The sequence below is a fragment of the Pteronotus mesoamericanus genome, unplaced genomic scaffold (genome assembly GCF_021234165.1).
Source record: "Pteronotus mesoamericanus isolate MK-2021 breed Mesoamerican mustached bat unplaced genomic scaffold, CSHL_Meso_final contig_1242, whole genome shotgun sequence".
In the NCBI taxonomy this organism is placed as follows: Eukaryota; Metazoa; Chordata; class Mammalia; order Chiroptera; family Mormoopidae; genus Pteronotus; species Pteronotus mesoamericanus.
Window position 1 is genome coordinate 700594 of NW_026555053.1, and position 135841 is coordinate 836434.

Below are 135841 nucleotides of genomic sequence, written 5' to 3' on the forward strand. Positions count from 1 at the left end.
CCCCACCCCCATCCTTGAAAAAGCACACGGGAGTGATTAAGACCAAATTTGTTTCCATGGTGCGGGGGAGGGGGCTCCAGGGAGGGTTTCCAGACTCCTCCCAGGACAGGACGCGCTAAGGCTGGGGGCTCCTGAGGTCCCCCGGCGGAGCGGGGGCTGACCCCCGGGCTCCTTTGTGCGTCTGGGGCCTCCAAGTGGGGGCCCTGCTCCCGGCTTCCTGTGAGGGGCCGCGGAAGCCATTGCTCAGCGCGGGTCCCCAGCACCCCCAGGGCCAGCCGGGCGTCTGCAGGCGCAGACAGGAAGCAAGCCTGTCACCCCGCCGCCCTCGATGATGTGGTGATTCTTGGACTCAAGTCCCTGGCGACTGGCTTTGCTGAGTGACCCGGGACAGACGGCCCTCTGCTGGGGCCGCCGTGGGGCCTGCTCGGGGTCAGCGCCTGCCCGGCCCGGGCGCCCAGAGCTCAGCGGCAGGTGGGGCTCCCGGCTCGGGTGTGCCCTGGGCCCGTCACCCGCCTCAGAGCCTTGGGCTTCTGGCCGGAAATGGGGTGATGGGTGCTCAGAGGGCATGGGGCCCAGCAGCACCCCGTTACTGCGGGGAGCGGCCACGACTCGCCTCTCACAGAAGGGCCAGTCCCGATGCTTTGGCCTCTGGTCTCAATCCCCAAGGAGTGGCTTTCAATGGCCCTTTTGTCCCCAACACACAGCAGCCAGGAGTGGCCCCAGGGCCCAGGACACTTCAAAGCTTCCAGGCCCCCGGTTCCCCGCCTGTGCCCCAGTCTGGCGCAGGGCCGTGCCCGTGGGGCCCTCAGACCCCCCATCACCTCGGGTGGGGGGCAGCCCCTGCTGAGGACAGCGTGGGCCCTGGGAAAACGGGAGGGGGGCTGGGCGGCCGGAGAAGGGGGCACGGAGACGCCCCCCCAGGGCGCAGCCTCCTTTCGAGGCCTCCTGCCCACGCGGCCGGTCGCGTTCTCTGCCTTGTCATCGGCCCCTGTGGGGAGGCGGGGGCAGCTTCAGCCCTCAAACCCCCCCACCCAAGAGGACGCCAGGCCACCCGCTGACACGGTAGATGCTTGTTTATATAATAATAATAATAATAACAATAATAATAATAATGTGTTACACAAACTGTTAGAGTAAAAAAATACCTTTTCTGAGGGGGTTCCCCAGCCTGCTGCGGACAGGCGCGGGGTAGCACCATGAGGGCGCGCGGGGCGGGGGTGGGGGGGGCACTGAGGTCTGTGCGGCTGTCAGTGGTCCGTCCTGTCAGTCCACCCGGCCAGGGTGCAGGTCAGCGGCGGGCGGCCCGCTGGCGGCGGCCGCGGCCGGGCGCGCGGCAGGAGAGGCAGCACTGGGCGCGGATGGAGGGCAGCTGGCAGCGGCCCAGGAGGCGCAGCGTCTCGCAGAAGGCGAAGGAGAGGCGGTCCCGCTCGCAGCCTGCGGAGGGGCGGGGCCAGGGTCGGTTTGGGGCTGGGCCGGAGCCGGAGCTATTTTGGGAAGTGGCTGGCTTCCAACCCCCCCACCCCGACCTTGCCCCGGTGCGGCTGAGTGCGTGCAGCTGCCGCGCGGCCCTGCTGGCTCCAGCAGATGTTCCCTGGGCCTGGACATCCCCGGGCCTCAGGCGGGCTCTGCCACCCCGGCTTCCGGAGGCAGCTCCAAGCCGCACGTCTACCCTGTTCCTTCTTAACCTCCGGGGCGCGGTTCCCTCCTCAGTCCATACCCCCCTCCGTGCCATCAGCTGCCTCGCTTGGGTGACCTCACACCCTGGAGTTTCCAGGATTCCAGATGTCCCCCCCACGAACCATCAAAATATCCTGGGGACTCCGGGATCTCAGCGTCCAAGTCACCTCCTGGCTGGCTCCAGCACTGACGTCCTCTGTTGGGACAGCTCATGGCTCAGCCACCTGACCGGGCCTGACCGGGCCTCCGTTCCCGCCCTGCCCCCACCTGACCCTGGCCGGCCGCCCAGAGGCCCAGCGACCAGCCCGGGGGGCCCAGAGGAGCAGCGACCCAGCCATGCCCCTGAGGCAACCGCCAGGCCACCCGCAGCCGCCCCGGGCCGCGTGCCAGGGGCTGAGGTGGCTGAGTGCTGAGCGCGGGGCTGGGCGGGTGGCCTTTCTGCAGGGATTCCAGGCGCACGGCGGGGCGGGGGGGGGCGGGGTGCAGATCCCAAGGCCCCGAGGGCCCCCTGCTGAGCTAGGGGCCAGGGACCAACAGCTGACGGCGCAGCCGCCGCTGGGTTCCCTCCACCGACAGGCGGCCCTGCACCCGCTTCCCGACGCCGCAACAGCGTCACAGTGGCTACGCGGGAAGACGCCCACACTGCCCGAGTGTCCCCCAGCCCACGGAGGGGGGCCGCCGGCCCAGGAGGGCGAGGACGTGCAGCCCCAGGCTGCCAGCTGTGGGGCCCAGGTGGCCTCCAGGGCCAGTGTCCTGTGCTGGGCAGCGCCAGGGTCGGGCAGCAGGAAGTGTGTGCGTGGGAGTGTGTGTCCAGAACCACTTGTGCCTCAAGCCCTTCCTCCAGGAGGACCCAGCTGGCCCAGCGGCCGCCAGGAGCTGGGGGCCAGCGCGCCCTGGGTGGGAGGCGTGGCCCACGGGGACCGGTAATTGTCCTCTGACCAGAGTAGGGGGAAGCGGCGCCCAGGGACATGCCGACCTACCTCGGAGACCCACCGGGAGACCCCGAGTCCTCCCGCGCTCGAGGAAGCTGGCCCCCGCCCCCACCCAGTCCGCCACAGGCCCCTGCCGTCGCGGCGATGGCCTGACGGCTCCCCGTCCGCCCAGTTCCCCCAGGTGGGGCGGGGACACTCACGCAGCGGCTCGGCGACCTCGCAGTCCGCGGTGCCGCACGGCTGGGAGCTCTCGGGCCAGGGCTCGTGGGCACACTGGTCATTGTCCTCCTCGGGCAGCCCCGTCTGCGTGTTGACACACTTGACCAGGCGCCTGCGGACGCCACCCCTGCAGGGCACCGAGCACTGCGGGGAGGAGGGGGTGAGCCGTGAGCGCCCCCTGGCCGGTGGCCTCAGGCACCACGGGGGAGGGGGCTGACGGCCCCTCCCTGCTCCCAGCCCGACCCCTCGCGCCTCCCAGTGGGGTCGGGCCACACCCACACCCAGTTCCGGCCCATCTTGGGCGTTCACTGCGGCCCGCACTCCGGCCGGACTCGACCAGGCTGCCTCGGGCAGGGAGGCAGGAGGCTGCCGTCCCGAGTCGGGCTCTGTTCTTCCCAGCGCGGGGCCGACCTGTGCCAGGCCCTGAGCTAGGGCCTCGCTGTTTCCTGGTGGGATCCTCACAACCCCCTTTTACAAACGGAGAGGCAGAGCCACCCAGCAGCCAGGGGGACAAGGACCGAGGACCCCGCCCCTCGGCAGCGCTGGCCACCACGGCGCCGGCGGCGGCCCCGCCCGCCTCACCTGGCTCCAGGGCCCCACCGCCCACTGCGTGCAGGGGTGGGTGTTGCACGGCTGCGTGCTGTTGGGTCTCAGTGCCTCCTCGCACAGGCCGGGCTCCGGGCAGGTGACCAGCCGCTGCTGCTCCCCGCCGCCGCAGGCCTCGGAGCACTGGGGGCAGGACGGGCGGGAGGGGGCGTCAGGGCGCGGCTGGGGCCCCAGACCCGCACCATCCCAGGCCCCCGGGCCTCACCTCTCTCCAGGAAGAGGTGTACCAGGTGAGGCAGGGCTGGACCCCACAGGGCTGGCGGGCCGCCGGCTGGGCAGGCCCCGCCTGGCAGTGGAAGGGGCGCAGCGGCCGGAGGTCCTGAGTGTCCACACACTGCACGTCGCGCACGGAGACCCCTCCGCCGCAGCTGCGGGAGCACTGGGGGCCGAGGACAGGCGTGTCGGGCGTGAGGACACACTGCGCGTGCACGCACTGCCACGGCCGGTGATGCGCAGCGCAGGGCAGGCCTCAGGCCGCCCCGCAACCGGGCCCGCCCTTCGCGTCCCAGGGAAAGGCCGGGGCTGGACATCCCCACCCGCGATGGGCCGGAAGGAGGGTCGGGGACCGGGAGGTCGCGGGGGTGGGAAATACAGAGAAAAGGGTGCAGCCAGCAAGAGACCACGCCCGGAGCTGCGCGGGGCCCCCGCCGCCCTCACAGACCTTACTCCAGGTGCCCACGTGCCAGGTGGCGCAGGGCCGCAGGTGGCAGCGGCGCGCGGGCTGGGGCCGGCCCGCAGGGGCGCAGTCGTCCTCCCGGCCCGAGCTGCAGCGCACGGCCCTCCAGACGGCGCCCAGGCCGCAGGTGGTGGAGCACTGGGGGCGGGGCCAGGGGCCGTCAGGGGCGGGGCCACAGCCCCGCCCCGCCCCCGCCGGAACCACCGGGGGAAGCGAGCGCGCAGGGGTCTGCGCAGCCAGGGCTTTGGTTTCCCCGTCTGCAAAATGGGCCCCTCCACCCACCTCCCGCGGGGACACCCCCAGGTGAGGACGAGGAGTCCAGGCCCGTCAGCACCTCCGTCCCTGCTCACGGGAACGCAGGTGAGGGGCCCGGCTGCCCAGACAGGACGCCTGGGGGGAGTTGGGCTCCTCGCTGGGCCTCACGTGTCCCTCCTGCCCCCACGTCGGGGACCTGGAAAGGGCTCACTTCTGCTGCGGTGACAATCTGGGACGCTGCGTGGGTGTGGGTGGGTGGGGGCAGCGTGGTTCCCTGCAGCTCGGACCCCTGCAGGCCCAGAGAGAGCTGGGCACAGCCCGGAGGTAGAGCCAGGTGGGCCGCGGGCGCTGGGCTGGGCCCGGCGGGGCGGGAGGGGCCTGGGCCGGGGAGGGAGAGGAACGCCCTCGCTGCCCCTCGTGGGCGCTGCCCTGCCTTCCTGGGGCCCCGAGCTGGTCAGGGAAGGGCCTCTGGGGACTCCGGGGACACAGCAAGATGGCCCCACCCCCACTGCTCAGAAGGGAAACTGAGGCAGCAACACTTGCCTCGCTCCAGTTCCCCACTTCCCAGCTGGCGTTCCTGGTCAGAGGCAGGTCCAAGGGCGGCTCCTCGTCATTGGCAGGGCCGTCCCCAGCCGGAGTGGACAGCAGCACCGAGCCTGGGGGCGCCTCAGGGCTGGGGGGCTCGGGCTGGCCCGGGGGTCCTGGGCTCCCGGTGGTCCCGCGAGGCCTGTGCCCCGGGCCCGTGGGGGCGGTCAGAAGGAAGGTCCCGGGCAGTGCTGGGGTCTGCAGGTCCCGTAGAGCCAGGCCTGGGGCTGGGGACGAGGGTGCCCCATGCCCCAGGGAGCTGTCCCAGCCCCGGGCCCCTGGCTGCGAGGCCGTGGGGGTCTGGGGCAGGGGTGGCGCCGGGTGGCCCCCGGCATCGTCCTCACCCTCCAAAACCTCGTTGGTCACCTCCCACCGCGGAGGCGGCGGCTGGCTCGGGCCGTGCTCCCCGACCAGGAACTCATCTTCGCTCGCAGGGGCGACGGGCATCTCACCGATGGAAGTGGGGGGCCAGGGTAAGCTGGGGGGCCCCAGGTCAGAGGCCACCTTGGGGGTGTCTTCCTCAGGCAACAAGTTGCCCAAAGGGCTCCAGGGCGTGGGCTCCGAGGGCAGGGGCGGGGAGAGGCCGGCCTGGCTGGGCCAAGGGGTCGGGTCTGCTGCCACCTCCTGGTCCTCGGCCCCGGGGAGCTCCGTGGGAGGCTCGGGGGCCCCGGCGGGGGGTTCAGAAGGACTGCTCAGGGGCGGGGGCGTCCAGTCCTCTGTGCCAGGCAGGTCTGGGCCGGGCTCTTCGAAGGGCTCGTAGGACAGGTCCTCGTGGAACCTGATGAAGTTGTAGTCGTAGTAGAAGTCGTCCACGAAGACGGGTCTCGGCGGGCCCAGCTGGGCGCCCTCTGCCGCCTTTTCCTTCTCCCCCGCTTCCTCGATGATGTTGCTGAGGGGGGATGGGGATGGCGGGTGAGGGGCCAGGTGGCGGGGCTTGAAGCTGACGTCGGGGTACAGGATTTGGCCGAAGGAGCCGCTGCCGGAGCCTTCGGGGTCCAGGGCCTGCGGGCAGGGCGGCAGAGGGCAGGCGGCCTCGCTGGCTGGTCGCTGGGCCTCGTCGCAGGGGACGGTGCTGTCGTGGGTGCAGAGGACCGTTCGCTGCTGCGTGCCTCGCCCGCAAGTCGCCGAGCACTGCGGGGAGGCCGGGGCGGGGTCAGGCCACAGCGGTGGGGGCCGGGCCGGGGCTGGCCAGCCTCCCTCCCACCTTGGCCAGGGCCCCCCAAGGCTGTCCTGTCTCCGTGCAGCCCAAGACCGAAGGCGGCACAGGGGCAGGCCCTCCAGTCCCCACGCTCACCTGAGACCAGTTCCCCACGGCCCACGTGGCCGGACAGGGCACATGGAAGTTGCAGGGGCTTTCGGCCGGGGGCTGCGGCAGGTGTTGGCAGTCGGGGGGCTCCAGGGCCCTCTGCTCGTCCAGCCCCACACTCTGGATGCAGACCACCGCCCGGCGGGACAGGCCCCCGGGGCCGCAGGAGCTGGAGCACGGCTGCCACTCGCCGGTCCACCACCTGCAGGGCACCGGGCACCGCGAGGCTGGTCCCCTGTGCTCCCGCCACCCTCAACCCGGGGACCTGCCCCCCGCGGGTACCCAAACACAGGGGGCCGTGGACATCCAGCCCTGGGAAGAGAGCCTGAGAGGCCATTCCCGCGGTGCCCCGATGCGGAGCCTGCTCCCGGGGGGGCGGGACGCCCAGGGCTGGAGTCGGGGCTCACCGGGCGGGGCAGGGCTCCTCGCGGCACTTCCTCTGGCGGTCGTCGGGCCGGCCCACGGGGTCGCAGTACCTGTCGTCCACGGGCCCCGCCTGCCACTCGGCACAGTGCGCACTCTGCCTCTGCGTGCCTGGGGGCAACGGACTCGGTGGCTCCCAGAGACAGGGCCACGGCCCTCCCTCCGCGCAGAGCCGCCCAGAGCCGGCACCCACGCTGGGAGGGCAGAGCGTGGCGGCTCCCCGGCGCAGGGCGTCCTATCTGGGGGGCCGCAGGCAGCGGCCTCTCTGCACCCCAGAGTCTTTGTAAACGGGGGCGGCAATAACGGCCGCCTGGAAGCCCAGGCGTGAGCACGACAGGCGGTCGCACGTGTGCCTGATGCGTGGCCACAGCCCCACAGGCGCCGGCGGCTGCCAGATGCGAGTCCAAGGGACCCCAGAAGCGGGCTCTGGAGAGCCCATCTTACAGACGGGGAAGCCGAGGCTCAGAGAAGCAGGCTCCCAGGCGCACGGCGGCCCCACTAGTAAGCCGTGAGCGGGAGGCTGATGCCGGTGTTCCCGTCCCAGAGACTAAGGCACCTGCTCACCTGAGCCGCAGGTGACTGTGCACTTGGTCCAGGGCCCATAGGTCCAAGAGAACGTGGGCGGCAGGCCCAGGCCATGGGCGTCGGCCACCCGGTGGATGGTGTACTCGTAGCGCACCCCGGGGTTGCTCTCCTGGACCAGCAGCTGGGGGGCGGGCGGGGCCCGTGAGCACCACACCACCCCCCGGAAGGAGCCCCCCAGCTCCCCCAGGACCCGTGCCGCTTTCGACACGGGGACACTGAGGCAGCGGCTGTGGCGCAGGGCCAGGCGGAGCCAGGCTCCGGGACTGTCCTCGGCCTTCTCTTGCCCTGGGCCCCCCCGCCGCCGCTCCCTGGGGCTCCGCCCCCGTGCCCCCCACCCCCGGCCTTGGGAGGCAGGCACCTGGATCCAGACGGGCTCCTCTGTGGGCCCAGGGGACGAGAGTTTCTCCAGCTCGCCTGTGCGCGCGTACGTGAAGATGGTACCCGCCACGTCGTAGTCCCCGTTCCACTGGATGGTCCAGTGGCCGTTGAGGAAGTACTTCTCGGGGTCCTCACTCCGCAGGGCCAGGAAGCTGCTGCTCTCCTCCAGCTCCTCAATGTGGATGTCCCGGGCACCGGCCGGGATCAGCGCCACGTCCACATACCCTGGCGGCCGGGGGGTGCGGGCGTGAACAGGCTGGCGGCCCCCACCTGCACCGCCTGCCTCTCTTCCTGCTGGCCCTGCTGGCTGACGCCGAGGGTTCCCCCAGTAGCTTCAGATTCTGAGCTGCCCCAGACGCAGGCGGCTCCATCTGTCCTAAGCCGCCAACGCCTCCAGAGGGGTCCTCGGATCCTGCCCCCAAGACCCACGTCCCATCAGCCTGCCCCAGAGACCTTAGCTGGCTGGTCTTTGTCACACAGCGGCCCATGCCCTGCTCTCAGGGAGTCAGCGTGACAATCGCAAACAACGATGTGGCCCTGGCTGGTGTGGCTCAATGGATTGAGCGCCAGCCTGTGAACTGAAAGGCCGCCGGTTCGATTCCCAGCCAGGGCACAGGGCACACATGGATGCATCTCCCCCTCTGTTTCTCCCTCCCTTCCCCCCTCTAAAAAAAAGTAAATAAAAATCTTCAACAACTACGTGCACTGGGCCTGTTGTTGCGACACCCGCCTCCCTCCACAGAGGCCGTGGGTCCTCTCGCTTCCCAGTGTCCGTCCCACGCCAGGGACGGCTGCGAGCACTTGACATGCATAGTCGCCCTGTGATGGAAGTGCTGCTCTCACATCCCCACAGAACAGATCGGGGGCCGAGGCACAGCGCCGCGCAGCAGCATGCCCACCGCGGGCTGCGCATCGGGCTGCGGGGTCTGCACCCTGACCGCTGGGCTGGGCGGCTTCTCTGGAATGAGACCTGAGCCTCCTGGCCGAGCACGGAAGGCCCCAGAGGGAGCTGGCGCGTCTCGCCTTCAGGCTTTGTTTGGCACAAGCTCTTTCCACCGCCCTGGGTAACGCCGCTGCCTTTTGAGTCTTTGATGGCTCGGCTCAGCTGCCACCTCCTCCAGGAAGTCTTCCCTGACCTCCCCAGGCCAGAGACTTCTTCCCCAGGGCTCTCACAGACCTCTGGGCCTCCCTGTGCTGCCTCTGTGAGGCTAGAAGTTTCTGTTGTCCTGTCTGACTGTGAGCACTTGACCTCCATGTCCCCCCTCTTGATATATAATTGGCACTTAAACAATGCATGCAAAAGCAGTGGGGCTGAGGACCCTCTGGGCCTGGCCAGGGCTGCCCGGGGCAGGGAGACCCTCCCCGAGGACCGGTTGTGGCGCCTGGGCCAAGTGTCCAACTCCTGCTTGGATCCTGGACCAGCACAGTGGCTCCCCTGCTCCCTCTCTCCAGCTGGGGTGGGGACAGTGCGGACCACGGGGAGATGAGGAAGGGCCTGCCCCGGTGGTCCCGCCCCTACCCTTGTGGTCGTCAGCCTCCCGGAAGGTCTCTCTGACGGTGTGACAGGTGGACCCGTCGCCGTGACACACGCCGCAGCGGTCCTCCAGGGCGCCCGAGTCGATCTCGAAGTCACAGCCCACGTTCTGCAACACGAAGGAGAGGCCCGGGGACTGGGGCGCGGAGTTGGGGGGGGAGGGGACTCGGGGACGCCCCCCTGCCCCTCCAAGCCCCAGCTTCCTCAGCTGTGGAGTGGGAGACAGACCCAGGCGGCCCAGGCATGTTGTGAGATTGCATGAGAGGGGAGAGGGGACAGGAGCCACGGTCCCAGGCCCTTCTGCTGCTCGGCCTCAGAGCCCAGGCCTCTAGGCCTCAGCAGCTTCCCAGGAGCAGCTGACACGTGGCAGGGAGTGAGGGGGCAGCTCCCGCTGGAAGTGAGACTAGGAACCGCCAGCACACGGTGACGCTCTCTGCCAGGCGCTGAGCCCTGCCTGCCCCGTGGTAACGACCTCTTAATGACCTCGTGCGACCTGGCGACGTGGATAGGGCTCCCTTTCTATCACACAGCAAACCTTGCCTGGGGTCACCCAACCAGGCGCAGGTCCAGCCTGGACCGCCTGGGCTCTGGCTTCCTGGCCGGGATGTGCCGCAAAGAGCTGAGGTGCGTGCGCGGGGAGCCAGGGCAGCCAGCGGGGCCGAGGGGGATGGGGAGGCCGAGGTGCAAAGGCAGAGGTGGGGTGTGCGGCCCGCCCGAGAGGGTGCCAGGAGTGGGGGAGGCTTTGCTGAGAAGTGACGGGGAACCATCAAAGGTGTCGCTGGCACAGCTGGAAAGCCCAGTGGTGCGGCCCGGAGAGGGTGCCCATGGGGCCGGGAGCAACGCTGTGAGGCTGCCATGGGCGGGGGCAGGCAGACAAGCCCCTCCCAGGGGCAGGGTTTGCAGAGTAGCCCCTCCCCGGGGGGCGGGGCTGATGGAGAAGGGGCGGGGCTGGCAGAGAAAACCCCTCCCCCGCGGCAGGCCTGAGCGCTCAGAGGCGGGGCTTGCGGAGGAGCCCCTCCCAGGGGCGGGGCAGGCAGAGAAGCCTCCCGCGGCGCACCTTGCAGATGCCGTTGATGCAGAGGTCGCGGCTGGCCCTGGCCCGGCCCTGGTAGCAGGGCGTGCCGTCCACCACAGCGTCCCGCAGCTTCTCAGCAAAGGACTCGTTCGCGGGCCGGCAGTGCAGCTCGCAGGGGTTCTCTGGGGGCCCAAGTGCAGGACAACGGGGAAGGAGTCACAGGGCGGCCGGGAAGCCCACCGCCACGGCAGGCAGCCAGCGGGGAGCAGCTCAGACACGCCGCGGGCGCCGCGAGGGGGCGCCCCAGTGGACAGGGTGCAGCAGCGCAGTCCCGAGTCCCGTCGGGACTCACCGTCGTTGACCACGGGCACCCACGTGTGCAGCTGGCCCTTGTAGAAGGTGGCGTCGAAGTGGCTGCACTGGACCTGGCGGAAGGAGGGGTGGCCGGAGGGGCACTTCTTCAGGTTGCAAAGACGCAAGCGCTTCCGTTCGCCCACGCAGTATTTGCCCTTGTACTTGGGCCTGTGGGCAGAGCCGGGTGGGGCTGAGTGCACACGCAGAAACCTGCAGCCCACCTCCCAGGATGCAGCCCCCGCCCACGCCCCCGCCCCCGCCCTGCTGTGTGATGCTGGGCAGGTGGTTCACCCTGCCCGGTGGCTTCCTTTTCTATAATGTGGGGCTGGGGCTGTTGGGAAGCCGGCAAGTGTGACCAACCAGCACAGGCTGCTGCGAATCTCCCGCGGATGGGACCCAGCATCCTGAGGAGCCCTTGTGCTGGCAAGCACACCCGCCCAGCTCAGGCTGGGGGCCAAGACGAGGCAAGGGTCCAGGCCACAGTCGGTGACACACACAGGGCCCTGGGTGGGGCTGGCGCTGAACCCCACACCCGGGAGGCTGGCTCATGGAGAGGCGTCTGAACATTCACGTCGCTCTCTTAGACGGGGTGCCCAAGGCCCAGGTCACAGAGCTGCCGACCCCTCCTGCCTGCTCTGGTCTCAGGCCCGCGTTGACGCCACGGAGCGGCTCCTGCTTTCTGAGCAGGGACTGCAACCACAGCTCCACCAGGGGCACTGCTGGGACCCTGCTCCATCGAGGGCCAGGGTCTAAACTCACGGCCGCTGTCCCCTCCTGCCTCCCTCCCGCCAGCTGAGGCTTTGTCTTGTGTCCTCCCGAGTCCCTCCAGTCTCTGCGCCAGACCCAGGGAGGCGGGACACTCCCGCTTGGCCTCTACGGGGACACTTCTGACAGCCGGAGGCAGGGACAGAGCCCGGCTCCCTCCGTGAACCGATTCTGCTCAGCACCCTCGGCGCCGCCGGCCCAAGCGCCGGCCCCCACTCACACAGGCTGCGTGCACTGCCGCTCGGTGCTCTGCACGCCCACACCGCAGCTGCGCGAGCAGGCGGACCAGGCGCTCCAGCCCGACCAGCCGCCGTCCACCGCCTTGGGCTGGAAGCTCACAGGAACACACTCCCCGCTCAGACACCACTGCGGACAGAGATGGAGGTGGGGCGGACACCCCGACCCTGTCAGTCAACAGGTGGGCGGGAGGCCTGGGAAGGTGGAGGGGGGAGGACGGAAAGGGTGGGGGATGGCCCGTCCAGGTACACAGGACCCAGGCGTGGCTCTGAGCCGAAGACGCCGCGGAGGGCCCTGGAACGAAGCCCCCACGCCTCCATTCTGTAGATGGGGACTGGGGCTGGGGAGGGCCAGGGGTCCGCTAAGAGCGCGGGCTGGCGCGACCCCCATACCTTTCTGTCTCCACAGGCGGTGCCGTCCACGGCTGCGTCCAGCTTGGAGTGACAGGTGAGCCCCACCGAGCACCACAGTGTGTGGCAGACGTTCTGCAGGAGGAGGACACGGGCCACACTGTCACCCCTCCCAGGGCACGCTTGCCGCCCCGCGAGTCCCGGGGGCCCCTGTTGTCTTCTCTGCCCCGGGCGGTGCTGCGGGGCCCTGAGGCTCAGCTTCGCTGGGAGGAGCAGCGTCCAGCCCGCATCAGAAGCCACGGGGCCTGGGTACGAAGCCCACGGCCACCCGTTCAGGCGACCTTCTCCAGGACCCAGGAGGGAGGTTTTGTGCAACCTCTTGGAGTCGGCTCTGGGAGCGGGGCTTGCCCGCAGGCCCCCGCGGCTGGCAGTCCCCCCAGAATGCAGCCCGGGGCCTGTCCTGGGGGCGGCAGCATGGGCGGACCTGACCCAGGCCCAGGGGTCTGCAGACTGGTGGCCCCCGCCCCGGCACCCCACACTCACGTCCATGTCCTTGCAGAACACAGAGGTGGCCCCGTACTGGAGGCGGCACTGGTGGTCCATGTCGTAGAGGACGCCGGGCAGCACCGAGGGGAGGTCGATGACGTCCTTGGTGGGAGGGTCGTCCAGGCACAGGCCCCAGCCCCGGCTGCAGAGATGGGACGGGGGACGGCCTGAGAGACCCACCCGGGAGGTCCATGGCCTCCGGCCCAGAGGTGGAAGCAGCAGCATCTCCTTGGGGAGGGGAGAGTCCCACAGGCGGCCGGCGGCCGGCACTTCCTTCCTCTGTGGGCTCGCCGCCAGCCAGGCTGGCTCCCCGCGGGGGGCCGACACACCCGGAACCCCAGGCCCGCAGGCCTTCCCCTCGGCCCCTGTTGTTCTATTTATAGCGGGCTGGCAGCCCCACGTGGGGACAGAGCGGGCAGGGCTTGGCTGTGATCAGGAGCCCGGGGCCGCCCCCACCTGCGCAGGGCCCTCCCCCAGCCCCGGCCGGTCCTGGTCAGGGAGTCGACACAGGATGCAGTGAAGGGCAGGACGGGACACGCAGTCTGGCCCACCCCCTCCTGCAGGGGCCCTGGCTCCGGGGCCGGAGTGCACGGGCCTCCCCTCCCGGCTCCCTGAGTGCGCCCTGCACTTTGCCTGCAGCACCCTCTCCCTCGAGGGCCCTGGGAGCGTGGGGGCGGCTGCGGGCTCCTTCCCAGGGATGACGCCTCAGGCCCCAGGTGGGGTCGGTGCCCCTCCCCAGATCCCACACACCCACGGGGCCTTCTGCCCCATGTCTGCCCCTGGGGGAGCGGGCCTCATCGGCATCCTTTAATGCTGTCCCCGGGCACAGGGGGGCCTTTGAGATCATGTGGGTGTTGCTCACACCAGGATCTACATGGCTGGTGACCGTCTCTGTGCAGGGTCCGCCGAGAGCCCAGTGGGGATGGCCGGCGGGGGAGGTCCCAGGGCCTCGGAGCATCCCCCTGGACCAGGGCACACTGCCTGACCCCACGTGGCGCCTTCTGGGAATCGGGCTCATTCTGTCCCTGACCCGTTTGGGTGGGGCAGGTCCTCTGCCTCCCATCCCACCCCCAGCAGAAAGACAGAGGGCACGGGGGCCAGGAAGGCTGGTCTCACGATCCCTGCCAAGGGCCCCTCTCCTTCCACCTGTCCCAGGCCGCGTGACAGCTCCCGCCTGCCTGGCTCTCCGGATGGTGGGGGGGGTGAGGCTGCCCCTCCCAAGCCGCACGTGGCTGTCCCCTCGGCCGCGGCCCTGGACGCCGGGCGGCTCAGCTGTCACCCTCTCCTCCCACCCTTGCCCAGGCCCCAAGCCAAGCCCCTCACGCATTCCTGCTGCTGAACGGAGACAGAGACTCGTCTGTCCGTCTGTCCAGGATCCAGGGCGCTGGGCGGCGCCCGGGGTGGGAGCAGCTGGAACCAGCCCGGGGGCGCCGTGGGAGCAGCCCTGCTCCTCTCGGCCGCTCCCGCTCTGGCCCCATGGGGGCGGCCACACTCCCCGGGGGGGTTCAGCCCCGCTCGCTCCACGCCCAGGCCTGTTCCCTGGTTCTGTTCCTATCATCGCTGGCCTTTAGCAGCGATACGGCAGGCGGCCGGGGCTGTGCTACGCACGTCAGACGTTGGCTCAGCGCAGCCTGACATTAACCCGAGAGCCAGGGACGGCACTATCCCGTGCTCGCGGCTCAGGGGCGCAGGTAACGCGTCTGCCCGCAGGGCGTGCAGCCGGGCAGGTTCTGAACCGTGCGGCTCCGGCCTCCGCTGCTTCCAGCCCCGCTCTCGCCGCGGCCGCGGCCCCTCCCCCCGGCTCTCGGAGGCCACCGTCCTTGCTCCCACGTCCCCGCGCAAACCCCACAGGGAGTGGACGGCCTAGGAAAACGTGGTCCTCTGAGATGCATCTCCACCGCCTTCCAGAACCCCACATGCAGACGGCGAAGGCAAGACTCCACGAGCACCCAGGGCGAGGCAGAGACGACGGCGCGGACAAACGAGAGACCTCGCTGGCGGCCGGGGCGAGGCGCCGGGCGAGTGACGCCTCAGAGAGAGGAGAGAAGATGCTGTTCCCGTGGAGGTCACGGCGCAGTGGGACGCCTGCTGCCCCCGCGTGTCCCCCTGCCGGGCACTGCCGTGCCACGGTCCCCGGTCAGGCCCTGGCCGCGGGGTCCCGGGCAAGGGGGGCTTACTCGAGAAACCTGGTGATGTACTCGCGGCTGCAGTGGGACCAGGTGAGGGGCACAGTGTCGTACAGGAGCTGTGGAGACATGATGAAAGGCCGTTTCCCAACAGCCTCACAGTCATTTCCGCTTCCGTCGTGCTGAACACCAAAGCTGCGCAAGAGCACAGGCCCCGCGGGCGAGTGAGCGGGGGCAGGCGGCGCCGGTCCCGGCCCCAGGGCCACCCCGCAGCTGCGTGGCCCTGGGAAGGGCCCGTTCCCTCCCTGAGCCTCCGCGTCCTGAGCGGAGAAGGTGGGCGCGAAGGCGGCGAGGGGCCCGGGGACCATCGGACGGACCCCCACCCCCAGGGCCGCGTCCCAAGGCTGCGCCCCCGAGTTAAGGGTGTGTGAGCTCCTGCCTCACTGAGAAGGGGTCTCCTCAAGAGACCACCCTCTTGGGGAGGACGTGAGAAAAGCTGCATTTCCTGAGCACCTGCTACGTGCCGGGCAGGATGCTGGGCGCTTTCAGAGATGCTGCTCATTCAGCCCCCAGAGCGCCCAGGGCGGCTGAGGCGGCACGGACAGGAGAGGGCAGGTCTGGGACCCAGAGTCCTCCCTGCCGCCAGGGGCAGCTTCTCAAGGCCCTGCCTATGCCGGTGACCCCCACACCGTGACCCCTGGAACCAACTAGGCCCGAGTAGCCTGAGGAGCTGCCACGCTCACCAGCTGAGCAGCGCAGTACCACACACGCTTAGACATGAGCCTCAGGCAGGCGTGTTGGGTGGAGGGGCCCTGGATGCCACTGCGTCCCACCGCTCACCCCTCGGGGCAACAGAGGCCCAGAAGGGGCAGGGTAGTTGCCTAGGGCCACAGAGCACAGGGGGCCGGCGGAGGGGAGGGGAGGGGCGGCCAATGGTCTGTCCCAACAGGTCAGACGAGACCCGTCCGGCCAGCCTGAGGGCCTCTCTCCTGCTCGCCAGCGAGGCAGCCAGGGTGTGGACGGGGACGCGCAGGGACGGTGTGCGGCCAGGGTGCCCTGCCTTGGGATTCTGAGGCCCCTGGGCCCGGCTGCCCGGCGCCCCCAGCTCGGGACGTGGCGGTGGGGGCTGCAAGTACCTGTGGCCGAGCTCGTGGGCCACGGTGAAGGCCAGGGGCAGGCCCGTGTCCTCGCTGATACTGCAGCTGCGATAGGGCTGGCACATGCCCCCGACGTGGGACAGTCCCAGGGTCTCGCAGGGCTGGTTCATGGACGCACACAGGTCTTTCCTGCCGAGGCAGAGAGAAGGGGCCTCAGGCTGGGCTGGCCCAGCGCCAGGCGCCCCCGAGCCCGGGCCCCGGGGAGGGAGCGAGAGGCGTGCCCGCCCGTCTCTGTGCGACGCTCAGCCCGACAGGCCCCGCTGGACACTGGGGGCACGGATCTGGCCGAGGGAAAAGAACCCCACGCGGAATTCACAAACGCTGCCTCTGAAAAGAGCGGCGGCTGAGCACACGGGGTAGGACGGCGCAGAACTAAACACGCACGCGGGCGCCCGCCATGCGGGCGCAATCCGAGTGAGACCTGTGCCCCGATCCGCGCGCATTCCTGGCTGGGGGATCGCACCGCAGTGATGCCACACGTCACCGCGTGTCTCTGTATCATTTCTGAACACGGCCCGAGAGTCCACAATGGTTTCCAAAAAGGAAGCCCCGCCCGCGTGCTGAGGGCAGGGCCGCGCCCCCGACCCCCACCCCCTCCCCCCACCCCATGGCGGCACCTGGTGAGCAGGAGGGCGGTGTCGTGGTGCAGCGGGTGGCTGTCTCCCTTCATGTTGATGCTTCTCTGCCACTTGCAGAAGCTCCTCAGGGTGTTGTCCGCATGGTGTGTGACCTTCAGGTCCTCCTGCGGGCAGAGAGCGTGACCCCTTGTGCCGCCGGCCCCTGAGCTCCAGCCCCAGCCTGCTCCTCCCAGAGGCAGGCTCAGTCGCCCACAGGGCACGGCGGGAGGACAGCACCCCTTCCTCCCGCAGGGACCGGCGACAGGCGACACCACCCAGTGCGGGCGCGCGGCCTCTCACCTCCTCGTCTTCCAGCAGGACCAGGCGCACGACGGTGATGTGGATGGGGTTCCCGATGCTGGGGTCATGGAAGATGCCGGCCACCTGCCCGGGAGGTCAGGCTGTCACCCTCGACCTAGGCCACGGCAGCCGCTCCCCACCCCCGGCCGCACCCCCGCCTCTCCAGCCTACACTGGGGGGCTCCCGTGCAGCCCAGCAGGGGAGGCCACCCCCAAAGACAGAGGGGTGCGAGGCGCAGGGACGGGGTGGGGAAGAGCTGTCTGCTCTTCTAAAGCTCCTCAGAACAAGAACGGCCGCGCGCCGCCGGGGACAGGCCGCGGGTTTCCGGCGGGCGGAGATGCAGGGCAGGCCAGCTGGGCGCTGCCTTCTGGGGGTCCCGTCCAGAAAAGCAAGATCAAATAGGAATGAAGCAAACACACTCTGGCACAAAAGCCCCTGACAATGGGGATGCATTAGTTCCAGAACCCAGGTCGGGGACCTCGGGACCGTGATGCCGTGGCCTCTGACTACCCGCACGTGCAGCCGGCACCCAGCACCCCTGACCTTCCTCCTCCACGTCCCGCCCGGTCGGCCTCCTGGTTTGTCTGACTCTGTCTTTTCTCTGTGTCCCCACATGCCCCACGGCCCTCCGGCCCGAGAGCTGCCTAGCAGCTCGGTCTCCTGCTGTTCAAATGCAAACCCACTCACACCGTGTCTTTGCTGCAGGTGAGACACAGGGGCGGCCAAAAGCCCCGCCGGCCTGCCCTCCGCGTCCCACGCCCCTCCCGGCTCCCTGGGCCCTGCGGACGCCCTCTGCCTGGAATGCCTGCCCTCTCGTCTTGCCCGCCCCAGCTCTCAGCCCTCCATCCTGTGTCTGGAGGGAGCGGCTATATTCTACCTGACACCCTCAAAGCACCATGACTCTCAGGCCTTCACACTCATCAAGGTGACGGTTTCATTAAGGTCTACCTAACGGGTACTCGGGGACTACGTGTTGACTATATGAACGGGTCCTGGGTACTTGCTAAGTATTTCCAACACATGATCTCACTTTAAAGAAACAACGGGAGCCCTGGCCGGGTGGCTCGATGAGTTGGAGCATCGTCCCATGAACCGAAAGCTCACGAGTTCGATTCCCAGTCAGGGCAGGTGCCCAGGGGACAGGTTTGATCCCTGCTCGGGGTGCATACGGAAGGCAACCGATTGATGTATCGCACGTCAATGTTTCTCTTTCTCTCTCCCATCCTCTCTCTCTCTAAAAACAATGAGAAAAAACGTCCTCGGGTGAGAATAACAAAAAACAAAAGAAAGAAAGAAAACAGTGGGAAATGAGAAAAGTACCGCGGGGAATGCCAGGTGCTTTCCTGGAGGACGGTCAGGAGAGCAGGCCGCAGCCCCGGCGGACGCGCTCCGCAGGACAGAGGCCCCCGGGGCCTGCTGCGACCTGCCCGCGGACGGCCCCGCGCCCCCTCCGTCCGCAGGCGACCGCCCCACCGTCTCCCAGGAGGACCAGGGGCAAAGCAGGCGTTGGGCGACACGGGCTCAGGCACAGTCACGCCGGGGTGCCAAACTCCACCTGGCTCACGGTCCGTGTGGGGCTGGCAGGGGGTCAAGGACACCCCCAGCTCGGGCCCCGCAGCAGGCGGACGCTGCCCCCCAAACGCCAGCAGCCCCCGAGGCCCCGCCCACTCGGCGCCCCCCCGCGGCCGCGCCGCACGGCTTACTATGTTCATGATGGTCAGCACGTAGCTCTCGACCTGCGGCTGCCCGTGGTACTCCACCATTTTGGCATCGGCCACCACCAGGGTCTCCACCCACCTCTCCTTGCTGACGGAAGGCTGGCGCAGGTACCGCGGCCGCCGGCGCCGCTGGTCCGAGCGCTCCCGCGACTGCCGCCAGGACTCCTGCTCCAGGGCCCCTGAGCCGCGGAGGACAACGGGGCAGGGGAAGCCGTCAGACACCGAGCAGGAGGCTCCAGGGCCCCTGCTGAGCGAGCTCGCGGGAACGGTGGGGGGATCGGAGGCAAGAGGCCCGGTCGCCCAGGGTGGCCCTGGCTTTGTTACTTGGGTCTCGGACCCTGGGGGTCGCCGACGGGGCCTAGAGATACTCTGATCAGCCTCCGAGGGTGAGCCCTGGGGGCCAGTGAAATGGTAGACATGACACGGAAGGGCACATGTCCTTGTGCCGGGAACTCTGGACCCGTCCCCCAGGGGCGGGGGGCTAGTGCATCCCAGCACAAGCAGACCCGGGCCTAACCCTCAGCGGACACCCCCTCCCCCCGCCCTGCCCAAGGCCTGCTCTTCCCCATGAGGCTGAGGATCGGGAAGGAACCCCCTCTATGCAGCCAGGGAAACCGAGGCCAACAGCCTTTATCTGTCCCAGCAGAGTCCCTGAGCGGCCGCAGCTGCCGAGGTCGGCGTGCGGGCAGGCGGCCTCCAAGCCCTCGGGGCCCCTGGCGGCCCGCTCCGTGCCTGCCCCGGCCCTTGCGCTGGGTCCCCAGTACGAGAGGTCAGTTACTCTCGGGTGGGACCCAGATGGGGAGGGGAGGGAGCAGGCACCGGCTGGCTGGCTGCCCTGCCGGGGGCATGTGGCCCGGCCTGGCCTGGAGGCTCCAGGAGTGATGGCTCTGAGCTGGAGGTGCCACAGGCTGTGAGGGGTCGGGGGCGCGGAGAGACCGCGCCCCTCGGGGGAGGCCAGCGGGGAGGTGGCAGAGGGGTCCGTGTAGGGGATGAGCTGGGGCCGGCCTGACAGGCAGAGGTCTCGGGCCGGGCACACATGGAGGGCACATGTGTCTGTGGGTCTGTGTCCCTTTGGCCCCAGGCATGCAGCCGGGAGGGGGCTTCTGGAAAGGACCCCCCTCCCCCGCCCAGCAGCGGCAGGCAGCGGACCATACCTTGCACCCCGCAGGTGCGTGGAGCCTCGGGGTCGCCCCGCTCTGCCTGCCGCCTGGGGGCCTGCCGCTTGTACACCACGTGCGGCTGGGCGCGGTTGGGCCGGGCCGGGGCGCCCGCCAGGGGCTCGATGAAGTAGTCCTCGTTGGAGAGCCGGAACACACCTTTCTGGGGAGAAGCTGCAGGTTGCATGGGGCGTGCTGGCGCTGGCTGCCCTCCCCCCCACCCCATCCCCACACGCTGGCCGACCCTGGCGCCCCGGGCCTTTGTTCGCACTGTGCCCTCTGCTAGGAATGTCCTTCTTGACCTTTCACGCGGCCACAGGCTTGGGGCTGAAGCTGTTCCGCACACCCACCCGCCCTCCCCCCACTAGGAGGAGGAACGGGTCCGCGCCAACGCTGGCGTCACAGTGTCCTCCGCGGAGTCCCCGACAGCCCGGCGGACGGGGCAGCCCGGGCATCTCCTCTGGAGATGCTGTCGGCCAGCGGGACATGCTGTTCCCAGGCCCTGCCGGAGAAGGGAAAGCCGCACTCCGGAGGAAGAGCGGCTGCTTTCCGAGCTGCTTCGTCTGCGTGAACCGCAAGCCCTGATTCTCACAGTGGGTCTCTGGACCTGCACCGCCAGCATCTCTGGGAGACCGTCGCAACGGCAAGTTTGGGACCCCGCCCCATCCTAGCCTGTGGGACACTGTGTCGAGACGTCCTGCCGGTGATTCTAGCTCAAGCGAAAGTTTGGGAACGTGATCCTCTAGGACAAAGAGGCCTGCGTTCTCACTCCCGTTTTACAGGTGGCTCCTGAGGCTTGGGGAGGGGAAGTGGGTGGGCCACAGCGCCCCCCACCCCCGTTGAGCCGGGGGCGACGCTGGTCACTCACCAGGCCGTCGCAGGCGCTGATGGCGGCCATGCCGCCCTCCATCTCAGGGTCCTGCACCTCGCCCAGCAGGTGGCAGGCGGGCGCGCGCGTGCGGATGTGCGCACGCCCCAGGCCGCCGCTGCGGCGAGTCTCGCTCACGAAGCTGGGTGCCAGCAGGTGCGTGTTGGCCTCCAGGTGGAAGCGCAGCGCGCGGCCGCGGAACTGCAACTCATAGAAGGCGCGCACGGCCCGGTGCGCGGACAAGGCCCGCTTGCGCAGCGCGCGCGGCCACAGCTCGTAGGACAGGAAGACGCCCTCCGCATCCACGCGCACCGGGTGCACAATGTCCAGCGCCTCCGGGCCCTCGGCCGCCGACCCTGCGGGGAGAAAACCGTGAGGTCGCCATGTACCTGAAACTTCTCTGGGCTCTCAGCTCAGTCCGAAGCTCCATCGGGGCCAGACTGCAGAAACCCACATGACCTCCCGTCTGCCTCCTGCCCGACCTCCTGCCGAACGCCCTGGACACACCCGCGGGGCGCCCTCGCCTCCCCAGCCCCAGGCCTGCCCTCTGGTGGCTGCGCCCAGAGAAGGCCCCTGGATGCAGGAGGCGGGATGGCCGCTGTGACTTGCAGAGCGGCTCTGAACCACCGCCCCGATCTCTGAGTTTCAGGACAACAGTGCAAGGATTTTCCAGACTTCTCAGATAAGAGCTCATTAAAAAAAAGTTTCCATGCCCTGTCCCGGAGGCACCGACTGAATCAGCATCTCCAGGAAGCCGGGAAGCTGTGTTTTGACCATGAGCCTCAGGGAAGTTGGGAAATCCCCCACTGGGAGCAGAGCTTCACCTGGAGCGCTCTGTGGCCCCAGAACCTGTATTTTTGGTATTTTCCTGAGCCTTCCGGGGAGCCTGATGCAACCGCGGCGGAGCCGGCACTTGGAAGCCATCGGGCTAGAGAGCTGAAGGCAACGCTCCTCCGACGCCCTGAGGGCACTGGGAGTGGCAAAGCCTCCATCCATCCGCAGCCTGCAGCCTTGTTTTTGTTGTCAGTTCATTGATTTTTTTTTGGGGGGGGGGGGAGAAGGGTGTTTATTTTGGCCGACACAAATACTGGAAAATATTTAATCAGCCACCCACGATTAAAAGCCACACGTTCTTGCCCTGGCCAGGTGGCTCCATTGTGTGGGGCGTCGCCTCTACACCCAACGGTTTTGGGTCCGATTCCGGTCAGACCCGCGGGGGAGGCAGCCAGTCCATGTGTCTCTGTCACATCCATGTGCCTCTCTCTCACTGCCTTCCCCCTTCCTCTCTTTCTAAAATCAATAAAAATACGTCCTCAGGAGAGTTTCCTTCTTTTTAATCGTACGGTTTTGTACACAAAAATCGCAGTCCTCAGCTTTCCTTGAAAATGTGCATCCTCTTCCCGTGCCAGGCCCGCGATGCCACTTGCCAGAAGCAGCCCTGCAGCGACGGCTTGTGGGTCCCCCAGCCCTGCTCCCGCACCCCGGTTCCCTCCCGTCCCTGCCCTGTTCCCACGCTGCCACTAAGCACAGGTTCCCTCTGGCTTCACCTGTGTCTTGTCTTTCACGCAGTAAATGGCTGAACTCTTACAAAAATGGGAAAACTAGGGGTGGACCAAGAGGCCCCATATTCCAAGGAAAATGTCTCCCCACCGGTCTTGATTTAGCCGCCTTGTTACCCGCCCCGCCACGGCATGTGGGGTGGTGAAGGAGCGTGAGGTGCCCCAAAGGGTCTGGGCCAGGAAAATGCACCAGGCACCGCCTTTGCCCTCAGAATGGAGGGTTCAGGGCCCGGCAGAGTGAGCAGGGGAGGGGAGGGGAGAAAAGCTTCGTTAAAGGGGGGCACACGTAGATGTCTCTCGACCTGTTTAACCGTGAAGATGAGGAGGGCATCTTGGCTGCAGACGCCCTGGGAAGGGCAAACACGCTACGGGTAAGGGTACGAGCCACAAGAAGGGAAGCCGGGGCCGCGCACGCGTTCCGCGAGGTGAGAAGCAAGGGGGCGATAGCACGTTGTCAAAGGTGTGGGCTTTGCACGGAAGAAGACCTGGTTAGGTCCCAACTCGGCCGCTTAATAGTGCGTGGCCTGGAGGTGGAGGACAGTCACAGGCCCGGCTGCGACGGCCCAGGGAAGGGGTAGGGGTGCGGAGGTCATCCGGGCCTGCGGCGCTCCGTGTCCCGCGGCAGTGTGTGTCTACGTGACGCACTCCAGGTAACAGCTGTGCCCCCAAGTGCATGCGGGTGGGGCGGGGAGGCCCATTGGCACCTAGGGAGCCTGAATCCCAGGGAAGAAATGGCCTCCAGAGCTCAAAAACAGGTCCCCGGGGATATGCATTCTTGTTGAAAATTCCTGCTCTAGACCTTGGGCCAACAGTTCGAGACAGATTCAAGGTGAGCTAGAAAGAGGCAGCCGGTGCAGAAGTGTGTCAGAGGCCGAGCAGAGATAAGACGCAGGTCAAAGGCGTGAGGACCGCGGTGCTAGAGAGCCCGTCCGCCGGCCGCCACACCCACGCTCAGAGCCTCAGTTCTCCAGCTGCGAAACGGGCGAGACCGTCCCACCTGCTCTCTGAGGCTGCGGAAGTTACACGAGCTGGTGTGCAAGGGACGGGAACCGCAGCTGGCACATAGCAAGCGTGCGCTAACTACGATGGGAAGTTAGCAAGGGAGCTTAGCCATTTTCTAACCACCTGTTTGGCGGTGCATCTAAGGGGTGCGCAGAGGTTATGTGGGATGGAAGCGGGGCCACCCCCGTGGCCCACGGCCACATCTGTGCTGATTGGCTGGTGTTAAATACTTTGCATATCGCTCTCAGGTGACAGAAGTGTCACTTGGGAGCTTCCACCAGGGAAATACCAACCTGGTGTGTACCCTCACTGCCCTATCAAGAACCTGCATTATGATCCAGCCCTTCAAACGACCCACAGCTCGTGCCAAAGAGGAAAACTAACCAGCGTGAGTGTGTGCGCACGCTCGCGCACGTGGGCAGAACACCCAGGGGGCTCACACGGGCGACTCCGCATCTTGGGGGGACAGTGCTGGGCCCCAGTCCCTGCAACCCCCAGTCTTTCTGATTGTCATGGTTTCCTGAAAGTGAGCCGAAGATGTGCTCTTTGGCCCCCCAAAAGGCAGCGTTCCGTGGGCAGAGCCCACTGGACAAGGTCCCCCCAAGGCATTTCCCAAGAAAAGGGCAGAAAGCTCGGAGCCTCGGGGTCCCGGGCCCTGAGCGTGAGCAGAATGGGAGGCCCCCTGCTACGTGTCCCTGGGGATTCCGGACACAGACACTCCGCTGTGGAAGGGGGGGGGGCGCCTGCCCTGCCTCCACCCCAAAAGGCAGCTCCAGAGGACTCCCTCATCTTCCTGGGGCTGCCTGGCAGATTAATAAAAATAGCGGCCACCACGTGGTACTCATTCAGGCTGTCACTCAGTCCTCCCAAGAGCCCTATTGTGCCTGTTTGACAAATGGGCGAACTGCAGCCCCCGCGGGCAGGCAGCAGGGTGGCCAGGCTCGTGCATGGGCCTGGCCTGCAGTGGAAGCCGGGGGCCCTGACTACAGGGGACCCCCGCTCTCCCCACAGCTGCTTGGGTCTACAAGGGCAGCCCCCCCCACAACCATGTTCCTGCTCGCGCCCCCATCGCCTGGTTCACCCTCACCCAGCTCTGGGCAGCCCAGGAGCGAGCTCCCAAGTCCCTCTTCCTGGGCCCGTCCCGTCGTCCATGAAGGCCTTTCCAGCACCTGCCCGGTCGGGCGCCACCGCGTCCGTGCCCACTGAATGTTTGCTTCTTCTCCGCGCCCCACGCCGCCCGCCCACGAAACTCCCTGCCACTCGGCTCTCCTCAGCCACTCCCCCCACTGGCTCCCCGGAGCCCCATCTCCCTACTAAGGGGGCAGGTCTCCCTACCCCCAGCGCGCAGGCCTACACCAGCCCCCACCCGGACACCTTTCCAGCCCCCACCCAAAGGTCACGGCCCTCCGGGCGTCTCCTGCTCGGCTCGCCCCACTGCCCCCTCGGACCAGGAGCTCCCTGAGCGAGCGGGACCAGGGGACCCCACATCCCCGGCTCCTAAATCCCCAGGCCGGCTGCTCGGCGGCTCCGGACGCGCCAGAAGCCCCGCAGCCACAGGCTCGTCGGAGGCCGGCCGGGCGAGGCGGAGGCAGGAAGTGCAGGGCGGCGCGAGACCGGACCCCACCGAGGGCCGCGGGCCGTTCGGAGGTGGGGGAGCGGCCGGGGGGCCGGAGGACCGCAACGCCCTGCAGCCCGCTTTCCTTCCACACAGGCGCACGGAGGAAGGTGAGAGACCGGCTCCTTCGCGCGTAGACCGTGCTCTGTCCAGCCCCTGGGATCCCGGGAGGGACGCGCGCGGTAGCGCCCGAGCTGGGGACGCTGAAGCCCGAGGAGCAGAAGGGCTCCTTCCCGCACAGGCAGGGCCGACGGTGGAGTCGCGTCTGGAAGCCCCCTCCCCCCACCGGTGCCCCTTCACCCCCGGGGGCGGCGAGCACGAGCCAGGGGTCGGTGGCGAGAGAGGGGCCGCGCGGAGGCGGGGATCTGGGCGCCCACCCACCTGGTGCGGGTCCGGGTGCGCCGGGCGCCAGCGCGCACAGCAGCAGGAGGAGGGAGCGCAGGGGCTCGGGGCTGCAGGGGGCGCGGGGGCGCGGGCCGGGCATGCCGACCACCCCTCGGGCTCCTCCGCGCGTTCGCTCCGCTGGTCTGGTCCCGCTCAGGACGCGCACGGCCGTCCGCCCGCCTGCAGCTCCGGGTCCGCCGGAGTCGGCGGACTCCGCCCGCGCGCAACAAAGGCTGCAGGGCCCGCCCTCCGCGGAGAAGAGAAGAAAAGACCAGGGAGCGAGAAGGGGCGAAAGAAAGAAGAAAGGAAAGAAAGAAAGAAAGAAAGAAAAGAAAGGAGGTGGGAGGGAGGCAGGGCGGGAGGGAGGGGCCGCCGTCCCCCGCCCTGCTCGGGGCTCCTGCCCCCGCCCCATCCCTCCCGCCGGCCTCTCCCGCCTCGGCCTCCCCAGGGCCAGCGCGCGGTCCGCACAACAGACTTACACCCGCCCGCCCGCGAGCCGGGGGCGCCCTCTGCTGGTGGAGCGGAGCCGGCTCTCCCAGCCTGGGTGCTCGGAGACCCCCAGAAGAATCTGGAATTTCCGGAATTCCTGCGTTGTACCCAAGCTGTGCGCGAGTAGGCGCCCCTCGGTGTGCGCCCTGGCCCGGCGACCTTGCCCCTCCTAGGACAGGGACACGGAGACCTCCCGAGGGTCTGGGAGGGGGGCAGCAGGGGCCCGCAGTGATTCTGCTCCAAGGCCGACTCAGGAGAGAGGCCTGGCCCTCCCCCAGTGGGCAGCCTTTCCCCCACGAGGCGGGGTCCCCAACTCCTCCCCTGCAAGTGTGTGTCTGTCTGTGGCTAGGCCGGTGCCCGCAGCCTCTCAGCAGGGCCCCCCTGGGAGCCGGGAGGCCGGCCAACCCCAACCTGACATCCCAGCCCTGCCGCTGGCTTCCTGCTCTCTGTCAGCTGTGCTCCTAGAAACCCTGGCCGTCCACCGCCTGTCCCACTGGGGGACCTCCCTGTCTGCTCTTCAGGACCAGGGCCGCTGGGGTCAGCTGGGCCGCCCTGACCGCCGGCCAGCCTCTGTGTAGCTCCTGCCCACGGAGGCCCACAGACTAACCCTCGCTCCTGCAAGCTCCACCGGGAGCCCTCCCGCTCTCCTGGGGGACCCGTGGAGCCGCCCGGTTCCTTGACCTCCTCTAGGGTGGCCTTTCACTCCACCTCTGCCGCCCGCTCTCCGGGCGGCATCCGAGGAGGCTCCAGATGCAGCTGCCCCACCTCTGAAATCTGAAAACCCGAGGCCCCCTCTCACACCGGACCCTGTTGTCTTTCCCTCCCTCCCCCAACCCTCACAGCTGCACCTCGTGTTTTTCTTCCTCTAGTCCCTTGTCCCTTTGGCCTTCTCTTCACCTACTGGCTTCACCTACTTACCCCCCCCCCGCCCCCGCCCACCTCCCCGTAGCTGCTTTCGCGGCCCCATCCCTGGCCCTTCAGCAAAATCAAGCACAGCCTGGCCTCTCAATAGTAGCAATAAGAAGAAGAACAAAAAGAAAGGAGGAGAGGGTGGCGGAGGAGAAGAAGAGGAAGAAGACGACGAAGCAGCAGCAGCAGCAGCAGCAGCAGCAGCAGCAGCAGCAGCGTCTCCGCAGCAGGCAGAGCGGAGGGCTCGCTCTCATCACCTTGATGCATCCTCCCAAGCCCCGGTGATCACGGGTTTCCATTATCTCCCTCCAAGGATGAGCTCCAGCACACACAGCGGGGAAGTGACAGAAAGGGGACTCTAGTCTCTCCCTCCCCTGGAAATCCACCCCACCCTGTACCCTTCAACCCGCCCCTCTTCCTGGCGCTTCCTGGCCTTCGCTCATTCTGTCTCACTTCTGTAAAAGCCTCGTTGTACAGGGATATGTCAGTGTAGGTCCCATTTTGAAGTCCTATTCTTGTTTTACTTTTTTTTACTCTTCCCTCTCTCTTTTTAAAAAAAAACAACCTTTTTTTAAAGAATATATATTGTAGGAAGTTAGAAAATAAAAACAAGCAAAAATTTTCAAAGGATCCAACATGAATACCTTCATATGTGGCCTTCTTTTAAAGTGAAAGATTTATCTGCAATCTGCTTTTTCCAATCATTTCCATATTTTTTAAGTGGATGAAACCATACTGTGTAATTTTTCTTTCCTTTTTTTTAAAAAAGATTTTATTTATTTTTAGAGAGAAGGAACAGGAGAGAAATATCAATGGGTGGTTGCCTCTCATGCGCCCCCTACTGGGGACCTGGCCCACAACCCAAGCCTGCGCCCTGACTGGGAATTGAACCAGTGACCTCTTGGTTCGCAGGCTGACACTCAAGCCACTAAGCCACACCAGCTAGGGCCTGTCTCTGCTTTTTCTTAGTTGTTTGTTTGTTTGTTTGTTCGTTTTTAATTTTAGAGAGAGGAGAACATCAGCTTTGTTGTGCCACTTTATTTATGCACTCATTGTTTGCGCCTTGTATGTGCCCTGCCCAGGGATCGAACCCGCAGCCTTGGTGTATTGGAACAACTCCCTAACCAACTGGGCTACCCAGCCAGGGCCTCACCACCTCTTTGTCATTACAGTAAATTTTCATCTCCTCAAATATTCAAACTATATTCAGATCTCCCAAATCTCTTTTATAACTGGTTTACCTCAGAACAATATCCAATCCAAGATCGCTTATTACATCTGGTTATGATGGCAAAAGCCATTTCTGAAAAAGATAATACTTGTAAAAAAAAAAAACCCCACAAAAATAAAGAGATAATACTTGTGTAAGGGGCTCCAGGCCCGTCGCCCCACAGAATTTCTCCTGATTGTGTGTCCTTGCTTCCGTGTGGTGTCACCCACCCATCCCCGCATGCCTTCCTCCTTCCTGTGACACATGTTTTGGCTGGAATAAATCGTTACCATGGGTCTTGTGTAATTCATAAAACACTACTGAAGACACGCCATCTTGTTGAAGATTAGGAAACCGCTAGCAAAACTCAGATTACTTTTTCAGTGAGGGGGGTGGCAGCCAGGCGCCCCCATGACACGCTTAGGTTGCCTGTCTAGGATGTGGGAACCGCGTGTGTGAGCGGAGGCCGTGTGCCCATCCAGTGCCTCGCCGCTTATTAATGTGACGCTTCCACCAGTTGATAATCTTCACTTCTAAACGTTCTGCTTTTTTCTAATCCTACGTGTGTTTATTTTAATCTTGTTTTCCCGGCAGAGTGCTCCCTCCTCAGCTGGGGCTCTTGGATGGCTGGGTATTAAAGTTCCCATTAGAAATACAGAGTAAATCTCTGATTTTTCACGTTCCTGGGGAGAGCCTTCTAATCCTGCGCCTTCCCACACCGAGGTGCTCACGGTCTGTAGGATACACGTCTTCCCTTTCAGTTTCGGTGTAAGCAAACGCGGCCCGGTATTTTCAATTGTTTCAGAGCCGGCTTGAGCTTTTAAGTCATCCCTAGTGTGAACAATAGGGCGTAGGGCTAAGAGGAACCACCCGCGGGCCCTAGAAAAGCCCCGGGGGCCTCAAAGCCCCACGGGGCAGAGGTCTGCTAGCTCTGCACCCACTCTCTGGTCTCAGGCCCTTGGGGAGCGACGACGGACTTCTCTGCTTGTGTATCGAGCACGGCGCGACCCGGGCTCCCTCGGTCCCCGCGGCGGGTGCGCGTCCCGCCCCGGGATCTCTCCGCGCCCGGCCCCTCCTGCCTCCGCCGGGGTCCTGGGCCACCTGCACCCACCGCTGACCGCTAGAGGGCCGCGCGTGGGTAAGTCCGTGCGAACGGAACCGGTCAGGAGACATACATTTGAAAGACGTGAAAAACTACCCTCTAAAAACTAGGGGAAAAGCAGTTTAACACAGAACGTCGATGACGCAGGAAGTGAAAATAGTCTGTTTCCTTTGAAGGGACCTAAAGGAGAGGGCGGTTTTCAGCTGCCCGGCTAGCTCAGTCGGTAGAGCATGGGACTCTTAATCCCAGGGTCGTGGGTTCGAGCCCCACGTTGGGCGGTTCGGTTGCTTTTTTTTTTTTTTCATTCTCCTCCCGTTTCACTCCGAGTTTCATATTTTCAAACAATTCAGGACATTAAAAACTATTAGCCCTAAACCGGTTAAAATAGGAAACATGAAACTAGAGAGTAACTTTGTGTTGTCACTAAACAGTGAGATCATCTGGTGTGGAAAAATATTTGTTACGGAGTGACCTGTTGAGGGGCAGTGTTAAAGCCAAAGGGAATCAGAAGGCAGGAAAACGTATGAAATTGTGGCGTTCATAAATATTGCTCAGCTGATCTTTGTCAAAACTTTTGAAATGTCTGTTCTTAACTTAATGCAATGCGATATTTTGCATTATTTTGGAGATTATTTTGGAGAGCAGCCCTGCCTCCCAGGTCACGGGGTTTACTGTGCAAACACGTATTTTTAAAGGTTTTTATTTGTTTTTAGAGACAGCGGAGGGAGGGCAGAAGAAAGGGAGAGGAACACGGATCGTTTGCCTCTCGCTCGCCCCCAACCGGGGGCCAGGACCGCAAGCCAGGCGTGTGCCCTGACCTGAATCGAACTGCCGACCTTTTGCTTTGCCGGAAGACGCTCGACCAACGGAGCCAAGCTTATCTGTAAATTCCTTTAAATTCGTGTACTTTCTGCCTGCGGGAAGGGCTGGCTGTGGGCTGTTTAAACTGTGGGAGGCAGTTAGACAGACGTGAGCCGAGCAAGGATAGGCCAGGAAAGGCCAGGGAAGTGCCCGGAGGCCTAGCAACAGGCAAAGCTGGGGAAACAAGGCCCTCCCCCAACCCTGGCGTTTCCGCCCCAGGCACGTTGCTAGTCTTGCAGGTTAGACCCCTTGAGAAGGGGAAGGAACCAGGGGGCCGGACGATATCCCTTAAGCACTGAGCCCCCAGGACAATGAGGTTCCAACCCGAATCAAGTATTCAATGCATCTAGGCTTCGGCTGTGTTTCAGCTCCAGGGCCAGAAAAGTAGCCAAACCAGACAAGCGACACCAAGGCTGACATCAGGACCCGTACACTGACCAATGGCCGCCGCCTTTGTGCTGACCAATCACTGGAGGCCACGACCTGAAAGGCCCCACGGGGAAAGCTGATGAATTTTCTCCTGAGATCCTCCTGTGGGACCACACATCCATGGGACCTACAATCTGCAACCCTAAGAGCCTTTAGGACGGAGGACCCTGCGTTCCAACAAAAGCACTGTAAATCTTGGTGGAGTGATTTTAGTCAGTCAGGCCGATCTTGTGAACAGACCCTTCGGATTGTTTTATCCTTTGTTTTCCCTAAACCAGTGGTTCAAACGGAAAAACTTTTTCAGCCGTTTTAGTCTCAAAACACATCTGAAAGCAAACAATTATGTTTTCCTAAAATAACTTCATTTCTTTGGGCAAAACTTTGCTGTTACGCTAACATCTGCAAGGTCCTTCCCTGTTTTAAATATTCTCCATCATTCCCAACAATTCTCAGACATCCCTCACAGTTACCATATGCTTTTTTCGTTGATGCAACACGCAATTTCACACTTTGGAAGCAACGCCTGGAAATTGCCGGTGTCAGAAATGAAGGTCCCTAAAGGCCCCTTTTATTGAGGGCACGTACTTAATCTCCAGGTGCCGCTTTCAAAAGGCGAACCCCAGCAGAGACAAGCCAAGTGGTAAAGTAATGAGAAGTCAGTGAGGATACCAGGCATCCATTCCAAGGTAAAGGTTGGTGTTCTGGGTTGAATGGCCTCCCTAAAATTCATATGTAAACGTCCTAACCTCTAGCGCCTCAGAATGTGACCTCATTTGGAAATACGGGTGTTGTCCTTGTAATTAGTTAAGAGGCGGCCATCCCGGAGTAGACCGGGCTTTAATCCAGTAGGCCCCGTGTCTCGGTAGAACGGGGAACTTTGGAGACACGTGCACACACACAAACACAGGAGAACGCCCTGTGGAGAGGGAGGCGGGGATCTGGGTGTCACTGGAAGGGCATGGAACCCACGGCCTTGGCAGAGCAGGACGATGCTCCAACCAGCTGAGCTACCCGGCCAGACAGAAGAACTCCGTTTCGGACTGAAAAAAGTCCTCCAGAGAATGGCAGTTTTGCATCTTTATTTTCTACATGAGCGTCAAAGGACACTGTAGAGGGTTACACACACCCATTGATAGATTAGGGAGGCGGAAGCAAGCAAAGAGGGCATCTCTAGGACTGGATAAAAAGTAAAAATGAACAGACACATACTCCTTTTAAATTGGTGGGCATCGGACAGTTAACTATGCACAGAGTAAGAAGAAGGAGGGCATTTGGGGTCTCAGCTCTAGTGCAGCGAGTATGCCCTGAGGGGTCTGGAAAAAGGACACTATCCAGACATCCCAAAGGCATCTTACAGATGAAAAAGGACAACAGGGAGAGATTGACCTTTGTCAGGGCAGATGCCTGCCCAGACAGGACTCCCGGCCGTGACGCCAGGCTCGCTTTTCGCAACAAAGTTTTACTCTCAGACCCTCCTGCGTGGTTACTGTGGGTCCCGGAGATTGCGGGGCCACCCCGGAGCTCGTGGGGGTTCCTAAGTGGCCCCTTTCTTCCGTCCCCGGGCTTTTATTCTCCCTCCCGTCGGGGAGCGCGCATTCGGTGTGAGGCGCTCAGCCCTTCCGGGCGATGCGCACAGCGCAGCGACGTTGCAGCTCCGCGAAGTCGGGACTTTCCAACAGGGGACTGATGCGGGGACAGCCGTTCGCGCTGGGTCCATATTCGGTAACAGTTCGCAGAAACGGGCGACAAAGGCCGCAAGCGCAGGGCGGCGGGCTTCTCCTAAACCGCCTTCGGTGGCAGGTCGCGCGCCTTGGTCTCAGAGGCCAAGCTCGCTCCTGGGACCCGCCGGTCCGCGCTAGCGCCTGGGGGTCGGCAGGCCACGTGGCCTGGCCCTGAGCGGGCAGACGGTCGCTAGGCCGCGGGGCCTAACGCAGCCCCACGCAGACCTGTCCTCGCACGCCGCCGCGCGCCACACCACGCTGGCCCCTGTTGTCCGTGGGACTGCACCCTGTGCCTTTCCCGCCCTTTATCGCCTCCCGCGCGCCCCCAACCCGCCTCGAATCAACCCGGGCTTCACCAACCCCAGGGGGTGGGGGATGGGAAGGGATGAGAGGGGATGAGAGGGGGACCCGTCCCCGCCTGCGAGCAGCTTCGAACTACCGCTCCCGGCGTGCCCCGGGGGGCGCGGCGCAGGGCGCGTGCGCGGCGGGGGAGGGACGGTTGGCGGGCGCGGTTGCGCAGTCGCGGTGCCGTGAGTTGTTTGGGCGCCGGCAAATCGCGCCCGGGATGTAGAGCTGGTGCTGCCCACGGCGTCTGACGCGGAGCTGGGTGGGGTGGCGAGTGGGGGGCGGTAGTCGGGGTGGTGGGAGAAGGAGGAGGCGGCGGCGAATCCCTATAAATGGCGCCGAAGCAGGACCCGAAGCCTAAATTCCAGGAGGGTGAGTCTGGGCCCTGGGCGAGGCAGCTAACGGCGGCGAGGCGGGCGGGCGGGCGGGCGGGCGGCGCTTTGTGCAGAAGCGCATTGCGGCGCGGGTCTGGGCGCGGCCCGGGAGACCGCTTTGTGCGGCGAGGGCGCTGGCCGGCGGGGCCAAGCCGCGGGGGTGCGGGCGCGGCGGGCCTGCCTGGCGTTTGTTGTTCCGAGGCCGAGGTGGGAGGGCCGGGCGCCATGGCGGCGCTGGGGCGGCGGGGAGCAGCGGGGACCCGCCGCGGGCGGACAGCGGCCGGCGCTCGGGGCCGCAGAGAGCCGGGGGCGGCGGCCTGGGGTGGGGGCGTCGGGCTGCGGCGGGGCGGGCGGGGCGGGCGCGGCGCCCGGGCGGGAGGGCCGCGCCGTGAAATGGCCGCCGCAAGATGGCCGCCGGCGGCTCCCCGCGCCCACCGCGGCCTCGCGGGCGGCGGCGGCGGCTTTGTGCTGCCTGCGGGCACCGCTCTGCGCTCCAGGCGCCGAGGGCGCGTTCGCGGCGCGGCTGCTCGTAAAAAGACAAATAAAGCCGAGTGAACGCAGGGTTAAGAGCCCTCCGTTTACAAGCCCCGTGGCCTCGGTGCCACCCTGTAAATGCCGCAGTTGATGGACTAATTGCAGTAACGTTTACGAAGAGAGGGTGGGAAGCGCAGTGAGCTGCGGTTAATAAATGGTTTTTGCTGGGCGAGGCTTTCGGCCGACGGTGGAGCCTGGCCCCCGGGGGAAGACGGCTCCTGACTGTCACAATGAACGCGTCCGTTACCGGGTGTTGAAGGGGAGGGCCCGGCGTCGGCCGAGACGGACGTGGGCCCGGTAGCGCTTTAACATCCCCGTCGCTGCCGGGGATGCTCGGGCTGCTTGCTGTAGGTGCCCCGACGGCTGCAAAACAGTTTGGTGGAAGGGATTTTCCAATCGTATTGTGCGTTAGAAATCGTTGGAGAACCGTATATCCAAAACCCGAGTATTTTGGAACTATGGGAGAGTCAAGGACTTTTCTTGTTTAGGGTATTTTTGATTATAAGCGACTCTTAATAGCTTTCTTCCACCTTGAGAAGCAGGGACTAATAGGGGGGTCATTTTTTTACTAGGTGTTTTAGAGCCAAGGTTCTTGATCTACAGTGAGAGGGTTCGTGAATTTGGGGAAAAATTTTTTTTTATTGTCTCAGTGGTGTGCAGTATTTTAATTAGGAACGTGCCCCGCCCCCCGCCCCCGAAAAAAGCCCCACTGCTACAGCAGTATGTTTTCATGGTCCAGCCGTGCAGTCGTGGAAGGTGCGTGCTGCTCAGGACTTCGGAGCCACGGTAGCTGTTGGGTCAGCAGCTGGATGTTCGTGTTCTATCATAAAACATGCTATTTAAAATGCTTCGCTCATTATTTCAGTAGAGCTGGTTTCCTTTGTTTTATGCATTTATAAACGCATCCTAGGAAAAGGCCCGGACGCCTTCCCAGACTGTCCCGGGGCGGGGGCGGGGGGGTGACCCGAAAAGTTAGTCCCTCCTGCAGGTCCTCGGAGGTTTGGGATCGCTCTGGAGACAGTGCTGGAAAGGTGAGCCAGAAGGCCGGCGGCCCAGGCCGGGGAGGCGACAGTGCGCCCCGCCCCCCCCCCCCAAGGTTTGGAGAGCGCCGCCCCCACACTGCTCCCCGGGAGAGCTTTCCGCTCTTCTGGCAAAGCCGAGCTGCATGACCGTCAATAACAAATTGTAATTGTTGATATGACCTGTTCAGAGAGTACCTTGTAAGGAAGAGTGAATATTTTAACAGAATTGTAATAAAACACTGCAGAAGAATTGAGCTCGTGTACTGGTGGAGATACCAGAAACAGTATTTTTTTCCCCATAATTCTTTTGAACTTGAAAGTTTTTCTCATTGAATAATAGCACAACGTGCGGTGCGTACAAGCAGTTTCAGCACAGTGACTGTGCGGCACTGGCTGGGTCTTCCCGCGGACACCCTGTTGGGGCGCAGCCGGGGGACGGGCCCCGGGCCCCGTCGGGGTAGGAGAGCGGCCGGTGCCGGCCTTCGCGGGTGTTCCCAGGGCGGGCGGGGGGCGCGGGACTGGACTCCTGCTCACCTGGCGTCCGAGAGCCCGGGGCAGACGCACCTTTGTAGCTTCGTGTTCGGAAGACTTCAGAGTGGAGAGAGCTTTTTAAAAAATGGGACCGGTGGCTTGCTCCTCCCCAGTCCCCAGTCTTTCTCTCCATCTCCGCGGAAATGGGGCAGTCGTCGTCCCGGGTCGCACCCCTCAGCCGGCCTCACCCTTTCCCGGACCGCGCGCTAGGGCCGTGGAGCTAGAACGGGGGTCGGCGGGCCTTGCCCCGAGCCTGCAGTTGTCTTGCTGCCGTTTTCAGGGCGCCCTGGGGGTTCCCCGGGGCAGGAAGCAGGAGACGCGGCCGCCCTCGGTGCTGCGGTGTCTCCGCGGCCGCGGCCTCCCGGCCCGCAGGGCTCAGGGGCTCTAGCCCCAGTCTCTCGCCTCCCGGCGCTTTACGTGCGGGATCCCCCGCAGGTGCCAAGATTGAGCTGAACCCCCTCCCTCCATTTCCTCTCGCGGTTAGTGCTCTCGGAAGCCTAGAGGCCGTTCTGAGGGCCGGTCCTGCTGCACAGCCGTCCTTCGCCACCGTGCGGTTCGGGCCTCGTGAGCTTACCCCTGGGTGTTGGGCGGGGCCTTGGACTGGTCGCCCCGGTTTCGGTCTCCAAGCCCAGCAGCCTCGGGCAGGGGTTCCTCAGTGGACGCAGAGGAATGTGGTCGCAGCATAACGTTCCTGGGCGAACTTGAAGAGCTGCTAATGCAGTTCTCTGATGAGGCTTGAAATCTGTAGTTTTAAAAACTGCTCCTAGAGATTCTTGGTCAGATTTGGGGATCCTTCTGTACAGAATAAAGTCTAGATTTTATAACGTGACACGTAAGGCGTTCTGTCATCTGCGTGCTTTGTAGTTCTGCTGTTACATGTTTCTCCTATGCTCTGGGATGGTGCGCTGTTTATATTTAAATAAAAATGTCATCTTAACATGTGTCTCTGCTTTTTAACCTGTGTTTTCCTCCACTGGTACCCTTCCCTGTGACCCTCACAGTACTTCATCGGTCACTTTTACAATATGAAATCCAGGGGATCGTGCAAAACTATTTGTTTACATTTCGGTGCCCTCCATGCATTTGACAGCCTAGAAAGGCAGGCACACGACAGAGACTGGGTACATACGTTGAAAATGAATATACAGATTTGCTGTGTGGTAACAGTTTTTCAGGTTGAAGGTTTATAAGTTGTCAGTTTTGAAAACTTTTAAGTGCAGCAGTAATTTTTTGCAAAAATTCAGCTATTTCTGAGGCACATTGAAATTTCAATGTATAGCTTATTTGACTTCATTAGTAAGAATTGGAAGCAGAACTACAGATAGAGCGTATGCCTCTAAACTTGGGATGCGTCTTTAACATTGTTTTTGCAGATATGCATTGGAAAACAAAATCAACCCGGCCAGTAGGTGGCTGTGGTAGGTCCTAGCTGGTTTGATGGTTTAAGTGGGTCGGCACAGCGGGTTGTTTCTGGTGTTTCCATCAGACACTGAGGCGTGTCTGCTGTGGGGTGCTGGTGGAGTTGATCTGAAGTGTCGTCTGTAGCCCTTTCCGCCTTCCTGAGCTGGGGGGGGGGCTGCCACCTGAGCAGGTGGGGACCTGCCGTGTGAAGGGCATTGCCATTAACCCGTCCCTTTCCTTTTACAGGAGAGAGAGTGCTGTGCTTTCATGGGCCTCTTCTTTATGAAGCAAAGGTATGGAACCGTTTTTCCTTTAAGAAGTTCCCTGAAACGACTGGGTAGCTCTGACTTTATAAGTTACTTTTTTCGTAGGTTTGTGGAGGTCCTCCCCTTCTCTCACTGGGTGTTTACTGCGCGCTTAGTGGGTCAAATGAAGGGCGTTCACCTCGCCCCTGTTGGCCAGTAGTTGGAAGGGGGCTTTGCGGGGGGGATAGAAGGCTGATTATTGGCGGGAGCAGTAGCACTGGGTAACCCGTGACCTGTGGGGGGACCGGCCGAGGTCCATCTTACGTGCAATTGCAATATGCTGAGTAAGTACCACGCTAATTACCTTAAAGGTAAATGCTAACCCTGAAAATGAGTGGGTTTGACTTTTATTTGTTGGTTTGTTTGGCAGAGTTGGAATCCCGAGGGCCCCCTTTCCTTGATCAGTGTGTGCTCAGATTATAAAAAACTAATTTTATATTTGGGCAAAGGTGAATAGGATAATACATTCCAAAGTAAAATTTGTTTCTAGTATTTTCTTTGTGTTAAATTTTTTAGGACAAATATTAGGATGTGACTTTTTAAGTTTAGTTTTTTAACAAAATGAATCAGTGTACAGAACAGTGTGATTTTTTTAAAAAGATGATTTCTCCAGAAGTTCTTGGTGAATAGGTTGTCTATGAAAATAGTCTTAAAATGGTAAAATGTCAGATAGTGTGAATAAATAATAACCATTTTGACTACTTGTTTTCAAAACATAGATGTACATTTATAAAGTTCTAAAATGACTGAGTTTGGATTCATGGAGATGGTCAGGCACTTTACGCATGCGGACATACATGTTTTAGTCACATAATGCTAATAATACAGTTTATAAGTACATTATGGGCCCTGTTGATCATTTATATCCCTGAATGTAATTCTCGTTGTATCTGCTTCTGGCAGACTACTAAAATGGCAGGCTTTTCTCCCAGCAATAAAAACATTCCAGTGAACAAATTTTAAATGGCTATTGGAATAGCTTAAATTTTTGTGGTTCTCCTGGTAAAGACTTTAAATTCTTAAATGATAGTTATCACATGTCATAGCCAATGACCTCCCCTGTCCATTTTAATTTGTTTGGCTGCTTTGAAAAACAGAAAACGTTTTTAATCTTCATTTTGCTAGTTACTGATACTCTGCAACAAAACAGTATATTGCCTTTCATAACTAACAAAACTTCCAAATATGTTGTAAATATTTTTCTTTAGCCGAATTTGTTTTTGAAAGCACAGCGTCTGACTAGTTAGACTTTGAGGAAGCACAGCCTTCGTTAGCTTCTCCCGGGGAGCTTATCTGGCCTGTCGCTTTTAGGGTTAGGGTGACCTGTTAGGCTTATGGTTCTTTGCTTTGTTGGACTGACTCCAACAAATTGTGACAGTTCGGCATTTTATAACTTAATACTTATAAACGTTTAAATACTTATAAAACTTATAAAACGTTCTCTTAGAAAGTCACCTTTTTGGGGGTCCTTTTTGGTCACCGAGAGGTTTAAGTGTTTGAAAGATTAGATACTTCGAAATCACGTAGGTAGCCTCTCTTTCTTCTTTAATATTTCTAAGTGAAAAATCTCTCTTTTTTATTTCAGTGTGTAAAGGTTGCCATAAAGGACAAACAAGTGAAATACTTTATACATTACAGTGGTTGGAATAAAAAGTGAGTATTAGATCTTTAAAAGCAATCTTTTGGTTTGTTTTTTGTAATTTACAGAGTAAGCTGTGTCATAGACTGGCACAGACATACGCTTCCTAAACCTCGTAGAGTTTTAACGCTGTGCGTTCGCAGCAGCGGCGCGCCATCGGGGTGTGGCGGGCCCGCCGCGGGGACAGGGGCGCTGCGGCAGTGTGCCTGGTGCTCCGCGGTGTCCGATGATCGGCCGGCCAGCCCCGTCTTCTTCCCTTTTTGCCTTAGCGCAAGCTCATTAATTATGTACAGAGGTCAAGCAGTTACACTCAAAGCTAGTTGTATTTGTCTTTTTTTAAATTTATTTTTTATACATGCCTTTTTTTTTTTTAAATCCTTCCCTGAGGCCATGCCCACTGACTTCAGAGAGGGAGGGCAGCGTCAGTGGGTTCGGGTGCCTCTGTGGTGCACCCTGACCGGGGGCTGAACCCGCTACCCAGGCATGTGCTCTGACCGGGAACCGAACCCAGCACTTTTCGGTTTAAGGGACGACACTCCAACCGACTGAGCCGCACTGGCCAGGGCACTCGTTGGATATTTCCCGCTAGAAGAGGGAAGAGGATAAAGATTGTCTGATTTGGAAGTAATGACCAACTTCTGCTCTGAACTTTGGGAACATGATTAAATGTTGACAAAGTGTTTTCTTGTGATTCATTGTTTACCATATGGCTTAATACAGATAACAGGAATTTAATTAGAAAGCGTAGTGTTCCATCCTGAAGACCTAGACTCCTTTTCGAAGCAGTGGTGTATGGACCAGTCGCGGGGAGTGGACGATGCCCAGGTCGGGCGCGTCCAGCCCGTCCGGCTCGTGGAGCTCTTTTCTCAGTGACGAGAGCATCGTGGTGCCCACAACCACCACATCCAATGACTGACGCACTTTTTGGTGCTTGTATTCAACAGCCCAGTTTTTACCATGAGAGGATTTTTGAAATTACTTTTATTAATGGTGTTTTTACCCTTCAAAGATAGCACTGCCAGAAAGTGTAGTTCTTCAGGAGTTGCTTCTTAGCACGTGGTTCCGCGCTGCGCTGCCTGAGCTGAGCCTGCTGCAGCCGAGGCCGGCGGCCGGCTTGTCGGGAAGCGTCTCGAGGGCGCGCGCCGGCGCGGGGCTTGCTTCTTGCAGTTCCCCGTCCACCGGCCGCTCAGGGAGTTCTGCCTGTGAGAAGGAAGCTTCCACAAGCGAATGCTCTCAGCCGAAAAGAAATACGAGATCCTTAATATTTCTTTCATTAGTATAATTGTACAAAGATAGAAATCTAAATGTGTAAAAGCATGTTCTGACAACTTACAAATCTTTTCCCCCAGTTAATGACAATTGAAATATTTCTAATAATCATAGGTAGGTAATACTAGTGACTCAATACTAGGAGCTGTGAACATAGCTTTGGGTTTAACTCTTTCATGTGTAATAGGTATTTTGCATAAAATTACATGTAAATGTGTATAGCTTAAAGACTGGGTTTTAAGTGACATGTGTAGTTTATAAGCAATTGTGAAAATATCAAATTCTTTTAGTTTCTTATTTCACTGCTTCAAAATAATAACATTTTCCCTTGTTATAGTACAGTTGTACAGATAAATGAAAGGCAGCACAGGTTTTGTTTCAGCTAATTTTATATATTGCTCCTTGGGAAAAATGCCATTAAATATTAGAGATCTTTACTAATATCTTTGTAGCTATATTGAGGAACATTAATATAGCAAGATGTATGTTTTATCATTGATTTGATGTGTAGATAAGTAGATGTAACTTTGAAAATGTTCATCCTTAGCATTTAAGGAAGCCTTTAAATAACCCCACTTTGAAAGAGGGAGGAGTTATTCAAATACCCAGCGTGTGTGCTGTTTTTATTTAATGCTGTATAAGTAGTGCCATGGATTTGTGGCTTTGGGAATTTGTTACAAGCTACTTTTAGAAAATTCTGTAATCCTTTTATGGTTAATCTATATGTAAAAATATCTGAATGTCCAGCCCTTAGTTACTACCCTAGTAGTGATGTTTCTCTGAACAAAAGATGCCATTTCACTGCCCTGTTGTGCAGCAAGGGTTTTCAGCTCCTGACATGCGAAGAAACTAGAATTGCTGTGGGTTTAGATCAAGGTGCCTATTGAGATGCATTGTATATCAGGGGGAGGGATTGGCAAGGTCCTAACATGGAGCTTTGCCGGAAGTAGAAATTGACTAGCCCCCTTGAATTGAGAGAATGGGACTAGATATAAGTAGACGAATAAAAACAAAATCCTCATTTTGATAATGGTTTGAAGGATACCTTACTTTTAGGAAATCAGACAACAAAAGACCAGTCTCCAAACGGAAATTTTTCTTGAACTTCAGTAAATATTATATATGGTTTTTAAAAGCGCAATAGGTAAGCTATTTCTAAATTTTCAAAAAACCTTATGGAATTTGTTGACACAGACATTTAAATAATCCATTTGTAAATAAATCTTGAAACTTAAGCTAAATTCTGCACCTAGTTACTGAGATTACTTTGTACTATGCTGTCTGTATCAGAAGTGCTGTGAGGCCCAGGCGCTCTGAAAAAACTTTGAAGACACGTGAGGATTTTGTAGCCCTTTTTCCTGTTCCTGAAGGAGCTCCCTCAGTACACCACCCCCTCCTGACCTCTAGGTAAATGCATGTTTTAAAGTTTTCTCTAGGAAATCATTTTGAGGATTACTTTTTATTTAATTCTCCTTTTGGCTATCTTACGGAAGAGGTCAGAGGTGGGAAGTCAGGGAGACATCTCACTGTGTCACTGAAGGAGCTCCGTCAGCAGGAGGAGAGAGGCGCTTGGCGGGAGGTGCAGCGTTCCCTAAGAAGCGCCTGGCTTTGTTTCCCGTCGGGGGAAACATCAGAAGTCACGTTTAGAAGGCGCCCTTGGCAATGCCAGAGTACCCTAGCAGTTACGCACCTGACGAGCAGGTGCTTCTGCCTGTCCACGTTCAGAGAGCCGTCTTTCCGCTGACGCGTAGGCAGGGAGTGCATTCGTCTGTGAGTTGGGGAAGGTCAGCGATGGGTAGTCTGGGTGAGCCATGGTGAGGCTTTAATTTACAGTCGTAGCCGTTGCCGTCCAGATGGCATATGAGTATTGTAGACGTCCTAATGTTTCTGACACACCTTGAATGTTGGTTGGACTACGTAATTCTCATAACAGTCCAGTGGCGTTGGCACTGTTCTCCGTTTTACAGGCGATAAATAAGGCACAGAGAGTTCTACAGCTTGGCTGTTACGCACAGCTGAGTAGCCAGTTAGTTTTAGTTGTTCAAAAAGTCAGCTTCTTATGGCCTCCTGTCCTCCTTTTTTTGAAATTAAAATTAAGGTATTATTCTAGAACGATAATTGTTGAGGGACTCTTTGCTATTTTTTTCCAAACTTTATTTAGAGGGAGGGGGAGGGAGGGAGGAAGAGAGGGAGAGAAACACCAGCATGAGAGAGACATCCATCAGTGAGTTGCCTTTGGTACTTGCCCTGACCAGGGACTGAACCAGCAACCTACCAGTGACCTTTCGCTTTGTGGGACGATGCTCCAGCCGGCTGAGCCACGCCAACCAGGACTCTTCAGTTTTGAAAAATGTGAATGATTTGTTTTTGGACTCTGACAGTTTAGAGTTGGAAATGCTGCTTTTGAGAATATGAAGTTTACTTCCTTTACAGAACAGAGATTTTTCACTTTAGTAGATAATGGATTTGTAGTCTCCATTCATCAGATTATTTAAGAAAAATCCAAAGCCTTGCTTTGTGGATCTCTAAAAAATAATTGAACAGAATTTGAATAAAAATGAAAATATTTTTGACATTTTAACTTTTCTCTTTTTCAGTTGGGATGAATGGGTTCCAGAAAGCAGAGTTCTCAAATACGTGGACACCAATCTGCAGAAACAGCGAGAACTTCAAAAAGCCAATCAGTAAGTGCGTTTCGCAGTATGACTGTAAGGAGGAATGCCTGTAAATTAATTTTTGGAAATAGCATGAACGATGGAAATCACGTTGGCTGCGTGCCTGTAAACTGGTTCTGGAACCGGTTCTGGGTCCTTGTCAGCTGTGTGTGACAGCTTTGACCTCAAGTAACCAGAGATGCTTTCCCAGGAAAACAGGTCCATAGGTGTGATGGCTTGAGCCCGTCCTGAGAGGCAGGTGGAGAACAGGGGGATGTTCCTGGAAATCTCTGGAGTGGGCAGATTGAATGTTACGTTCTCTTGTGGCCTCTGCGGAAGGTGCAGTTGTGACGGGGGGCAAGGAGGAGGGGCGTCCCGTTGTTCTCCGTCTTTGGAGGCGCGTCGGGAGAAGGAACCCAGAAAGGCGAGGGGGTCTGAAGGGTAACTGTTGGCTTTTGCTTTGATTTCAAAGCTGAAATGTATGTCAAGAACATTGAAATGATAAAAGAGATCAAATAGGAGAAAACATTGGGGTTACTGAATTCCAAAACAGAAACGGAATTTTCAGTGACGTGAGACACAGTCCATTGTAGTTACCTTTCACTAGATTTATTTTAATTTTGGAGATAACAGAGAGCAAAATCTTAGACCTTTTACTCTTCTGAAATTGTTTGATTTTTATAAATATGTCATGTATTTGTCCAACTTGTTAAAAAGTTTGTATCAGAGTATGTGTCGGCTTGGTTGCTGGCTGGTGGGGCTCAGTTGGTTGGAGCGTCATCCCGTAAACCCAGAGGGTCCCGGGTTTGATTCCCAGTTGGGGCACTTGCCTGGGTTGCAGGTTCCGTCCCTGGTTGGGGTGCCTGTGGGAGGGAATTGATCATTGTGCTCTCCTTCCCTCCCTCTGAAATCAGTAAGCATGTCCTCGGGTGAGGATTAAAATAATACGTGTGTGAAGAAAAAGAATATATGCCTGGGACCTCAATTTGAATATAAATTTCAAAATGGAATCACGTCCCAATTTACTTTTCTACGTATTTACTGTATGATGACTTTACTGAAATGATTTTTGCAGGGAGCAGTATGCAGAGGGGAAGATGAGAGGGGCCGCCCCGGGGAAGAAGACGTCTGGTCTGCAACAGAAAAATGTTGAAGTGTAAGTAACTCTTGTCTTTGTTTTGTGTACTGTTTTATAAGTGGGATTCAACCTCAATACCCGTTACCTTGTACCATGATTTACTGAAACAGAAACTGGGCCCTGGCTGGTGTGGCTCAGTGGATTGAGCCCTGGCCTGTGAATCAAAAGGCCGCTGGTTCGATTCCCAGTCGGGGCACAGGGCTGGGTTTCGCTCCGAGTCCCAGCGGGGCGTGTGAGAGAGGCAACCACACTTGGACGTTTCCCTCCCTCTTTTCTCTCTCCTTTCCCCTCTCTAAAAATAAATAAATCTGTAAGAAAAGAAATCGGAAACTTGGAACATTGCTGTAACTTGAAAAATGCTAATGAGATTCCATTCTCCGGTGTCAGGTTGTTTAAAATAAATTTGAAAAATGTGTGTATTCAATAATTTTCCTTAGCAAGTTTTTAATCCTTCCCCCTTTTAGTTGTTGTAAAATAGTCATAACATTCAGCCCTCACTCAGGATGTGTTCCATTCATTGACATTAAGTATATTCGTAGCCCTTTCCTTTTCACTTCTTTGTGTGATGGACTTTCTTTTGAAAACACAGATTGACTTATCAGGGCATTTTGAGATTGGGGAGGGGGACAGATTTCTCAGCAGTGCTAAAAATTTATCTTAGTTTAATTTGTCTCTTGAAACCCAAGGTGACAGTATGTGAGATGTTAAGGTTTCCAGTTAACTCCCTTACCCCGTAGAGAAGGAAGATCATTTCCTGCTCATGTTAAGATTAGGCCGCCTGGGTGTTGGGTTGAGGCGGGGGTGGAAGTCCTGTGCATTCTCCGTGGGTGCGTGTCTGCGGTTAACGCACCTGAAGGCCAGTGTAGGAACCGTAACCTAGAGAAGAGAGAGAGGACCAAAACTTTTGTTAAAAGATTTTCATTCTTTCCACTGGAGTATTTTTATTTACGACCAGGTAGTTTCAATGAGTACTGGTTATGTGCTTCTTGGTAATGGATCAAAAGTAACATGCTTTAAAATACGATTTATCCAAGAAGTATGTGTGTTTTTTCTCAAAATTACATTTTGTTGCTTTTAGAGTTCCAGGTCTGATTTTACTACCTAGAAGTTATGTGCTGGTAATGATGGTAACCATGCACTTGGAAACGTTCGCAGTTTTACCCTTTTTGGGTGAGAAGATACTTAGCTGATTTGGCAAGGATTAGGTGTGTGGCTCATAGCTTTTATTACAAACAGTAGCATATTTTCATGAGCTGGTTCTTTAGAAAACTGTTACATAGCTTTATTATTAAGATTTAATAACATTTGAGCCTTAAAAAGTAGCAGTTTCCTCAATATTTAGGAAAATACGGGTTTTTATCAATAAAATAATATTTTGGTTTATTGCTAATTCTTTATCACTGTGTTAGCAACGGGTATAGAAATCTAGTCTGGGTAGTAGGCCTAAGAAGTATGTGTGTTTGAATGTACAGTTCTGATTACAAAAATAATGGCTGAGTAGGTGTGTGAACTTAAGCGGGGGTTCCGCATCCCCGGACAGGGAGGCTCCGACAGTGGCTGCTCCCCGTCGGCGGGCGGCAGCGGCGGTGCAGACCCGCCCTGTCCATTTGCTGCCCCAAGACAGTCACCGGCGGCCACTCCCCTTGGAGCCTTTCTTCTAGGGGGGAAGGGGCGCTTTGGTGAGATCGTAATCTGAGTACTTAGAAGGCATCGTATAAAGCACTGCTTTTTCCATTAGAATAGGAGGTCTTTTTTCTTTTGAATAAAATATTGAATAACTAAACCTGGTGTAAAAACAACATTTTGATTTGAGGTTTTGATAGATTTTTAACGTCCAGCGTCACCATATTCCATCTTTACTGTTTGGTAATTGGTCTTCAGCATTCTCTGAATGTGCCTAAATGCTGCTGGTTCGAAAATGCCGCAGACCTTGGATAACATGGGTTTGCACTGTGTGGGTCCACCTATATGCAGATTAAGGAAAAATTAATACCCACAGTATTTTTTTAAAAAAGATTTTATTTATTTTTTAGAGAGGGGGCGGGGAGGGAGGAAGAGGGGCAGAGACACACTCATCATGTGAGGGATGCATCAGCGGGCCGCCTCTCTCACGCCCCAGCCAGGGGCCCTCGGTCCTGAGCCGCACCAGCCAGGGCCGCGGTGTTTTCATTTCATGCCTGGGGCTCTGTGAAGGTAGAGGGCCGGCGGCATTCATTGTCCCGGGCCCTTTTATGAAAGGGACTTGGCATTCTGAATTTGGGTGTTGGGGGGTGTCCTGGAACCAGTCCCCCTCTAATGCCAGAAGACAGCTGGAGTTACTACGTCTTTGGAGGTTACCAACATGCGGCTGTAGGTGAGTTTTGGGGGGCCAGAACTTAACATGAGGACTTTCGATTGTGCTGAGGGGTTGGTGTCCCTCCCCCGCTCCCTCCCCCATTGGTCGGGGGTCAGCAGTACTAGGAACACCCAGGCCTACCTTCACTTTGTTGACCTCTAGGTCCTTAAGCTTGGGTGCTGCTTACCGTAAACAAATAGTGATGAATACATGTGAATTTTTGTTTGGACTTGGCCTATTTTTGGTTGTTAATTATTTAATAAAGCGATTTTTCTTACCATGGCTTAGGACTTCAGTTCTTCTTTAAAGTAAATTGATCGTAAGAGCTTATAATTTGTCTGTATAATATTTAGTCAGGGCTTAGAAATAGGGACACAGTCGGAACCCCAGCAGCGTGTGCAAGGCCGGCTGCGCCGTGGGAGCAGGACCAGAAAACCCCTGCACTTTCAGGCGGCCAGAGACCGGTGTTTATAATCAGACCTAGGTTAGAAACACATGTAAATGCATCGCTCCCAGATGCAGAAAAGGAAGAGTAAGTGTGACCCCTGATCATGGGGTTTGCAAATTTGATTTCTGTCAATAAATGTGAATAAAATAAAAATTAGTGATTTACTGTTGGCAGCATATAGATGGATATAAGTGGCTGTTAGAGATGACAACCAGACAGGAAATGCCACTCTATCCTGCACGCGCGGGACGGGGGTGTGAGGTGTTGAAAGGAGGGCGTGTAGTTCAGAGAAAAAGGGGTGAATCAGAATTTGGAGCTTTGAGAGTTGAGTGATGAGCAGACAGGTCGGGAAACCTAGAGATCCAGTAAAGTGATGCTGGTACTGAAGTCATTGGGGAAGATATTTTCATTGGAACTTTATTTTTGGTGGCACTACTGTAAATTTTTATGAACTGTATGTAGGGCTTTGGGCACTGTAGTAACCTTACAACTTCGTAATATAATCTCGGATGGAAGTCTCTCGACATGTTCTTGGTTCATTTTTCTGTTATGTGGAGGGAGATGTGAATTTAAATGGCTATCAATAAAAATCCTTGTGCCTGAGCAGGAAACTATAAATTGCCTGATTTTTATCATTGAAGGCATTGTTTCTCTAGGGACATACCCGTGATAAAAGGGAATTGAAACAGAGGCAGTTTTACTGGCAGTAATTCTTTATCTTTCTTCTTTTCTCCCCTCTTCAGGAAAACAAAAAAGAACAAACAGAAAAGTAAGCATATTAATTTTGTTGGAATTATTTTACCTTTACAGTACTGAATTTTGAATTGACTTAAATTTTAAAAGTATGAAGCTCTTTTTAGATTAAGTTTATGTTTATTGATGTTCTCCAATATGAATTGCATCATTATTATAGGAACACGGTGGTGCAAACCTAACTCTGGTATTCTTTCTACCACGGAGAAACCTTCTCCTGTATTCTTCTATACAGGAGAAGCATTTATTTCCATGTTACTTGTTCTTAATGACTAACCCTGAGGAGGCCCCTTCCAGAGGGGTGAGGCGGTGGTGTTCAGTTTCGCTTTGTACTGAACGGTAGAGTTGTTTATAAAAGCCTGTAAAATTTTGGTCAGAATGTGATTCTGTAACAGACTGAAGTGACACTTAAATGGAAAAACTAAAAGAAGCGCATGTCATGTGATTATTTTTCTTAAGAATTTCTCGTTTAATAAGTTAAGAATCTCTCCCTCACCCTCGACTTTTTGTAGCCCCTGGAAATGGAGATGGTGGCAGTACCAGCGAGACCCCGCAGCCTCCTCGCAAGAAGAGGGCTCGAGTAGATCCTACTGTTGAAAACGTGGGTTTTCCCTTAAGTTTATGAATAGCGTGTTAGAATTTTCAGTCTCGCTCATGTTACAACATGTTCAGATAGAACCATGAGTCTCAGGAGCATTGCTAACATGGGTCGCTACTGAAATGAAAGTGTTCCCCCTTTTTTTGATACGGGAAACATACACACACGTATATACATAAACACATACAAGTTACCTATATGCATATACAAGTTATATATAACACATGTATATACATAGATACACCCAAGTTTTATATACATATACACAAGTTTTTTTTGTTGTTCAAACACATTTGTCTCCGTTTTCCCGCCCTTGCCGGGGGGGCCTTGCTAGGTTCCCTCTACCCCCACTCTGGCTTGTCTTTCATGTACAAGGTGAACAAGGCTAGGTGTTCAGACTAAGGTTTTTGAAATGATGATCTGGCAGCCTGTTTGTGTACTTGAAAGAATTTATACCCAGTGCCTCTGAAGGTCGGGAAAAGCCCCGTCTTTTAGCGTAGCTATTTCAGCAAGAAAATACATTTTTAAATACTTTCTTTTTTTCCATTCAGGAGGAAACATTCATGAACAGAGTTGAAGTGAAAGTCAAGATTCCTGAAGAACTAAAACCATGGCTTGTTGATGACTGGGATCTAATTACCCGGCAGAAACAGGTAACATGAAAGCTACACTGATTATAATCTGTGTGCGTTCTCTCTAGTTTGCAAAAAAAAAACTTCCAAAGGAAAAAGCTATATAGACTAAAATATTGAAGGTATGACTGATGAATGCTTTAATTCAGAGGCTGAACAGTTTGATCATCAGAAGGAATGACTTGAAGAAGAATAAAAGTACATGTATAAAATTTCTAATGATTTAAAAAGGGGGGAAAATAACTCATTTTTGGAGGTTGCTAGAAGAGGAGTCATTCTGAAAATTGATAAAGACAAGCATGTATTTCCAGTTTCACTGTTACTAAAAAAAGGGAAACCCTCGCTCACATCCCTAACAGTGGAGTGTGGTTGAAGCGCCCAGCGCCGCCAGCGGGCGCTCGGGGCCTCCAGGAGAGCAGAGCCCAGCGACGTTCCTCAGTACAGCCAGGCGCGTCCAGCCTTTTGGCATCCCTGGGCCGCACATTAAATAAATTGCGACATGTAATCACAAAAAAGTCTCAGTGTTTTAAGTAAATTTACAGTTTTGTGTTGGGCTGCGTTCACAGCCGTCCCGGGCTGCGTGTGGACCCCAGACTGCGTGTTGGACACCCCACCGGCATCTAGGAAGTGGGGACATCGTGAGGCACATGTGTAACACTGTGAGGGCACAGGCATCCAGCGCCAAAATGAGGCGCTCACCGGGCCAGTGAATCGGGGTCTTACAAGAAATGGCGTGGGCAGGGGCTGCTTGAGGATCGCGAGGCTTAGGAGGCATTGGTCACACCCAATACGTGGGCTTGGCTTGATTCTTGGTTCAGGTTTGGCAAAACTGGGGTTGAAACCTTAGCTCTACCATTTCCAGCCTGAGTTGGGTCAAGTTACACAGGTTTTTGTGTTTCAGTTTCCACGTTTAGTGGAGTAATGGCGTCTGCCTCATAGTTGACATGAGGATGGAAAGAAACCGTTAGTGCTTCAGATAGGCCCCATGCATGCTGCGTGCAGGAAAGGCCGGAGGGCGCGGAGGCGCAGGCGCGCGTGGGCGTTGCGCTGCAGGGGCAGGCGGTGTGCGTCCCGCAGGTCGGCAACCTTCGGGCCTGGGCTGTGCAGTCGCTGGCCGCGTGCGGCCACTTGATGGAAACTAAGCAAGCTTCAGATTTTAGTTCCTGGGCCACGTTAGATGTTTCAGGGCCTGAACAGTGCTTTTTCCTTGCTGTGATAGTAATGATCGATCCTTTATCGTTAAAGGTTTAGAAAAATTATGTTAAAGCATTACAACTTTGCCAGAGTAATTTTTCTTTAAAAAAGACAATACTAGTATTCAAGTGCATTTTTGTTTTTACAGCTCTTTTATCTTCCTGCCAAGAAGAATGTGGATTCCATTCTGGAGGATTATGCAAATTACAAGAAATCTCGAGGAAACACAGATAACAAGTAGGCACATACACATGTTTGAAGTACATTTACCTCTTTATCTTAAAAGTTTTCGTTTATTTTTAGAGGGGGAAGGGAGGGAGAGGGAGAGAAACACCCATGTGTGGTTGCCTCTCGCGCACCCCCAACCAGGGGACCGGGCCTGCAACCCAGGCCTGTGCCCCCACTGGGAATGGACCAGCGACCTTTCATTTCACAGGCTGGCACTTAATCCACTGAGCCACACCAGCCAGGGCTGAAGTACTGTTTATTAAAGTAACAATTAAAGACATTTTACCCCAAATATTATTTCCAAATACATCATCTGAAACGTACCTACTTTCAAACACTACCATCAAACACTATCAAAATAGAATTTTAGTGGTTTAACACAGATTTATTTGGCTGACAAACTTTTTCTTAAACAGGGCCATATGTATAATAAATATTGTAGGTAAAATTGAAGCTATTACGTGACAATATAATATATACTATTTAAGAAACAATTCTCTTAAAATGTAAAAACCACTTTTAGCCTGAAGGCTCTCATTTGCTCAGCATTGGTTTCTTTGTGGAATTGGTTTTTTGGGGTCTTGTTTAAATACCTTTTTTTAAAGATCGTGTTCAGTAAAGCTTTCTTCTTATTAGTTCAGCCTTTATCTTAGTCCCATATGCTCGGGTTGGTTTAATTAATCCCCATCTCTCCAGTCTTTTCAGCGGCCTGTTTTGGAAGTAAATTATTTTTGCTCATTTGTCAGGGAGTATGCTGTCAATGAAGTTGTGGCAGGGATAAAGGAGTACTTCAACGTGATGCTGGGCACTCAGCTACTCTACAAGTTTGAGAGGCCGCAGTACGCCGAGATCCTCGCGGACCACCCTGACGCACCCATGTCCCAGGTGTACGGAGCGCCGCATCTACTGAGATTGTTTGGTAATACATGTCATTTAGACAACAAAATTTTACCCTTTTCCTTTGGGCCTTTAACATTTTTGTCTTTCCTCATCGGTATCAAGGGGTCACGTAACTTTCTCAAACATTTCATTTGGATTTGAACTTTTTATCTCGAAATGATAAATATCGAAGTTTGTTTAAAAAGTCTAGTTTCCAAAGTCATGGGTGTGAGAAGAGTTGGTGGCGGTTGCATTTGCTCGCGTTACGGAGTGCGCTCCCGCGCCCCTGGCTGTAACGGGGGCTCTGCCCTGTCTCCTTCACGCAGTGCGGATCGGGGCGATGCTGGCCTACACCCCTCTGGATGAGAAGAGCCTTGCTCTGTTGCTGAATTACCTGCACGATTTCCTGAAGTAAGTTGGAGGGTGTGCTTAAAATAAAAACATGACTTAATACAGTATGCCAAAAAGTATTCTGATAGATTGGCACTAGGTATTAAAATATAAAACTGAAGTAAATAAAACAGTGGTATCGGTAGAGGAGTAGGTATGTTAATGGAACAAAGGAAGTGCAGATGTGTGGGAATATCACACAAGATAGAGTGGCTTATCGGGGATGGGGGAGGCGGAGCGCTCAGGGAACAGGGAGCCACGGGCCGGCCTTTGGGAGGAAACAGCCAGTGCACGCTCTGTCATGCACCGACGTTCTAGGTGACTCGGGAGTTTAAAAACTACGAAGGGAAAAATGTAGGTGGTATTTTTATGATTTTTGTAGTGAGAATGGTCTTTCTGAAAATCAAATAATATAGGAAGTGACAGGTAAGTTTGACTGTAGATATTTTAAAAAATTTTTTATTTATTTTGAGGGGACAGAGATTTGTTCTACTTACTTACGCATTCATTGGTTGAGTCTTGTGTGTGTCCTGGGCGGGGATTGAACCCACAACATTTTGGAGCAAGAGATGAAGAAGCCACCAGGCTAGTGCTTGACTACAAATATTTAAAATCCTTTGTCATGAAGATGAAGGGAATAGATGTTACATGTACAGTAAAGGGCCTTCAGTACGCAAAGAAGAAGTCTTGCAGTAAGGAAAGGGTGAACAAAGCAGTGGTAAGGAGAACATTGGGAATTCAGTGGCATGGAAATACAAAAAACAGGGTCAGCATCATGACAAAATACCTTTTTTCAGATTGGCTAAGAATAAAAAGATTGAAGAAGTGGGGGAGAGGCTGTACTGTTTTCTACAGATTTTTGTGGAGGATTTTGTCATTGCATATTAAAACTTCAGATGCGCTTACTTTTTGACTGGAAAGTTAGGCTCCTGGGAATGTACCCTACTTACATGCACAAAGATGCCCAAGCACATTGTAATGGAGAGTGTGTGTAGAGATATTCATGTGTAGAGAAGTATTTTCAATTTTTGGAAAAAATACGAAGTCTGGCTCATACTTAACAGTGGGTTATTTCTTGGACATAGTACTGGGAGGAAAGATTGAAGTTTTTCATTTCTACCTTTCTACAGAAATCCTAACATTTCTGTAATTGAGGATTCTTAAAGTACGACAATATATTTTGTAATAAATTTAAAATCAGAACATGAGCCCGGCAGTCTAAACAGCTTTTATTCTTCACTCTGCCTGTGATAAATATCCCTCTTTAACTCAATTTCTTTATGACATGAAACGGCCCTACTACTTGACATTTCAGCTTGCTTTGATTTTTATGGTGTTCAAGTTTGTCAATTTCTGAATATATTTAATATAATTGAGTTTTAAAGATCTAAAGAAAACACCAACACCACCTGTTTCTTGACAGATAATAGTCTAAGCTCTGACGTTGGTATTCTGCAGACAGCTCTTACTCCTGTTTTGAAATAAGAGGAGTAATTGTGAACTTCGTTGTTTTACGCGTTGTTACCTGGTATATAACCCCATTACCCAAGTAGTGATTCTATGATGCTGCTGTGAGGTTGTGATTATTTTAGTACAGTATATATGAAAAAGCGTTTTGTACATACAGCTTGTGCACATAATAACTGAGAAGAGATTTGGGTCAAGATATTTTTGTTTTTCATTCATAATGAATAACATTTTATTTTCAGGTACCTGGCAAAGAATTCTGCGACTTTGTTCAGTGCGAGCGACTACGAAGTGGCCCCCCCCGAGTACCACCGGAAAGCCGTGTGAGGCGCTCGCTCACTCTGTGTGGATCTCTGTGACACGTTCCTGTTCTTAGTCCCTCCTCTTGTACAAACGATGTACTTTGAAAATGTTAGTGTATAACAGAATTGATGTTTGTTTTCTGTTTGATCTTAAACAGAGAAAATAAAAGGGGTTACAGCTCCTTTTTTCTTTCTTTTTTTTATCATTTTAAAGTTGCTGCCAGTGTATTGATGGACAATGGAGAGACATACTGTAGAGTGTTCTATTGCCTAGTTGACAAAGCTGCTTTTGAATGCTGGTGGTTCTATTCCTTTGACACTACGCACTTTTATAATATGTGTTAATGCTATATGACAAATGCTCTGATTCCTAGTGCCAAAGGTTCGATTCAGTGTATATAACTGATCACACTCACCCATTTGTGCTCCTTTTATTTTTTATTGGTGCTTAAAGTAAAGAGCTTACCCTTTGCAAGTCGTCCACATTGTTCCTCAGGCGTTTCATCTTTGCTCAGATTGTGGAAGCGTGGTGGCTTGTTAATGGTTTTTGTATTTGTGTCTAATGCACGTTTTAACACGATAGACGCCATGCCTTGTGTAGCTACCGTTTTCTGGAAAAGCCAATCTTTTAGGAATTGTTTTTCAGATCTTCAATAAATTTTTTCTTTACATTTCAAAGAGCGCTGTGCCTGTGTGGATGCGTTGTGTAGTGTGGGCCCTCAGGCGTTGCGTCTGGTGTGGCTTCATGGAGTGAGCAGCTCAGGCTGAGGGCCTGCCTCGGACCCACCGCGGCGCCGGCGGGTGGCTCCCGGGTGCCGTTGCGTTCTGGCTGCGGAGTCAGATTCACAGGGCTCTCTTTCTCCTACAGTGTCATGAACTGAGGATTAAGGGGGTTTCTACCTGTGTGACAGCTTGCTGTCTGTAACTGTTTACCTAGAGTGTTTATTGACATTGAAAATGCCTGAAATTTGGGGTTTTGGTTATTTATCAAGACCCCTCCTGTTTAAATGTAGAATAAGAACAGAACACCGACAGGTTTGCCCACCGATGGTGACCAAGGCAGTGTCTTCTATGAGCATTAAATCTATACAGTACTTTTCAGTAGTATTTTATTTACTAGTAATTTTAAATGTTCCTGCAGAATAACATGCAGTAACGATAGCTGGGGTTAATATAGGTCAAGATGGTTCTGAGCTGATGGTTATAGTTAATGTTGCTTTTACCAAAAATTGGAACTAGGTTAATGCTAAAACCATCTTTTATTGTAGTCATGTTAGTTTCAGGTGCACAACGTGATTTGATACTTACATGGATTGCAAAATGATCAAAAAGTCTTAACATCCATCATCACCATACATTGTTCATTTTTAATTACCCATTAATTATTTAAAAATTTTTGAACCATTTTAATACTTTTTAAAAACATAGGTCTTTATTTATGGATACTCGCACTTCCAGCATCCAGTGTGAGTGGAACCAGCCCGTGCCGCTGGAGCCCCGGCCGTGATCGAGGCGTTTTTCGCGTTCGCTGCCTCCCGTGCCGCGACGCGGGAGTGTCAGTCTCATCCAGTTCCGGTCCGTGAGCAGGCGGCTCCTCCAAGTCACAGGCGTGGCCCCGAAGGACCGGCCCGGGGATTGCCGCTGATGGGGCCGCGGGGAGAGCACAGGGCTGTTCATCGGCGGTGCGTTGTTCTGTGGTTTCACTGACACACAGGGTGGGGCGGTGGTGATAGGTCTGCAGTTGTCCCTAGGGAAAATGAAGCAGTAATTAATAAGTAAAGATACGAGAACAAACTGTCACTGCCACTGTAAACCTCCTTCTGTCCCACACAGTATAGTTGATACCCATTGCGTTAGTTTTAGGCATACAGCATGATGATTTGGTATTTATGTTAATACACGGTTTTTTTGAAGTTAACTTTTCAAATCATTGTTGGCAGAATGGCACACTCTGAAGGCTTAGTGCTGTCTCAGTGGCGCTCGATGTCCCTGTGAAGGGGGACAGGCTTCTGAAGGTGGGCTCTGAGGCTGTTGCTAGGGGTGAGGTAGAATAGACCTTGACCTCTGATGCATCTGTCATGTTTGTGGGTATCACTCTACTGGTGCCTTGTTTACATATTAGGCACTGTAAAAAATTTTTGTCCTGTTTAGTCAGATTTTTCCAGGTTTGGAAACCATTTTCTCAAAATTGAGGCACTTTGGTCTTGTTTATCCCTTTCCTTCCTTTTGGCTTTGCCGAGCGTGTCTGTGCAGCCCTGTGACTGCTACCAGTCTCATAGGCACTTGTCACTTGTCACTAACAGCGGGCCTGTGCTGCAGTGTCTGTCACGAACGGGAAGTCAGACTGCTCCCCTGACCCCCAGCTTCCCCTTCAGCGGGATGGACAGCCATCCATTCTCTGTCACCGAGTCTTATTAATTCTTGTGTTTTCCGTCTTTTCTTTGTGTCTGGCACGGAGAGTGCATTTTAATAGCGTTCTAGTCTGTACGTTTTCCTGCCATCCTCCGTTCGTTCATTTGTTCTCCTACTGCTGCCGCTGTTTGTTTAAAACAAATCGGTTTAAAACAATCGTGGCGCTTTCCTCCTTAAAACAGTTGGTTCTGTTTCATAGTGTGTGAATGATGGGCGTGAAGTCAGGTTAGATTAAGGTCCAAACTTTTTTTTTAATTTTATTTTTAGAGACGAGAAAAGAAGGAGAGAGGGAGAGAAACATCAGTGTGCGGTCGCCGCTCGTGCGCCCTGTTCTGGGGACCCGGCCCGCAACCCAGGCCTGTGCCCTGACTGGGAATCGAACCAGAGGCCCTGAGGTTCGCAGGCCGGCGCTCGGTCCACTGAGCCGCACCAGCCAGGGCTGGTTACGGTCCATACTCTCGTGTGACGCAGCTGCTCCGGTCGTCCTGCTGCCGTCGAGTGGGCTGGTGGTTGATTTTTGTTTGCCTCTAGGCTTCCACATGTTGAATGGAAAAAGCTAGTGGACAACAGCGTCGCAGTATGTTAAAGATAACATACTTCAGGGGCTTTGTCCGGGTTTTCGTCAAAGGACCCGGAGACCTGCTTGGTAGCGGTGTAGGAACAGGTACGCCTCTAGCTGTCTGGATAGGGTTTGCCGCCTCTGTAATCCCTTTGCCCGCAGCACCACCCGCGGGCGCGGGAATGTTTAGTTGCCGTCTTGGTGCCCAGTACCCGTGGCTTCTGACCCGCTCTGTCGGCCCCAGGGCGGAGGAGTGAGCGGCCTGGGCGGAGGAGTGAGCGGCCTGGGCGGAGGAGTGAGCGGTCGGAGACCCAGGGGCGGTGCCAGCGGGCCTCGCTCCGAAGGGCCTGCGCTGCTCGTCAGGAGGCGTGGCCTGAGCTCGGCCTGAAAGGCCCGCTCTGGGGCCGCCAGCTCTGGGGTCGCCAGGACACTCCGGCTCAGGACCGGCCCCTCCCGATCGAGGGGGCGTGGCCTCGCACACGGAGGGCGCCGCGCTCGCCGCCTGGCTGGGGGTCCACGGGTTCTCAGGAAGAAACGCCCCCCGGAGGGACCCACCGGCTTCCTCGGATGCGGCGCTCGCAGAGCTGCTGGGCTGCGCTGCCCGGCGGGGACTGGAGACCGAGGAGCGGGGACCCTGTCGGGGCCCCTCTTGGTGCTTACACACCCTTAAGGAGCGTTTACTAGAAAACCGCAGAAATGACAAAAACAGGTAGGGCCACTGAGGGCAGACACAGGCCAAAGGAGCGAACGATAGCTGAGGTACTGGCTGGGAGCAAAGGAAACGGACGAGGCCGGTCTCACACCAGCCGTAGCCTGTGAGGAGCGCAGAGGTGAGGACTGGGACCACGAGGGGCCTTTTCTCAGGGCACATTGCGGAGGGACAGCCGTGGCTGTGGGGCGCGGGGAGGGAGGCCGCCGTGCCCCGGCTCCAGCCGAGAAGCCCGACTCGCAGGCGGGGCCGGGGCGGGGGACCGGGGGTGCCCTGCCAGGCTGCCGAACGTGAAAAATTTTTCTGTGTGCTGCCTGTTTGTATTTCGACATCTAAAACATTCAGACTAATGGAAAAACAGGAATTGAAGATGAGGAAGAAGAAATGAGAGCAAAAGTAGAGGTGAGGCTTCGAAGCACAGCCTGTGGGGGACGGGGCCGCTGAGCCCGGATGTGGTTCCTGCTCCCCAGAACGGGGCGTGGGGACACAGGCGCCGCGTCTGCGAGTGACCCGGGCCGGGCCTGCTGCTGAGGCCGCGCGTGTGAGGGAAGGGGGCCGTGTGGGACTCACCTGAGCCCGGGGCCCTGGCCATGCCCCATTATCCCATCAAAAAACGCTCGTTCGCCTGGGTCCCCCACCTGGCAGACCTGACACCAGCGCCCACACCATCTGTCCTCCCAGCAGACACTTGGGCCGCCCCCAGCCACCACCGCCTTGGGAGGCCCAAGCTCTGAGGGCGGGCCCAGTCTGGGTCACCTTGGGTCCCCATCACACAGCACAGGCCTGGCCTGGGGAGGTGCTCACCGAAAGTTTATTGAATAAAGGCCACACACAAGTCATCAGGGCGCGCTCAGGAGGTGAGGTGCACCCCTCTGGAGACAGAAGTTTCTTGATCAGTGTGAGTCAGAAACGCGGCCTAAGGCACGTGGCTGGTTTGGTCAGGAGACGTGGCCTTGCGGCTTGCTGGAGCCCTGCTTGCTTGGGGTGAGGGTGCCGAGGGCGGGCCCGGGTGGCTCCCCCACCGCTTCCTCCAGAGCAGGGCCTCCGCCGGTGGCCCAGGCTGCCCAGCGTTCCTCTCTTTCCAGCAGCGGGTCACTGCCGCATCCGGGCTCACACCAGCGGGATGGGGTAGGAGGCGCAGGCGGCCAGCCCACACATGTTCTTCCCACGCTCAATGAGGAAGTACCTGGGCAGAGAGAGCGAGCAGGCTGAGGCCTGGCGGGTCGCAGACCTTTCCACGGTGTCTGGCTGCTCACCAGGATCTGACTCCAGGGATGGGCCCCCTGAACTTATATTCATAACACTCTCCAGGAAATCACAGGCCTGACTTTGTGAACTCGATCCATTTCTCACTTCTCGGAATTCCAAGGGTCCTCACATAGTTACTTAATCATCGCTGGGTTTCCCGGAGAAAGGGGTGCGGCTGTCAACCTCAGGGACAAACTTGTCTCGTGGATTTGCCGTGAACAAACCCTCCCAGGGGTGGGCCTAGTCTGCTCTCCGTGCAGCGGTCCCAGGTCTGGTGGAGCCAGACAGACTCTGTTTTGACCAAGTTAAGACCTGAGGCCCAGGGCAAGAGAGGGGGCTGCTGGGGGGGGGGGGGGGGTGCATGGCCACGCGTGTCCCTCCCGCTCCCCACTAGGGCTCAACCGACCAGCTCGTTTTTTGGAAGCCAGGCCTGCATAGCCCCGCCCTTGCCCTGCATGGCAGCCAGAGCGCCACTTACCCGTTCATGCCCCAGGAGGGGCCCCAGGAGTTCTTCACGATCCAGTAGGGTGTCCCGTTTTGTTCTCCGTACCCCACAGCCAGTACTGCGTGGTTAACTTTATCTGGAGTGTTATGACAGGAAGTGCTGGAAAACAAAAACCAAAGGGGTCGGACAGTGTGGGAGGGGCAGGCGGGAAGAGCTGGTCGCAGCCAGCGTCTCCGGGTGTTTCGGGCAGGGTCCCAGAAGGGAGCTAAGCCCTTCACTCCTAGGCGAACGTGAAGGAACGGGGGTTCCACCCGGCGAGGAGCCCAGTGAGGGCGCACGTGCAATGGCTTTCTTGCCCCGGTACTTATTTTTAAGGTTACCTGTATTCAGGGCAAATAACAGGTTTTCCAATGTCAAAGGAAACTAGTTTCCATGAGGAGATTCTAAGAGAATCCAGAGGACAGACTGCAGGGCGGTGTGTTCACTCAGCTGACGTGTGCCGTGCAGGGCCTGGGCCACAGCGCCAGGTGCCAGCTACGTCAGTGCACTGGGGGGCTGGGACAGTGTGTGGGGGGGGTGGGGGCCCGGCTTGGGGCTCTGTCTGAGAACGGCAGCCCGGCCTTCCTGTTTCACAGTATCCGACTTTTCAAGCTGGGTTTTCTTAACTGGAGGCAGCTCTTGTCGCAGGAGCACACAGCTCAGGCTCTGGGCCTGGCCGCCCATCTGCGTGGGGACCGGATGCGCAGGGCATGGTGGGCATGCAGCAGGCGCCACACAGGTGGAGGGTGTGGAGGCGGGCCTCACCTGGAGTAGATGCCCTTCTTGTACATCATGAAGTCACTCGTCACCTCGAAGGCGAAGCTCACGGGGTTGTACAGGGCCACCGCCTCCACCATGGCCGCCTCGTCGTTCTGCAGGCAGGCAGGAGGACTGACTGATGGACAGACACACGTGACCTCTGTCCTCTCCCCACCCACCTTCAAAGTGTGGCCCTTTGCCCCCAAGCTGGGGACAGGTCCTGGGCAGAGTGGATGCCCAGGAGGAAGACAAGGCTGTTTTAGCACAAAACGCAGCGCCCTCAGAACAGGTGTTGGGGGCACAGTGGGGGCCCCCACGATCTTATGCTTGAATGGCCAAGACCCTCTGGGTTTTCTACTTTGCCTACAAGTCCCTCCTTCCAAACCTGGCCCCCTGTGGCCTCCCTCCCTTGACTGTCTGGCTGGTCATCTCTCACCTCCCTGCGCTGTTCCTTGGGAACCCTACTCCTTTGGGATAGGGACCCACTCAGTCACTTGTAACCATTCCCTGGGCCCTCATGAGGCAGCGATGATGGGTCTCTCCCCACTTCCCCCACAGCCACGCTCAGGGTCCTTCATGGCAGATAGGACAGAGGGCTATGAACCCAGGAGCAGAGAGGACCTGCCTCTGGTGGAAGCGAGAGGTGCGGCCCGGAGCAGGCTGGCGGGGGCTGAGTGAACGCAGCACTGGGGACCCCCCCGGAGAGTATTAAGAAGTCCCATTGCCAGGCTGCACCCTAGATGGCGACATCGGCCTCTCTCGGGTGGGTCCCAGGCACCAGGAATTTTTGAAAGCGTCCCCCCAGCTAGAGCCCACTGGCGTAGATGAGCTATAAGGGGCCGTTCCCTTGGCTGGGGACCTTCTGGAGCGGACTTGAGGGTGGAGGTTCGGTGCGCTGAGGCCAGGGCTCCGCTGAAGGGAGGGGAGTGCTGCAGGGGACAGGCAGCCAGCCCGCCCTGCGTCCTGCCTCCCGACAGAACTGGGCAGCGACCCGTCTGCAAAGAGCCAACATCCAAGCCCAGACAAGGCCCATGAGCCCAGACAGGGCGGGGCCGATGGAGGCCCCCCCAGTAGGCGCGCCCAGGTTCCTGCCTGGATTTCCGCGGGCGCCCGCGGCCCTGCCGGGAGGGCTGGACACCCGGCCTGGCCGCTCCCCAGGGCCCTGCAGGCTGCTGACAGGGCTCTCCTGGGGATCAGGCGAAAGGGAATCCTTCGAAGGAACAGGCACGGCACGCAGCCCGCCCCGCCTTGGTGGGTGTGCCTAAGGAGGCGGCTGTTTTCTAAGATAAATTCATGGCTGTCACAAACGTCCTTGTCCTGGGGTGTAGCTTCGGGGAGAACACGGTATCAGCTCAAGTGCAGCTTCCGCTAAGGCCTCTGTGGCTTTGGGCAAGTGGGTCACTGCCGCCGGGCCGTTCCTTGCTCTGAGAGATGGAGGCACTGGTGACACGTCCTTGGGCTGCGTGGTCCGAGCAAGGGCACGTGTGTTGAGTGTGTGGCACAGCGCCAGCACGTGCTCCAGCTACGTACACGTCTGGGCTCGCGCGTGCGCGGCCGCACGCTCGCATGAGCACCCCTCACCCTGCACAGCCCAAGGAGAGGCTCTCACGCCTTCCGCGCGCCCTCACACGCCTGGGAGTCAGGGGGGCCGGCCGCGCTCCGGACGCTCTCGCGTTGAAGCGGGACGCCTGCGCTTCCCTGCCCACTTGGGGTTCGGCCCGACTGGGGACCTTCTGACCTCGGAGCCGGTGATGGTTTACCCTCCTTCGCCCTGCCCGGGGCCTGGAGGGCAGCCAGAGGCCCTGCCTCGCACGTGGGACGTGTCCACAACTGGCAACGCAGCGCCGTGAGCGCCATTGCAGTCAGGCCTGGTTCCCACAGCCTCGCCCGGGGCAGGGCGCGGCGGGGGGGGGGCGGGGGGGGGCTCATCCGGGGCTTGCGCGCTCGCGCTCGCAGACACGCCCACTGACGCCACACGCGCTCGTGCCCCGCTTTCCAGGACCGCGACCGCCGATTCACAGCCAAGAAAGAGGAAACGGAGTGTGCGGCCTTGCGCAGACCCCGGTCCACGGCCCTGGAAGGGCAGCGCGCAGCGGCAGCCGTGGCCGCCGCGTCGGGGAGGGGCCGGCACTCACCAGGGTGATGTTGGCCACGTCCTTGACAAAGGCGATGGCCTTCTCAGGCTGGAACTTGCAGTGGCCATCCTGTTAGGGCGGCAAAGAGCGGGGCAAGCAGGTGAGGGCGGCCCGCACAGCCTGACACCATTTACGAGGCAGAAGCCACGTGTGCTGGGCGCCGGGGTCACTTCAGGGAGCAGGAGATGCGCCTCTATCTCAACAGCGGCCGCGGGGTGCGGTGATGGCAGTCGGCAGGCCTTGGGCGCCGCGGGTGGGGGCCCAGGAGCGTGTCCTGGGCGTGAGGCTGTGTGCACAGCCTTGGCCTGACGGGCCGCAGGGTGGCGGGGTGAGGTGAGGGGCAGGGGCGGCGCGGGCCGGGGAGGCAGAGGGCGCTGAGTCGGGAGGCGCAGTCCTGCGGCCGCGGGAGCGGGGAAGGGGGCGCTCCGAGGCGGGGCAGGGGCGCGAAGGGGCCTACCTTGCCCTCATAGGGGTAGGTGTCCTCGCCCATGATGCCCTTGTTGTAGCGGATGTACTCGAAGGCCTGGCTGGGGAGGCCCCTGCAGGGAGCAGAGGTGCAGCTGGGCCCCGCAGCCGGCGCTCGCGGGCGTCCACCGCGCCAGGGCTGGGCCGTGTCCCGGGGCCCCGCTCCGCCTGAGGGAGCTCGCGCTTGCGAGGTGACCCTCCCTCCGTGGCACTGGGGACGCCTTTGCTCCCAGCCGCGGCGGTGGGCGGGGCCGTGTCTGGGGCAGCGCCCGGCACCCCGGGTCCCCCGTGAGCGATCGCAGGGCCCTCTCGTCGGGGGCGTACCCTTCGCAGCCGTGGTTGTTGAAGTTCTGGGCGCAGTCCACCAGCTGCTGTTCCGACTGCGGGCGCGAACGCACACTCGTGAGCTGACCGCTGGTCCCCGGGGCTGCCCGCATCCATCGCCCCCGCCCCGCCCCGCCCCAGCCGCAGTTGTCCTTCCCTCTCAGCCTGGGCATCGGCAGCTACCGCCCCAGCGCGGCCTGAAGGCCAGGCCCTGCTCCCCGCCGGCCCTCTGGGCGAAGCGCCGGCCTGCAGGAAGTGGCCCCCGCCTTGTGGCCAACTGCTTACCAAAGAGAGCATCTTCCCCGTCTTGATGGCGATTGCAGACTCCAGGGCCCCCGTGGTGGAGAAGGTCCAGCAACTGCCACAGCCGCCCTGGAGGGGTGGGCGGGCGTCACTGGGCCACCGGGCTGGACACTCAGTGCGGCCCCTTCCCGTGGCCTCCGGCTCGCCTGCTTCTCAATCCTGTGCCGACTCCTTCCCACCATTTCCCAGCAGAAGGCGTCACCAAAGTCCTGTTTCTAGAACCTTCTCTTGTATCTTTCCACCTCCACCCACCATCCTAACTTCTAACTTTAACAACTCCCTCAACCCTCCCTCAGGCTGACCTCCTCCCAGGCCCCGGTGTCCCCGCCGGACACCCCGACACCGGCTCTGCCTGTCCTGCCCCATCGTCCATTCCAGCAGCTTCTGCTGCTGCCCAGCCCCCTCGCTCCCGGCGCCTGCCCCCCGTGACAGGCCGGGCACCCCCAGCTGTACGCCCCAGGCAGCCGCGTCCCCTATTTCATCATGTGCCGGATGGAAGGACAGAGCTTGCCTCACGGGGCCGTTAGAAGGGCGATAAGGCCGTGCCTGCCCCGCGGTTCCCCCACGGCCTCCCTCGTCGCTCCCTTCCCTCCGCCGGGGTTCGGTCTCCCACGTTCCCTTCGGTCGTGCCTCCTGAGATTCCCCCCCACGTGGGTATTTCTGGGGGGAAAGGAGGGGGCTGTCAGGCGTACCTGGCTTTTCACTGGCGAGACGAAGCGCCCTTTTTTCCGCCAGTCCACGGAGGAGGGGTACGGACCGTTGCCCCTAAAGTAGTTACCTTTGGTGGCTGAGCAGTTCTGGAGCAACACAGAGAATTTTTTTTTTGGTGGAAAAGAAACCATTTTTTTTTTTTTACAGAAGTATGTGTAATTAAAATGGAATCACAAGAGAGGATGAGAAAGGAGGCCGCTGTCAAACCATCCTGCCCCTCGTGTACGGGCCCCGACTGCCACCCGCGCCCTCGGAGAGCCCGGGCCGCCCAGGTGTCGTAAGGACAGGTACGGGTCTCCAGCTCAGTCTGGGTTTCAGGTGCATGGTGAGTGACTGTCGTGGAACCTAAGTCTGTCCCAAGCAAGGTCAGGGTATGTTTATGCTAAAATATTTCTGTTGTTGACCTGAAATTTGATTCTAACTGGGCATCTCTGGGTTGCCTGGCAACCCTGCGTTCAGGGTGCGCACTGGTGAGGTTGCGTGCGTGGGGTGTGGGGCGCTGGCCTCTCGGCGCCCCAAGCGGCTGGGGCCCCAGCAGCGGCTGCGTCTGGCCTGACCGTCTCTGGGAGCAGGGCGGACCGTGGGGTTGTTCCCAAGGCCAAGTGACACCCACCTGAGGCTCTGACCAAAGATACTTGCGCTTAAATTCAGCAAACGTCATGTCTGAGAATGGGTTTATTCCCACTGAAAAAGAGAAGGAAAAACAAAAACCAAACTGAAAAAAAAAGAAACCCTGTAAGTCCCTGATAAAGAGACAGAGAAAAGGATGAAACCCCACATTCTTTTGTGTCCTAAGGCCACAACAGCTCGGCCACTTTGCATTGTTAAATGTCATGTAATTCAGTGCCCCAAGGTCAGCCCTGGCAAGCACTCAGAGTCCCCGGGGGAGCTTATGGGCAGAGCAGGGGACGTCTATCCAGAGAGTAGCCCGCCGTGCGCTATGAAAAAGAGACATTTGTGGAAAACGATAGTCCTCATCAATTGTTTGGCCTGGAGGGGCGTGCTTGTGGTGTACGACACCCTCCCAATCCAAAACCACAGCTAACGTGGTCTTGACCTTGCCGCAGCTTTGCTGCGCCTTCTCCGGCTGCGGAGAGCCTGGCTAGCTGTATTTTCCGGACGGACCTCGTACATGCGGGCTGCCTCCCCCACGCCTGGGGCCCGGGGCCGGCGGTGGGGCAGTCACTGTCTCAGACGCCCCGCGGGGGAGCCTTTCGGAGGGAAGCACTGTCCCGGCACCGGGCGCCTGCCCCCTTGTCACCTCATTCAGCGTCAGCATTGTCTCTGCTTTATAGCCGAGTAACTTTTCAGAGAACTTGACCCCACCCAGGTCGCACGGCCAGTGTTGAGCAGAAGCGGGGTCCCACCCAGGCCGCCCTCCGGCACGGGCCTGTCCCCCATGTCAGCGGCGTAGCTGACCCTGCCAGCGTGCAGCGTCTCCAGTGGACACTCTGTGTGCCTGTGTTTGTAGTGACGCTGCCAGGGAGGGATGTCCCCGGAGGCTGTACCTGGGCCTGCTAGGGCTCTGCCTCTGGGCGGCAGGAGCGGGCGGCTCGCCAGCACGGTCCCAAATCTGCAGCCCTTTGGATTTCATGGGGGGTAAATGCAGGCAGAGCGGGGCCTGAGCCAGCCAGGTGCAGCCTCAGACTCTGGGCCGCCCGCTCCACCCTTCTCCCCGGGGCCCTTCGGGTGTCCCTATGTGATTTCTTTGCAGCAACGAGATTCTCCCTCCTCCCAAGCACTGAGAAGCCCGCAGCGAAGGTGTCCCCGACGTACTTTTAAACGTGTGGTTCCTTGCATTGTGCTCTTTTATCTTCCTTTGGTTGCTGGCAAAGGTCTGCAGCCGGTGCTGGTACTCGCCTGTGCTGTAGGTCTTTTGGTGCTGAAACAAAACACAGCAGCATTAAGTCCTGGGAACGTGACGCATGTCCTCTTCTCTACGAGGACGACAGAGCCTTTTCTGCTGCCAGCAATTCTCAGGCCGAATCTGTGGCAGTGGGTGTCACCCTGTCCCAGGTCTCAGCTGTGAGTGACAGGAAACTACAAAGCCAACCCTCTGCGTCCAGGGACCCGTGGGGGGACGGAGCGCCTGAATGTCCACCAGCGGCCTCTGAAGGCCAGTGAAGACGCCCGCCGAGTGCAGGTCACCCCGGACACCGCAGCTGGTGCTGGGCCATGTTTATGGCAAAAATCGCCATTTTTCTGAAAAACACATACACCCATGTTCTCTGACTTCACAGCCGGCCCGTGATGTGATTTGAATACAAAATATGGACTGAACCCCAAGGCGTGAGGGCCGCCTCACTACCAGGGGGCCCTGGACGGCGTCTGAGAAACTCCCCTGGTGTGGAAAGACCCGCTTCGTGCTCTCGGATCTGGCACAGTGCGGCCTGCGGCCAGGAAGCGTGGAGGGAGGAAGCTTCGGAGAAGAGGAAGTCGGGCACTGACCTGCAGCATCCATGACTTAAAGCGAAACGTCTCTGCAGAAAGAAAGAAAGAAATCAGGCGTGGGCACCTCTCCCAGGGAGGCACTTGAGAACTGATTTGCATTTCAGGAAACCGGGTCCAGCGCATGCTCTGAGGGCTCTGGTGCCCACATGACGTCGGTGTGACAGTCGGGACCGCGGCTCCGCGGGGCTCGGCGGGGCCCGGGGTGGCTGCCCACGCGACTGTTAGGGTTGTGGGAATCCATCGAAATGCACGCTTCGTGATCTGTGTGCTCTCCTGCATGATGCTATATATCAGTAAGAAGCTAATGGAATAACCCATGTACCCCGACGGTCAGCAGCTTTTCCATGAGAAGGACAGAGAGTAAATAAATACCTTAGACTTGGCGGTCCCTGCGGCCTCTGTCGCGGCCACGCCGTCTTGTATGGGGGCAACGACGGGGTGTGACTGTGGTCCAGTAACACTGTATTTACAACGACAGCCTGGCCAGCTGTTTGGACCCCCGCTCTGCTCCCCCTCGCACATGTTTATGTCACCTCAGAGAGGTGACCACAGCGGCCGAGCAGCGACAGCCAGGTGGTCACCCGGGCGGCAGGACTGGGAGAACAACGACCTCTTCTCCCCTGGCGGTAACACTCAGGCCTCAGTGGTGCTTCGGCTCCAGGTCCAGACAAGCAGCGTAACCAGGTGGGTGATGCCAGGACCAGCTGCAGGGACTAGAGCCCCCCTGTCCTGTCGCTGACCAATCAGAGGAGACCAGGACCCTGCCGGGGCGCAGCTACAGAACTGAGGCATATTCCGCTGGGACCTCCCCTGAGACCTCCCCTAAGACCCAGGCCGGCCCACGTGTGAGAAAAGATAAACGCTCACGACAAAGGACCCAACGAGCACCGTACCCTTTCCCTTCTTCTTCCCCCACAGGCCTGTGTCCCCTAACTCTAAGGCAATGGTCAGCAACAGCGTGTCCTGGCTAATGCCCCGAACCCGTCCCCAAGGCCCCCTCTTCTCTGGCTTCCCAATGAGCCACGGCAGCCCAGCCTGGGCTACCCTGCTGCTTCCATGCTAAGCCCTGCCTTGTTTCACTGTCCCCACCTTTAATAAATGCGCCCTCAAAGTCGCCTGGATTTCTGTTGTGAAATCTTTCCCGCCCGACGTCACGAGCCCACACACTAGGGCTGGCCCCAGGCGGCTCCACGCAGGGCCAGGCCTCGGCCGGGGACAGGAGCTGTGTGCCGTGAACAGCGTCTTCCCGAAGAGTCAGGCGCTTTACATAGTTTTTTTCCCTCCTGAACCTCTGCCTCCACCCATACCTCACAGAATTTCATCCCTAGGGAGTACATGTTCATACTTGATCACCCCGAAGTCGTTTCGTGCCACAAGAACAAAATATATAAATGATTTTCACTTCCTGTTACCCACACCTCTCTGAATAGTATACACATCTGGAGTGAGTAATCACCATGGTTATTATTAATAACCGATTGGTTAAAACATGTAACATATATTATCCAATATGACAAGCAGTTGTTAAACAGGAAGTTAACTTTCATTAAAAATGCATCTCTTAATTTGATAAACGAGACTTTACCATCCATCCCCCCACACAGATTTTTATATTCATGGGTATTACTGACTTTTACAATGGGTCTGCGTGATTTCTGGTGTTTGTTCTTTTATAGATGAAAGGACAGAGAAATGCTGCTCAAATAAACGTATTGCTTACTTAATAAAAAGCAATAAAATACTATTGGTTATTGCTTCTGGGACTGCGAAGTCCATTGTTAAATTTAAAAAAAAAAATTGATTTTAGAGAGAGGAAGGAAAGGAGAGCAAGTGAGAGGAACATCGATTTGTGGTCTCATTTATGCATTCCTTGGTTGCTTCTCGTATGAGCTCTGACCAGGGATGGAACCCACTCCCTGGGCGTACTGGGACGATGCTCTGACCACCCCAGCCACCCGGCCAGGGCCCGAAGGCCAGTTTTAGAACAGTGCCACTCAATTCCTGGCCTCCTCACCACGCCCGAATCACAAGGTCCCCGATCACTGCACACGGTTCCCAAGAGCCCATCAGCTGACAGACACCCTGGGAGGTCCTCCCTCTTTCAATTTCAATTTCCATGAAGAACTGACATGGCCTTGAAGGATCTGTTCCCATGAGCCTGTCTGTCTGCTGCCTCCAGGGTTCTGACTAAGGACGAATGGAAGGGAAGGGTCTGGAAATTGATTCCCAGTCTGTGCTCAAGTCCCCTGGGATTTCTTTGCATTTCCTGAGGGTCTTTACCCCCCAGTTTGAAGATCTCTGCTGTACAGGACTGAGACCTCTCTGTGGGCCACAGACCTGTTCCAGAAGCCTCGGGGAACATGCCCGTACCCCAGTCCCGGGCCCTGTCGGGGGCCATGAGAGGGGTTAGCTCAGAGGTTTGCAGACCCTGAGGCAGCAGCCGGTCTCAAAGGGAGCTCGCGACCAGGGTTTGAAGCAGATGGAACTCGGGACAACCGACTGGTGACTGGTTGCCTCTGGGAGGTGTCACCAGCAACAGGAAGGTGTGAAAACACTGGGCTACTGGGGGTCAGTGGAAGGAGAAGCTAGAGACGACCCCCAGGTGGGCCCCCCGGCCTCGGCCAGGTCCACTTCAACCCACTGTGATCTCAGGAGGAAGTCCCCACACGTCCTGTGAGCCCCGCCTGGGCGGCCGCGTGGGGAGAACCTAGAACCAGGGCAGCACACTGGCCTGCTGGCTGTTTTCGTATGGTCCACGAGCTAAGAATGGCTTCCCTCGTTTTGAACTTCTGGGAAAACACTACCAAGTGTAGTGCCTGAAAGTCACGTGAATGCCAGTGTCGGTGCCCACAAATCGTGGTTTCAGGGGACATCACCACGCTCGTCCTTTGCCTACCGACTATGGCTGCTCTCCCGGTACCTGGGCAGAGTTAAGTGGTTGCCCCAGAGACCATGTGGCCAACAAAGCCCGAGCGTTTACTCTGGCCTTTTCCGGGAAAAGCTTGCCCAGCCCTGCCCTGGAGTTGGGAGGCCTCACCACCCTCCCCTGTGGGTCTCAGCCCAGGGCGGGGCAGCGCTTGTACAAGTGGGGGTTGGAATCAGGCAAGATTCTGAGGAGGCGACATCTAGCCTCAGCGGTCTTGGTCCTGTTCCCCAGGCTGTTTTTTCTGTCCCCCGGGTGAGGGGCGGGGGTGTCCCGTGAGGTCAGAGCCGCTGGGAAGGAGGGAGGGCGTGGGGCTCAATCGGAGCGAGCCCTCGGAACAAACACCCTCGGGTGTTGTGGGCTGGAGGTGCCGCGGCTCGAGGCGGGAGAGTCGCTCTTCCAGACAGCTGTCCCGCCCATTCTCTGGGGGACTCGGCGCATACCGGGGATCCCCGTCTGCAGGTCCGGGGCGGCTGCCAGGAGAGGCTGGGAAGGCCCCGCGCTCGTCCCGCAGGCTCCGATCCAAGCGCTGCGTGTCCTCGGGTGGGTGGAGGACGCAGAGCCGCCGCGGGCTCTTTTGGGACCCCAGCCTCTGCATCCAGCGGGGCAGCGCGCCCGCGACCCTGCACACCGGCCCTCCGGTCGCGCACCGCCGCCTTTCAAGCCCCCTCCCGGTACGCAGCGCTCCCTCCGGTCCCGACCCCAGAGCCCTGGGCTGCTGTCCCTCCCGACGCGGTGCGCCCCTGCCAAGTTTTCCGAGTCTGGATCTCGGATCCGGCCCCCCGCCCTGCTCCCCACGTACCTGGGGAACCCACGGAGAGGCCTGCTACGCCGCGGGCCAGGGGTCCCAGCTGCCAGGCCCCTGCGCAGAGCAGTAGCAGCGCGGCCCACATCGCGGCGAAGTCGGCGGGGACTCTGCTCTGGGAGCGCCTGGCGGCTGCGAGCAAAGCGCGGTGCCGGGCGGGGGGCGGGGGCGGGGGCGGGGCGGTGGCTCGGGGGCGGGGCGGCGGCTCGGGGGCGGGGCCTGGACAGAAAAGGGACGGCGCAGGGGGCGGGGCCTGAATGGAGCAGGACCGGGGCGGGGCCGGGCCTCGGTGGGCGGGGGCGGGCCCGGGGGCGGGGGCGGATGGGCGGAGCTCCGCGGGGCACTCGGGGCGACTCTCCATCCTCCAGGTCTCTGCCACCTCCTTCCGCGCCCCTTCAAAGCCCGCCGCCCCCCAGGCCTCGTCCCGGCCTTTCTCTGCAAGGAGGGCGAGCAGAACCGCCCGTCTGCGGGTCCTACACTTGCCCGGACTGGCTTGACTGTGGGGGCGGGGAGTGACAGCTGGCCTCTCGTCGCGCCGCCTGTCGCCCACCCCCAGAGCCCCCTCCTCGGGTACTCACGAGCCGCATGGCAGGGCAGAGGGTGTCCCTGGGGTGGGGTAGACGGCTGTCTTTATGAGCTTCCCCTCCCTGCCCCCCCCAAAAACCAGGCATTTTAGTCCCAATGCTGAGGAAGCCCTATTAGCAGCTGCGGGGTCATTTTCTCTGTTTTGCGATCTGAAGAAAGGAGGACTATTGCTAGGGAGCCTCGAGCCCTGAAGATTTCAGCTGTGGCCACAGCTGGGGGGCGTAAGTGATGCTTGCACGCGGGAGGCGGGTGTTCCAGGAGCTGGGACGCATGGGCCTCCAGCAGGTGCACCAGCAGGTGCACCAGCAGGCGACCTTCGTGCCCCCGCCTCTGCGTCCAGCGGGGCAGCGCGCCCGGGACACTGCACGCCGGCCCTCCGGTCGGGCACCGCCCCCCAAGCCCCCTCCCTGTACGCAGCGCTCCCCTCTGCGATGATGGGTGGGGGTGGTCCATGAGGCAGATAAAGAAACAGTAGGAAAATCTCCAGATTAACCTTTATTCCAGAGACGGATTTGAAACCACGTAACTCGCCGCCTTCTCAGATCAAGGCTGAACGGACACGCCCCGTAGAGATTCAATCCTGGTCTCTCTTTATTGGTTCTGGGGGTGACAAGCAGCAGGGACGCCCATTTTAATACGCTTGGTAGCAGGTCTGCCCCGCGGCCTCCACGGTGAGACCCGGAGCCGAGGAGCCAGCCGAGTCCGGGCGGGCTTCTGACCTCCACAACCCTCAGATGAGAAGTTTGTGTTGCTTTAAGTCTCTGAGTGGGTAGTGCTTTGTTGCTCAGCCCTGGAAGGCTAATCCACCCGCCGAGGTGCCCAGGTTGATGGGCGCCGCCGGTGACCGCAGGCCGGGCGTGCTGTCAGGCTCTGGTGCCCGTGGGGGCTGGGGGGCTGAGGAGGGAGAGCCGTTCTTCCCCTCACACTCAGAAGACCGCCCCTGCTTCAGGGGTCTCTTAGAGGCAGCCCCCAGGACCTTATGTGAATAGACTCTTAATTCTCACTGTGTACCCTGTTATATGGGTAAAGCAACCGAGGCGCTTCAGTACTTGTCTAAGGCCGCGCAGTGAGTAAGGGAGAGGCCTGGGGTTTGAACCCCTGGCCATGGGAGGCCGGGGGTCTCCACGCGGCCCTGAGGAGCAGGTGGATGAAGGTGAGCCTGAGGCCTGTCCACCTTCCCAGCCTGCGGGCCCTGGGGCGTGCCTGCCTGGTGCTGCCCCGCCTCCCCGATCCTTTTCCCTTAGGCTCCATCTGCTGCTTTAGCCACCCCCCCCCCCCCCCCGCCCCAGCTTTATCCCCACCCCAGCTGGCACCGACAGGTTTAACTGGTTTTCCACATCACCTGTCAGGGTCAACATCTGAGCAGGTAAGCACATTCATTTCTGTGCTCCTCTGCCAACATCTTGCAATTGATAATGATGATAATGATGATCCTAATAATACTACTAGCAATAACAATATGAGATAATAGCTACCATTTAGAGGAGCTTTGTTATTTAGTGCTCACCACAGCCCCGCGCAGGCTCTGAGAACACACAGACCCATTTTCTAGATGAAGAAACGGAGACTTGGGGAGTGAGGTGAGCCCGCGGGTCAGCGGTGGGGCACTGTCCGCCCCCGCGGGCTGGCTTTCCGTAGTAGATCATCGAGGACGGGCGAAGCGGGTGCTCGACAGCTGTCTGTACGAGGCACGTAGGGGTGGGTGGGTACGAGGAGCCGGGGAAGGAAGGATGGACGGACGGACGGATGATTGACCAGGGAGTTTGTAGAGTCAGAAAGGCAGCGAATAGCAGATGCTGCGTGAGGCTGTCTGTCACTTAAGACCTTCTATACTATGTCCCCGCCCCCTGTGCAGTGTCCGCCACCCTGCCCTCCTCATCAGCCTGCAGGGGAACTCCCTGCCCCGGGTGGGGGGGCGCACAGAGCCCCTCCCCTCCTCTCCTGCCAGGTCCTCGCTCCTCCTCCTGGGCCCCCGCATTCACACTCTGCACTGTGCTCTGCTGCCGCCTCCATCTCTTCCTGCGTGTGCGGCGGAGCCGCTTGTCTTCACCCGTTAGTGCCCGCTGGGCAGTCGGCCTGCGCGGTCAGTGCCCCTGCCGTCCTGGCGGCTGAATATTGTGAAAATCAGGACAAACGGGGGCGAGAACTCTCACAGGCGCGAGCGCTCAGCGTGGAACCCGCCCCAGGGGACCACAGAAGTGGCCGCGGTGGGTAGCAGCCATCCTCACGGCTGGCTGTCCCGAGTCCACGGCTAACAGGCTGCGCGGCTGAAGGTGTGAGTCAAGGGGCTGGGGTCCTGGGCAGGGCGGGGCGCAGGCCCTCTGCCTCCCCCAAGGAGGCCTGTGGGTACCAGGAGGGGACCCTGGACAGGCGCGGGGTGGGCGTGCGCGGCACGTGGGCGGGCGGAGGCTTCTGGTGCCGCGGGGACAGCGGGCAGCTGCGGGGCTCTGGGAGGCCCGGCCCAAGGTGAGCAGGGAGCGCTGGCCTCTCTTCCTGCTGTCGGAAATGGGCCTTGGCGGTTTCTGGGTCATGAGTCTCCTGACCTGAGTACGGGTCATAATTGCCTGGTAAACAGGAGCCAGGACCTGTGCCTTGATAAGGGCTGATAAGGGCTGGCTGGAGAGAAATGGGATCGGGCCGGGCAGGAGCCCGCGATTGCACCATCAGGCGTGGCGCCGGCACCTCCGGGGGCGGCCCACGGGCACTCTGCCTGCCTGCCCTGCCCCCGGCCGCGGCCCCCGGGGGACCCCGCCCTCAGACTCGTCCCAGGCACCCTCCCCTCTCCTGCGCCAGCACCCGTGGCCGACTCTGTCCCTGAGGCCTGTTTGAGGCACCTCCTCTGACCAGGCCCCCCTGTATTACTGGGGTTTTTTTTCAAACTGGAGTAAAATCAGGGTATCATACAAGTAACCATTCTGAAGTCTTTCTCAATGAGCAGGGACTTACCTTCCTTTCCTTCCCTTTTTTTTTTTTTTTGAGGTGAATGTCACCTGATGTGCAATGGACCATTTTGGGTTGTTCTGGGGCCCTGAGTACATGCGCAGTGTTGTGCAACCACCGCCTCTGTTGACTTGCAAACGCCAGTCGCCCCCAAAGAGCACCCCACACCCATGAAGCAGCCACTCCCTCACCGATCTGCTTTTTTTTTTTTTTTGACTTTTCATCCAACGGGATCGTGTTTCACAGGTGACCTTCCGTGTCCGGCCTCTTCCACTCAGCATAACGTGTTTAGGGTTCGTTCAGATGACATGGCTTGCACCGGTGTTTTGTTCCCTTTTCAGCTGAACGGCGTTCTGTGGCAAATACACACCCCGCGTCTTGGCTGCGCCTTCGCCAGCTGGGGGTTGTGCTCGCCCCCTGGCTGGCACGAGCAGCGCCGCTGCGGAGGTCCCCGTGTGGACGCGGGGTCTCAGGCCTCCCGGCTCCATACCTGGGACTGGAATTGCCGGGCTGGACGCTGATTGCGTGTGTGTTCGACTTTTTGAGGAACTGCCAGAATGTGTTTCACAACGGCCGCGCCATTGTGCCCTCCCACCTGCAATGCCGAGCTTCCTCTTTCCCCAGCGGAAAGTATCTTTTTCAGTTTTTACTTTTTAAATTTCTATCACAACCACGCTAGGGAAGGTGAAGGAGTAGCTCACTGTGGTTGTGATTTGCATTTCTTTAATGACCACTAATGTTGAATATCTCCTCATGTGCTTCTTGGCCATTTCTAATTGTAACTTGGGAGAAATGTCTGTGCATTACATCCTTTGCCTGTGATTAAAATCCATTTGTTGTCCTTTTGTTATCGAGTTGTAAGAGCTGTAAAATACTTTTCAGATACATGATTTTCAAAAACAATTTCCCCCCCATTCTGTATGTGGTCTGTTAACCTCATCCACCCCAAAGAGGGATGGCTAGTGTAACCTGCTAGTCCGCTTTCAGATTCATCTAAAAGCAGATTGTTATTTTTAAATGAACTAGTCGTTACTTAAAAAGTTTCCCCACATTTTAGTTTTCAACGCACGCGTTGATTATGTGATTGTATTGACTGATAGGACGCGTGCACATGGGTATTTCTGTGGGGTCCTCGATCATTTTTAAGGGCGCAGAGAGGTTCCGCTGGCCAGAAGGTAGGGGACCTGCAGGCGCAGGGTTGCAGCAGAGCCGGTAAGGAGCGGTCAGCTGGCTGCAAAGGTAATTAGGACAATGACCAGCTGGACTTAGTGACTCTCTGGCAGTGGGGGTCACGGCGACATCTGGGTTTCTCGCTTGCGCAACTGGGCAGGGCACTGGCAGCGTGGGTTGGAAGCCGATGAGGTCAGCATGGAGCAGCTGAGGCTGGGGCGGCCACAGGGTGCCCGCGTGCAGGCGGCTTCTGGGCCTGGCACCCGGGCCTGGAGCCCGGCGGGCGGTGTGGGCCAGAGCAAGAACATTGCCGAGCAGGCCCATTGCTCGGCAGGTGCCCACCCTGCAGTTAGGAGCTCGGGAATGGGGCTGGCACGTGAGGCCCAGGTTTGCCCACGCAGCCTCACAAATGCCTGGGTGGCACCTTTGAACTCCCGTGACAACAACAGCCTGGCCCTCCTGCCCTCGCAGCCACCGAGGCCTATGTGGGGCCGCTGTTGGGAAAGAGACCACGGTTATTAAACACAGGGCAGGAGCCAGGAGCTGGTGAGGGGGCGGCACTGTTGGCCACCGTGAACCCATTTACTTCGGAGGGCGCTGTGGGCCCGGGGCAGTCTCCTCTTGAGGGCAAGAGACACCCCGAAACCAACCAGCCAGACACAAACGAGCGGAGCGGCCACCGCGCCAACCACCTCTCCCCACCAGTCAGCCCCCGGCCTGAGCCGTGCGCGCTCTGGGTTCTCGGAGGAACGGCCGGCAGCCGGTGCCGAGGCCGCGGGAAAAACCAGGAACCCCGAGCCTGTCATTATGGAAAATGTTGACATTTTGTTCATGACAGATTTTTACATTAATTCTGGCTTTTTAAGCATTATTGCGTTAGGCCCTGGCCGTGTGGCTCAGATGGTTGGAACGTCGTCTCGTACACCAAAGGGCTGTGGGTTTGGGGGGTGTATATTGGAGGGAACCAACCGAGGTCTCTCTCCCTCTCCCTGTCTCCCCCGTCCCCTCTCTCTAAACCCAAAGAACACGTCCTCGGGTGAGGATTAGAAGCAATTATTGCCCTAGACTGTTATTGTTCATAACACTGTGGGCATGATGCCCTGGGAGCTCTGAGGCCTTGCAGCTTCTGGCTGAGTTTCTCGTGAGGCCGGCCCGGCGGCCCAGGCGCCACGCCGAGGAGCCAACGCGGAGGCGGCCGCGGCCCCAGCTCAGCCCGCCCGACAGCCACTTCTGGCCACGTGAGAGCGCCGTCGTGGGCACCGGTCCAGTCGGGCTTCAGGCGACTCCCGCTCCCGCGGCCGCGTCACCTCACCTCACGATGGACCCCAGCCAAGCACTGGCAGCTGGGTCCCGTTGCCACGTCGAACTGTGAGAGGTGATTAACAGTCCTCGTCTTCAGCCATTGGGTTCTGGAGTGATTCCTTCCCGGGACGACAGACAACTGAGGCCAGCCGGCTCCCTCGTGAGACTGTGTGTCCCCACAAAGCAGGCACTGGGTCCTCATCCCTCAGGACGTCTGCTCCCAGCCCAGGGCCGGCCCGGGAGGGACCAAGTGCCCACCAAGCATCCCTTGAGCAAATGAATGAAACCCGTCAAAACTCACTGTTCACCCTGAGATAGAATAGATTTATTAGCAAGAGGTAATCAGGAAACATATATTGTTACAAAAATGGAAATTTCTTTTTTTTTTTTCCTCCAAACAAGCTGTAAGTTGAAACCGTTGGGGACTGGAAATAGGATTCTCATACCACTAGGTATTGCTGACCGCGGAGGTGGTCCGCGCGCCGCGGGGGGAGCATGCCTACCGCCTCGGAGCTACCCGGGTCGTGGGGGCTGTACAGTGTAAAAAACGGGTGTGGTATTCACAGAGTAAGCACTACAGTACTACCTTCCTGCGGGAGGGCGTGTGGACAGGACTACAGTGTGCGCAATAAAAACACGCGGTGGCAGGCTTCCTAACTCCTACAGTGTGGTGCTGCGTTCACGAGGCGCACAGACTAGAGCATCTCCACGGAAGCGGGGGCACCGGCAGGCGTCGGGGAGAGGGCACGGACCTCGGCTGTGTGCGCGGGTGGCCGGGCGCGCGGGGCGGCGGTCGGCGGGAGGCGACGTGGAGCGGTGATCCCGTTGTCCTTGGCGGGTGCCAGGGCCCTGTCCAACGTGACGGAGGCTGCTGCTCATGCTGTCAGTCTGGCGTCATTCCCGCAGCGAGGAGGACGGGGCGCCCGGGCCGGGAGCGCGGCGTTGGGGGGGGGCGCGGCTCTCCGCGGAGGGGACTCCTCGCCGTCAGTCCCGGGGCGGGGCGGGGGGCCCGGGAGACAGGGGAGTTCTGAGACCTGCGATCTTGGCTGACAAAGCTGCTTTGGAAGTTGGCGTCGATGATGGCGGGACGTCAGGGTGCGGCTCCCCCTCCCGCCTCCCCCCACCCCCCACCCGGTGAGAACAACCAGTGAGAGACATGCTGGGAGGGGGCCCCTCAGCCCAGGGCCTGGGCTGGGGGAGGACAGAGGCAGGGCCTGTCCGAAGAGTCATGGATGCACAGCTCTGCCTTCCCTTCGAGAAGAGCGAGGGGCCGGGCCGGACAGACTAGGGGACAATGTCAGGAAACAGGCACCGCGGGAGGTGAGGGGGCGGGGAGGGCCACGTGGGGGCCAGTGCAGAGGGGCCTGGTCTGGCGCTACGGGGGTCTAAGAACAAGGCTGGGTTTGTGGTCTTGGAGAAGCACATACTAAAGGAGAAAATCCAGGGAAACCGAACGGCTATGTACAGAACCCTAGAGTGTGTGTCCGGGGAGGGAGCGCGGGGTCTGGGCGCGGCGGCTTCAGGCGGGCAGCTTGGGCTCCAGGCGCAGAGAAGACTCGTACAGGCTCTCCTCGTCCATCACGAAGGACTGGTCCAGCAAGTACTGCGTCACCTGAGGAAGGAGGGGAGAAGGGAGCGGCGGGGTCACGGGGCCCCCTGCGCTCTGGCGGTGGCCACCGGGTCCCCCGGGAGCCGCCGGTCGGGGGGGGGCGGGCAGCAGCGGAGGAAGCAGTGTTTCTTTCCCCTTGACGTTCTGTGCCTTAGTATTCGTTTTCAGTTATTGTCCGAAGAGGAATGTAAAGTCGCGTGTGGTGAAAATGACCCTGAACTGCTGCTCTTTGATTGAACAGTAGATGAACTATTTTGGGCTCGCATTAAAAAAAAAAAAATATATATATATATATACTATGTCAGTTACAGAATCTAGGTGGTGGATGTTTACAATTCTCGCAACGAGTTTGGACTCAGGAGAAATCGATGGGACCCGTCAATTCCACAGCCCGTTTCCATCGTTTCACTCCTGACACCTGCACCGTTCGCCCCGCTTTGCGGGTAACACAGCTCAGGTTTGCCGATCCAGACCCCGGCTCCCAGGCCTGCGACCTCTCTCTCTGCCCGGCCCCGGCCTCTGGCACCACCACCTCCCAGGGGGCAGTGCACAAGGACATCCAGCCCCAGGCGCCCGCCGGGGGCCGCAGGGAGCCCAGCGCCTCCCCTTCCACTCTCCTGTGGCACCGCGTTGCCCCGCAAGGCTCTGTCCCCTCCCTGCGCTGGGTCCGGAACCTGGTTCATAGTGGAGAGCCAGGCGAGAGAAGAAAACGCAGGGGCCCGACCCAGCGATTTTCCACTTTGTTCCTCTCACAGCATGGAAACTAATTACGGAAATTCTCAGCACACCAAAAAATCTATATGGTTTGCTAATCTGACCAAAAAAAAAAAACAAACAAAAAAAACAGGTCTCGTTTTGATGCCGTCCCATTGGCCGTCTATTGATGTGCTGGCTGTTGTCATTTTTTCAAGTGTGACAATCTGCTGGAAGACAGGTCCGTGTGAAACAGTCAGGTGTCGCGGGTTTGGAATACTCCTGCAGCCCCCGCGGGCTGGCTGTGCCCACGCGGGTCTGTTCACCGCCCCCGGGGGAGTGCGGATGCCCTGCCTCAGCAGGAAACGACCTCCGAGATGTGTGATGAAGGAAAAGAGAATGGATGTGTTTGCGGAGACAGAAGGCAGGGTGGGGCGTGGTGGGTGGGGACTTCCTCAGCCGCGTTTCCTTTCGAAGAGTGTTATAAAGGCCAGGTCACGCTGAGCAACCCTCCTGGGGCAGGTACAACCGACAGACCAACAGATCGGAGGGGAGCGGCCCTATCACACAAGCCCCTCGAGAAGGGGGCGGAGCTCACCGCCAGGCAGGGGACAGCCAAGGGGGGCGGTGGGGGGGCTCCCTGAGGGCATTTCCGGTCAGAGCAGGTGTGCGAAAGCACCCGTGCAGTGCGGCCGGCTTACCTTTGCTTGGTGCTCTATTTTGTACGCAGTCTGTTGAAACTGGCGAATCTCGCGGATAATGTGGGATATCTGCGGGGAGGAAGGGAGCTCTGGATGAGGACAGGCCTCTCTCTCAGTGCCCGCCCCGCTCCTTCGCGGAGGTGCCAGCACCTGGGCCCCCGCAGAGGCGGAAGGCGTCCGTGCGTCCCCAGGGTCTACTGGGACCAGCACGGGGCTCCTGCCCTGTGTTTTTTAGAGAAATGTCTTCTGTTGAAGAAAACAGGTGGGAACTTGAGACAGGCAGATGCTGTCCAGCTGAAGGGAGGAGGGGATGGGGCGTGAGAAGCCTGGCTTGGGATGGGTGCGAACTAAGGCCTGGGCTCCGGCATCACACGGACGGGGCTCTGGCCGCGGCTCTGAGGGGTGGCCCGGCCCCTCTGGCCTGCCCGTCAGACGGTGGGCATCACAGCGGGAAGAGCCGCCAGGCTGGCTCGGGTGGCCAGAGCTGCTGCGGCTCCCAAACGGGCGCGTCCTCCCTGATGGGGCGGGGCTGGGATCGGGGTCACCGGCGCCCCCCCCAACCCGCCCCCCCGCCCCTTGCCCTGCTGTGGAGAACGCACCATTCTCATCTTGGAGAAGTTGACCAGGCCGTCCTCCGTGTAGTTGGGTGTCCCCTCCTCAATGAAGGCCAGGTCGGTGAGGTACATCCCCAGGTAAGGGACACAGGGCGGGTCACAACTTGGGAGCAAACGGCATTGACAACAGTTTTCACTTAAAACCAGGAGCGTCTCCAGGCACACGACACCCGCCCCCTCTCCTCACTGCGCCTGCGCCTTTCCTGCCGGTCGCCTGCCCCGCGGGCGTCTTTGCCTGGTGTCCCGCTGCCAGGACCGCCAGCCACCTGGCACTGGGGTGGGGGCCGGAGCAGGAGCCGCGCCCTCTGAGGTCACCTTCTTGGCGTGGTGACAGCTGGGTGACAGCTTCCGTGACCTGCGACTCTAGGGGACCCCATTTCTGGGAGATGGAACAGTACGGGGCGGCCATTCCTCTCCTACTGGGGCTCCGTCGCGACTTGTTCTGGCGCCTCTGGGTGGGGAGCCCCTCAGCGGTGGGTTCTGGGTTCTGGGTTCTGGGATGGGCGCGTACAGCCCCCCCGGGGCCCCCCCAACAGGGCTCTGCAGTCTCCTCGCAGCCCGGCACGCGGGCCGGCGCCCGCGTTGCTAGCCCGTCTCACCTGTGTTCCCTGCCAGCGCAGAGGAAGGCGAGGCAGGGTGGGCGGCCCTCCCCGGCTGGCTGTGTGACCCCAGGCCAGCGCTTGCCCTCTCCGGTCCTCAGGTCCCCCTTGTGCAGTAGAACTGAGGCCAAAGCAATTTTCGGGGACCTGAGAGTTGATTTTAGGGGGTGCCCAGATGCTGTATTAAATAACATGGATCCACAGGGTGGAAACACTGGGCTGTTGGCGTGCCCTGCGCTCAGGACACTGCGCGTTGGTCTGGCTTTGCCGCGTCCACGCTCAGCTTTCTCCCCACCCTCCCCCCAGCTTTTCTTTTTAAACAAATATCAGCAGTCGGGATCCGGCCCGAATTGAACAACCTTCTGTTTTTGCTGGATTTATTATGCTAATGTTGTAGCTACGGAACAGAGGCTGGCTTCCCATTTCCTGGCAGGATGTAGTTTTCCTTCCTGTTGAAGTTTATTTTGGGGGAAAAGTGAGCCCGTTTAAAGGAAACGGTTATGTAAATGCGAGCTCTGTGGGCGCTGGGCCAGCTGTGAGGGGGAAGCCGCGGCTGCGGGGCGGGGCCTGGGCCTTGTCCGCACCGCAGCTCCTGACCCTTTCTTGGGTGTTGAAATCACAGTCGTGGGTGTTCACCAGATTTAAAAAAAATTTTTTTAAAGGGGTAGAAGAGAAAATCTGAGTGCGTCATTGCATGGACTGAAGGTACATGCTGCTTGGTGAGATTTTTGTTCCTGTCAGGCACATACGCGTTTGCATACAGGGCCACGCTGTCCGATATAGTTACTACACTGTGGGTTTTAGCAAACAAAACAGAACAAAACGAAACAAGGCTCAGGCGGGTCGTGGGCAGGCCCCCGTCTCAGGCCTGGCTTTCGCTTCCTGTCTCACTCTAGTGGGACCCACGGACACGTGGGTCTGACGGAGACACGGCTCACAGAGCGGCAGCTGCCCCCCACCCCCTGCTCTGTCTGTGGGCGGCGGCCCCAGCTAGCAGCCTGGAGGGCTCTCAGGACCCCGCACCCACGAGGGACAGTGTGAGTGAAGCTTTACCGGGGCAGAGAGGGCGGGCAGACGCCCCTGAGGGCTCCTGCGGGCACGGCCCCCTCTGCTCGCTCGGACCCCCCCTGTGGGCGTGCGGTGGGGAGCCGCCCGCCTGGGGTTAGACCCCAACGGGCTGCTTTCTGCTTCTGGCAGGCCCCGCCCACGCCTGTACCCGAGGTTTTAGAGGGCAGAGAAGCGCCCGCCCCATTCTAGAGGCTGCTCTGGTTTTCGGGGCTTGGCCTGTGCTGTTGGAGCCCCCAGACGTGAAGTTTCTGTCTACTGGGCAGTCCCTGAGGAGGCCCGGCAGCGCCCAGGGCCGGGAGAGCGAGGCAGCTGCCTGACCAGCCCCCCGCGAGCCCCAGGAATCGGGGACCGGCGGGCGGCCCCTGTCCTTCCTCTCTCCTCGAGTCCCCAGGGCAGGTGGGGCTGTGCAGTGGGGGCGGAGCCCCTGTCACCAGGGCCATAGGCTCGGGCACTTGTGGGAAAATCACGTGCTCGGATTTTGGGGGGCGTGGAAACCAAAGCCAGGAGTGGGGAGGGGCCCAGAGTCCTGTCACTTTCGCCCCCTGGACAGTCACTGATCTGCCGTTAGCAGCAGACTGGCCGGGACTGTGGGGAGGGCCCGGTGGCCTCCCGGTCTCTCCTCCCTGGCCCTTCCCTGTCCTGAAGTCAGGGGACAAAGGGGCGCGGCTTCCCTTGCCACAGCCTCTGCCCCCCAGGCCTCTCTGTGGACCATTTTGTACTAAAGCTAAAAAAAGTGCAGGTGTGCGACCGTCTGCCGGGCTGGAGGGAGGGGCAGGCCCCTGGGGAACCAGCCCCGGAAGAGCCGGTGACCACATTTTATGGCCCAGTTTAGTCCTCATCCAGATTTTGGAAGGTTCTGATCACCGGGAGGCTGAGCGGAGGGGCCGGCGTCACGGGTCACGGGGGTGTGGTTTGGGGAGTGCAGAGGAGATACAGTCCCTGTCGGGTACCCAGCGGGGGACTGAAGGGGGTTGTTAAAAGAGAGGCGGGGGAGGGAGGGGGACCTGGGGTGCGGTCTTGGCTGGTAAAGGCAGCAGGACCCCTCTGCAGCCGGGGTGCAGCCGCAAGACGGGCTCTTGTCACAACCCGATGGCCAGGGGCTGGGACAAAGCAACGGGGCTGAGGAGTCAGGCGGGAGGCCCCCCCGGCTCCCGGTCTGTGCGGGGCTCCGCCGCGCCCCCTGTGCTTGCAGCCCCCCGCAGGCGGGACAGGCCAGCGCTCACACCACAGGCTCTCTGTGACACGGCCGCAGGACCGCTGGCCCCAGGCCCCGGCCTCTCCCTCCTCTGCCCGGCTGGGCCCGCGTCTCCGTGCGGCGGGAACCGCGGGCACGCGGCCCTCGCCCCGGAGCGCCCACGGGCGCCGTCCGGCCTGCGCGGCAGGGACGGCGGCGTCAGGGAGAGGCACTTACACGGGCCCGCGGGTGCCCTGAGGGAGGGAGGACAGTCAGGATGGGGACGCAGACAGAATGGGGCCACGGAGGCCGTGGCGGCGGTGGCGGCGGCGTGGACGAGGAAGCGGATGGAGGAGGCCAGGGGCGGACGGACAGGTGGTGAATGCACGGTGGGCAGCCCCCAAGCACAGTCCGGGGCCCGGGCGGGGGAGAGACGCCGACAGCACAGATGGGCGCGACATCTGTCTGAGGACACAAACAGAGTGGAGGCGGTCAAGGCCGTGGACGTGGAGCGGCGGGGCACAGGCCAGCGCGCGGGAGGGCGCGGCAGGGCGCAGCGGCGGGCGGGGCGGGGCGCGTCGGGGCCGCCGGGCGGCCGAGCGCGGATGGGGTCTGTCCCCGGGCCCGGTGTGGGCAGGCGCCCAGGGCTCCCTGGGAAGACAGGAGAGGCGTGCCGGGCTCTGCGAGCCAGGACCCAGGGCCCCCCGGTGTGTCCCCACAGCCCAGTGGGCAGCCGGCGGGGCAGGGAGTGGGGGGCGCGTGTTCGCACACCCCACACGCTTGGCGATGTCTGGAGACTTTTCTGGGTGTCACTCCGGGGCAGGGTCAGTGGCGTCTTGCGGGCGGAGTCCGGGAGGCGACTCAACGTCCCGTGGGGCACGGGCCGAGGAAGTCCCTGGCCTGAGCGCCCGGGGGGTGGGCCACGGCGGGCGCGCCGCAGGTGCAGGGGCCGGGGGGCTCCCCGTGGGCCGCGAGGGGCAGGGACGGGGAGAGCCTCCTTTCTTTGATTCTAAAAGGCCATTCTCTGTAAAGCCACTGTTGTTTGGATGACTGATTCGCAAGTAAGAGAAGTAAACACAACCCAGTCAAATAGACAGGTTGACGTTAAGACCTGGCCCTGTGTCCGACATATTAAAATGTCAACAAACGTGCGTTTTAGAATCAAGGAACCGGGCGCCGCCGTCTGCGCAGCTGCGGGGGACTCCCGTGCGCTGCCTGCGCCCGTCCTGGGGCAGGTGACCGAGACTCTGAATTTCTCTGGCAGACGATGGAGGACAGACCTGCCCCGCCGCGGGCGTCTCGGGCGTCTGGGGGTCTTGTGGGAAGACAGACAGACACACAGACAGACAGACCTCCTGCTCCAGCCAGATGGGTGTGTGAATGCGGTTCTTACATGTTAAAAACCGACGGCGACAGAACGACACACTTACTTTTTCAGAGCTTCTCTCAGATTCTTAAATCTGCCCTCTGATGACACAAGCTTTTGGAGCTTATCAATCAGAGCTTTGGTCTAGAAGGAATTAGAAGCGTTTACTAGCACACAGCTTGCGGCTGGGTCCGCACACCACGCCTCTGTGGCTCCGGGCCCCGGCGGGCGGGCGGGCCCTTCCCGGGTGTGGGATCCTTCCCGGCTTTGAGCGCCTGCGCTCAGGTACACGTGCCCCACAAACGCGGGAAGGAGGCGTGGGGGCCTGTGTGTTGGGGTCCGAGACCCGGTGGCCGAGGAGGACACGAGGGGTCGCCCCAGGAGCCGCACCCAGAGCAGAGAGCGGCGGGCGAGTCCCGGTCACGGCCCTCCCCAGGGGCTGCACCCAGAGGACGCGACCGTCTCCTGGCACCTGCGCTGTCCTGCGTCAGGACTGCCCCCACGGTTAGGGGTCCAGAGAAGAGAGGGCAGCAGAAGTCGCGGGTGCCTTTGGAGGCCGCCCGCCCGGCCCCCAGCACATGTGCACGGTGTGGCTGGGGCGCCCGCCGAGGGTCCCACGCAAGCGGCCCAAGTCCCCCCTGGGCCCTCCTTTCGGAAGAACGGCCCCCGCAGGACCCCCGTGCGGGAATTTCCTTCCCCAGGCTGGTTTTCAGAATCGTGTTTTCAATGAATAAAGATCGCGCCCCCGTTTAAGACAGCAAGACAGCCAGCCACTGACGGGCAGCGGGCCAGCGGACGCCCCGGGGGCCAGCGGCCCGGGGAGATCAGAGTCGGGGAGGAGCTGGAGGGTGCCCTGACCACGATCGCAGCCGCCTGCGGGGCCGGGCTGGGACCCCAACGCAAGGGGCAGAGCGTTGGGGCCGCTCGTCACCGCCTCATCCTTCCCATCCAAGTGGGAATTGCAGACCCCCCGGCTCCAGGCGCCACAGGAGGAGGGGGGGCTCCGGCCCTCACCCTGCCCTTTGCCCACTGGTGAGCGCCCAGCGTCCCGCTCGCCCCAGCCCGGGGCCCCCCTCTCCAGCCCCAGCCGGTGGCCCCGCCAGCGCCCTGCCCACACCTGCTTAGAGACTTTGAGCCACGTCTTTTTCAGCCGGAAGATGGCGCTGCGGTTCATGGAGGAGGTGATCTCCAGGACGGCGTTGTAGTTGTGCAGGCAGCGGCAGATGTCGGCCACGGCCACCCACTTCTCGATGGCGCTCACCCTCGCGCCGATGTCCTCGCTGCGGATGATTTCCGAAGCAATCAAGTTACTGATCTTTGAGCCCATGTGGTAAGACAAGAGAAAGGTAAGAGGAGTAAGTACGGCAAAGGTGACTGATGGCCGTTATTTGCAGACGAGCTGATCCCCTGTTTGCAAACCCCAGAAGAACGCTTAGGAGCAACTAACGGAGCTCGTCGGCGCGGCTGGTTAAGGACGCAGTGCCCAACAATAGAAAGCTTGTCTCTGTATTAGGAATGCCAGTTAGGAAAGACGATGACAGAGAGTATCTCCTAAATAGCAGCAGGAATCTGTAAATTACCTAGGATTTATGTAGGATGACATATGGGAAAAAAACCAAAACCAAAACAGTTACCGAAAGTTATCCAAGGTTTGAACAGTGAAAAAAAAAAATTACATTCCATTTTTCAAAAGCAATCCATGACAAACATCATCCTGAACAGGGAAACTGTAGACACATTCTCTCTAAACCAAGAACGAGCCCCGGCTGGGGTGGCTCAGAGGACCGAGCGCCGGCCTGAGACCCAGAGGGTCTCCGGTTCGATTCCCAGTCAGGGCACAGGCTGGGTTGGGGGCCGGGTCCCCAGTAGGGGGCGCGCGAGCGGCGACCACACATGGGTGTTTCCCTCCCTGTCTTTCCCCCTCCTTTCCCCTCTCTGTAAAAATAAATAACATGTTAAAAAAAGAAAAAAAAGCCAAGAACGAGATTCGACGTCACCATTTCCAGTGAATGCTGCCTCAGGAGCCCCAACCCGAGAGGCCCGGGGGCCAGAGCCGGCCCATGAGGGGGTGGCTTTTTAAACTCTGTCCCCTGGGTGCCTGCTGGCCTCACGGCAGCTCTGGCCCTGACACTGTGCCCCCACAGGCCAGCGCGGGAAAGGGGGTCGGAGCCTCACTTCCAGGCTCGGGGGCTGCTGGCCGAGGTCTCAGGAACTTCAGGGGCTTCTGCGTCACGCACATGCTCCAGGGACGCTGTCTGGCCCCTCCCAGCCCCGCGCGCTTGTGTCCGACGGCAGGTGGGGTTGAGAAATGGGGGGCATGGCGCGGGGTGCCCCTCCCTTGCTCCCGTCTCCTTCCCGCGGACTCACCCCCAGGCAGCCCCGAGGGGCGCGCCCCGCCCCCGCATCCCAGGCCGGCTCCGCAGCGCCCCCTGGGGGCCAGCCCCCTCTGCCGGGCAGAGCCGGAGGCCCGCACTCACGTCGTTGAAGTGCTTGGTGGTTTTCATGATGTAGGGCGTCCGCTCGCTCTTCTCCAGCTTCATCCAGCCCTGCCCGAAGAACTCCCTGTGGGGGGGCGGCAGGCGCGGTCAGGCGCCTCCCCGACGGCTCCGCTTTTGGGGGGGTCATTTCTGGGGGCGTGGCTTTCCGCAGAGTGGGGGGGGAGGGGCGCCGGGCACCCAGGCCCACTCACTCGTAGGGGATCTTCCTGAAGACGAGGTGGTCCAGCAGCGTCAGCTGCTCCGCGATCTCCAAGGCCGAGTGGTTCTCAAAGGGCTCGGCCTTCACGCCCGCGGCCTGTGGGCAGCACAGAACCCGTCAGGCCCCGGGGCCCCTCCAGGCGGCCGGCCACTTCTGGGGTGGGGGCGCGTGCCCGGGGGTGACCGCGGGAGCCCCTCCTGGCAGACCAGGTGGGAGGTGCGCCAAGGGGCCTGGCCCTGGGCCGACCCTTGTGTCATCGCTCCTGCGGCCGGGAGCCGCCCTCACCCCCCGCACGAGGATGAGAGACAGGGCCGCCCCGAGGGGAGCGCGGCCACACGCTGCCCGGGCCGGCCTGGGCCCCTCACCCCGGCGGGCGGTCCTGCCCGCTCCCGCAGCGGCTCCGCCGGTGTGGGCGCTCAGGTGTGACGGCCCTGCCCCCCGCCCGAGGGCCCGGGGAGCCGCGAGGCCGGGGGCAGGCGGGCTCACCAGCTGCGTCACCTCCTCCAGCGTGATCTGGTTGTCCCCCGGGTCCTCCTGCGTCAAGGTCCTGGGGGCAGAGGGCTCAGCGAGACCGTGCCGTCTGTACCGCATGTCCCCTCCGGGCCGCCCCCACCCTCCTGGCTGCGTGAGGGTCCCTCCTGAGCTCCCGTGTCTGCACCGCCGCCGTGACGGCAGGGTGACAGGAACGGTGGAGGCTGGGGACGTCCGGGAGGAGGATGAGGGACCCCGGGGACCGGAGGCTGGCTGTGCACGGGGCCGTGCGGGTAGTGGGCGGGGGGAGCTGCTGAAGAGGCCAGAGCCTGGCAGAGATTCTAGGGCCCTGGGCTTGGAGGGCAGACGCGGCTGCGGCCGGGGGCTTTGGGGAGTCGCTGGGGGGCAGGGCTGGCAAGTGCGGCTGGGGGTCTGAGCCAGACATGGCCACTTCGGGCCGGACCCCGAGCCCCGGCACCCTCGCCCTCGCCCTCGCCGGCCCTGGGCGGACGGCGGGCCTGTGCCGGCTCCCGCTGAGCCCCCAGGGGCGGCCGCTGACCTCCCCTGACCCGGCCGCAGCGCTGCGACGCGGCCCGTTCACCGCGCACAGAGGAGGGGGAGACGGCTCTGGGCAGGGACACACGGCCACCTGCGGCCGAGTCTGCTCAGACACAGCTGCCTGACCCCTGACCCGCGCCAAGAGGGGCTGGTGGGGAGGAGGAAGGGTGCAGGTGTGGGGACAGTTGAGTTCAGCTCAGCTCCACAGACATTTCCCGAGCGCCTGCCGCGGGCCGGCCAGGGCCGCCTCTGTCCGTGCGCGCGTGGCTCGTGGGACTGAGGAACTGAAGGCCGAGTTTTCCGAGCTTTGGTTGGTTACGACTTCACAGATGCATGTCTGTTCCAGGGCGTTGAGGGGGCAGCTAGGGGCCGCCGTTAGGACGGCCGGACAGAGGGGAGCGAGCCGCGGGGCCGGTGGACGGAGGCGCGGCGCGGGTCTCCCCTGGCGAGGGGGCAGGGAGGGGCTCCGCAGCCGCCCTACCTGATGATGTTGGCCGCGGCCTTCCGCTCCTGCGTCAGGAGCTCCGGGTCGTGCATGACCTCCTCCAGGAAGCCGATCACCTTGCACTTGAGCTCCTCGTTGCTCTCGAAGTCCTGCAGGGAGAGGGGGTGATGCTGTGGGCAGGACTTTATGCCAGCGGCCCGGGGGCGTCCGGCGCGGCCACGGGGATGGGGGGGCGGTTCCCGGTCCTGCCCGCAGCGGCTGCGCCCTCGTTTTCTTTCCTGGGCTCCTGGCAGGGCACCCCGGGAGCCGGGGGACCTCCCGGGGGAAGGCGCGCTGCTTGGCCGGCTGCACCTGAGAGCCAGGGCCTCGGCCAGGGCCCTGGGAGGCGCAGGCCTGCATCGCGCCCTGAGAGACAGAAGGCCCTGTCCCCCTGAATGTCCTTGGCTCCTCCTAGGGGGTCTGAGGCTGTGGGCCGGCCGCCCGGCTCCTCTCTCCCGCTGCCCCTGCCCCACACCTGTCCTCGCAGCGGCCGCCCACCTGCGAGTGCTTGGACACCCAGTGCCGCAGCACATTGAGGACGCGGTTGGTGGCCGCCCTGCGGATGACGAACTCCTTGTCTCCGTTCCTCTGGTCGGGGGGGAACCCTGGTGGCGGAGCGAACAGAGGGTCCTGAGGACAGGGAGCAGGGCCTGACCCGAGTCCATTCGCACCCGAGGCCCGGGCGGCTGGGCCGCTGCTCACGTCCGACACCGGTGGGCAGAGTGCACCCCTCCTGGCCCAACCGCACCCCGTGTCTCGGGGGCTGCTGGCCAATCCGGGCGGCGCCCCCAGAGGCCAGCGGCCCCCAGTGTCCCCACCCCAGGAGCCACGTGCGCAGGCAGCAGAAGGGAGGTGCCCAGGGCCCTGTGGGCAGCGGATTCCCTCCGGGTGCAAGTCGGGCCGGAGGGGCCTCCCGGCAGATGGTCGGCGCCGTCCAGGGCCGGGCAGCCCGGGGCTCGGGGCCGTGAGCGGGGCCACCCGCACCTGCGCTGGCCAGGGACATCCTCCGGTACTTCTCCTTGTTCGGGGTGCCCTCGTTGGCACCCGCGGTCGCTATGGCAAAGGCGGAGGCCGCCGACAGGCCGCTGCGGTTATTGTCCAGCTCGCGGCAGGACGTCATGACGACCCCGTTGTTGTAGGAAAAGAACGGAAACTCTGGGGAGGAAGGAAAGCCCGGGCGGAGGGCATGACCGGCCGCCCTGGCCCGGCCCGGCCCCCGCGTCCCCCGGGGGGGCTGTCTGCGGCTCTGGGCTGTACCTGAGGCGTTTTTGCTCTTGACAGATTTTGGTGTCGTGGGAGACTTCGTGGGCGACGTCTCCGTATCGGCATCGTCGCTCTGGTTCTGGTCGGTATCGGACTCTTCCCTCATGGAGACGTCCGAGCCTGGCAGGGAAGGAGGAGGTAATTTCCCGTTTCTGAAATGGTCACTGGTTTTCAAATGCAGGCCTGTCATCTATTGGCGCACACAGAGTAAGGTTGGGACATACTCGTGGGAGAAAGTTTAGCGGCCTGATTGGGCCCCATTAGCCCTTTCCCGCGGCGATGGGGGCTGGGCATCGGCAGGGAGGCTCTGCTTGCCCCCCGGGGCCTCTCGGACCCTCGCTGCCTAGACTTGCCCAGAACGTCCGCTCCCCTCCTGGTGAAAACCTGCGTCCCTGGGCCCCGCTCCCAGGAAGCCCTGACTCTCCCACGCCCCACCCCACTCTGCGGCCCTGGGCATCTGCTGCCCCAGCGCGTCCCTGGCTTCCACGTCCAGCCCTGCTCCTTGGCCGGGCTGTGGCGGTGGGGGCCGGAGCCAGACCCGACGGGGACCGTGGCCGCCCAGGATGTGTCTGCTGCAGGGACGACGCCCCCCGGGGTGCGGGAGGAGGCTGTCGGCAGGGCTCCGGGGACCCCCCCCGCCCCTGCCCACTCACTCTGCTTGCTGACGGCCGAGGGCTCTTCCGGCTTCTCAGTGGCCGGGTCTCCCTCGTCCGCGATCTTGTTGGCGAAGCCGCCGGACACGTAGAGCTTGCTGGTGTCCAGCGCGGCCTTGCTGAAGGGCGACGTGGCCGAGTACACGCTGGTGTACCCGTTGGAGCCGCAGCCGAGCGCGGCCAGGTCCAGGGCCTTGCCGCCCGTGATGATGGGGATGTTCAGGGACAGCTTGCGCCGGCGGCTGGGCGAGGACGTCTTGGTGAGGGACAGCGGTGGCGGCGAGGAGAACTTGCGGGTGGCGCGCGGGGACTTGGGGGGCTCCCCGTACAGGAGCTTGCTGTTCTGGCCGCTGGCAAACAGGAGCTCCAGCGACCTGGGGGTTGGGAGAGGGTCAGCCTGGCCGGGGCCGGGGTCCCCTGGGCGGGATCCGGAGGGTCCGTGCCGGACGGGGGCCTGTCCTGCTTTCCTGGGAAGCGGCCGCTGAGGGCGGGGAGAGGCCCCAGGCCCCCGGCCCCTCCTCGGGCCTCGGGCTACATTTGGGACCAGCCCCGCCGCCCCGCGGCCCTGCGGGCGCGTGGGTCGGGGGCGCGGGCGCCCACCTGGCGGGGATGGCGCTGATGGGCTTCCGGTAGATGGCGATGAGCTTGTCCAGGACGACCGCGGCCGAGGTGAAGACGCGGTAGGAGTGCAGGAAGGTGTTGAGGAAGTCGATGCTCAGGAAGCGCAGGTCTGTCAGCCGCTCCAGCAGCCGCCCCACGCTGGCGTAGCGGATCTGCAGCACTTTGCAGGAGTTCATGGTCTTGCTGAAGCGGATGTCCACGTCGTCGCAGTACAAGGAGGCGTCCGACCTGGCGGGGCGCGGGGCGGGGAGACCCCAGGTCTGAGCCCGTCCCTGGCGGCCTCCCCACCGGCTCCTGGGGGGCCGGCCGGGGCCGACCTGGCCCTGCCTCCCGATGCGCCGGAGCCAGGACAGACAGACAGACGCCGGAGGACTGTCTGGCTCGAGACAAACAAGGAAAACGTTGGGAGGGCGGCACTGACAGAGAACAGACCGCAGCTTCTTTTTTGCCAACAATACCCTAAAACCCGGCTATTATCAAACTCCTAGACCTACTGGATACAACAGAACAAACCTAAGAAAATAACGTGTTGCCAAGGTCACGAAATAGAAGGGAGGTCTGTCCGGGCAAAAACGTGGACACAGAGGTTCCTGGAGGCGTTATTTATAATCGTGGAGAAGTGGCAACGACCCAAGGGGTCATGAGCTGATGGAAGGGGTCACGGACTCTGAGGTTCCTCCGCGAAGGAAAGGCGCGAGGCCCCGCGCGGGCCCCGCGGAAACGCTGCGCCGAGGGAAAGGCGCCAGTCCCAGAGGCCACGGGGCGCGGGACTCCGTCGGCGCGAAATGTGCGGCATTGGAATCGGCAAGTCCACAGGCAGCAAGTGCATGGGAGGCTGCCAGAGGCACGAGAGAGGAGGGGTTGCACTCACTGGTACCGCGTATGGGGTTCCTTTGGGGGGGGCGATGGAATGTTCTGGACTTAGGTGGTGGTGATGGGCGCACAGCATAATGAATACACCCCACTCCACCGGTGGATGGAGGTCGTGGGTCCCCCAGGAGAGGCAGGAAGGGGGCGAGCCAGGGGGTAGGTGCGCGGGTGCTGGCGGGGGGCGGGGCACCCAGTGGAGACGCAGGCGCTCGGCAGCGCGAGGAGACCTCCCTCCCTGCCCGCTGGGAGCCTGGGATCCTAGTGCTCTCATTGTGCAACTGGGGAAAGGAGAATGGGCATCGCAAAAAAAAAAAAAAAAAAAGTGTGTAAAATGTCATTCCTCACGTTGTATTTTGCACAGCCTCATACGGAAATCCACGGAGCCAAAGCCGCCCCCCGAAGGGACCGGCACTCACAGCCGATGCCCGGGGGACAGAAGCCAGAGTGTTCGAGTCCCTGTGTCACCGTGTGGCCCCCCCGGGGCCGTCAAGACGGGCTTCCGGGCACTTACTTGATCATCTGCGGCACCGTGACCTTGGAGTTCTCCTCAAAGGCGTTCATCATGAGCCCGTTGCACCGGATGTTGTCGACGCACTGGAGTCAGAGGGAGGCGCCCGTGTCGGACCTCCGTGTTCATCGCGGGCCCCGCCACGGTGCCCGGGCGCTGCGGCCCCCAGGGCCTGCCCGTGCACGGGGCGGGGGCAGCCAGGGCGCCGCTCGGTCGCTGGTGGGGGGCCCCGGCTCGGGGGACTCAGGGCGGGATTACCCGCCTCCCTGAGCACCCCCGTGGGGTCACGTCATAGAATCTTCCAGTGTCAAGGCTGCGTGTTGGGGAGGGGGTGACAGGCACGGGGGACACGGGAGGGGTTTGGGGTGTCTCCTGGGCACGGGGCACACGGAGCCCCGTCCGCTGGAGCCCAGTTGGGCACGGGGGTCCCTGGGCTTTCAGGCCCGGGGCGCGGCGCACCTGGCTGATGTCGCTGGTCCAGGCCGCCTTCTCCTGCCGGGACGAGGCCACGAGGGTGACCGTGAACGGCGGGGAGTCCTTCGGCTCCACCCCGATCTTAAAATCCAGGCGGTCCGCGTCTTGGCCGGACCCTTTGGCTTCCAGTCGCAAAACGTGAGGTTAGTGGAATGAGTGGAACGGGCTGAAACCCTGCCAGCGCCGCGCGCATTGGCCACGGCCGCGCGTCGGGGTCCCCGGGCCCCCGGCCACGTTCAGGGCCTTTCTTTTCTCCTGACGTGAGGAGTCCTCACGTCAAAGATGGGAGACCCAGGGCCCGGGGCGCAGTGGGAGGGGCTTTAGGAACCGGGGTCTCAAGCCCCAGGCCTGGCCCTTCCGGGTCGGGCAGAGGAGCTCCCTGCTCAGCGTCCTCCCTTCTCCCCCACACCGCCCATGCGTGGGCCCCGCCTTTCGGGGGAGAGCGTGTGTCTGTGCGAGCAGCTCGCACGCCTACCTTCCTCCTCGGTGCTTTCGGGGTCCTCCAGCAAGGTGCAGTCGATGAGGGAGATGACCCCGTTCTGAAAGACAGCAGCCTGGGGTGTCAGGAGGGGGCTCGGGGGGAGCATCCACACTCACACACATTTCCAAGCGGGGACCATGGTTATTTTTTTTGTTTTCTTGTAAATTTTTTTTTTTTTTTTTTGCTGCTGTTGTTCAATGGGTACGGTGTGTTTTACGTTGAAGGACTTTCTATTCCTACAAGCAAACCAGTGGGCCTCGGCTGGGAAGGGCCGTGGGTTGAAGCGTTGTCCCCGATACGCCCCGGAATCACTAAGGGCGCCCTGACCCTCAGCCGGCCGCCGCGTGCCCGGGTTTGAGATCCGCGGAGGCGAGGTGCTGGGGAGATTGTGGCTTCTCAGGTGCCACCTGCTGACAGAGCAGGCCCGCGCCCACCTGTCTGCACCCCCAGTCACAGCCGGGGCACTTTCCTGGGGTCACGCGTGTGTGAGGGACGGAGCTGGGGGTGGATGCTGGGCCCCGGGCAGGGGCGGGACGGAGGCCCAGCCGCTGAGGGGCGGCAGGAACCAAGGCCCTGGGGCCGCTGAGGAGCAGGAGGCGTGGGAGGGGCTCAGGCTCCCGCCTTTCCGGGGGGCCCGCTGGCTGAGCGTGGGGTGGCCTGCAGCGTGAGGCCCCGAGCGCCGGCCCTGTGTGAGCGCCCCGCAGCCTGCGGGCGCACCCGGCCCAGACAGCGCTCCCACGGCGCAGGGGCTGCTGGGAGGGCCCGCTGGTGGGAGATGAGAGGCTGGGGCTCCCGGCAGGTGCCGTCCGGCCCCGCTCCCCCCGCACACGCTGGTGGGGGGCTTGTCAGGCTCCTTTAGGGGACATGGCACCCCCACCGCCTCCCGGGAGAGCTCCAGCAGGGAGCGGCCCGCCGCAGCGCGAGGCCCTACCTTGGTGAGGTGCAGCTTCCCGCCCGAGCCTCTGGTGCAGATGATGAGGTGCTTGGAGAAGAGGAAGCACTGCCGCTCACCCTCCTTCTTCAGGGACAGGGACCCCAGGCGCCCCCGGGTGATCTTGCCCTTCTCGGACATGGGCACCTGGATGAGCGACCCTGCAGGTGGCGGAGAGGGCCCCTCGCTGACCCGTCCCTGGGCGCCCCCACCTCGGGCCGCCCGTGGGGTCCAGTGGGGGCTGAACCGGGCCCCAGGCGGCCCTGGTCCGAGCAGCCGGGCTGGACCTGGGGTCCCCCTGAGGGCCGATGGCGGGACGGGAGTGGGGATCATGGCCAGAGAGGCTCCGGGCACGACCCCGACCTTCCAGCCAGGGCTGGGCGGCGACAATGCAGGCTGGGGCCTTGGGGTGGCAGGGGGGTGAACAAGTTTGGGGGGGCTCCGGCCCAAGGGGTAAAGGAGAAACAAGGGCGCCTGCTGCCACGCTGGCCAGGCCGACGTCACCAGCCCAGGAGGCTTTGCTGCAGAACCTCCGCCCTCCGCTCAGCACTGGGAAGGCGTGGGGCAGCAGGGCAGGTTCTGGACGGCGGGGACCCGCCCCCTGTCCGACACGGCCCAGTGCGGCTCAGGGGAGACGGGAGACCTGCCCAGGTCACGGGGTGGGTCAGCAGGGGCTCAGAATAAAGTCGGGGTCACAATCCCCGTGCCAACGGCAGCTGCCCACGGGCCGGCAGGAAGTGCTTAAGGACCCACGGGGCCAGTCTGTGTCTGTCCTCACCTTTGGGTCCTACACGCTCCCAAAAGGGAACATATGACAGTTTCCTACCACATGCAATAGGCGGCCAAGGCCACCGGGAAGAACTGTGTGTGCATCTGGAGAGAAGGAACCTCCACACCAGCAACGCCTGCATCTCGATGGGGTGACGCCGCGTCTCTACGAGCTGTCCCTTCCCTCCCACGGCCCCGGTTCTGCCGTCAGCTCGTAGGTGCGGCAGCTGGACCCCTGCCCCCCCAGCGCCCGGCTCGCCTGGGTAGAGGCCGTACCCTGCCTCACGAAGGTCTGGCTGGTGTCCAGCAGGATCTCGCAGCCCTCGATGATCATGCGCTCGATGGCCAGGTTCTTCCGAATGTTCTCTGTCTCGCTCACCTCGTCGTGCATTATCCTGCGGAGACAGGAAGTGACACCATCAGAGACAGGCGGCCACCACGCCGGGGTCCGGCCAGGTCGGGAAGAAAGCCTGGTGCCCAGGGAGGCAGGGGGTCTCCTCTCAGAGACAAGGGGACGGAGGTTAACAGCCAAGAAGCAGGCCTCTGAGTTACACGCCGGAGCCGCGGGGCAGGGCAGCGGCGCTGGGGGGCGGTGGGGAGGCAGGGGGCGCCCTTAGGGCATTAGCCCGCCCCTCTCGGACCCCAGCCTCACCTACACGCAGAACAAACCCCAAGGGCCTGCGTACTTCCTGTGTAGGGCCCCTCAACGCTCTGTATACAGATGTTTTCTTATTCTTAAAAACGTATTTATTGATTCCAGAGAGAGAGAGAGCGAGAGAGACAGCGACCTGCTGTCCCGCCCATCCGTGCATTCATTGGTCGACTCCTGCCCCGACCAGGGATCCAACCTGCAACCTGGGAGTATGAGGATGATGCTCCAACCCACAGAGCTACCCAGCCGGGCTGACGGCTGTTTTCCTAATAAAGGCGTCGAAACGGCTTGTTTTTGGAGGACGAGGCCATGCAGTTGGCTCAGGGAACACTGGCCTCAGTGATTTCTGTGAATTCCGGCACAGCTGGGAGGAAAGCCCCTGATCTGAGGACACAGACAACTTTCCTATTTGTTCCTGTGGGGCCGACTGCAACACCACCCATGTCCACGAGGTGGCACCATTTTCCAGCTTTTAAAAAGGCGCGGAAAACGGATAAAGGAGTTGTCCGCTTTGCTAAGAACCCTATGGATTTTCAAGAGTCTCAGATAGTAGTGGGTTATTTGCGGGTGTGGGGGGCGGGTTAGGAAAAAACACCCCACTTACCCCAGCTCAGGGACTTTGCACCTGCTGTTTTCCCCTGGTGACTGCTCGTGAACAGTTATTTACTTCACATTCACTGTGGAATGGTTTGCGTTCCAAGGACCTGACTGGAAAAATTTCTTGCCTATTCCTACTCAGGGCTTTCGTACTTGTGTTTTCATCCCCCCGCATTCTCTCTCTCTTTTTACATCCTTGCCAGAGAACATGCTAATTGATTTTAGAGCAAGGAGGAGGAAGGGAGAGAAACATTGATCAGTTGCTTCCTGTATGCATCCTGACTGAGTACTGAACCCGCAACCTAGGCGTGTGGCCCGACCAGGAATCGAACCTGTAACCTGTTGATGTACTGGACGACACTCCAAACAACTGCGCCACATCAGCCGGGGCACTTATGTGGCTATTTTAAATTCCTGGCTCTGGACTGGCTTAAGACCTGCCAATGCATCTGGCTCAGGCAAGACCAGCTTCAGTTAGTTTCATAAATTTTAGCAAGTCTGCGAGGATAGCTCGACATCTCTATCCCTGATCTGAGATACAGACCAGAGTCCCTATTGTTTTTATTTTTGTGGGGTGTTGTGGGGTGTTTTTTTGCCAGCATGCAATACCACTAATTTCCACAGGGTGGCAGCATTGACTTGCTTTTTAAAAAAGGAAGAGCAAAAACATCCCCCCCCCCCCCCCGCCGCCCCCCGGAAAAAAACCCTTGCTGAAGGCAAATAGCCAAGTGAGGTATCAACTCTGCTAAGAACCTTCATTGGTCTCAAGGAGACGTCAGGAAATAGTCTGTCATTTTTGAGTGAGGCTCTGAAAAAATTTCCTGCCTGTTTTTTTCCCTCAGGACTTGGTAGTCATTTCATCCCCAGGAACCTTCTTATACCTTGGTTTTATTTATTTAAGATGTTAATACCCCTGGCTGGTATGGCTCTAGGGCTGGAGTGCCGGCCTACAAGCCGAGAGGTCACTGTGGTGCAGTGGATTGTGTGCTGGCCTGTGAACTGGAAGGTCACTGGTTCGATACCCAGTCAGGTCACATGCCTGGGTTGCAGGCCAGGTCCCCAGTTAGGGGTGTGCGAATCGCAACTGATCCATGTTTCTCTCCCCCCTTCCTCTCTCAAGTATAAGTAAAATTTCCTAAGAATTTTATTTATTCATCCTTGGAGAGAGGGGAAGGGAGGCATAAAAAGAGTGAAAAACAAAGTGTGAAAGAAATCCCCCATCAGTTACTTTCTGCATACCCCCCTCTGGGGACCTGGCCCACAACCGAGGTACAGCCTTAGGTGTGGCTTGAACCAGCAACCTCTCAGTTAGCAGGCAAGTGCTCAATCCACTGAGCCACACCAGCTATAGCTCATAGCCTGGCTTTAAAAGTCTTGGCTCTAATCTGGCTTATTATGGGAGGACCTGGCAATGCATCTGCCTCAGGGAAATCAGACCTCAGTTAATTTTGTTGGTTCTGGCAAGTCTGGGAGGACAGCTGACAGGTTTATCCCCTAATCGGAGATGCAGACAAGTGTTTCTTGTTTCTGTTCTACTGCCTGCAGTATCAGCCGTATCCACAGGGTGGCAGCATTTACTTAAAAAAACCAAACCAAACCATAGGCTCAGGCGAATGGAGACGTGAGCAGTTCACTAGGAACCGTGAATGTTTCCAGGCGTCTTCCCAAGTAATCTGTTATTTTTCAGTGGGTATCTGCAAAAATAGCCTACCTTTTCAGGCCTTTTGAACTTTTACGACTGCTTTAAAAATGCGGGCTCTGGCCTTGCTCTTTACTGGTGGATCTGGCCAATGAGCCTTGCCCTGGGAAGGCCGATTTTTGTTAGTCTTGTAGATTTTGGCAAACTTGACACGTCTACTTTTTAAAATTGGGTGTACATGCATTCTTTTGTACGTATATATAATTAATTTTGTTCAGTTACAGTTGTCCCACTTGACGCGTCTCCTATTTTTAATTTGGGATTACCGACAACTATTTCTGTTTCTTTCCCTCTGCCTGCAATACCACTGCCATCCACAGGGTGGCAGCATTTACTCGCTTAAAAAAAAATACCTTTGGAGGAGACGAAAGGACAGCGAGCGGTCTTTGTTTCTACAAACCTTGGTCTCTGCCCAAGTAGATGGTTATTTTTTAGTGGGTGTCTGGAAAAATAGCGTCCCTTCTCTTTCTCAGGGCCTTTGTACTTGCTGTTTCCTCTCCCTGAATGTTCTTTTACGACTGCTTTTTAAATACCGGCGTTGGACTTGCTTATTGTCGGAGGACCTGGCAATGAGCCTGCCTCCAGGAAGATAGATTTTTTGCGTAGATTGTGACAAGTGAGGGAGGAAAGCTTGATGTGGCGGGTTGCCTACTCTGGGATACAAAAGACCAAATCTTCTATTTTTGTTCTGCCAGCTGCAACACCACGTGGGGCCACGAGATGGCACCATTTACCTATTTTTAAAAATATTCTGCGCGGGAAGATGGGCAATTGAGTTGCAAACTACGCTCAGAGCCTGGAGGGGCTTTGAGGAGTCTTAGCAAAGTAGCGGGTCATCTGTGGGTCGGGGGATCTCGAAAAATACCCCACCTCCTTCTGCTCAGGCCTTTGGCAGGTGCTGTTTCCTCCTGAATGCTCTTCATACGACCCTTTCCTTCATATTAATACTTTGGAATGGCCTGTTTTGGGGGGCCCTGGCACTGCAGCCGGGTCCAGAAGGACTGACTTCAGTTTCTTCTGCGTGGGAATGAGTGAGTTTCAGACTTTTCTAAGAACACTGGTGGAGTTTGAGGAGCCTCAGAAAGTAGTGAGTTATTTTTCCGGGAGGGGGGGAAATGTCTTGAAATAGTGCCTCACCCACTCCAAAAAAACAAAGTTCTGTCTCTGACCCTATCCAGTCACACCCCACAGCCAGCGGCGGTGCTGACCGCGCCCTGTGGCGCGGGGCTGATGGACTCCGCCGGACGCGGAGCAGATCACTGAGACCCGGGCCCTCAGTGTCTGGAGAGAGGAGGGGTGAGGCCGGTGGGCGGGTGTCTCAGGCACTGAGCCTGCGCCTGGTGCACAAGAGGTACTTGGAAACCACTTGTGATCTCCGTGGCGGCTGTCATGGGGGAAGAGGTGGCTCCTCGTCCTCTGCCGCCTGTTTCCCCTCCCTTCTCGCGATGCTCTTGCAGAAGCCCCGGCGTCAGCCGTGTCCTGGACAGGGGGCGCGGAGGCCGGCGCCTTCCGGGGGCTGCGTGGGCAGGCAGGGCCTGGGATGGCCAGGGAGCCCAGGGGGTGGGGGCTCGGGAGAAATAGCAGGTGCAGGGCAGAGGCAGGAGGGAGCCAGTGCCCAGAGGAGCCTCCTGAGCACAGCGCGGGGGGCCCACTGTCTGAAGGCCTCCGTGGTTGGGGGCTTTCTCAGCCCCCGGGAGGCCGAGAGGGGGATGAAGGGGTTGTTGTCATGGCAACAGGAAACCCTCCTTTGTGTTGGGTTCAGGACCGGAGGCAGGTGATGGGGGCGGGGGGGGGGGCGACAAGAGTGGGCTGCACACCGGGTCCCGGGAAGGTGGGGGAGGGTCTGGGGTCCCCCACCCCAGATCGGCTCGTTCGTCTGCAATTGCGTCCTGAATACGCCTCGCCCGGGCCCTCCACCCTCGGGCCCTCGGGCCGGCCCATGTCCTGGTCCAGCCGGGTCCTCCCTCTGCCCGGAGCCGGGCCCCACTCGCTGCCCCCCGCACCCCAGGCTTGAGAAGCTGTTCAGGGCTCCCGGCAGCTCTGAGCCACGGCCCCGCCTCTGCTCTCAGCCCCCCACAGGGGCGGGCGAGTCCCCTGCACTCAGCCCTCACGTCCCATCTCCTTTCTGCCTAAACTCACTCCTTCAGTGGCCTCACCAGCCTGTGACTGAAGACACCGTCCAAACAGATGGTGCTGAAATGTCTCCTCCCCTGAACTCCAGCCTCAGGCAGCCTCCGCCCTTCGTGTCCCCTCCTCTCTGGAGCTTTGGCCACCTGAAGGCCAGCCCCCCAGGACGCCCTCGGGGCCGCCTGCAGCCACCAGCTCTGACAGCCACAGCTGAGAGCGGAGGGCGTGAGCAGGCTCTGTCCTGGGACACGGGCCTGCCTTGGACCCCGTGGGCTCGGGCTGAGCACCGCGGCTCTGCGCCCGGGGACCCCACATCCCGGCCCCTGGAATCCTACCCGGAGCACGCGCATGACCCCCGGGGGCGCAGCCCCCTGGGGTGGGGCATCCTCAGCCCAGGCCCGTGCCGGGGGAGCCCCCGCCGCCGACCGGCTCACCTGGACAGCTCCTCCAGCTTGGACTTGGCGTAGTCCAGGCTGTTGCGCTCCACATGCTCGTGCGGGGTGTGGGCCAGGAGCTCGTGCAGCGTCAGGATGTACCTGGGGATCTGCAGCAGCGGGGCAGGGGACAGGGGGACAGAGGGACAAAGCAGCATTGGGAAGGGCTCTCTCCGCGCCCAGGACGCCGGCATCGAGCAACAGGGGGGCAGGGCCCCCCTCCCCCGCCACCCCCGGCTGTGGCCGGCGCACCTGGAACATGGGGTAGGTGAGGAAGGTCTCCAGCGTCCTCTCCTCGCAGTCGGGCTTGGCCTCGTAGTGCTTGAGCAGCTTGTCGAAGTCGCGGTTCTGCTTGCAGTGCGCCAGGATCTGCAGGCTGTACTGGTGGTTGCGCACGAACTCCTGGTAGATGTTCAGCATCGGCAGCAGGATGTCGAACAGGTCGGCTGCGGGGAGGGCGGGGTCAGCGGGCGGGCGCCTGGGAGACGGGGGTGGGGCCCCGGCCCGCACGGCCCTCGCTTTTGGAGGTGACTCGGGCCAGGCAGGAGGCCCCCCTGGCATGGGGGCCGCACCAGAATTGCAGGGATGGAGAGAAGGAGTCGGAGCGAGGAGGTGCAGCAGGTGCTGCGGGTGCCCCCTGTCCCCGCCTACTCAGCACCCAGACACTCGGTCCCCAGCTGCGGGGGTGCCAGCGGCCGATGGCTCTCAGCTGGGCCCCGGCCAGGAGCTGCTTGGCTGAAGGAGGCTGCCTGGCACCGCTGGCGGGTGCAGGTGGGGCGAAAAGGCCGCCCCACGCCTGACCTCGAAGGGCCGTCCCAGCTGCCGAGCTCCCGTGGGGTCAGCTGAGGGCCTGGCCGTGCCTGCGCTGAGGCCGCATGGCCCTCTGCCCACCCCCGCGGCGCCTCCCTCCCAGGTGCCCCGCCTGTGAGAGCGCCTCTCTGAGGTCACAGGTGAGTCGGTAGGTGGCCTGGAACCCGGTCTCCTGACGCGGCCCCTCCCCCCCCAGCCTTGTGTGTCTCTGCCCCCTGCCTGTCCCTTCCTCCGGCGTCCCTGCCCTTCCAGCCCCCACACTCAAACCTGCCCTGCGCCCCGACGGGCCGGGGGCTGGACCGTGACAACCTCCGCCGACGCCCCCTGCTTGTGGGCACAGGAGCAGCACACGGAGGTCAGCGAGCCCGAGAAAACACGCGACAGCGTGTGGTTAGAAAAAACCCGCGGCAAGATTCGGATTCTGTATTCAGAAGATTTGCAATTATGTAAAATGGGGGGGGGGGAAAAGAAAAACCTTGAGATCGGCCGATGAAGAAAAACTGGAAGAAAACCCCCAAGTGTTTACAGTGGTATCTTGGGGAGGCAGAACTATGCTTGATATTTTTAAATGTTTTCTGCTTTTCTGGATTCTCTAATTTTCTCAAGCCCATACATATATATTATTTTTAAAAGGGAAAAGCGGATAAAGAACTAAAAATACATCGCTTCCTCCTAGAAATGGAGCTTTTGCCAACTTCTCTTTCCTCTTGGGCTTCTGTGGGTCTTACGGGGACCCTACATGTCACTCCGGAAGAGGACAGGGCGGCTGGCCCTGGGGGGTGGCCCTGGGAGGGCGGGCGCGGGGCGGGGCGGCGCGGGGGCGGGGACTCACCCAGGACCAGCGTGGGCCAGCTGGAGATGCGGGCCTTCAGGCCCTGGTAGAAGATCTGGTGCAGGAACATGATTGTCTCGCTGAAAGAGAAAGCCACGGCGTGGTGGGCCCCGAGTCCCCGCTCCCGGGCCCCGCCCTAGGACTTGCTTATTGATTTTAGAAAGAGGGGAAGGGAGAGAAGAAGAGGGAGACATCCATCAGCTGCCTCCCGTACGTGGCCTGACGGGGAACTGAACCCACGAGCTTCCATTTTACAGGACAGCGCTCCCACCAGCGGAGCCGCACCGGCCGCGGCCACAGTGAGCTTTCTGTGGCGTGGCTTGTACCTCTCAACTCCACCGACCTCCCCCACGGAGCGGCCCCCCGTGGGGGCCTGCCCTGGGCCCTGCAGAGTGTTGGGCGGAATCCCTGGTCTCTACACCCCCGATGCCCATGGCAACCTTCCCCCACCACCAGTGCTGACACTCAGAAATGTCCCTGAACATGGCACATGTCTCCTGGGGGAGCGCAGCTGGCCCCAGCTCAGAGCCAGCACTTAGACAGACACCCTGTGGGCCTCCTCTGCATTCCCGCCCCCGGGGCCCCACGTTGTTGGGGGCGCAGCTTCTGCCCCATGACCTCAGCCACCTCCCCCCTCCTGGGCTTCCTCACAAATGAGGTTCCTCATTTACCCTTGGCGGGAGTTACATGGGGGCTTGGGTCGGCGTTGGGCTCAGCGAGGGTGTGGGTCCTCCTTCTCGCCCAGGGTCGGGGGCCGGGCTCACCTGTTGAGAAAGATGCTGCTGACGTCGTCGTGCGTAATGGGGGGCTTCTTGGAGCTGGCGGCCATGCGCAGCGGGCGCAGGAAGTTGTTGACCAGGATGTGCAGCTGCTGCACGTACTCGGCCTCGGCCTCCAGCATGCTGAACACCACCTGGTTCCGCTTGCGCATGCTGTCCGCGTGCGGCGACCGGATGTAGTCCTGGATGATGGTCTTCCACTTGCGCCGGCACAGCCAGCCCCGCAGGAAGCTCTGCACCTGGGCGCCGCGTGGCGGGGAGACAGGGAGGCGGTCATTGTCATGGGCGGTGGGCCCCCGGGGGCGGGGACCGCGCACCACCAGCCCCCAGGCTGTGCTCGCAGGGACCAGGGCACAGACGAGGCCCAGGTCTGGCGCCGCTGCCCGCGATGTCCCCGGCAAGGCTCCGGGTCCCTCAGAGCCCGTTTGCCGCCTGGATAAGGGGGCCGACCTGAGGCTCCGCTCCGGGCTGGTTAGAAACGCAGGCCCCTGCCCCACCCCCCCAGCCCTCTGCGTGTTAGCAAGACCCCTGGCTACTCCGGAAACACTCTCTGAAGTGTGGCCCCAGCCCCTGTAATGGGAGGTGGGTGAGGATAGAGAGCGCCCGGGCGAGCTGGCGCGGCTCGCACCTCTTTTCGGCCAATCCCGCTGGCCTGAGAGCCCAGAAGTTTCTATTACAGCTCACTGGGGAGAAGGTGACGACTAAATGAACAGAAGACGGGGAAGGAGTAGCTCCCCCGCCTGGGCCTCGTCAGGGCCTCCGAGAACCGGCCCAGGGCCGCCCCTCCTGTTCCCCACCCGCCTCTGCTCGCCTGTCTCGGGTCCAGGCACCGCCCTGTTTCGGCAGGATCTGGGGAAAGGCCTCCATTCAGGCACACACAATGGTTCTAAGAGGCGCACGCTTCCAATCAGGTGCCACCAAGCTTCCCGCCATCCCCGCTCAGGAGGACCCCGGGGCACCTGGTGCAAGGGTGCCGGGCAGTGCCGGGTGGGGGGCGGGGAGCCCGGGGGCCGCCCTGAGGAGGACAGCCAGGGCGTCGCTGCCTCGCGGGGCTTGGTTCGGGCCTGGGGGGCGACCCAGTGCCCGTGGGGCCTGGCAGGTCCTAGACGTGCACGAAGGCGGCAGGGTGGGGGCCGATGGGGCTGCACCTCCTCGCCTGTCCTGTCGCGGGGGGGGGGTCCGGGGCTGCGGGACCTGCCTCTCCAGGGCGTGGTGTGTCCCAGGGACCAAGGGAGTGGGCTCTGGAGCTTGGTGGCCGCCGTGTGGCCCAGGCGCGCCACTTTGCCTGCCTGGGCCTCAGTTTCCCATGGGAGACGCAGATAATAAAGCCTCAGGGGGTTTGCCGTTAGGAATTAACTCATCGGCAGCAAAGCTCCTTGAAAGGACTTAACGAACGGTAGCTATTCCTGCCTGTGAGCAGCCAGAAATCCTGACGCGTGGATGAGCTGTTTGGCTCTTAGAGCCCTGGTCACACATGAAAAAGGGAAAACAAGGGGTGGGCTCAGAGCCCCAACACCGGGGAGCCTGCGCCGCCCGTGGTCCCTTTGCTGGAGGCTCCGCAGGTGGGTTCTCTGGAGCCACCTGCTCTTCTCAGGGCGAGGCAGGCCCCTACCTGGGGTCTGGCGCGAACCGTGAGCTTTCCCTCCACAGCCCCTGGGGGCCCAGGGTGCTGGCCACCGCCAGGTGGATCCCTGGAACCTTCTGAGATGTCCGTCCCTCTGGACCCCAACGGGCAAAACCGGCGGGAGCAACGGTGGGGTCTTACAGAGGCCGATGCCCGTGCTGAGGCCTGCGAGGGCCGGAGGGGGCCGTGCGAGGGGGCGACGCGGGGAGGGGCCGGGGGGACTCTGGGCGAGGCTGCCTGGTGTTGTGAGGAAAGCGCCCAGCCGGGCTGAGGTCCCACGGCCTGGGTTCTGGTTCTTTCTCTGGCGGAGCCTCAGTTTTCTCACCTGTAAAATGGGCTGAGCCACCCTCGTCACAGGGACGACCAGACGGGATGGCTGGACCGGGGTGCTGGTTCCGTCTCGGGAGCTGAGGTGAGGGGGGTGGGGGGGCAGCTGGAGGGGTGGTACAGACCTTCTTAATTTTCTTGATGTCACTGTCCTCGTCGTTCGGGGTGACGGTCTGGGTGGACTGGATTCGCTCGTTGTCCTTGAGCAGGGACGCAATCTGCAAGAGAAATGCAGGTCAGTTGCCCAGAGGGCCCGGCCGGCAGGCGCCGCGCGGGGGCCGGCGTCCAAGGGGGGGCGCCGGGCGGGGTCCTGTCCACCTGGACGCCCCGCCGCTGGGCCCCGGCTCCGAGTGGCCTCGGCCAGGCCCCTCCGCGCTCTGGGCCGCGCGCAGCCGGCTGCCCCCTTGGGAGCTGTGGCCTAAATCTGCGGTCCTGTTCCCTACCCCCCACCACTGCTGCCTTTATTCTTGGGTTTTCATGGCGGTAAGATACGTGCCACAGAAACTTGCCGTGTTACCCAGTTCTAAGTGCACCATGGTTCACGTCTTTATGCGGCCACCGCCCCTCCCCCGGCTCCAGAACCTTCTCATCTCCCCAAAGGGACGCTCTAAACTGCTCAAGCACCTCCTCCCCACCTCCCTGCCCCTGCCCCGGGAGCCCCTTCCACTCCCCGTCTCTGTGACCGTGACCGTCTCGGACCCTCATCTAACGGGGATCCCACGGTATCTGTCCCTTTGTGACTGGCTTGCTTTGCTCAGCCTCCTGTCCCGAAGGCTCATCCACGTCGTAGCAGGAGAGGACTTGCTTTCCCTCCCAGGAAGGCTGAGTGGGCTCCGGTTCTCCGTAGAGAACACACTTGGCTATCCATTCATCTACTGATGGTGACTTGGGAGTCTATTTCTTTTTCTTTTTAATTGGTTTTAAAATCGTTGACATTGGAGCCCCTTTCTTTTTCAGACCAACCCCACGGGCAGCCGAGTCTGCGGCCGGAGGATGCTGGTGGCCGCGGTGGGGTCCTGTGGTCGCGGCTGTCCCGGCCCGGCCCCGGCCCGGAGGCCTTCCCTGAGCTGGAGCTGCCCGGGGGCCCCGCCTAGAAATGGCGGGGCTGGAAAACGGGACAGTCTGGGACCGAACACCAGAGCTGCTCTAAAAACCTCCGTCGGATTTGGGGGTCCGAGCGGTGGGCACAGCAGAGGCCCGAGGCTGCCCCTGGTGGGCAGATCCCCCTCCCGCCGCCCCTGAGCCTGCAGGTCCGCGCTGGGCGCCCCGCACACACTGTTGGCCGTGTGAACAAGTGAATTAAAAAAAACACAAAACCCAGAGCCACAAAAACCTCAGACAGAGGAAAACACCACCGTCACCGGCCCCCCCACATCCGCAGGGAGCGCCCGGCAGACGCCTCGGTCAGAGGGCGGTCCCAACGCACCCAGGTTTTGGGTTTGATCCCCGGTCAGGATCAGTCAATGAGGGCACGAGTGAGTGGAACAACAAATCGATGTCGCGCCCTCTCTGTCTAAAACACAAAAAGGAAATCAATAAAAAAAAAAAAAATTACAGACAGCAGCTCAGGGGAGCCCGCAAAGGCTGCCACCAAGCCGGCTCCCCCTTCAAGCCGCTCGCGGAGCCGCAGGATGAATGGGCTCACAACTCAGCGAAAAGAGCACTTTGAAAGCAGAATGGAGCCGTTACCCGCTCTCCGCTCCCGCGTTGCTAAAATTACCTGGCGACGCTCGGCGGAGCCGCTGAAAATAATCTGACTGAGAAATATTCAGCGCCGGCAGGGAGCCGCCGCTTTTCTTTCCCCAGTGCCCCCCTCTTCCGGTGTTTTGATTCTCTGAGAACATTTGCACATTGAAATAAAGGCTGATCCTTTGATCTGTACTCTCCGGGGCTAAGGAGCGCGCGCGCGCACACACACGCGCGCGCGCCCGGCCCTGGAGAGCTCGGAGGCTCGGGCACGCCCAGTCCGCACGCGCAGGGTGGCCTGATATTCTCGCCTCCCCGCCCGTCTGCTCTCTTTGCAGGTTTCGGGGTTTGCACCTGGCGCCCCTCTTCCCTGCGGCTGGGCGACGTGGGTGTGCGAACCTGTGTTTAAAATTGACGGTGCTGTGCTCAGAGAGAGGCATTCCAGGACATCCGCCCAGCGGGGACCAGGGCAAAAATAGACGCAATTAGGCCAGGCGCTGTGCTCCTTGCGCAGGCAGCACCGGCGGCCGCGGGGCCTGCGCACCAGGCCGGGGCGCAGAGCCCTGCAGGGCGGCCAGCCCACCCCTCTGGGGAGCCAGTGTCCGACGGCAGCAGGGCCCCGCGTGAGCGCACAGAAGCAGGTCCCCTCTGGGATGGATTGGCCATGGACGCCCCTGGTGGCTTGTCCAGGAGCTGCTCAGCTGGCCCTTGTCACCACTGGCCATGGAGAGTTGGGACTTTGGCTCACAGCCCGAATCGCCAGGGAGCGTCCAGCTCCGGCGGCCCAGCCGCCCACTCGCCACCCGCAGGCGGGCCTTCCTGGCCCTCATTTTCCACGCCCCTCGGGGCCGCGCGCTTGGGGCGCTCACACCGGCCCCGCCCCCGCTGCCCTCTGCTGCAGCCACTGACGGCGGAATTAATCCAGGGTTTCTCTGTGTTCGCAGCCACGGTTCTGCTAAAGATCCCTGCATGCCTTGCCTTTCACCAGCTGCCACATGGCTCGGTTCCCTCTCCTCCCTTCTCGAGTCCCCGTGGCCCCTTCCAAGCCCGGGAGACGCGGTCTCGTTCTCCCTCGGTGCCAGCCCGTGCTGGGCGCCGTGCTGGGCGCCGTCCTGGGCGCAGGTGGGACGGGGCTGCAGGTGGGGAAGTCGGAAGGGTCCCTGGGGCTGTTTCCAGTCTCAGAAGTGGGTAGGACACCCACAGAGGCCACGTGTGATCCGACAAGGCCAGGCCAGGCCAGGGTGTGCACCGGCTGTGGTAGAGGTCCCATCACAGAAGGCGGAAGGGCTTTCCAGAAGAGGTTTTGAAGGGCAACTAGGAGCCCGCAGGTGGCTCTGGCAAGGAAGGAATTGCAGTAGAAAGGGTGGTGTGAACAAAGGTACGGGGCCCTGTGTGCCAGGGCCGCGGGGGGCGGGGGCTGGACGGAGGCGAGGTGGGGGGCAGGGCTCCAGCCCTGCAGGGTGGGCGCCGGTGGGGGCAGCGGGGAGGGCTGCGTGGAGGAGGGTCACAGTGTCTTCTTCTGTCTCCCTCAGGGCTGGCCCCTCCTTGACCTGTTTTACACACTGGGGTCCATGTCAAAGTTTGTTTGCCAAACTGATTCCACCGCCGAAGTTTTATTTTAAACCAGCGTCGGCCTGGAAGGATGCTGAGCGCTTCCAAACCAATCAAATATTACGACGAACTCTAAACGCCTGCCCTGCAGGACCTGCCTTAGCTCGCCACGTTCACGTCCAATCAAAAACGCAAGCGAAGCAGCTGCTAAAATGGGGACGGGGCCCCACAGAGCACGCCGGAGGAGGGCGGCTCCTTCTGAGGGGCAGGCGCCCCCTTGTGTTGGATGGTCCCGGGGGCTTTTGGTTATGAAGGATGAGGCCTGAAGGGATTGTTCAGATGGGAGGAAACAGACTCTGTGAAGTTTCACGCGGACTTTGTTTGGTCTGATCTCCTGCTGCATCCGGGGAGAGGCGGCTGGGTGGGGGCTGAGCAGAGAGCCCGGCTGGGAAGGGCCCAGGGCGTGGTCCAGGGCTCCCTGCGGCTGCCTGGAAATTCTCAAAGCCTCCCCCCCCCCGCCCCGCCCTCATTTTCATTTTGCCCCGGGCCCTGCAAAGTACGTAGCTGGTCCTGAAAAAGGGGTTTTGGTAAATGCGTCGCGACCAGGTCTCTGACAGAGAAACTCCGAGGGCCCCTCACCCACTGCGAGGCCCCAGAGGCAGAAGAAGGAGCTTGCAAGTCCTCGAAAACGTTGGCTCTTTGCAGCGGGTGTGAGCGGCCCCGGCACGTCACTCTGCGTGGAGGGTGAGGGGCGTCGTAGGGCAAGAGGTAATGAATGAGACCACCGACAAAATGACACATGGGGGTGCGAGGGGAGATGTCACCGAGTGGTCCTTGTAGCAGGAAAGGCTGCGCGGCGTGAGGCAGGGACGTCTTTTCTTCATCTCTGTACTGTTTCTTCCCTTTTTGTTCTGTGCAAACCTTCCGGCACGTCTGGGACATGCCATGGCTTGTGTCCAGGGCTTGGGGCCACGGCGGGTCGTCACCAGGGCCCGGCTTGGGCACGGTCCTCTGTCACTCATCAGCTGCACCGTTCCTGTCCCCTGACAGGACCACGAGGCCCCAGCGGCCCGCGGCCCCCACTCTGAGTGAGAAGACGTGTGACTGAGAAAGCGGCCTCTGCTGTTTCCAGCTGCGAGGACGCTGGGCTCGTTTGTTACGCGGCATAACCCAGTTGGTCCTGACAGGCCCACGTGGTCACCCCCGGGAGAAGCTGCGACGCCTGCAGGGAGTGGTGTGTCCAGCCAGGGGAGTGGGGTCTGCAAGCGGGTGGTGGTAGGAAGAGGGGGCCCCCGGAATCCTCAGGAAGGGTGGGGGCGGGGCCTGAGGGAAGCTGTTTGGCATCGATGAGGAAGGACGAACCCCAGGAGCCCGGGGCCGCTGGGAGGCAGATTGCCACTCCGTCACGGCAGCCTTGCATCAGCCCGTCCCCTCAGCGAGGGGGGTGAGGCGGGTACCTTGCAGGGGATCCGGGACTCCAGAGCTGGGGGTGACCTTTAGGTCTCCCCCAGCTCTGACCGTCTAAGACCTTGACTGTGTCATGGGGTTGCTCCTCACTGCCTGGCTTTTCGGTGCCCCCGCCACCTGGTGGCTGACTTCCTGGTCGGCGGGCTCTGTGCCCACCTTCCTGGAGCCCACCCGGCGCCAGCGGGCGCCCCCGTGCCTGCGAGAGACACAGAGAGGCTGCAGCCAGAGCGCGTCCCCGAGCGCCTTGCAGACCGTCCTTTGCCCTGCAGGGGGCGCACTCAGCGGGAAGCATCGCTCCAAATTCCCACGGCAGGGCTCCCGCGCCCGCGGCTCTTCCCACGACCCGCTTTGCGCTCCCAGCCCCCACCGCCCTGGCACCCCCCTTCCCTGCCCCCAGGCGCCTGAATCCCTTTAAGGCATAAACAACCCAAACCCACACCTATGTTGGCGCGAACACACTCACTTCCTGACTCGGGTCCCCACGAAGCCCTATTATTGTGCCAGTGGCCCCGGGCCCTGCCCTCGGACCTCAGCGGTAGACGCCTCCGTTCCTCTGGCGCCCCCCGCAGTGAGCCCTTCCGCCCAGGGAGCCCTTCCTGGGCGCCCACTCTGTGCCTGGCCTGCGTGACAGAGGAGGCAGGCCTGCCCTCGGGGAGCTCCCGCGGGGCTGGGGGGCACGCCGAGGGTGGGAACCCCCGGGAGGGCTCCCAGGCAGGGACGTGTGGGGCGCGAGGGCGTTCTGCACGGGGCCAGCGCGTCCGGAGGCCCAGAGGCGCCCGGCTGAGAGCCACCGGCGCCGCGGGGGCCCGGGTGATGGGTGAGGCTGTGCTCAGGCGGGCCGAGGCCTGTCGTGCATGGGTGACACCGGACCATTAGCTGATGACCTGGTCTGCGGCGCGACCGCGGGTCCCTCACGGGGGCTCAGCTTGGACTCAGGGGGGTGTGCCGGGCTCAGGGGGACCCCGAGGTCGTCTGCAGAGGGCCCTCGTCCGAGAGTGAACCGGCAGGTCTAGAGACGGGACAAGTGTCCGTGCCCGGAGCCGCGTGAGGAGCTCAGGCAGAGCCAACAGGCGGGGCCTCTGCACCCGCGGGGCCAGAGCCCTTCGGTGCTGGCGCCCGCAGGCCCTTCCTACTGGGGCGTCCGTGGGGGCTGCGGCCGCCTGACTGAGGGTGCCTGGTGGGGGGCTGGGACGGCGGGAGGGGACAGCGACTCCCCGGCTCCGGGGAGGGCCTTGCGGTTTCCACCGCCGGGTGCGCCCTGACGGCAGGATGTTTCCTTTCTCGCCTCCTCGGCTCCGAGGTCACCGTCCTTGTGCCATGTGGCCAGGGGGTCCTGAGACCCCTCTGTTGGGGGTGGAGAGCTGTGAGGGGCCCTGCAGGGGCTGAGAGCCAGCCCCCCAAGCTTTCCTGAAACCTGAGCTGCTGTTAAAAGGCAGATCCTGGCTCAGCAGGTCGGCACCGGTCGGAATTCTGCATTTCTAAGGAGCCGCTTCCTCTCGGACCGCACTCCTTCCAGGAGGCTTTGCCCGGTCACCACGGCCTGGCCAGCTCCCCTTGTGCGTTGCCGAGGGAAGGGACTGTTTGGGCTTGAGCCAGGAGCCACAGCCTCGTGACCTGCCAGGGACCCTGCACCCCCCGCACCCCGGAGCCCAGGGTTGATCATACAGGAAGGCTGAGTCAATTGCTTGTTGTCATAGAAACTAGGAATCTGTCCATAAATTATCTCGCGCAGTCCTCACAGTTCTGAGGGTCGGGGATAAAAGGCCCACGAGAAGGGGAGGCACAGAGAGGTCGGGGTTCGCGCCGGGCGGCAGTTTAGGCGGCGGGGGTGGCATCCGCACCCCGCCCTGACCGCAGGCCTTCCCACTCGGCCAGTGTCGCTGATTTTAGGTGTGCGGGCTGGCACAGCCGTGGCTGAGAGCTGTCCCCCGTCCCGCCCTGTGCCCGCTGACCCTGAGGGACCTGGGGTTCGGGGGGGGCAGGGGGCCTGGGCCCCGGGCCGGCCGTCACCTCTGCCTTCAGCCGCTCGATCTCGACCTCCCCGTCCTCGATCTGCTGCCGCAGCTGCTTGGCCACCGTCTTCTCCGTCTCCACGATCTGCAGCAGGTGCAGGTACTTCTGTGTCAGGGCCTCGTGCTCGGTGGCCAGGGTCCGGTAGCTGTGGACAGGTGCACGCGGCAGGTAGGACGCGGCCGGCTTGGCCCTGGGGGCCCAGCCAACGTGGGGCTCTCCGCCCACCGCACCCGGGAGAGGGCCCCAACTCCCAGACACAGTGCTTGTCTGATAACCTCGTTTCCGTAGCTAATCTGGACACTCCTTGAGGACAGGGACGGAGATCCCCTGACCTCAGGGCCACGGCCAGTGCATGGCCATCAGAAAGGGCTTCTGGTGAGCTGGCTCGATCCAAAGATCAAGGAAGGGTGGTGGGATCCGTCCGTCGGTGATCCTTCCTTCCTTCTGTCCATCCCTCCTTTCAACACCTGCCCATCGATCCCCTATCTACCCTCCCCCACCGTCCCTGTACAAGCTCAGTGCCTGTCCTGGCGCCCATCTCCATCCGTGCATGCACCCTCGTGTGCTCCCGACCCCCACCTTTGCCGAGCCTCAGGCCCTGGGGCGGCCAAGAACTGCATCATCCCCGCCCCATGTTCTACGGGGAGACCGACACAGAAACCCCGGTATCGCCACTGAGCCAGGAAGCTCTCCCGCTCAGAGGGGTTGGTCTGGGTGTCTCGGCCCCCAGAGTCCTCAGCTCTGCCAGGGGGTGTTTGGGGTGATAGCTGGGGACCCTACGGCTCAGTCCAGCATGGAGCCTCCATCCTCTGCAGGACCCACGCCCACCCTGCTCTCTGCCGGCCTTCAGGCTCCCGCAGGAGAGGGGCCGCCTGCAGGGAGCAAGGGGAACGGCAGGGCCCCCGCCCAGGCCTCAGAGCTCAGGGGCTGAGGGTTTCAGGCCCCGCGGGAACACGGGGCTGGTTGGTGGCCCCGCGGCCAACATGTGGCCACGCCTGGTTCAGAGCCCCACCCTAGCCTTACCTGGTGGTGTATCCAGAAAACCCACAACCCAGCCGAATGGCACTCAGGTTCCCAACAGGAAAACAGGAGCGAGGCTGGTTGAAGCAACGCAGCTCTACACGGCCTCCCGTCCCCTGTGGCCCCCGGGAGGCGGACCCCCAGCTCCTGGGCTCTGAGGGAGCCCCCACAAGCTTCCATTCTCCCCTCCTCCCCTCCGCCACGCTCCCCCTTCCGGAGGTGTGGGCTCCCCGCATCAGGCCCTGGGGTTCCCTCTCTGGGGCCCAGACCGTGGGGCGGAGGATGTACCTGGCATGAGCAATGGCTGCCACCCACTCATCACAGTCCTTGGCATCCTCCGTCCTCAGCTCCAAGGCCTTCTGGTTCTCGTGGCTGAAGTTAACCGTGAAGTAATGCTGCAGGAAGAGGAAGCCTCCGGTTACCGGGGTGTCTGCCGCACCAGCGGCGCCTGCCCGTCCTGCTGTTTGCAAAGCGCTCGTCCCACGTCCGCCGGGCACCGGCGCCTTCCCCGTGACTGCCGGAGCGCCGCGCCCTCGGGGTCTCGATGAAGCGGCTCTGTGTGGTGAGACACGGCCTCTGCTCGGGGTGTTGCGAGAACCCCCAAAGCCGCGTTCGCCGACAAATTGCGGAAACAGCCACTGTTCCACCCCCAGGGGTGTCGTGGGGAACACGCAAGGGGAGCCTCCCGGAGGCACCCAGTCCGTGCAGCACGTGCGTAAGTCACAGCCCACGTTCACCCAGCACCCTTGGGGGCGGCGCGAGGGAGAGACAGACTCGGGCCCCAGGAGAGCCCACTGGACGCCGCCCGCGTTGCGAGCAGGTGCCCAACGAAGAACTGTCGCCCACTGGCCTGTCCCCAGCTCCCAGGGAGCCGGGGAGCGCGCGGTAGACGGCAGGTGCCTGTCACGGTGTTACGTGCGCTCATGCTGGTGAAGCTCCTGGAGCCGTGGCCGAGGCCCAGCACGCGCCTGGCTGCGGTCATCCCTGGGCGTGGCGGCCCTCATGCAACGGGAGAGAAGAGCTTCCCGGGGCACAGGCATCAGTCTGGGGTCAGGGGTGGGAGCGGGGGCGCCAGGGCCAGGCTGGGCGGGGGGCAGGGCAGGGTGGTGGGCTGAGCAGAGGGACGCGCGAGCCAAAAGGTCAATTCCCAGGCTTCCAGCTTGAGCACCTAAGTCGGGGGTGGGGAGGTGCCAGAAACTGGGGGCACAGCAGCACAAAGGGCAGGTTTACAGAGGCTGAGGGGGGTAGGGGATGGGCTGGCTGTCGGGGACCTGCGGCCCTGCCTGTCCCGGCTGCAGCGTGGGGCGGGGGGGCCAGCCTCGGCCCCAGGGGAGCTGGCGAGGCGGCAGCGAGGCAGGGGGTGCTGGGCACTGTGCGGGGCTGGGGCGGCCTGTGGAGGCCCCCGAGTCTGGTCTTCGAGAAACAAGAGGTGACCTGCCGGCGGCCTGGGCCGGGCCGTGACCCTCGGGCCTGCCCTTCCCGAGGAGGTCCCGGTGGGGCCCCCGGTCCCTCTGTCCCCGGGCGTCGGGGCGGCAGGGAGCAGCCGTACAAGGTGGGGTGCGTAAGCTATTTTTAGCTCCTGCTGACATTTACTGTATTTCTGTTAATTGTCAGTCTGGGTGGCAGCCAGGGTGCGTGTGTGTGTGCGTGTGTGTGGGTTGTTGCAGTCAATGTCTCTCACTTGTTTCCTAGGAAACAGGTAACCGGGGCTGTGGAACGAAATGTCAGCCGCAGCCTCAAAGAACTGAGTTCAGGCGGCTCCGGTGGGCGCCCCTCCCCGCCAGGCGGAAGCAGGCGGAACCGGAGCCACAGGTGGGTCCCTGGTGCTTCCCCCGTCTCAGGAGAGGACGGACACACGCCTGTGCGTCTCCCCGGACCTGTGTATGCCCACATCCCCCGGCGGGAACAGGTGTTAAGACCTGTTTTGCAGCGGATGAACCTGAGGCTCAGAGAAGGCGCGCCATTTGCTTCAGGCCACACAGCTGGAAGGCGGAGGAGCCAGATAACAAAGCTTCGCTGAGCACTGCCTGCGGGGGGGGGCAGTGCGGGGGGGGGGAATGAAGAAACCTGTGGGCAGATGGGACTCGGGGGCCTAACGCAGGTGCTGGGCAGGGCTCCCAGGCCTGGGTGACAGGACAGCTCCAGTCCCCGCGTGGGAGCCTCAGGTGCACGCGTTCTCCTTGGGCTCCACTGACAACCACCCCCGGTTCCGACGGGGCCCCCCCTCACGTACGCTGCTCTGAACGGGCTCCTGTCCTTCAAGTAAGCGACTCCCCACCAGGGGACACCGTGAGCCTGGCTCTGAGCCCTTGGCCTGGGCACGAGAAGCCTTCATTGGCTGACCAGGTGACGGGAGGCATTTGTCACCAGGACGCAGGAGCTGGGCTTATGAATTGATTAACAGCAAAGGCCCCGAGCAGGGGATGCTGAGCCGGCCTCTCAGGGCAAAGGTGGTGACTGGGGCCGCAGAGGCGGGGCGCTGGCTCGTCAGGAACCACGTCTATGACTCCTCAGGGAGAACGGTGGGGGGGCCCACCACCCTGTAAAGGCACTGAGCAGTCTGCGGGGAAGGTCCCTTTTCCCAGCTGGGTTCCCCACGGAACCCTTTGGCGTTCACTTCTTGGAAGACCTAGCAACATTCCATCAAACCGGTGGGCCGGGGAGCCCCCTGTGCCACTTGGGTTTAAATATATTATTTACGATTCAGACTTGGGGCCTCCGCCCCGTCTCTTCCCTCCTGTATTTCCTTTCCCACAAAGCGGGGAGGATATCGCCCCCCTCACAGGGGCGTGTGGTAACCGAGAGTGTTGTGGAAGCTCCTGGGTCACCAGGTGCTCGGCGACGGTCTGTGAACCAGCGGAATCATCCGCAGGGGCCCCGCGACGGGTTCGCTCAGCCTGTCCCCGGACGCGCGCCGCCGTGTGCATTCGCTCCCACGCCTGAACACACAGAGCCCCTGAGGTCCGCATCTGCCTGGGACCTGTGAGTATTTGAAAATCGGGTCCTGGCGGATGAAATCAAGTCAAGAGGAGGTCACGCTGGGAGATCTGGACGCGTCGGCGGGGAGGCAGACACGGGGGAGAGGCGTCTGCGGCCACGGAACACCCAGGGGCGCCCGCCACCCTCGGGCGCAGCAACGAGCAGGAAAAACTCTCCTCCGGAGCCGTCAGGGATCCAGAACTGGGAGTCAATTTCTGTTGTTTTAAATTAAAAAATCAAAACCTCTACCATATGTGCAGCTGCATACACACAGGACGCAGCTCCTGCTGTGAGGGTGAGGCCCGGGAGAGGCTTGCGAACTGGCAGCTGTGCCCCGATCAAAGGGTTCTTACCAATCAGCGGTTTCTGGCTTCTTTACATCCCCCTCGGCTCTGGGCGCCTTCTCATCCCTGATGTCAGCTGGCCACCGAGTTCTGTGCTGTTTAAGACCTCAGCTCTGCGCCCCGCCCCCCGGCTGCGCTGCCACTGCCTGCCTCAGAGCTTCCGCGTCTCCCACCTGGACTGCGGAACTGCCCCCTCTGGCCTCCCCAGCCCTGGTGTCGTCCCGCCGATTCATCCCGCTTGGCTAGAACCAGACCCACTGGGCCTCTGCTCGCCGCGCCCTCCGAAGGCGGGGGTTGGGTGCCGACACTCGTGGTCAGCCTCGCCCCTCCCTCGCCCTGCTCTGCTGCCCTGGCCAGCCAGGGCCAGCTTCTCCCTGCTGGGTCCTGCCTCCTCCCCGGCTGCCTTCCTTGGCCAGCCCCCTCTTCCTCACGGCAGTGCACAGGGGCCGCGCTAGAAAGAACCAGATGGGGGCGCCAGCGTGTGCGTCTCTGCGTCTGGGCGTCTGTGCGTCTGTGCGTCCCAGCGCCTGCCCTGGCCTGGAGTCCAGCTCTCCCCTCTGCTCCCCAATAAGGGCCACTCCTCACGTCGTCCTGGACACCCCGCCTCTCACCCTTAGGATCCCAGGGAAGGCGCTCTGTTCTCCAGCCCTTGAGGGGAGAGGTCCCACCCTGTCCCAGGCCAGGTGACCTCTGGTGTGTCTCCCAGCCTCTGTCACCACTTCTACAGCACAGTGTGTTCTCAGCTGTAGGCTCCTCTGGCCTGGCTGCGCCGCCCTCGTGCCTGGCACACAGTGGGGCCGCACGGGGTGCAGTATCTCCCAAACGGGCCTGCTTGGTGGACGTGGTTGCCTCTGCCGGCCCCATGGGTGTTCCTGACCAATCCAGGGAGGCCTGACCTGCCTGCACCCCCACAACTCCCCTCACCCGGTGGGGCTACACAGCCGGGCTGGACCCCACTTCATGACCCTCTCCCCGCCGGGACGAGCAGCCGCATTCCACCCACCCCGCGCCTCTGAGTTCTCAAGTCTGAGACTTCCCAGGCCTCCACCCGAAAGCTGAGCGCCTGCCTCAGGCCCTGTCCAGCTCCCAGGCGCCGCCACCAGCCCAGGGCGGAGTCCGGCTGCTGGGCCGACCCGCCGCTCAGCTTACACTCACTCACGCGGCCGAGGGAGGTGAGAGGAGCGACTGTAAGGCCCGAAGTTAAAGCCCGGTGATTGTCCTCAGGGTCCGCCTTGCCCGAGGCGCGGCCCGCTGCCTGGGGGCCTGGGTCAGGCTTTCACGGGTCCTCCTCCAGACCACGGAAGTCACACGTGGCTGGCCCTGCACGCACATCGCTCTGTCTGTCACAGCTCACAAGCCTGCTCCGTCGCCTTCCCACCCACCGGTGTTTGCTGAATGAACTCGTCTGGAGATGGGCGCCCTTCAGCTTCTCTTTGTAAAAACAAAAGATATCATTTTATTCGCTCTTCTACAATTAATTGTCAAAGGCTTTTACTTTAAGGTCCGCGTTGGATTTTCCAATCTGAAAACCATAAGAACTCAACTGGGGAGTATCTTTTTGAAAACAATTATCTCGTTTTTCAGGGGAAACAGGTTGCGTGAGCTTTGCTGACTTAGTAAGATCTCGTCTTTAACATATTAACTTTCTGAATGTAACCATCGGCCCGGACGTCCACTCCCCAGAACTGGGAGGCCTGGTTCAAGTTCCGGCCCTGACGTTTACTAGCCGTCAGAACGCAGAGCCTGGGAGAAACAGACACCGAGCTATCGGTGGAGAGACGAGCTCCGTCTCCCTGAGCGTCACGCACCAGATGAGGGGCCTGCCTCCTTGTGTCCCACAGCGGCTGCAGGGTCCCTCCGGTTCTGCCAGGACATGCCTGGTGTGGAAAGTGCTCTGCAGGCTGCAGGCTGAGAAGGTGCTCATGGCTGGGTGGAGGGGGGGGGGCTGGATAGGCAGGTGCAGACACAGCACTTGGAGCTTTCACAGGATGAGAACTGGGTGCTCCCCGCCACTGCCCGCCAAGCTCAGGGTGCGGCTTGGTTGTCAATGCAGCATAACGCAGCCCATTCTGACTAGTACGCCAGTTAGGAAGCCAGCGCCCAAGTCTGGATGAGAGACAACAGCAGCCTGGACCCTAGCGGTGGAGGGCGATAGGGACAAACGTGGGGGGTCTGACAGAGGCTTAGGAGGCCAGACTAACAGGGCTGGTGATGGTGTGGCCACCAGGGCAGAAGTGGGCTCCCATAGGAACCCTATTTCCTCTTGTAGGGGCTCCCTGCTCAGACGTTTTCAGGAGCGTATGGGTTGTCTATGGAAAGAGGCACCATCCTATCTGTATGTCCAGGGTCAGGGCCTGGTGTTGACTTGCGTGACCCTGGCAGAGGCCCGGGTGACCCGCTGCTTCCCTGAGGAAGACCTGGTCATAGAGCTGAAAACTGATTCCGTGACAGCCACAGTGTATCGGTAAGACCTACTGCGTTTTGCTAGGATGTTACAGACACCACCTAGTTTGCTAGGATGTTACAGACACGCACTCAGGGCAGGGCGGCCAGGCCAGCTCTACTACATACGGGGAAACTGAGGCTCAGAGAGCTTGCAGACCTCTCTAAGCTAGGAGGTGGCACAACCACTGGCCCAAGATAGCCTGCGTGGCTGGACACCTGTAGCTTTTCCCTAACACGGCCTGGTTGTCAGAGGCAGGGGAAGAACCTGCTCAGTGAATGAGCTGGGAGTACAGGCTGCACACTTGGGGGCTGCGCGGCCCTCCCTGAGTGGGGGACCAGCAGTGGGGGTGCCCAAGGCTCCCAGCTGCTCCCTGCACGACAGTCGTCCTTGCAGAGGCGTCTGGGCGTTGGCAGTGTCCTGGGGCCCTGCCAAGTCCACGCGTCACCGGCGCTCCTGCACAAACATCGGGGGCAGAGCCTGTTCTTGGCTGCTTGCGCACGAGCAACCCGCTCCCGGCTCCCACGGAGCCTGGGGAACGCGACGGTGGGGCGTGGATGCTTGCCTCGGTGAGCTGTCCCCAACGCTCATGGGACGCAAGCACAAACAAAAGCCACTTCACAAGTCACAGGACCGACGTTGACAGATTCTCACTGCTGTTAAATGGGTTTTATGTTTTTTCTCCATTTAGTTTGGCGGAGGACAGGAAGCTCCAACCGCGCGCCCCCATCCCGGCCTGGCCCACCTCTTTCCGCGCCCGGCGGATAAAAAGCGCAGGTTCTGGAGCCAGGCGGACCTGGCTTACGTGCAGGCCCCTCTCTGTGACCCCCAAACAAGTGACTTCGCATCTCTAAGCCTCAGTTTTGTCATCTCAAAAACGGGTCAACAGTGGCCACCTCTCAGGGCTGGATTACAGAGGTGCCGTACGAAGAACGCGCCCTCCGGTGCCGGGCACACAGCAGGTGCTCAGTAAATCGCGTTCACTGTGACCCGGTATTTTTGTCTGGTTTTCAAACCGCTCCGCTAGAAGACGCATGTGGGAACCCGCATTCCTGCCCCGTCGCGGCCGGAGCGGCTGCGGCAGTGAGTTCGCGCGGAGGTCATCATTTTTGCACCGCTAATAAAGGCGACATTCTATTTGGACTCCCATCTGCTCCGGAGTAAAAAGCGGGTCTGCCGGGTGACGGGGGCGTGGCCCTCAACACACGCCCTGCGCGCGTCTGTGGAGCGCTCACGTGACCCGGGATAGCCGCCGAGGCGCCAGCGTCCCTGGCCGCGGGCCAACTCAATTCTCGCGAGAGCCCGCGCTGGGCCTCGTGCTGGCGACAGCCCGCGCTCGGTTACGTTCCGCGTGCCTCTCCGCTGAGGGAATTGCTCACACCTGTGACCACGGCCCGCGCGCACCCTGTCGCGGCGCGTCCTGCCGGCCTTCCGCCCGAGGGGCTGCTCAGCGTCCCCTCAGGCTCGGTCCCGCACGGACCCTGCATTGACTCTGCCAGGCCCCGCGTGCTGCCTGTTCCCCCGGCGCTGGGCTCGCCGCGCGCGCGCGCGGACCACCCGCATCTGCCTGAGGCGCCCAGACTGGTGAGCGAGCGCGGGAAGAGGCCCTGAGGCGAAGGCCCGCGCAGAGGGGACCGGGCGGGACAGGGGCCGGCCCCGGCCTGTGGGCACTCGTTGCCGCGCGGCCGCTCGGAGCGCTCGGAACACGAGGCTCCCGGCTTCCTTTCCGGGGCGCCCGGAACCGCGCGCGGGGGAGGCCTGGGCGCCGGGGCGGGCGTCCGGCATGTCCTGGGCCCGGCGAGCGCGGACAGCCGCGCTGTGCCGCCTGGTCTCAGTTCTAGAAACGTCTGAAGGTGCGGCGGCGGAGCCGGGCGCCCCGCGCGGTTGGTGAGCCCGGGCCGTGCCGGGGGCCACGCCGCCGGCCGGGTCGCGGGCGTCGCGTGGGTGCGTGCGTTCGGGGTCGCCTCCATCCCACCGGCCGGAGGCCGAGGCGCTGAGCCGCCCGGAGGGCGGGCCGGTGGGGCAGGAAGGTGGGGTTGCAGCGTCGAAGGCCGCGGAACCGCGTGTCGCTCCGGACGCGGCCGAGGCGCTTGGCGTGTCCCCTGGGCCCCCCGTGAGCACGGCCGCCGTGGGTTTGGGCGGGCGCCCCGCCGGAAGCGGTTCGCGGGGGGCAGCAAGGGTCGCCCTCGAGGAGGCCCAGCCCGGACTCTGAGTTCAGGGGCCGGAGCCCCGCCTCGGGGGGGGGCCGTTGGGCGCCCCGGTCAAGGAGACATAGGGTCCCCCATTGTCCTCAGAGGCTTAGGAGGGAGCAAATGATACAGTTTTGCAGACACACAGGGGAAAGGAGGCTCTGTTTTCCACGCGTGGCGAACGCTCGCTCGGGAGCCAAGCGGCACATCTGTACGGGTGCCGGGAACAGGGCGTCCTGAACGGGAGCCCGCGCCCGGGCCGGGCCGGGCCGGCAGCCGCCGCTCTCCGCCCTGTGCTGTTCCCTGGCGACGAGAGGGCCCCGCCGAGGACACCGAGGACGCGTCGCGCCGCCCTGGCGGGCGCTGTTCTGGGCAAAGGGCTCTGAACCCGCGCGCGCGCCCTCGGCTGGTGCGGCGCTGCTGTGCCTCCCGGGACCCACTGCCAGCGCGACGTCGCGCCTGGGCCGCCCGCGGGAAGGCTGGGAACGAACGCGGCGCCGCGCGCTCACGAGTGCTTAGCCCGCGGGCGGCTCCGAGGCCGGATCCTGCCGCAGACGGACTCTGTGAGGTTGGGGAACCGCCTTCCCCTCGCTTGGTCTTCAGTCCTCCTCTCTGTGAAAGAGGAAGGCGGGACTGTGCCGTCTCTTTGAGGTTCCTTTTATTTTTAACATTTTGTGTTAGGAGGGTGTTCCCTGCCCAGGTGGGTATAATTCCGAGTCAACTGAGATTTATTTAGGTCCAACTAAGACGTGTGGCGAGGGTATGTTCATAGACAGTATTTTAATTGTATTCACCAAATCCCAGAACGGTTGGGGTTCTGATCACCATTTTGCAGATTACAAACAAAGGCTCGGCAAAGTTGTGCTAGCAGAGGTCCCACAGGCAGGAAGTTGCAGAGGGAGAGGCTGCCTCAGGCCTGCTTCTGGCTTCCAGGGGGCTGAGTGAGCCAGCGTCCCCCACCCCCCCTCCCCGCCTGCCCAGGAACTCTGCTCGGGGCGCTGGTGTAGGGGCTGGGGGCCGGGGGCTGCAGGCTGCTGCTTGAACATGCAGGTGGACTTCGGCGGGCAAGGCGGGGCAGGTCCTCAAACGCTGAGAGCAGCGTCCCTGGCCTGGCCTGGGTCTGGCTCGCCCACATGGGTCCTCTAGACCTCACGTGTGCTTTCTCAGGGTAAGGAGCTGCCTGCTCTTTGCTCCGCTTTGCCATCTGGGAGCCCCTACCTGCCACGTGGCTTGTCATCCCCGGAAACCCACCTTCAAATATTCCTGTCCACATGCCCCAGCACCGCCCCCCGCCCAGGCTGCAGAGACGGAGCTCAGAGCTGCCTTGACAATTCGGGGGCAACTTCAGGCAATGCTTTTATTTCAGCCAGTTCAGCCCCCATCCCCCACCCCTGGTCTACATGTAGCAGTGGCTCCTGAGATCACAGTTGCTTCTCAGAACCCTGAGGTGGCCTCGACTCCTGACGTGGCACCGGACACATCATGCCCTCTCCCTGGGCCTTAGTGTCCTCACCTAGGTAATAATCACCTGGTTGGGCCCCCAGGGAACTCTCGGGGCTCTTCTGGCATTGACACTTCAGGACCCACTGGCTTTCACTTTACCTCCCCAGAGGCAGGGGTCGGACCAGATGCCTTGGGTCAGGGCATCGAGCTTAAAAACTGCCCCCCCCCCATCTCCTCCTCCTCACTCGGCGCCTTGCAGGTGCCTTTCCCTCCCTCCACGCTGAGGGCGCACCCCACTGGGCCGGAGCCTGTCACATCCAGGCCCGGCCCGGCCCTGTCCCTGGCAGCTCAAGAAACGCGAGTGCAGCAGCGCTGTAGCTGGGACTGCGGTGGTGGAGGCGCAGGGGGCGGGGGAGGAGAGAGGCGCCCCTTGTCCCGCCCGCAGCCTCCGCAGCACCCTGGCCCGGCATGTCAGTGGGGTGCTGGGAACCCCTTGGTTTGTTGCTGGGGCCTGGGGCCGGTTAGGAGACCATCACTGGTCAATGGCACCCAGCCGACCCCTGCGAACCGCAACCCCCGAACTCGGCAGCGCCAGCGAAGGCTCCTCTTTTTTGCTCCCGGCTGCAGTGAGGCGGGAGCTGGGGCAGCGGCGCTGGGATGCCTCCATCTCACCCTTCCCCTGCTTCATCACTGGGAATTACACTTCCCAGCTCCGGGCAAACAGTAGGGGATCCCTGGGGCTGAGGGGTGGGAGTGGAGACGGGGAGCACCATTTGGGGCTGGACGTGGGTTCACATCCATCATCTCCATCTGCCCCCCCCCCCCCGCCCCATCTCCCTTCACATCTCCGCCTCCCGCCTCCCGGCCGCTCTGGCCCTGCTCCCGCGAAGCTTGCCGGTGAAGGGCAGTCGCAACCCGCACCTACTCCCTGCCCGCAGTCCCTGCACTCTCCACCCACCGCGGGGTCACCCACCCGCTCGGGTCAACCCTCTTCTGAGCCAAGAGTGCTGAGAGTGCAGGAACCAAAGTTTGGGTCCTACCGGCCGGCTGAAGGCCCTGAGCCCTGGGGTGCTGAGAGGTCAGGTGCGGCGCTGGCCTCACCTGTTTCTCCAGCGGCTCCTTGGCTGAGAGTGCAGGTTTGGGGGAGGGCGCGCGGTCGCAGACGCAGCCCTCCAGCAGGTAGAGCCCTGAGGGCCGCGAGCTGGAGTCGCTTTCGAAGTAGAAGAGCAGGTTCTGCAGCAGCGCAAACCACTTGGTTTGCCATTTTGTATTGTCCGAACTCCGCTTGCTCAGGTAGCCTTTGCGTGTGCCGTCCTTGCGCGCCAGCAGCCCCAGGGATGCGACATGGCCATCGTTCAGCCGGATCCCCTTCTGCATGGTGCTCCGAGGCCAGCTAGACCCCACTCGCTTACATCTTCTCTGCGCGCCCCGGCAGCCCCCAGTCAGTGCGCTGCGTGCTGCCTCTCTCTGGCACTGGCTCGCTCCTTCTCGCTCTCCCCTCCCCCCGCAAATGTCTACACTCCGGGATCTGGCGCCTAGCCACGGCTCTTGCGATCCAGATGTACCATTCCCTGCCGAGACCTCTCCTCTGCTCCGCAGAGCCCTGGGACCCCGGAGATGCCCCGAGACCCTGCCCCTCCGCACCTGCGAAAATGAGGGAGTGGGGAGCTGCCTCGCTGGCGAGGGGCAGGCGGAGTCATGTGACGCCGATCCCTCGAAGAGCCCGTTTCAGCAGCGCGGACAGGGACACACACGCAGCCTGCCAGGCGCAGAGCCACGCAGGCTGTACCTTGGTGCCTCCTCCCTCTCCCGGACACACACACAAAAACACAATCCTTGTCTGCCCGCCCCTGGTCCCTCCTCTCCTCTTCGGGTGTTAAAAAGCAAATCAGATCAATTTCTGTTAACCCTGTGGAATCCTGGAGGCTCGCCATCCCCGAGTTTGCATCTTTCATCTCTTTGCGGGATGCAGGAGACCTGGGGTAAATTTTCAGTTGTCATTTTCTCCAAAGGCCCCCTCCTGGTATTTTATTTTTCTAATCCAAGTTGGACGGAGGAAGGTGGATGTAAAGTGGATCTAAAAGAGCCTTTAATCCTAATCTTTGTGCAATCGGCCAGGTCACATTCATTTCCGCATCCAGCCCCACTCCTGGTGGCTTCCCCAGCAACAGAAGGGCAATCCAGGGGGTGAGGTGGGGAGGGAGAGGTGAGCATTGCTTTATTTTCAGTGTTGCCATAATTACTGGGCGCCACCCAAGCGCCCTGAGGTCTGGCAAGCTAGCCGATGCTGGGAGTTTTCTGCAAATACCCCCCAAAGCCTGAGGGCGGGCTTCAAATGCAGGCGCTGGGGACTATGGGAGCCTTCAAATAGCTGCGCTGGCGCAATGATACCTTAATGATAGATTTTCCGTTCTTATTTTTAGCTTTCATTCGCCTACACAGTTACAGGGCATTTATCTGAGAACGTCACAGCGCCCGCATGCTGCTGCACCGGGAGGGTGCGGGCCGCTGGCTCGCAGGCGCTGGAGCGGGGAGCGCGCGCCATCTGCGGCAGAGGCAGCAGCCGTGCTCGGGCAGGAGGGCGCCTGGCCCACCGGCCTGTCTGCAGCAGGGACGGCTGTGCACAGCCGGCTGGAGGGAGGGAGGAGGGAGGGAGGGAGGAAGGAGGGAGGGAGACCATTTTTCAGCGCCAGGGGGACACCGAGAGACCCCGCTATGGACGACTTTTGGCTGCCCAGTCCTGGCACAATGGCGCAGGCCAGCGTTCCTGGGAGCGGGGGCGGGGCATCGGGGAGAGCTGCTGACCATGTGAACCTCAGCCTTCCCTCTGGGTGCTGGGGGACTCTAAGGACCTGGTGAGGCAGATCTTTCTTCGTGAATAATGAAAACAGAGGGCAGATGGCTAAGCCTCTTCATTTAGTCTTGATTTTCCCAGGAGGGACCCTACACTTGGAGCACTTTCTTTCTCTTTTGCCTTCTTTATGGAAGCAGGAGCGAGGTTCTTAATCCAGGCTCTTCTAGGTGCTTTGGATCCTACTCATGCTGTGGAGTAGGTTCTCTGGCCCCGACAGCCCCTCATTAGCTCCGTTGTGCAGAGGGGAGGGAAAACAGGTACGGAGGGGCGGAGTGGCTGACTGAGAGTCACTCAGGAAGTGACAGGGATGGGATTTGAACTGGGTCTGTCCCTAGTGTCCATATAGACCTGAGCAGGTGGTCCCAGGGTTGCAGAGTGGTTGGCTTGTGTCCTGAATGGGGGCAGGATCTCTCAGATGGGCCAGACCCTAGGGAGGGCCCGCATGGAGAGCACTGTTGCAGACCCGTGGTTCATGAGTTCTGACCCTGGGCTGCAAGGAGTCACCTGCGACATTTCATGAGTACCTACCAAAGGTGATGGCAGGTTACACTTTCATGGGTGATTTTAATGTGCTGCAAAGTTGAAGACCTACTAATATGATGTGAACCACCTGGGGTCTTGTTAAAATGCATGCTGTCATTCTGGGGCAGGGTCTGCGGGTGCATTTCTAGCAAGTGCCTGGTGATGGGACACTGCTGGTCTGCAGCCCACACCCGGGAGGATTTAAAGCTCGAGGGAGGGAGGGAGGGAGGGAGGGCTCCAGACTCTTTCCTTCCCTCCCTCCCCATACCCCTCATGCCACCCCTTTTCACAGAGTCCCTCATCTGTGCCAGGCCTTGGGCTGGGCTGTTACGGACACAGTGACAAAACACAGTCCCTGGCTCGTGGAGTTTCGGCCAGCCCAGGCTCCTTCTCTGTGGGGCCCTAGGTATGGCAGTGTAGCAGGAGCAAAACCGTCCTCCCTGGGCCTAGGGAGAGGTTCTGAAGGAGACGTAAGTCAGGAAAATAACCAGATCGCCCCAGGGGGCCTCAATCCTGGGGTACTTTAGGACCACTTGGAAAGATTTTTAAAATCTGTGTGCCCAGACTCACACAGCCCTGTTAACTCAGAACCTCTGAGCGTGGGACCTGGACCTCAGTCCTTTAGGAAGCTTTCCCAGGTGATTCCAGAGCAGAGCCGGGGCTGAGAACCACCAACCTAAAGCTTGGACCAAGAAAATCCCTTCTCCACATCCCCCACGTCCCCCACTACTGGCACTAGGAGGCTGACCGGCCCCCTCATGCAGGTCTTGGAGTTCCTGGTGGGGACTCTGGAATCATTCTGTATGATTTTAAGAGTAATGCAGGTTCTTTGTAAAAAATTAAAGCAATATGTAAAATAGATAACAACTCATATTTTTGCTTTCTGATTTTGGCTTTTTTTTATAAACTATTATATTTACCAAAATGGGCTCCTGCAATACCAAATAGGTTTCTCAGTCTCTTTCCAAAGCCCCTCAGTCTGGGGAGCTCAGCCTGTATCACGTAACGATTGAGTGAGTGGAGGAAGGAAGGTCAGTCACAAGCAAATTCTGTCCAGGGTTCTCTGTCTCTATTAGTTTCTTTGCATCGATGGTTTGGGAATTGTGGACTCAAGCATATATGGTCTGAGGGGCAAGGATGCAGAGAACTTGCAGGGAGCCCCCAGGAGCCATGCGTTACTTACAGCTGTTCCATGATCCTGATGAGGAGAAACCCAGGGCACAGGGCCTGTAATAATGGGTCGCTTGGGATCCCAGGGGTCAAAGAGTGGCTGAGTATCTAGCCTCACCCTGCGGGAATCTGGGCAGGCTGAGGCACTCTTGCCTCAAATCCGAATTGATTCAGCGCCTGGGGAGGTGTGGCTGCATCTGTAGCGCGGTGTGGGGGAGGGCGCCCTGGGGTTTGTAGACTGACATGTGGCTGCTCATGTGCAGCAGGGAAACACTGACTCTAAGAAGATGAGGAGGTGGATCAGAGTTATGCAGTGCGTAGCTTGGAGCAAGTGGCACATCTGTATCCAACCTCTTTCCTGCCCCAGGATCTTTGCACATGGTGTTCCTACCACTTGGCCTCCCTTTTCTCTCTCTTCTTGATTAGCTCCTTTTTGTCCCATTGATCTGAGCTTATTGTTTGTTCCACATGGGGGCCTTCCCTGACCACCTTTGTGTGTGTGTGTGTGTGTGTGTGTGTGTGTGTACATAGACCTCCATATCCCTTACTCTCTTAGTCTCTTATTTGTTAATTTCATTCCATGTTTTAGAATTTGTAAACATTTTACTGATTTGTCTGTTTACTTGCTTTTTAAAAAATCTGTTTTCCCCACCAGAAAGTAAACTCCATGAGGACAAGAGTCATATCTGTCTTGTCACCATTTACCCCCAGCCTGTGCCGAGCACAGTGCCTGGTAGGGAGGAGAGCACCGGCACTCCTGGTAGGTTTTTGGTTGATTGAATGAAGAATTATTCCCCAACTCACCAAGATTCCCCTTGAACTTTGGCTCCCTGGAAGCCCAGAGCAAAATGTGCAGTGCGGCTTCCGTAGATGCTGACTTTTCATCTGAGCTGACCTTGCTCAGTGGAACCTGTTTGTGTTGATCCATGTCACAGATGCTTATAATTTATGGCAAGGGTTATTTTCCCCTCATGATTTAAAGCAAACATGATGAACACTGCAGACTGGACAGAGTATCTGTGTGTAGTTTACAGAAAACAGAACTGGACACAGTGCTACGGCAAATGACATTTGCTCTTGCTCAGGACCGTCCTTCAGCAGGAACTCGCAGGTTGGGCCCTGGTACCCTTGGGGCTCGGAGCTGCCAGAGGAGCCCTGTGACTGGTGCGGGGTCTGCCATGAGCGGGCATGGGCCGTGGCTGGTTTGCATAGAGCTGTGGTACCAGGTAGTTAAAGGCGCCCCTGTGGGTAGACGCAGCACTGTGGAAACTATTGGCAAATGGGAAGCTGGTTGGATTCCGTCCTAGGGCAAGGAACTTTCCCAGAATCCTTGAGTAGACCTCCCCTTTCAGCTCATTGTCAGAACTGGCTCACATGTTAACTCCTATACCCTGTCTCTTGCCCTGCTAGAGACGGGGAGTGCCATGATTGGCCTTGACTAATCAGGACCCTCCTTGGAGCCATGTTACAGTTGCCCTGCTGTGCCGGGGATGGGGTGGGAGGAGCCACAGAGCAGTGTGGGCAAGGACTAGCAGCGACCCCTGCAGGGGTATTGAGGAAGGGCACCCTTCAGGAGAGCTGCTGCTCAGGGGAAGGAGCGGGATGGGCGTTCACCCCCACTCCCCGATGGCACAGTGGGGAGGCTGGGGAATGCAGAGGGTGAGATGGTGCGGGCCTGGAGGCCAGCAAGGAGGAGAGGCTGGCACACTAGGATGGCCCCCAAGGGTGCACGAGGAAGGGCTCCCCAGCAGACCTCAAGCATGGCATCAGATCCCAGCAGAGGCAGGCCCTGGCTGCCAGGCTTGACAGCCTAGTGGTCTGGGCATTGGGGAGGCAAGAGTGGCCGAGGCCTGCTCTGTAGGAGGAATGCTGCTGCGTTGCAGGGACTGCAGAGCCTGCTTCACACACTCATCCCACACACCGTACACATGCCTCCCAGACGCACGCACAGCCTGCCCGTGTACAGCTGTGCACTCCTCCGGTGGCACAGGCAGCTCTTTGTCCCAGCAGCAGAGGGAAGGCCTGCTTCTGTTCAGAGAAACATGGAGCACTTCCCTGCGTTGACTTTCCTCTTGACACCTCCACCTGAACATCCCCAAAGCCCCCAGAGCCCACCTTGTCAGCCAGGATGGCTGGTCTCTCCAGCACGGTGACCTGGCCTGTGTTCTGGTGGCTGGCTTCCGAGAGGGCTGAGGAGTGCAGGCTGCATGCTCTTTAGGTCTGGGTGCAGAAGCCCTAGGTTGTCACTCCAGGGGGGTATCACGCTTTGTGACTCCTGGACCTCTTTACATCGCCCCATGGGACAGAGTTTGCTGATGTTCTGCTATTGCTGTCACTGTCATCTCAAAGTCTTTTGTCTCTGACCCAGGAGACTTGTACCTTCTGCCAGCATCCATGGAGCTGTGATGGGCTCACTTGGTGGCTTGTCAGCAGGATCAAGTCTTAGACCCGTCACGGTCCTTGCTGTGTGCTGTTCCAGTCCGTACTGAGAGCCTGAGTCCACTGGTTAAACTCCCGCTGTGCTTTTCCTCAGCCTTACGCTGTCGTAGGGTTCTTCGAACAGCCACCCAGCAGCTTTCTATTAAAGAGCTTCTGCATACCCAGCACTTTTCTAAGGCCCAGAGACACAGCCGTGAATGAACCCGACAAAATGCTCACCCTCTCGTGACTCACATTCTGGTGAAGCACTCATCTGTGCAGGCAGTTTTCAACCTTTTTCATCTCATGCCACACATCGGCTAATTACTAAGATTCTGCGGTACACCAAAAACTGGATTTCTGGCTGATCTCACACACACACAAAATAGGTATAATTTTGGTTCAGTCACACCCAGTGGTTATTGCTGTGCTGGCTCTTGTCATTTTTTTTTTTTATTTGACTATCTAAGGGGAAAGAGGTCAGTGCCCTGACTAAATAGTCAGGTGTTGCGTGTTTTAGAAATTCTTGTGGTGCACTGGTTCAACGTCTCCGATTTATGCCACCGGCTTTTGCTCTTCGTTTTGCCTCTGTCTGTCTAGCTAAGCTGAACCTAAATTCGCCACTGGTGGCGATTCTGGTACCTCCTCTAACCTCGAGTACCTGCTCCAGGAAAACAGATTTCTTCTCTGAATTTCCTCTCATATCAATACTGTCAACTCCCCTCACTTTGAGACTGAGAGCCTAGATTTTGTTTGACTCTGCCACCAACTCAGTGACGTTGGACATGTCACCTTTACATTCATAAGCCCTCACCTCCTCTTCTGTGAAATGGGTGGGTGATACAAGTCCCGCTGACTTGTTGGAGGGTTGAGGGAGACCATGTGTGTAAAATCACTAAATTTCTGCGCAGCGCACAGTGACCTCAGGCTGCGACCCTCAGTCAGAACTGCGTGGAAGTGGGGGAGCCAGGCACCTCTGCTTTTCAGCGTTTCTCTACCTTTTGACTTGCAACGGCTCAGACCTCATGCTGTGCCTGCCCTATATTTACACCATGAATTCACACAGCCCTCTCAGCCTATTCCTGCCTGGAATACAGCACAAACACAAAGTACTCCATGCTAGGAACATGGCTTCCTGCCCTCAGCAGCAGCTGCAGACAGTTCACCACCAAGTACATGAGAAAAACACTAACTTTTGCTGCCATAGCAACTGATGCCTGGTTGTGCATTCACTGACATTGAGGCTCTTTAAAATTGTACAAACCACGTTGCATAAAGTGGGTTTTAACATCACTACGGTTCATGGCTTTCATTATCCTCGCGATTCCTATTGAAAGAATACTACCCTCCTCTTAGAAGAACATCATGATTTATTTCTTAAAAGAACCACTTGAAACACAATTTAGGAAGTACATTCTTCATACCCAACTATCAGCAAATATAAATTAAAAATGAGAGACTTAGTTCTGAAATAATAAGAATCTCCTTTCTTTCTTGAAGAGCATTTATTTAAAAAACTTGTAAGATATAGGGGGCTGCTTGTGCGGTATCGAGACTCGCAGCCCCCGCGCGAGCTGGGCCTCGGGAAGGGCCTGTAAGCCTCGGCCGGACACCGGGAACGCTGGAGGCGGGCGTGGCCCGAGGCCGACACCGAGGGTCCCCTCGGCGGGAGGTCTGGCCTGAGCGGCGCAGTACAGCTACTGACGCTTGCTCTGTTCCCCACACCGCCCGGGTAAGGAGAAGCCGGGTGTTGGACCTCACGGCAGGGAGAAACGTCCCGAGCCCCGTCCGGCGCCCCGCCCCGCAGCACGTGTGGCAGACCCTGCCGCAAACCTCTGTGGCCCTTCGGTGTGGATCGCTGAGCTCGGCGTGCACGCTCCACCCCGCACGCGTACGGTTCCCCATGGAAGCCACGTCACGGGGGGCTCGGGGCATCCTCCGCGAGAGGGAGCCGCCGCCCCCGCTCCTTGACGGGCGCATCGTGCCTGGTACAGTTCATTTCTTGGTGTGCGGCGGCTGGGAGGAGTCTGCGGGACAGGGCCTCCGTCACTGGCGCCCGAGCAGGGACAGAGGCTACGCGGGCCACCGAGGCGGACCGCACGCCTGCTGGAGGGGAGTTCGGGCGCCTTTCGCCCCCGGGGAGGGACCCGGCGGCGCCCTCGCTTGCGGGTTAGGCTGCGGGGGCGCGCAGACGAGGGAAAAGGGGGGGTTTCTTTGAGGGCCGCCTCTTGTGCCCGCTGGCGTTTGTTTTTGATTCTCCTGCCCTGCCTTTTGTCCGCCCCAGGCAACGCCTGACAATTCGGTTTGAACCCAAACGCTCCTGGCAGGATGTTGCTTTCTCTCCCTTGAGAATTGGCCGCACCCCGCGGGCACGGGTCGAGCGTTTAAAGGCCACTAGGGCGCTCGCCGCAGTAAAGACTCCCGTGAGAGGATAAGCTGGAACGTGGACCGGGACAGAACACTAGGTTTCCCGCCAGCCGCAAGCAAAAGTCCACGCAACGGGAGGCACACTGCACGAGCACTCACGGCCCCCTCCCCGCGGCACACTCCCCACCTAGGTTTAGTCCTCAGGAGGAGAAAGCAAGAGTCTAGCCTGGAGTAGAAAGTGCTGGCTTTCCCAGACCGCTTTCTCTCCTCTCCCTCCGCGCTCAGGGATAGCTAGGAAGCCTCCAGCCATTAAACAGTTCAAGTAGTCAGGTCTGGAATGAGTGCTCCGGTCGCGCCCGGACTCCGAAGATAAGAGGCACTTCCTCCCCCCGGCCCGGGTTCTCGGGCGTCCCTGCGTGAGTGGGGGCCTCGCGGGGGTGTCTGGGGTTGACCCCTAAGACGTGCAGGGGCCTCACAGGGAATCCCAGTCACGGTAATGTAACTTTCGGCTCCTCCGGGGACGTGCGCCATAAGGGTTGGTCACCCAGCACTCCGAGCCCCCCTGCCTGTTCTAGACAAGCAGGGGAGAAACCGAGACACGCCGAGGGAGTGAGGGGCGGCCGAGGGGGCCCGCCCCCGGGAGCCGTCCTCACAAGCAGCACACTTGGACCCACGACACTTGACCCCGTAGCCTTTAGTTAGAAGACACGTCTAGGACTAGATGGAGCGGAGCGGAGACGAGCGAGGGCGAAAGCGAAAAGGGAGGCAAAGGCATCGCAGCCGCCAGAGCGGGCTGGGCACTCTCCGAGGAGCGGGAGATACGGGCATTTTCAACCGCTTCGGCAGCGGCTTAAGGCCGCAGGACGTCAGGCTGAAGAGCGAACCTTAGTGACCTTACGGCAGACCGCGAGGAGCTACTGTCCGTGGCCCCCAGGGGAAGGCTCTCTAGACTTAGAAGTATGGGGGAACGTGGGGCGGGGACGGAAGTGGCAGCGGGAAGACGGGCCCCGCGACCTGGGTCCCTTGGCCTTTGCTGCCTCCAGACCGGGCCGGGAGCAGAGTCCGTTTAAGTCATTGGCCTGCGCGGCAGGCTCGCGGCAGCCCTCCGCACCCCAGGCGGCATCCGGCCAGTCGACGTGCGTCCGAGTACCCCTCTCGTGACGATGCCTCTTCGTTCCGATTTGCCCGGCCCCTAGGTCTTCTTCCCCCCTTTCTGCGACGACCCCGGTGACGTCTGTACCGCTCCCGCGTCCCCCCGCCTTACACAGCGATGGCTGCGTGTGTGTGAGCAGCCACCTGAACCCCTGAAACCATGCCTTTGGTCAGGGAAGAAGGCAGGATTTTAGCCCCGAGTGGGAAGCGTTGGCCCTTCCCGGCTTTTGTCTCCTACCTGTGCCCTTCCTTCGCCCCTGTTTGCTTCGTCTGTGAGTTTCCCCCTCTCCATTTCATACTGTGCTGCTTCGGTAAATGGTTGGCGACCTGGCGGGGCCTCCGTTCTGCGAGGCTTATTCCAGTTAACTTAGAACGTTAGGTATGTGCGTTGCTGCAGGTTCCAGTGAGTCGTAGACGGTCTGTGAAGTTGAAGGAGGATTGTGAAGGGGGAGGGAGGAGAGAGTGGGTTTCGGATTGTGAAGGGGAAGGGTGGGAAGGAGTAAAGGAACGAGGCATTCGCCACATCCGTGTGTGGCGTGGAAGTAGAAAAGGAATAAAGGAGAAGGACGCGTGTAAGTCTTTGGAACACTGTACAATTCTAGACCTAGGAGCTACTGGGTCGTGAGGACAACGGGGTGACACACTCCCTAATGCAAAGAGCAGGTCCCCACCCCCCTCCCCCCGGTGCGGTGGGGGAGACGGGGGACGCCCCTGGGAACCACCGGTCGGCTCCTGAGTCATCAAGGGGGGGCGCCTCATCTGACCTGTGATGCTGACTCTAGGACATGTAGTCTCTGTACTCCCCCGGCTCTGTCTGTGCTAGCTGTCTTACCCGCGCTGAGGTGGTTACTCAACTTACCCTCACCGTGGGTTTTGTAGTCGGCAAACAGAAATCTGGCGGCCGGTTACTGTTACCCGTGAACGGGAAGATCCAAAGGCCTGGCCGCTCTCCCTAGGAGCTCAGTCGTGCCATCTCCCGAGTGAGGGTGCCGCGCTTCCTAGGAGCTCTTACCGCCTGCGTTGTTTCTGCTCTCGTCGTAGCCGCCTCCGCGGCAGCGGCTGCCACTGCCTTAGCCGAGTCTGTCCAGGCCGCTCACGCTGATGATGTCCTCCTCAGCAGTACAAGTCAGGAAACGGTCCGGCAAACCCGTACTGACCAAGAGATCCTTTCCAGGCTCTCGGCCGCAGAACCGGCCGTGCCGTGGCTGGGAGAACGGCAGGATGCTCTTGTCACTCGTCAAGAGCTTATTACGTGTGTCCCGGGTTTCTCAGAGCTGTGTGTGTCACCCCCCCGAAATGGAACTCCTCCCAGTGCTCTTGGGAGGAGACACAACGTCGCCTTCGGTGGGGGGGCCGTCTCGACTCATCTCAAAGGACACATCGATCACCGGCAGCTCCAGGACGTGAAGCGGCTCACCGAGCAAGAGGTCTGTCAGAGCCTGCGTGACGGCCTCCCACGGCCCAGTCCCAAGACTTGGTTTGAGGGACTGAATTTCCGTGTGTGGGTCGCGGGGGCTGTGGGCCGCCTCCTGACGGTTGTCATCTTTTGTGCTTCGAGATGCACCTGCACACTGTTCTCTAGGGAGCGTGTGCGGGAGAAGCAGGCAGCCAGCCTCGCCGGGCTCACTACCGTGTCCGCCTTAGCAGGCGAGAACGGGGGACGGTGGGGGCCGCTTTGTGCGGCATCGGACCCGCAGCCCCTGCGCGAGCTGGGCCTCGGGAAGGGCCTGTAAGCCTCGGCCGGACACCGGGAACGCTGGAGGCGGGCGTGGCCCGAGGCCGACACCGAGGGTCCCCTCGGCGGGAGGTCTGGCCTGAGCGGCGCAGTACAGCTACTGACGCTTGCTCTGTTCCCCACGCCGCCCGGGTAAGGAGAAGCCGGGTGTTGGACCTCACGGCAGGGAGAAACGTCCCGAGCCCCGTCCGGCGCCCCGCCCCGCAGCACGTGTGGCAGACCCTGCCGCAAACCTCTGTGGCCCTTCGGTGTGGATCGCTGAGCTCGGCGTGCACGCTCCACCCCGCACGCGTACGGTTCCCCATGGAAGCCACGTCACGGGGGGCTCGGGGCATCCTCCGCGAGAGGGAGCCGCCGCCCCCGCTCCTTGACGGGCGCGTCGTGCCTGGTACAGTTCATTTCTTGGTGTGCGGCGGCTGGGAGGAGTCTGCGGGACAGGGCCTCCGTCACTGGCGCCCGAGCAGGGACAGAGGCTACGCGGGCCACCGAGGCGGACCGCACGCCTGCTGGAGGGGAGTTCGGGCGCCTTTCGCCCCCGGGGAGGGACCCGGCGGCGCCCTCGCTTGCGGGTTAGGCTGCGGGGGCGCGCAGACGAGGGAAAAGGGGGGTTTCTTTGAGGACCGCCTCTTGTGCCCGCTGGCGTTTGTTTTTGATTCTCCTGCCCTGCCTTTTGTCCGCCCCAGGCAACGCCTGACAATTCGGTTTGAACCCAAACGCTCCTGGCAGGATGTTGCTTTCTCTCCCTTGAGAATTGGCCGCACCCCGCGGGCACGGGTCGAGCGTTTAAAGGCCACTAGGGCGCTCGCCGCAGTAAAGACTCCCGTGAGAGGATAAGCTGGAACGTGGACCGGGACAGAACACTAGGTTTCCCGCCAGCCGCAAGCAAAAGTCCACGCAACGGGAGGCACACTGCACGAGCACTCACGGCCCCCCTCCCCCGCGGCACACTCCCCACCTAGGTTTAGTCCTCAGGAGGAGAAAGCAAGAGTCTAGCCTGGAGTAGAAAGTGCTGGCTTTCCCAGACCGCTTTCTCTCCTCTCCCTCCGCGCTCAGGGATAGCTAGGAAGCCTCCAGCCATTAAACAGTTCAAGTAGTCAGGTCTGGAATGAGTGCTCCGGTCGCGCCCGGACTCCGAAGATAAGAGGCACTTCCTCCCCCCGGCCCGGGTTCTCGGGCGTCCCTGCGTGAGTGGGGGCCTCGCGGGGGTGTCTGGGGTTGACCCCTAAGACGTGCAGGGGCCTCACAGGGAATCCCAGTCACGGTAATGTAACTTTCGGCTCCTCCGGGGACGTGCGCCATAAGGGTTGGTCACCCAGCACTCCGAGCCCCCCTGCCTGTTCTAGACAAGCAGGGGAGAAACCGAGACACGCCGAGGGAGTGAGGGGCGGCCGAGGGGGCCCGCCCCCGGGAGCCGTCCTCACAAGCAGCACACTTGGACCCACGACACTTGACCCCGTAGCCTTTAGTTAGAAGACACGTCTAGGACTAGATGGAGCGGAGCGGAGACGAGCGAGGGCGAAAGCGAAAAGGGAGGCAAAGGCATCGCAGCCGCCAGAGCGGGCTGGGCACTCTCCGAGGAGCGGGAGATACGGGCATTTTCAACCGCTTCGGCAGCGGCTTAAGGCCGCAGGACGTCAGGCTGAAGAGCGAACCTTAGTGACCTTACGGCAGACCGCGAGGAGCTACTGTCCGTGGCCCCCAGGGGAAGGCTCTCTGGACTTAGAAGTATGGGGGAACGTGGGGCGGGGACGGCAGTGGCAGCAGGAAGACGGGCCCCGCGACCTGGGTCCCTTGGCCTTTGCTGCCTCCAGACCGGGCCGGGAGCAGAGTCCGTTTAAGTCATTGGCCTGCGCGGCAGGCTCGCGGCAGCCCTCCGCACCCCAGGCGGCATCCGGCCAGTCGACGTGCGTCCGAGTACCCCTCTCGTGACGATGCCTCTTCGTTCCGATTTGCCCGGCCCCTAGGTCTTCTTCCCCCCTTTCTGCGACGACCCCGGTGACGTCTGTACCGCTCCCGCGTCCCCCCGCCTTACACAGCGATGGCTGCGTGTGTGTGAGCAGCCACCTGAACCCCTGAAACCATGCCTTTGGTCAGGGAAGAAGGCAGGATTTTAGCCCCGAGTGGGAAGCGTTGGCCCTTCCCGGCTTTTGTCTCCTACCTGTGCCCTTCCTTCGCCCCTGTTTGCTTCGTCTGTGAGTTTCCCCCTCTCCATTTCATACTGTGCTGCTTCGGTAAATGGTTGGCGACCTGGCGGGGCCTCCGTTCTGCGAGGCTTATTCCAGTTAACTTAGAACGTTAGGTATGTGCGTTGCTGCAGGTTCCAGTGAGTCGTAGACGGTCTGTGAAGTTGAAGGAGGATTGTGAAGGGGGAGGGAGGAGAGAGTGGGTTTCGGATTGTGAAGGGGAAGGGTGGGAAGGAGTAAAGGAACGAGGCATTCGCCACATCCGTGTGTGGCGTGGAAGTAGAAAAGGAATAAAGGAGAAGGACGCGTGTAAGTCTTTGGAACACTGTACAATTCTAGACCTAGGAGCTACTGGGTCGTGAGGACAACGGGGTGACACACTCCCTAATGCAAAGAGCAGGTCCCCACCCCCTCCCCCGGTGCGGTGGGGAGACGGGGGACGCCCCTGGGAACCACCGGTCGGCTCCTGAGTCATCAAGGGGGGGCGCCTCATCTGACCTGTGATGCTGACTCTAGGACATGTAGTCTCTGTACTCCCCCGGCTCTGTCTGTGCTAGCTGTCTTACCCGCGCTGAGGTGGTTACTCAACTTACCCTCACCGTGGGTTTTGTAGTCGGCAAACAGAAATCTGGCGGCCGGTTACTGTTACCCGTGAACGGGAAGATCCAAAGGCCTGGCCGCTCTCCCTAGGAGCTCAGTCGTGCCATCTCCCGAGTGAGGGTGCCGCGCTTCCTAGGAGCTCTTACCGCCTGCGTTGTTTCTGCTCTCGTCGTAGCCGCCTCCGCGGCAGCGGCTGCCACTGCCTTAGCCGAGTCTGTCCAGGCCGCTCACGCTGATGATGTCCTCCTCAGCAGTACAAGTCAGGAAACGGTCCGGCAAACCCGTACTGACCAAGAGATCCTTTCCAGGCTCTCGGCCGCAGAACCGGCCGTGCCGTGGCTGGGAGAACGGCAGGATGCTCTTGTCACTCGTCAAGAGCTTATTACGTGTGTCCCGGGTTTCTCAGAGCTGTGTGTGTCACCCCCCCGAAATGGAACTCCTCCCAGTGCTCTTGGGAGGAGACACAACGTCGCCTTCGGTGGGGGGCCGTCTCGACTCATCTCAAAGGACACATCGATCACCGGCAGCTCCAGGACGTGAAGCGGCTCACCGAGCAAGAGGTCTGTCAGAGCCTGCGTGACGGCCTCCCACGGCCCAGTCCCAAGACTTGGTTTGAGGGACTGAATTTCCGTGTGTGGGTCGCGGGGGCTGTGGGCCGCCTCCTGACAGTTGTCACCTTTTGTGCTTCGAGGTGCACCTGCAAACTGTTCTCTAGGGAGCGTGTGCGGGAGAAGCAGGCAGCCAGCCTCGCCGGGCTCACTACCGTGTCCTCCTTAGCAGGCGAGAACGGGGGACGGTGGGGGCCGCTTTGTGCGGCATCGGACCCGCAGC

The 135841-nt window shown here is 60.3% G+C and overlaps 4 protein-coding genes and 1 non-coding gene across 8 annotated transcripts; 2 read left to right on the plus strand and 3 right to left on the minus strand.

Annotated features, from left to right (window-relative positions):
• Positions 1–1288: 1288 nt before the first annotated feature.
• On the minus strand, positions 1289–25046 carry ADAMTS7 (ADAM metallopeptidase with thrombospondin type 1 motif 7). The gene is made up of 24 exons (XM_054588636.1): positions 24944–25046; positions 20387–20742; positions 19516–19681; positions 18347–18540; positions 16644–16727; positions 16344–16468; positions 15706–15855; positions 14621–14764; positions 12441–12585; positions 11940–12032; positions 11531–11676; positions 10544–10713; positions 10234–10373; positions 9162–9285; positions 7623–7867; positions 7244–7385; positions 6664–6790; positions 6245–6458; positions 4909–6081; positions 4096–4248; positions 3640–3813; positions 3411–3557; positions 2810–2972; positions 1289–1434 (listed from the first exon to the last, which is right to left on the minus strand). Exons 1-24 carry the CDS (start codon positions 25044–25046, stop codon positions 1289–1291), a joined length of 4824 nt encoding a protein of 1607 aa, XP_054444611.1.
• A 3815-nt stretch (positions 25047–28861) lies between these two features.
• Positions 28862–28934, plus strand: TRNAK-CUU (transfer RNA lysine (anticodon CUU)). The gene has a single exon. It is a non-coding gene; the product is annotated as a tRNA-Lys (tRNA).
• A 3277-nt stretch (positions 28935–32211) lies between these two features.
• MORF4L1 (mortality factor 4 like 1) lies at positions 32212–52783 on the plus strand. 4 transcript variants are annotated; one of them, XM_054588834.1, is made up of 13 exons: positions 32212–32384; positions 36121–36167; positions 37765–37832; positions 40378–40494; positions 41685–41771; positions 42817–42897; positions 46406–46431; positions 46898–47016; positions 47565–47666; positions 48988–49076; positions 49814–49986; positions 50273–50357; positions 52046–52783. In XM_054588834.1, exons 1-13 carry the CDS (start codon positions 32345–32347, stop codon positions 52128–52130), a joined length of 1119 nt encoding a protein of 372 aa, XP_054444809.1. In that variant the 5' UTR covers positions 32212–32344; the 3' UTR covers positions 52131–52783. The 4 variants fall into 4 exon arrangements, with proteins under 4 accessions (XP_054444809.1, XP_054444817.1, XP_054444821.1 ...); XM_054588842.1 differs by having other exon boundaries at positions 32213–32384; positions 46928–47016; XM_054588846.1 differs by lacking the exon at positions 40378–40494 and having other exon boundaries at positions 32218–32384.
• A 3797-nt stretch (positions 52784–56580) lies between these two features.
• CTSH (cathepsin H) lies at positions 56581–68554 on the minus strand. The gene is made up of 12 exons (XM_054588868.1): positions 68391–68554; positions 64663–64694; positions 63991–64096; positions 62828–62898; positions 62196–62300; positions 61486–61572; positions 61201–61256; positions 60869–60950; positions 60412–60480; positions 58283–58389; positions 57512–57637; positions 56581–56971 (listed from the first exon to the last, which is right to left on the minus strand). Exons 1-12 carry the CDS (start codon positions 68479–68481, stop codon positions 56896–56898), a joined length of 1008 nt encoding a protein of 335 aa, XP_054444843.1. The 5' UTR covers positions 68482–68554; the 3' UTR covers positions 56581–56895.
• A 6978-nt stretch (positions 68555–75532) lies between these two features.
• Positions 75533–121727, minus strand: RASGRF1 (Ras protein specific guanine nucleotide releasing factor 1). Its single transcript, XM_054588356.1, has 27 exons — positions 121111–121727; positions 110900–111006; positions 109589–109736; positions 103000–103092; positions 100909–101162; positions 100145–100224; positions 98755–98948; positions 98503–98612; positions 93270–93388; positions 92226–92386; positions 91289–91352; positions 90799–90935; positions 90343–90425; positions 88941–89189; positions 88341–88714; positions 87682–87807; positions 87409–87579; positions 86923–87029; positions 86422–86534; positions 85398–85458; positions 84904–85007; positions 84692–84776; positions 83332–83529; positions 82279–82358; positions 77993–78110; positions 77394–77462; positions 75533–76002 (listed from the first exon to the last, which is right to left on the minus strand). Exons 1-27 carry the CDS (start codon positions 121384–121386, stop codon positions 75910–75912), a joined length of 3774 nt encoding a protein of 1257 aa, XP_054444331.1. The 5' UTR covers positions 121387–121727; the 3' UTR covers positions 75533–75909.
• Positions 121728–135841: the final 14114 nt, after the last annotated feature.

Excerpts from the sequence above, each read along its gene's own strand:
- ADAMTS7 (XM_054588636.1), bottom strand. The coding sequence starts at position 25,046 with ATGCCCGGCCCGCGCCCCCGCGCCCCCTGCAGCCCCGAGCCCCTGCGC. Across the intron at positions 18,541-19,515 it reads ACGCACCTGCGGGGTGCAAG|GGGCCCTGGAGCAGGAGTCC; the intron begins GTATGGTCCGCT and ends TCCGCGGCTCAG. Across the intron at positions 3,558-3,639 it reads ACACCTCTTCCTGGAGAGAG|TGCTCCGAGGCCTGCGGCGG; the intron begins GTGAGGCCCGGG and ends TCCTGCCCCCAG.
- MORF4L1 (XM_054588834.1), top strand. The coding sequence starts at position 32,345 with ATGGCGCCGAAGCAGGACCCGAAGCCTAAATTCCAGGAGG. Across the intron at positions 37,833-40,377 it reads TACAGTGGTTGGAATAAAAA|AAGTGCTGTGAGGCCCAGGC; the intron begins GTGAGTATTAGA and ends TGTCTGTATCAG. Across the intron at positions 50,358-52,045 it reads TACCTGCACGATTTCCTGAA|GTACCTGGCAAAGAATTCTG; the intron begins GTAAGTTGGAGG and ends TTTTATTTTCAG.
- CTSH (XM_054588868.1), bottom strand. The coding sequence starts at position 68,481 with ATGTGGGCCGCGCTGCTACTGCTCTGCGCAGGGGCCTGGCAGCTGGGA. Across the intron at positions 64,097-64,662 it reads TTAAGTCATGGATGCTGCAG|CACCAAAAGACCTACAGCAC; the intron begins GTCAGTGCCCGA and ends GTTTTGTTTCAG. Across the intron at positions 61,573-62,195 it reads TCTCGCCAGTGAAAAGCCAG|GGCGGCTGTGGCAGTTGCTG; the intron begins GTACGCCTGACA and ends CCACCCCTCCAG.
- RASGRF1 (XM_054588356.1), bottom strand. The coding sequence starts at position 121,386 with ATGCAGAAGGGGATCCGGCTGAACGATGGCCATGTCGCATCCCTGGGG. Across the intron at positions 87,030-87,408 it reads GATGTCCCTGGCCAGCGCAG|GGTTCCCCCCCGACCAGAGG; the intron begins GTGCGGGTGGCC and ends CTCCGCCACCAG. Across the intron at positions 85,459-86,421 it reads GCCGCGGCCAACATCATCAG|GACCTTGACGCAGGAGGACC; the intron begins GTAGGGCGGCTG and ends CTCTGCCCCCAG.